The 144,179-nt window shown below is 43.7% G+C and overlaps 1 long non-coding RNA gene across 1 annotated transcript; it reads right to left on the bottom strand.

Moving 5' to 3' along the window:
• Window positions 1-44,944: 44,944 nt before the first annotated feature.
• Window positions 44,945-142,353, bottom strand: LOC141048203 (uncharacterized). Its single transcript, XR_012219980.1, has 3 exons — window positions 142,085-142,353; window positions 48,121-48,168; window positions 44,945-45,023 (listed from the first exon to the last, which is right to left on the bottom strand). It is a non-coding gene; the product is annotated as an uncharacterized lncRNA (long non-coding RNA).
• Window positions 142,354-144,179: the final 1,826 nt, after the last annotated feature.

Below are 144,179 nucleotides of genomic sequence, written 5' to 3'. Positions count from 1 at the left end.
TCTCTGAGGCCATAGGGGGATTTTTAGTTCTCTCAATGGAGATAAAGCAATTGTCTGATCGTGTGGAGCAGCTCGCTGCGGAAGTGCGGGGAATTTCCGCCTACCTTGCTCATTCACATGCTGCTGAACCAAAGATCCCTACTCCTGATGTGTTTTTTGGGGATCGGTCTAAATTTTTGAATTTCAAAAATAATTGTAAATTATTTTTTGCCTTGAAGCCTAACTCGTCAGGGAGCTCCGTGCAGCAGGTTAAAATTGTCATCTCTTTGCTGCGTGGCGATCCCCAGGATTGGGTGTTTTCTTTGAAACCAGATGATCCTATTCTGACTAATGTGAACGCATTTTTTCAAGCCTTGGGGTTGTTGTATGATGAGCCTAATGCTATTGATCAGGCTGAAAAGACCCTGTTGGCATTGAGCCAGGGTCGAGATTCTGCAGAATTGTACTGTCAAAAATTCCGAAAGTGGAAGCATCCTCGATTTTCTTCAGGGCAGGTGGAGCCTTCTGCCTGCCCAGGTGTTGACACTGTGGTGGAGAGAATGCACCAGATCTGGGACCAAGTGGTGGATAAGTTATCTCTCTCCCAGGAAAGGGCCCAGCGGTTTTCCAACCGACATAGGACCATTGGTCCCCAGTTTAAGGTTGGTGATATGGTTTGGTTATCATCAAAAAATATCGCTATGAAGGTGGCTTCTCCTAAGTTTAAGCCTAGATTTATTGGACCTTACAAGAGTTTGGAGATTATTAATCCGGTCTCTTTTCATTTGGCTCTTCCTGTCACATTTAAAATCCATAATGTGTTTCATAAGTCCTTGTTGAAGAGGTTTTTTGAACCAGTAGTTCCTGGGGTGGCACCTCCGGACCCTGTATTGGTTGAAGGTAACATGGAATATGAGGTAGAGAAGATACTGGATTCCCGTCTGGCTAGACGGAGACTCCAGTATTTGGTTAAGTGGAAGGGTTATGGTCAGGAGGATAATTCCTGGGTCTCTGCCTCTGATATTCATGCCAAAAGATTGGTGCATGCCTTTCATCGGGCTCACCCTGATCGCCCTGGTGGCGTGGATGAGGGTTCGGTGACCCCTCCTCAAGGGGGAGGTACTGTTGTGAGTTCATTTTCCCCTTCACCATTGAGGTCTGATAAGCTCCCTCTTCTGGTGAAGGAAGGTAGTGAGGCTGATTACCAAGCACCTGGGTATCATGATGATGACTGGGTGACAGGAATTGCTGACTGGATATAAGGCAGCCGACACCCTTCTGCCTTGCTGGTGATCTCTCTGAGGGATTCTAGGAGACCAGTCTGATTCCTGCTCCTCAAAAGCTAAGTTTTCTGCACTGCTTTTTGCATTTGTGTTTTGTTTTGTTTTGCCTTGTTTTTCTGAATTTCTGCCATTCCCTGCTGGGGTGAGTTGAATTCCTTTTTGATCTGTCTTCAGAAAATACCTGAGTGCTGATATAGTCTTTTTGAAGCCTAGCGTCTTCAGGGCCTTTTTCCCTATCAACCTGTTGGCCCTTGTTTTGATAGGGTTTTTGGCGGATTGCAGACAGCAGCTTTCCTATCCTGTCCTATTTAGTTAGCTTGGGCTCCATCATTTGCTCAGCCTATCTTTCTATCTGTGTGAGTGTTTTTTCATCTTGCTTCATCATCATTATATGTTGGGGGCTGCCTATTGCTTTGGGGTCTGCTCTGGGGCAGTTTAGATTTCCCTTTCTGTCTTTAGGCTATGTAGTTCTCCGGCTGTGATTGAGGGGTCTAGGGCACCGTAGGAACCCCCACGGCTACTGCTAGATGCTGTTGATAGGTTCAGGGGTCTGCAATCCGATAGCTGCTAACTTCTCTGGTTTTCTGGACTTAGCTAGTATTTCTGTTTTTGCCTCCTACGGTGACTCATTCATAACACATACTACATACTACATACATACTACATACAGTCATGGCCAAAAGTATTGACACCCCTGCAATTCTGTCAGATAATACTCAGTTTCTTCCTGAAAATGATTGCAAACACAAATTCTTTGGTATTATTATCTTCATTTAATTTGTCTTAAATGAAAAAACACAAAAAGAACTGTCCTAAAGCCAAATTGGATATAATTCCACACCAAACATAACAAAGAGGGTGGACAAAAGTATTGGCACTGTTCGAAAAATCATGTGATGCTTCTCTAATTTGTGTAATTAACAGCACCTATAACTTACCTGTGGCACCTAACAGGTGTTGGCAATAACTAAATCACACTTGCAGCCAGTTGACATGGATTAAAGTTGACTCAACCTCTGTCCTGTGTCCTTGTGTGTACCACATTGAGCATGGAGAAAAGAAAGAAGACCAAAGAACTGTCTGAGGACTTGAGAAACCAAATTGTGAGGAAGCATGAGCAATATCAAGGCTACAAGTCCATCTCCAAAGACCAGAATGTTCCTGTGTCTACCGTGCGCAGTGTCATCAAGACGTTTAAAGCCCATGGCACTGTGGCTAACCTCTCTAGATGTGGACGGAAAAGAAAAATTGACAAGAGATTTCAATGCAAGATTGTGCGGATGTTGGATAAAGAACCTCCACTAATATCCAAACAAGTTCAAGCTGCCCTGCAGTCCGAGGGTACAACGGTGTCAACCCGTACTATCCGTCGGCATCTGAATGAAAAGGGACTGTATGGTAGGAGACCCAGGAAGACTCCACTTCTTACCCCGAGACATAAAAAAGCCAAGCTGGAGTTTGCCAAAACTTACTTGAAAAAGCCTAAAACATTTTGGAAGAATGTTCTCTGGTCAGATGAGACAAAAGTAGAGCTTTTAGGGCAAAAGCATCAACATAGAGTTTACAGGAGAAAAAAGAGGCATTCAAAGAAAAGTACACGGTCCCTACAGTCAAACATGGCGGAGGTTCCCTGATGTTTTGGGGTTGCTTTGCTGCCTCTGGCACTGGACTGCTTGACCGTGTGCTTGGCATTATGAAGTCAGAAGACTACCAACAAATTTTGCAGCATAATATAGGGCCCAGTGTGAGAAAGCTGGGTCTACCTCAGAGGTCATGGGTCTTCCAGCAGGACAATAACCCAAAACACACTTCAAAAAGCACTAGAAAATGGTTTGAGAGAAAGCACTGGAGACTTCTAAGGTGGCCAGCAATGAGTCCAGACCTGAATCCCATAGAACACCTGTGGAGAGATCTAAAAATGGCAGTTTGGAGAAGGCACCCTTCAAATATCAGGGACCTGGAGTAGTTTGCCAAAGAAGAATGGTCTAAAATTCCAGCAGAGCATTGTAAGAAACTCATTGATGGTTACCGGAAGCAGTTGGTGGCAGTTATTTTGGCTAAAGGTTGTGCAACCAAGTATTAGGCTGAGGGTGCCAATACTTTTGTCCGGCCCATTTTTGGAGTTTTGTGTGAAATGATCAATGTTTTGCTTATTTGCTTCATTCTCTTTTGTGTTTTTTCATTTAAGACAAATTAAATGAAGACAATAATACCAAAGAATTTGTGTTTGCAATCATTTTCAGGAAGAAACTGAATATTATCTGACAGAATTGCAGGGGTGTCAATACTTTTGGCCATGACTGTATATACTACATTCATACAACATACATACTACATACAACATACATACATAGTACATACATACTACATACATGCTACATATATTACATTCATACAACATACATACTACATACAACATACATACATAGTACACACATACTACATACATGCTTCATATATACTACATTCACACAACATACATACTACATACAACATAAATACATAGTACATACATACTACATACATGCTACATATATACTACATTCATACAACATACATATATACTACATACTACATATATACTACATACAACATACATACATACTACATTCATACAACATACATACTACATACAACATACATACATAGTACATACATGCTACATACATACTACATATATACTACATTCATACAACATACATATTTACTACATACATGCTACATATATGCTACATTCATACAACATACATATATACTACATGCATGCTACAGACATACAACATACATATTGCATACAATACATTCATACAATACATACATAAACATACAGTACATATAACACAGAGTACATACTCACCAATACTTGTCACTTTGATCCCTGAAGCCAGTGTCATCTAAGGAAAAATATAAAAATAACAAACCACCAAATACTCCCTGATCTACAGAAATCCACGAGTGAGTGTCCCACGCCGATCTCCCGTGGAGAGCAGCAGCATCAGCTGATGCGACCGCTCTCTACGGGGCTCAGGAATCCAGTGTCGGGAGGTAGGTATCCTTCCGCACTGTATTCCTCCGCCACTGTAAAAAAATAGTCCCTGGTCTCACTTTATGGCAAATGCTGCGTGGGAACTTTTTCACACAGCATTGCCAAAAGTGAGACTAGGGACTATTTTATTACAGTGGCGGAGGAATACAGTGCGGAAGGATACCTACCTCCTGACACTGGATTCCTTGAGCCCCTAGAGAGCGGTCGCATCAGCTGATGCTGATGCTCTCCATGGGAGATCGGCGTGGGACACACGTGGATTTCTGCGGATCAGGGAGTATATAGCTTGTTTGTTATTTTCATATTTTTCCTTAGATGACACTGGCTTCGGGGAACAATGTGACAAGTATTGGTGAGTATGTACTCTATGTTATATGTACTGTATGTCTATGTATGTATTGTATGAAGGTATTGTATGTATGTATGTTGTATGTATGCAGTATGTAGTATGTATGTATGTTGTATGTCTGTAGCATGTTGTATGTATTCAGCATGCATGTAGCATGTATGTAGTATCTATGTATGTTGCATGAATGTAGTATATATGTAGCATGTATGTAGTATGTATGTATGAATGTAGCATGTATGTAGTATGTATGTATGTTGTATGAATGTAGTATATATGTAGCATGTATGTAGCATGTATGTATGTATGTTGTATGAATGTAGTATATATGTAGCATGTATGAAGTATGTATGTAATATATATGTAGCATGTATGTAGTATGTAGTATGTATGTATGTTGTATGAATGTAGTATATATGTAGCATGTATGTAGTATGTATGTAGTATATATGTAGCATGTATGTAGTATGTATGTACTATGTATGTATGTTGTATGTAGAATGTATGTTGTATGAATGTAGTATATATGAAGCATGTATGTGGTATGTATGTAGTATATATGTAGCATGTATGTAGTATGTATGTACTATGTATGTATGTTGTATGTAGTATGTATGTTGCATGAATGTAGTATATATGAAGCATGTATGTAGTATGTATGTACTATGTATGTATGTAGTATGTATGTTGTATGAATGTAGTATATATGAAGCATGTATGTAGCATGTAGTATGTATGTATGTTGTATGAATGTAGTATATATGTAGCATGTATGTAGTATTTAGTATATATGTATGTTGTATGAATGTAGTATATATGAAGCATGTATGTAGTATGTAGAAAGTATGTATGTTGTATGTAGTATATATGTAGTATGTAGTATATATGTATGTTGTATGAATGTATTATATATGTAGCATGTATGTAGTATGTTGTATATATGTATGTTGTTTATATGTAGCATGTATGTATGTTGTATGAATGTTGTATATATGTAGTATGTATGTAGCATGTATGTAGTATGTATATATGTAGTATGTATGTAGTATATATGTATGTTGTATGAATGTAGTATGTATGTAGTATGTATATATGTAGTATGTATGTAGTATGCATGTAGTATGTTTTTTTTGGGTTTTTTTTACATTCATCACATTAGCCGGATGATGGGACTACTACTGTCCCATCATTGGCTAATGTGTCAATCACTGTCAGTGTAGCAGGCATCGCCCGATGGGACTTGTAGTCCCATCGGACGATGCCTGCACACACACAAGACCCCCGGCAGGCCCACACAGACCACCGGCAGCCGGCACAGGCACCCGGCAGGCCCGTACAGACCACCGGCAGCCGACACAGGAACCCGAGAGGCCCGTACAGACCACCAGCAGTCGGCACAGACCCCCCGCAGTCGGCACAGACCGCGCATCATGATGCGCACAGACCGCGCATCATGATGACGTCATTTCAGCAGGCAATCACAGCCATGCCAATAGTTAACATGCCTAACAGGATGTGCCCACACTTCTGAGGATTCCCATTGGCTGAATCAAATCGAGCAGGTTGATAGCTTTATGGGAACTTCCGATTCCGGTATCCGATACGAAAAAAGTATCGGAAGTCAGTATCGGAATTCCGATACAGCTAATATCGGCCGATACCCGATACTTGCGGTATCGGAAAGCTCAACACTACTCCTAACTAAAAATTACTTCTTCATTGCGGCTATAACTTTTCAATTAATTAACTACTTTTCAGTAAAACTACATTATAAAGAAACAATTTGCCTAATTAGTATGAAGTTCATAGCATGTACCAAATAGAAATCTATATGTCTCAATTTGTTAAATATAGAAGTAAATTAAGTGCTAATCATTTTACTTTTTCATTAGAACATCTGGCAAAATGGTTTAGTTTATAAATTGGAAATTCTAAATATAATTTCAGAAATATTTTCTCTTGTATTGGACAGACACTGTTTTATAATTTTGTGACACAAAAAAAGTTATATAGTTATTGACTTACAGTGGGTACGGAAATATTCAGACCCCTTTAAGTTTTTCACTCTTTGTTTCATTGCAGCCATTTGGTAAATTCAAAAAAGTTCATTTTTTTTTTCATTAATGTACACTCTGGACCCCATCTTGACTGAAAAAAAAAGAAATGTAGAAATTTTTGCAAATTTATTCAAAAAGGAAAACTGAAATATCACATGGTCATAAGTATTCAGACCCTTTTCTCAGACACTCATATTTAAGTCACATGCTGTCCATTTCCTTGTGATCCTCCTTGAGATGGTTCTATTCCTTCATTGGAGTCCAGCTGTGTTTAATGAAACTGATAGGGCTTTGTAAAGGCACACACCTGTCTATATGAGACCTCACAGTGCACAGTGCATGTCTGACCAAATGAGAATCATGAGGTCAAAGGAACTGGCCAAGGAGCTGAGAGACAGAATTGTGGCAAGGCACAGATCTGGCCATGGTCAGAAAAGAATTTCTGCAGTAATCAAGGTTACTAAAAGCACATTGGCCTCCATAATCCTGAAATGGAAGAAGTTTGGCACCACAAGAAGTCTTCCTAGACCTGACCATCCAGCCAAACTAAGCAATAGTGGGAGAAGAGCCTTGGTGAGAGAGGTAAAGAAGAACCCCAAGATCACTGTGGCTGAGCTCCACAGATGCTGTAGGGAGATGGGAGAAAATTCCACAAAGTCAATTATCACTGCAGCCCTCCACCAGTCGGGACTTTATGGCAGAGTGGCCCAACAGAAGCCTCTCCTCAGTGCCAGACATATGAAAGTCCTACATGAAAACCTCAAAAAGAGGAAAAAATCCTCCAAAAAATTCAGATACAAACCAGACAGGCCTAAATGCATTTGCACTAATACAGGGTGCAGCGGACCCAAAAAAATGGCAGCTGCACAGGTGCATAAATACCAAATGAAACAGCCAGCCTACAATCAGGGATTGGCCGTGTGGTACACCAGTGCAGAAGAAAAAATCTGCATGTGGCAGTGTTCACACAGGGAATGCAGGGCTTCTGGTTCACAACCTCTTAGTAACACCATATAGGGGGGCTTCCCAGTGCCAACTAGAATGCATCCCGTGTGAACAGAGGCGACAAGTTTGCAGAACCAATTGGGCCCAACTGCGCCCTGAAAGAAATATAAAAAGTGCACAAAAAACATATCAATATATGTAAGGTATTGGTTGATATTAAGGCCTTAATACGGAAGTTGGCAAACTGTGTCAAAGTTCCTTACACTTGCCAGTCCTACTCTAACATGAAAACCTCAAAAAGAGGAAAAAATCCTCCAAAAAATTCAGATACAAACCAGACAGGCCTAATGCATCTGCACTAATCCAGGGTGCAGCGGACCCAAGTAAAATGACAGCTGCACTAATGCATAAATACCAAATGAAACAGCCAGCCTACAATCAGGGATTGGCCATGTGGTACACCAGTGCAGAAGAAAAAATCTGCATGTGGCAGTGTTCACACAGGGAATGCAGGGCTTCTGGTTCACAACCTCTTAGTAACACCATATAGGGGGGCTTCCCAGTGCCAACTAGAATGCATCCCGTGTGAACAGAGGCGACAAGTTTGCAGAACCAATTGGGCCCAACTGCGCCCTGAAAGAAATATAAAAAGTGCACAAAAAACATATCAATATATGTAAGGTATTGGTTGATATTAAGGCCTTAATACGGAAGTTGGCAAACTGTGTCAAAGTTCCTTACACTTGCCAGTCCTACTCTAACATGAAAACCTCAAAAAGAGGAAAAAATCCTCCAAAAAATTCAGATACAAACCAGACAGGCCTAATGCATCTGCACTAATCCAGGGTGCAGCGGACCCAAGTAAAATGACAGCTGCACTAATGCATAAATACCAAATGAAACAGCCAGCCTACAATCAGGGATTGGCCATGTGGTACACCAGTGCAGAAGAAATAATCCGCATGTGGCAGTGTTCACACAGGGAATGCAGGGCTGTATTAGTCCAGACATATGAAAGCCAGCATAGAGTTTGCTAAAAAACACATGAAAGACTCCCAGACTATGAGAAATAATATTCTCTGGTCTGATGAGATGAAGATAGAACTTTTTGGTGATAATTAGTGTTGAGCATTCCGATACCGCAAGTATCGGGTATCGGCCGATACTTGCTGTATCGGAATTCCGATACCGACTTCCGATATTTTTTCAATATCGGAAGTCGGCATCGGAATCGGAAGTTCAAAGTTGATTGACAGCCTGACATCATCATGATGCGCGGTGTGTGCGCATCATGAAGCACCGTCATTTCGGGCCTTCCGGGGGTCTCTGCCGGCCTGCCGGGGGGCTGTGCCGGCCTGCCGGGGGGCTGTGTGGACTGCCCGGGGTCTGTACCGGCCTGCCGGGGGGCTGTGCCGGCCTGCCGGTGGTCTGTGCACCCTGTGGGGGTCTGTACCGGCCTGCCGGGGGGCTGTGCCGGCCTGCCGGTGGTCTGTGCACCCTGTGGGGGTCTGTACCGGCCTGCCGGGGGGCTGTGCCGGCCTGCCGGGGGGCTGTGCTGATGTCCGGGGGTCTGTGCAAGCATCGTCCGATGGGACTACAAGTCCCATCTGGCGATCCCTGCTACCATGACAGTGATTGACACATTAGCCAATGATGGGACAGTAGTAGTCCCATCATCCGGCTAATGTGTTAAATGTTAAAAAAAAAAAAAAAAAATACTACATACATACTACATGCATGCTACATACATACTACATGCTACATACATACTACATACATACATACCACATATATACTACATACATACTACATACATAACACATATATACTACATACATACTACATACATACTACATATATACTACATGCATGCTACATACATACTACATGCTACATACATACTACATACATACTACATGCATGCTACATACATACTACATGCTACATACATACTACATATATACTACATGCATGCTACATACATACTACATGCTACATACATACTACATATATACTACATACATACTACATACATACTACATGCATGCTACATATATACTACATGCATGCTACATACATACTACATGCTACATACATACTACATATATACTACATACATACTACATACATACTACATGCATGCTACATACATACTACATGCTACATACACACTACATATATACTACATGCATGCTACATACATACTACATGCTACATACATACTACATATATACTACATACATACTACATACATACTACATGCATGCTACATACATACTACATGCTACATACATACTACATATATACTACATGCATGCTACATACATACTACATGCTACATGCATACTACATATATACTACATATATACTACATACATACTACATGCTACATACATACTACATATATACTACATGCATGCTACATACATACTACATGCTACATACATACTACATATATACTACATGCATGCTACATACATACTGCATGCTACATGCATGCTACATACATACTACATACATACTACATGCTACATACATACCACATATATACTACATACATACTACATACAATACATTCATACAATACATACATAGACATACATTACATATTACATAGAGTAACATACTTACCAATACTTGTCACATTGTTCCCCGAAGCCATTGTCTTTTACGGAATAAATATTAACATAACAAACCACAAAAATACTCACCCACGATCCGAAGCAGTCCACGAGTGTGTCCCACGACGATCTTGGGTAGAGAACTGCAGCATCAGCTGTTGCTGCCGTTCTCTACGGGCTGCAGGAATCCAATGACGGAAGGTAGGTATCCTTCCGCACTGTATTCCTCCGCCACTTAAAAAAAAAAAAAGTCCCTAGTCTCACTTTATGCCATTGCTGTGTGGGAAATTCCCACAGACCCCCGAAGCTTGCACAGCCCCCTGGCAGGCCGGCACAGCCCCCCGGAGCCTGCACAGCCCCCCGGCAGGCCGGCACAGCCCCTCGGCAGGCCGGCACAGCCCACCGGAGCCTGCACAGCCCCCCTGGCAGGCCGGCACAGCCCCCCGGCAGGCCGGCACAGACCACCGGAGCCTGCACAGACCCCCTGGCAGGCCGGCACAGCCCCCCGAAAGGCCCGTACAGACCCCAGAGAGGCTGTACAAGGGAAAAACAGGATTTTTCTTATTCCGATACCGGAAGTCCCATAGACCTGAATGGGACTTCCGGTATCGGAATCGGCGATACCGATACTTTTTTTTAAGATCGGCCGATCCATTTCGATCCGATACTTTGAAGTATCGGACGGTATCGCTCAACTCTAGTGATAATTCTAAGCGGTATGAGTGGAGAAAACCAGGCACTGCTCATCACCTGCCCAATACAATCCCAACAGTGAAATATGGTGCTGACAGCATCATGCTATAGGGGTGATTTTCAGCAGCAGGGACAGGTCGACTGGTTGCAATGGAAGGAAACATGAATAAGGCCAAGTACAGTGATATCCTGGATGAAAACCTCTTCCAGAGTGTTATTTACCTCATACTTGGCCGAAGGTTCACCTTTCAACAAGACAATGACCCTAAGCACGCAGCTAAAATAACAAAGGAGTGGCTTCAGCTTCAGAACAACTCTGTGACCATTATTGACTGGCTCAGCCAGAGCCCTGACCTAAACCCAATTGAGCATCTCTGGAGCAACAGTGAAAATTGCTGTCCACCAACGTGGCTGCAATGAAACAAAGAGTGAAAAATTTAAAGGGGTCTGAATACTTTCCGTACGCACTGTATATCTATGTCAATGTATCTGATAATATGGCTGTACAGTGCAATTTTTCCAAACCAGAATAAATGTGTGAATATTATATATATATATATATATATATATATATATATATATATATATATATATATACAGTTGTGTTCAAAAGTTTACATAAACCGGAAAACTTTTTCTCTATTTATTGCCAAACTACTATGTTTTCTCTTTTTAAATTGTAGTGCCATCAATAACAGCTTGAAGTATTTTGTGGTAGTTGTGGATGATGTTCTTTATTTTCTCAGATTGTAAGGCTGCCCACTCTTCTTGACAAAAGCCTTCAGTTCCTATAAACTCCTGGACTGTCTAGCATGAAATGCGTGCTTGAGATCTCCCCAGATTGGGTCAATGATATTGAGGTCTAGAGACCTTCACTTTGTTCTGCCTAGCCAATGACAGGTAAACTTGGCTTTGTGTTTTGGATCGTTGTCATGTTGGAACATCCAAGTACATCCCATGTGCAGCTTCCAGGCTGATGAGTGCAAATTTGCCTCCAGTATTTGCTGATAACATGCTGCATTCATCTTTTCTTCAACTTTAACCAAGTTTTCTATGCCTTTGTATCTCACACATTCCTAAAACATAAGCGATCCACCTCCGTACTTTACAGTAGGAATGGTGTTCGTTTCATCATGGGCCTTGTTGACCTCTCTCCAAATGTAACGTTTATGGTTGTGGCCAAAATTGTTAATTTTGGCCTCATCAATCCAAATTTTTTTTGGAGGCTTGTTTCTCTGTTGCATTTGTGCAGTAATAGCTTTCTTCTGGCAACTCAACCATGCAGCCCATTTTTCTTCAAGTGCCTCTTTATTGTGCATCTTGAAACAGCCACATCGCTAATTTTCAAAAAATCCTATATTTCAGCTGATTTTATTTGTGGGTTTTTCTTGCATCCCAAACAATTTTCCTGGCAGTTGTGGATGACATTCTTGTTGGTCTACCTGACTGTGGTTTTGCTTTTACAGAGCCCCTGATTTTCCATTTGGTAATCAGAATTTGAACGCTACTGACAGGCATTATCCATTCTTTGCATATCTTTCTGTATTCCTTTCCTGTTTTTTTACAGTTCAGCTACATTTTCACGTAGATCCATTGACAATTCTTTTGCTTTCCCCATGACTCACAATCTAGAAATGTCAGTGGCTGGATGAGAGATGCAAGAGTCTGTCTGGATCCCTGAAACTCACTCAGCTTTTATGCACACACACTGATTACAAGCAAACAGGTCACAGGTGAGGATGTTACCTTTAGTAGCCATTCAAACCCATTTTTGACAACTTTTGTGTATGCTTTCAGGCCAAAATCACCAGGGTATGTGAACTTTTCATCAGGGTCATTTGGATGTTTTGGGTAGTTTGACAACAAATGACTTCACCCAACCACTAACAATGAATGAAGAAAAGGTTTTGGTGTTATCATTCATATTCTCTGAAAAAAAGGCCAACAAACAAATATTCTGCCGGAGTATATAAACTATATATAAACTGTATATACAGTATATATATATATATATATATATATATATAGCTCTGACAAAAATTACCACTGCACAGTTCTATAAAAATCAGCTTCTCTACATGTCTGACAGCCATTCCATTGCAGTGTCAATTGAATTCCAACCAAAGTACACCTCATTCTACTTAATGTGCTTCTGATTAGGTGATCACCTGAACCAAATCTTTTTTAATGAAGGAAAGTATAAAAAAAACCCTGCTGTGGTGTTCACAATCCTCTTTTAATAGGACAAGCTGGATACCAAAACAAGTGCTAGTAATAACCCAAAAGTAATAGGAATGAAAAAATAACTTTTAAGCATGCCAAAGGAGTTGAAAAGAAAAGTCTTGAGTGAGGGAAAGAAGGGCTCAATTCTGGCTTTACTAGCAGAGGGATACAGTGAGCGTCATGTTGCCTAAATCCTTAAAATTTCTAAGAGCAGTCTATTACAACAAGGTCAAGCAGCAGACATTGCTACAGACCAGCAGAGGGCGAAAACAACTCTCCACTGACTGGGATGACCCTCATCTTATTTGAATGTCACTCAGCAACCGCAAGATGACATCAAGTGACCTACAAAAGGAATGGCAAATGGCAGCTGGGGTGAAGTGCATGGCAAGAACAGTTTGTAACAGGCTCCTAGAGGCAGGGCTCAAGTCATGTAAAGGTAGTAAAAAGCTTTTCATCAATGAGAAGCAAAGGATAAGGATTGGTCCATAGAGGACTGAATTAAGGTAATTTTCTGTGATGAGTCTAACATTCAGCGTTGCCCAACACCTTATCATCTAATGGTTAGACGGACACCTGGAGAGGCATACAAGCCACAGTGTCATACACCCACTGTGAAATTTGGTGGAGGATCGGTGATGATCTGGGTATTCTTCAGCAAGGCTGGAATTAGGCAGGTTAATCTTTGTGAAGGATGCATGAATCAAGCCGCTTACAATTTTATCTTAGAAAAACAGTTGATTCCTTCTGCTCAGGCAATGCTCCCCAACTCTGAGGACTGTTTTTTCCAGCAGGACAATGCACCATGCCACACAGCTACTGTAGGTCAATCATTGTGTGGATGAAGGATCACCACATCAAATCCCTGTCATGGCCAGCCCAATCTCCAGACCTGAACCCCTTTGAAAACCTCTGGAATATAATCAAGAGGAAGATGGATAGTCACAAGCCATCAAACAAAGAACTACTTACATTTTTGTACCAGGAGTGGCATAAGGTCACCCAAAAACAGTGTGAAAGACTGGTGGAAAGCCTGCCAAGACGCATGAAAGCTGTGCTTAAAAATCATGTTTATTCCACAAAATATTGATTTATGTAACCACAAGTATGCCATTTGCATACATGGGGTCACGTGCCAACCAGACTTGAACATACTCAACCTATTCACTTGAATTTAGCAAGAATGTGTCCAGAAATATGTAAATTGTGAGCATTCACTCTCACTGTTGGCATCGCAGAATCCTGACAGCGTGCGATATCGCTGTTGCGTCACAAAATCGGTGACGCTTTAGTGATATCGCTAGCGATATCGCTATGTGTAAAAGGCCCTTTAGACCCTAGACCACAAAGCATAATAAACAGGGAAGAGGAAAAAGGGTAAAAAATATAAATCATTACCTTTTCACTTGTCCTAGGCCTGCATTTCGCCTGTTTTTACCCCATCATAGTTCCCCAGTAAAGATGAGCAAATTTGTTCGGTTTTTGCCCCCAAATCTTATTTTGACATATTCGTGCCATATCTGAACACTATCCATGCCGAATGTATGTTTAATGATCAGTTCCGAACATATTCAGTAATTTCTACTCCCATTGACTCTAATGATGTTCGGCTGTGTTCGACGAATATTGCAAAAACAATACCGATCGTATAGGCAACTGAATCTGAACAAATTTGCTCATCTCTACTCCCTAGTCCTCCACATTAGTTCTTACATACCTATAAGACTTGCCTTTTTCCTTGACAGCGCTCTTTCTCTAGCACCAGTGGTCCACTTTTCCTAACTTACTGGACCAGAACCATTCTGATAATATAAGAAACATCTGCGAAGATATGTCTGTAAAAGTTTGAAAGAGTTAAGGGACCTAGATAACACAATCTTGCCCTAAAACTGAACGCGATAAGCTGTTTGAAATAGACAATGCCATTAAAGCAAATTTGTCACCAAATCTTTTTTTACCTCATCTGAAAGCAGCACAATGTATAAAACAAAGACCCAGATTACAGCGATCACATAGGGGGATGCTGCAGTTTTGCGAAAATCCCTGTCTTCTCTCCTGCAGATCTACCAGTTCTCTCATTGGTGAGCTCTGTAAAACCCCGCACATACCACTGATTGGCCGCTTTCTGACTGAACTGTGCATAGGCAGAAAGATGCCAGCCAGTTGTGAGGGTGGGATTATACAGAGCTAATGAATATGGTGGACTACATGGCAGCAGGTTTACTCATCCTCTAGTGATAATCTACAGGTTACAATGACTTTATCAAAAATACAGGAAGCAGCCCAGTAAATGAGACATTGCTGAAATCATGGTTTCTGTCACTATATTATACTGCTCACAGAGTACGAGGCAAAGACTTGGTGTCAGATTCCTTTTAATCATGTTATTTAGTAACCTTTATAATTGTGAAATGAGTTTAATGCATTGTCAAACATAGCATGAAAATAAGAAGTATTTTTTCATTTTAATTTTACAGTTTCAGCCACAAAATCAACCTTCTTTTTTGTCTTCATTGACAATGTTGCATCTTATAACAAGTATAAAATCTTTTATTTTGCACCTCTCATAAAAATAAAATGATAGTCTCAAAAAATAAAGTACACTACCGCTAAGTATTTTTTGTCACATAGCAGATTTAGTTTGAGAACTTACTTTCCATGTTTCCAATGACATTGAACTTCCATACTATATTATATTATTATAATAGACTTTTGCCACCTTTTCACTTCTTTGTGCTTTTATCTCTCTCTGTTTTGAGTAAGAAGACAATGCCTCGTGATTGCAATTCTTTGCTTTTATCTCATTTGGCTATTCGGAAGCAATGATCAATCAGCCTAAGACACAAGTTTTTTTCAATTGTTTAATCATAGGATTAATAGAAGTGTATGAGAGCATGAAAATCCATAGAGCTCAATCTAATTTTCTTTTATCATTGCTGAGAATATATTTGAAAGAAGTTATAGACTTGCAGTCAGGTCATTACATTTATCACAAGGCTGCATTCACAGATCAGCTGCACACGTCTGGACTCAAAGGGCAATATTCATAAAGGAGCTTTTGCCAATTTCCTTGCTTAAAATACCACCTTCAAATATTAGAAAAATTTTCAAGTGAACCCGGAACACGGATTTTTACTGTACGTCCTGTTTCTTGTTCGGGTTCGCCAGTCTAATAATGCTTGTTGAAAGGCTGCAGTGCAGCCAATAAACAGGCTTTTAGACTTTGGGCACTTCCGGAGCCATCACATCCATGTGAAATATTGACATGACTGCGATTGGTGAGCACATAACCTTTTTGCAGGCTGGGTCACGAGTACCTCCACCATTCTGCTCTTGTTACTGTAGGGACAGGATACAGCTGGAGTGAGAGACAGATTTTGACAAAACACAGAAAAGCCACTGTGTGTACTCTGCAACCTATCTCTGTTGGAGTACTGTGCTAAAAGCTGCTGTGTGTACTCTGCAACCCATATCTGTAGGAGTAATGTGCCAAAAAACCACAGTGTGTACTCTGCATGCTTCACCTGTGGGAGTACTGTGCATTTAAGCAGCTGTCTGTATTCTGCACCCTCCACCTGTGTGAGTATTGTGCCTTTAAGTCATTTTGTGTACTATGACCACCCACATGTGTGAATATTTTGCCTTTAAGAGGCTATGTGTGCTCTGCACCCTCCGCCTGTGGGAGTATTGTGTCAAAAAGCTGTTCTGTGTACTCTGCCCCCCATCTGTGGGAGTACTGTTCCAAAAAGCTGCTGTGTGTCATGTGTGCCTTGCACCCTCCACCTGTGGAAGTACTGTGCCTTTTAAGCTGTTGTGGGTACTCTGCCCCATGTCTCTGACAGTAATGTGCCATTAAGCTTCTGTGTGTATTCTGTGCCCCCACCTGTTGGAGCACTCTGCCTTTAATCCGCTGTATGTGCTCTGCACCATCTGCCAGTGGGAGTACTGTGCATTTAAGCTTCTGTGTGTACTCTGCCCCGCACCTGTAGCAGTACTGTGCCTTTAAGCCACTGTGTGTACTCTGCACCCTCCACCTGTGGGAGTATTGTGCCTTTAAAATGCTATGTTTACTCTGCAACCCATATATGTGGGAGCACTGTGCCAATAAGCCAAGTGTGTACTCTGCACTCTCTGCCTGTGGGAGTACTCTGCTTTTAAGCAGCTGTGTGTACTCTCCTCCCTCTGCCTGTGGTAGTACTATGCCTTTAAGCCACTGTGTGCACTCTTCCCCCACTTGTGAGAGTACTGTGCCTTTAAGCCACTGTGTGTACTTTGCACCCTCTGCCTGTAGTAATACTGTGCCTTTAAGACTCTGTATGTACTCTGCATCCTCCGCCTGTGGGAGTACTGTGCCTTTAAGATGCTGTGTATACTCTGCAACCCATATATATGGGAGTACTGTGCCAAATTAGTTAAGGGTGTACTCTGCACCCTCTGCCTGTGGAAGTATTGTGCCTTTAAGCAGCTGTGTGTACTCTCCTACCTCTGCCTGTGAGAGTACTGTGCCTTTAAGATGATGTGTGTACTCTGCAACACATATATGTGGGAGTACTGTGCCAAATTAGCCAATTGTGTACTCTGCACCCTCTGCCTGTGGGAGTACTGTGCCTTTAAGATGATCTGTGTACTCTGCAACACATATATGTGGGAGTACTGTGCCAAATTAGCCAAGTGTGTACTCTGCACCCTCTGCCTGTGGGAGTACTGTGCCTTTAAGCAGCTGTGTGTATTCTCCTCCCTCTGCCTGTGGTATTACTGTGCCTTTAAGCCGCTGTGTGTACTCTTCTCCCCACATGTGTGAGTGCAGTGCCTTTAAGATGCTGCGTGTATTCTGCACCCTCCATCTGTGGGAGTACTGTGACTTTAAGCCATTGCATGTTCTCTTCAACCCATATAAATGGGAGTACTGTGCCAAATAGCCACGGTATATACTCTGCACCCTTCATCTGTGGGAGTACTGTGCCTTTAAGCAGCTGTGTGTACTCTCCACCCTCCGCTTGTGGTATTACTGTGCCTTTAAGCAGCTGTGTGTACTCTTCTCCCCACATGTGTGAGTGCAGTGCCTTTAAGATGCTGTGTGTATTCTGCACCCTCCATCTGTGGGAGTACTGTGCCTTTAAGCCATTGCATGTTCTCTTCAACCCATATACATGGGAGTACTGTGCCAAATAGCCACGGTATATACTCTGCACCCTTCACCTGTGGGAGTACTGTGCCTTTAAGCTGCTGTGTGAACTGTCCCTCCGCATGTGTGAACATTGTGCGTTTAATCCACAGTGTGTACTCTGAACACTCCACCTGTGGGAATACTGTTCATTTAAGCTGCTGTGTGTATTTTGTCACCTATCTGTTAGAGTACTGTGCAATTAAGAAATTGTGCACTGTACACCATCTGCCTGTGGGATTATTGTGCCTTTAAGTTCCTGTGTTTACCCTGCACCCTCCACCTGTGGCAGTACTGTGCCTTTTAAGTTGCTGTGTGAACTGTGCCCCCTGTCCATGAAAGTACTATTCCTTTCAGCTTCTGTGTATACTCTGCCCCCTACCTGTTGGAGTACTGTGCCTTTAAGCAACTGTGTGTACTCTGCACCCTCCACCTGTGGGAGTACTGTGCCTTTAAGATGCTATGTGTACTTTTAGAACCCATATATGTGGGAGTACTGTGCCAAATAACCAATGTGTGTACTCTGCACCCTCTGCGCGTGTAGGAGTACTGTGCCTTTAAGCAGCTTTTTGTACTCTCCACCCTCTCGCATGTGAGAGTACTGTGCCTTTAAGCAGCTGTGTATACTCTCCTCCCTCCACCTGTGGTAGTACTGTGCTCTTCCCCCGCATGTGTGAGTGCTGTGCCTTTAAGCCACTGTGTGTACTCTGCATCCTCTGCCAGTGGGAGTACTGGGCCTTTAAGCCACTGTGTGCACTTCCCCCCCCCGCTTGTTTGAGTACTGTGCCTTTAAGCTGCTGTGTGTATTATGCACTTTCCACCAGTGGGAGTACTGTGCCAAAAAGCCAGTGTGTGTACTCTGCAACCCCCACCTGTGAGAGTACTTTGCCTTTAAGTTGCTCTGTGTACTCTGCCACCTCTGTCTGTGGGTGTACTGTGCCTTTAAGTTACTGTGTGTATTCTGCCCCTTGCCGGTGGGAGTACTATATCTTTATGCTCCTTTGAGTTTTCCAGTAGTCTGAGAAAAAAATAATTGGTAACAGCCATCTCGTTGCCATTTCTAAGCCAATGACATAATTTTTTTAAGCTGGTGTGTATGTTCTAATAGTCTGCAACATAAATAATTGGTATCAGCCATCTTGTTGCCATTTCTAGGGTAAAGAAATAATTTTTCTGGACTGGTATGCTGTTTTTAGCAGTCTGAGAAATAAATAATTGGCATCAGCCATCTCATTGCCCTTTCTAGGGCAAATAAATAATTTTTTATGGACCTGTGTGTATTTTTTAGTAGTGTTGCAAATAAACAATTGACATCCACTGTCTAGTTGTCATTCGTAGGCCAAACAAATAATTCTTCTATATCACTGTCTTTTCTTATACTGTGGCAAATAAATAAATCTCTGTAGCTATCTCTTTGCAATTTGTAGGCCAAACAAATCATTTTACTATACTGTGCTGTCTATATGAGCAGTTTTTCTACTCTACAGCTATATTTTTAGGAGTAGTGTTTCTTGTAAAAATTCAACTTTGCAGGCATCTCATTCCCATTTGGGGGTCAAAAAAATTGTGTTATTTTACTGCTGTGTGTATACGAGCAGTGTTTTTAAATATGTTTTATACTCTGCATCTGTCATATTGTGAGTAGTGTATTTAATTTTTTTTTCTACTATGCAGCCATCTCTTTCCTATTTGTGGCCTACAAAATCCTTTTATTGTACCGCTGTGTCTATACGAGCAGTGATTCTAAAAAGAAATGTTCTACTCTGCAGCCGACTTTTTGTGAGTGTCTAAAAAAAAATCTAGTAGAGAAGCCATGTTTTTCCAATTTTTGAGCCAAAAACCTTATGTTTATACTTTATCAAAAAGCCTCTGTGTGTAACTGTGCCAAAAAGCCTATATTTCTACTTTACTAAAATGCATCTGGTAGTATTGGGCCACAAAACTTCTGTTTGTACTGTAACAAAAAGCATATTTTGTACTATACCAAAATAGGTACCACATCAGATGGTCATGCTAGATTTTGTGATGTGCTGAGTTAGGTTTTCCACATTTCTGACATGCAAACCATCACTTCTGAGGTGCTGCCAGTGCCCCAGGTACATTGGCAACTTCATGTTTCTCTGCCTTGCACTTCCACTGAGCCCTCACTGTCTTTTAACGAAGCCGTCAGTAGTACATCTACCACCGTGCGCTTGTATTCCCACATTTTCCAATCTCACTCCAGTGCGAAAGTAAGGATGGCATGTTGTACTTGCAGCGGGGATCCAGCAGGGTGCCACCCAGGAATCGGGAAAATTGGTGGGTGGATGTGCAGGCACAGCACCATGTATGGTGTGCCAGGCTACCCAGAGGCAATGACAAGCTTTCCTCGGTGTAAGGTGTATTTTCTGGGTCTTCTGTATCGTTTGTATCCCCTGTATCCCCCCAGCCATGCCTCAGTGATGCCTGTGAGTTGGTTTGAGTAACCCTCTACTGTGAACATGGTTGTTCCTTATCCTCCTCATACTGCTACTCATCCTTCAAAACTTTCCCCTGGCTGGACATTTGTGTACCTAGCCGCCATTGGTACAGGAACCCATCCTCCAAGATTTAGCTGTCAAAAAAGAAGGCTAAGGCTGGTTTCACATTTGCGTTTTTTAGCGCTGGAAAAAAACGCTAACCTGCGCATGCGTTTTTTCCCCTATCTTTAACATGGGTGCGCATACTTGCGCGCTTGTAAGCGCATGTATGCGATTTTCATGCGCTGCGTTTTTTTGGGGTGTGCGATTGGATTTTCCAGACGCATCATGTTGCATTTTTTGGCCCTGCAAAAAAGCGCATGCGCACATATGCGCACGTTTTGCGCTAAAAAGGGCCATTATAGCCTATGGATGCGCATATGTGCGCACTGGCATGCTCATGTAAGCGTTTTTTTGCATATGCGTTTTTTTTTTTAACCATGGAATTTAGGGGTTTGAGTTAGAGTTAGGGTTAGTTAAGGGGGTTTAGGGTTAGGGTTAGGGTCAGGGTCAGGGTTAGGGTTGGGTTTTGGGTCAGGGTTAGGGTTTAGTATGGTTTGGTTAAGGGTTAGGGTCAGGGTTAGGGTCAGGATTAGGGTTAAGTATGGTTTTGTTAAGGGTTAGGGTCAGGGTTAGGGTTAGGGTTAGGGTTAGGGTCAGGGTTAGGGTTAGGGTTAGGGTCAGGGTTAGGGTTAGGGTCAGGGTTAGGGTTAAGTATGGTTTTGTTAAGGATTAGGGTCAGGGTTAGGGTCAGGATTAGGGTTAAGTATGGTTTTGTTAAGGGTTAGGGTCAGGGTTAGGGTTAGGGTTAGGGTTAGGGTCAGGGTTAGGGTTAGGGTTAGGGTCAGGGTTAGGGTTAGGGTCAGGGTTAGGGTTAAGTATGGTTTTGTTAAGGATTAGGGTCAGGGTTAGGGTCAGGATTAGGGTTAAGTATGGTTTTGTTAAGGGTTAGGGTCAGGGTTAGGGTTAGGGTTAGGGTTAGGGTTAGGGTTAGGGTCAGGGTTAGGGTTAGGGTTAGGGTTAGGGTCAGGGTCAGGGTTAGGGTTAAGTATGGTTTTGTTAAGGGTTAGGGTCAGGGTTAGGGTTAGGGTTAGGGTCAGGGTTAGGGTTAGGGTTAGGGTTAGGGTCAGGGTTAGGGTCAGGGTTAGGGTTAGGGTCAGGGTTAGGGTTAGGGTTAGGGTTAGTTAGGGTTTAGGGTTTGGGTTAGGGTTAAGTATGATTTGGTTAAGGGTTAGGGTCAGGGTTAGGGTTAGGGTTAGGGTCAGGGTTAGGGTTAGTAAAGTCATGGTTTGGGTAGTGTGAGGGGCCACCTAAAAATGTTGGAAAAAAACGCAAACGCGGTAAAAACGCGCTAAAAACGCATACAAACGCATAAAAACGCTGCGTTTTTTTCATGGATGCTCATAAAAATGCTTGAAAAAAACGCAGCAGTTGTATGCTTATGTATGCGTTTTTTCAATGCGTTTTTTTGCGGGAAAAACGCGCTGCAAAAAAAAGCAAGTGTGAAACTAGCCTTAGAGGAGACATAATAGCTGTCTGCAAGTATCTGAACGGTTATCACAGTGTAGAGGGATCATTCTTATTCTTATTCTTATTTGCACATGGAAACATGAGAAGCAATGGAGTGAAACTGAAAGAAAGATAGAAGATACAGATTAGATATTGGAAAAAAAACTTTTTGACAGTGAGGGTTATCAATAAGTGGAAGAGACTGCCACAAGAGGTGGAGAGTTCTCCTGCAATGGAAGTCTTCAAACAGAGGCTGGACAGACATCTGTCTGAGAAGGCTTAGTGAATCCTGTGCTACATTGAGCAGGGGGTTGGACAAATAAAAAGACCCTTGAGGTTCTTTCCAACTATAACATACTATGAATCTATGTGTGGCCTGATAATGGTGTGAATAATCGCTGTTCCTCCTCCTCCTTTTCCTCCTTAGCCACAAAATCATCTATCATCGCCTGAAGCTTTGTTTTTCTAGTAGGCATAGAAATGGAATAATAACTCTGATGATAATGTAAGGTCAGGACGGTAGTCATAGCCGAGGACACTGGGGCTTTGGTGTCCTGACCTCCTTCCACAGAAAAACCATCAGCTTCTACCGGCATACCTGTTCAAGGTGCTGGTCCACCATCAGGGATTCCACTGCAGTGCAACCTGTTATGATTGAGTCACCGAGGAGGAAAAAAACAAAACACAAGCTCAGCCCAGAAAATCAGAGAGGTTGGAAACTAGCGGATTGCAGACCCCTGATCCTATCACACAACTAGCAGTAGCCGTGGAGTGTTCCTACGGTGATCCTAGACACCTCGTCACAGCCGGAGATCTACACAAGCCTAAAGAGAGAAAAGAGAAAAACTGACTGCCCCAGAGCAGACCCCAAGGCAATAGGCAGCCCCCAACATATAATGACGGTGAAGCAAGATGAAAACACTAACACAGATAGAAAGATAGGTTGAGCAAACGATGGGGCCCAAGCTAACTAAAAAGGACAGGACAGAAAAGCTGCTGTCTGCAATCCGAGAAAACCCTGCCAAAAATACTACCAACACAACTGATAAGCAAAAAGGACCCTGAAGTCACTAGACTTCAAACCCTATATCAGCACTCAGAATATTCTGGAAGCAGAGCAAAAGAGAACACTGATCAAGGAAAAAGAATCCAGCACACCCCCGGCCGGGGATGGCTGAACTCAAAAAACAAGGTAAACAAAACCAAAACTAATAAGTTCAATAGCAGAGCAAAAACTTATCTTTGGGAAGCAGGCATCAGACTGGTCTCCAAGAATCCAACAGAGAAATCACCAGCAACTCAGAAGGGCGTCGGCTGCCTTATATCCTGTCTGTAGTTCCCGTTACCCAGTCACGATCCACCTGATCAGGTGTTTGGTTTCTTTCATCCAAATCATCCTCACTACCTTCCTTCACCAGAAGAGGGAGATCCTTGGACACAAAAGATGAATGAACAGATGAGCTCACAACAGCAACCCAGCTCCTGCACCCTCTGTTCCAGTGCTCTGGGTTGAAATAACCGACACAGATACCGGTTTTAATGCCAAATCAATGATTTTACATTCTTCTTCAATGGTCCTGGACGCATCAGTTACGTTACAGTTCACACATCATTCCTCCTGCACTTTCCCTTGCTTACTTTCTGTGTCCTCACGCACATTCCCGGGTAGTAGCACCCTTGGCGGTACCGCAGCATCACTCCTGTGGGACCTCAAGACATAGGGGATCCTGTTTATCCGCTTCACCTCAGACTTGCAGGCTTCAGCCCTATTTAAGATCTGTCACATGGTGAATACTCTGCGCCCTGCTTGACTCTTGGACCACTTTTTCCTTTCTATTCCTGCTACTGCCATAAACTTTAATTTCAATGGGTGCTCCGATCTTATCCAGCACCTGCCTGACTATGACCATGCTTTTCTGCTTTTCCACAATGTTGCACAGCTGCTATGGTGTCCTGGGCTTAGGGCCCTTGTGGACACTTCTGGCGTGCTCGCCCTTCTGCCTTATTCCTATACCCCACACTTACCTCATAGCATCTCCTCCTCCAGTTATCCCCTAGGTAAACTACCTATCAACTATACCTAACAAGGCCCACTAGTATACCCCATCTAGTGACCCACAACAGAACTACGCTTACCTAGTCTATGGAACTATATACTAAGAGTGCCCTCCACTTTTGAACCCAAAGGATGCACTGGCTTACCCTAATCTAAGCATCAATATACGGCATACAATACAATATAATATATTACATCATGGTAACACACAATGTGGCAGTACCAATGAACAGAAAGTAATACACCATAGTGTAGCAGTACCGAAACAACATAAGGTCTGTACATTATTTACAATATATATATTACTATTAGTACTCCTTAAAGGGGAGGTGGCATTAAAGAGATATTCTGCTCAATCCCTTACATTGGTGTCATCAGTGCTGGGCATATTCATGGAGTACTCAAAGCTGCACAACTTAGCACATACATCCCGCATGGAAGCCCACTCATTGGTCTTGCAGTGGTGTCGTTCGGCAGAGCGTCTCACTCGTGTGTGCTGCAGCTCAAACTCCACTACTGTGTGTTGCTGCTCACATTCTTTCGAACAAAGGGAATATGGAGTTTCCCCTTGAGGATATATCGCAAATAAGGTCGTGAGCGGAAAGCAGAAGTAAAGCTGCTACGCAGACAGGCGAGCAACATGAGGGTGAGAATGCCAAAAGCGCACATAGACTGCCTGCACTTTTACCAGCAGCTCTGACATATCTGTGTAATTTTTAAGCAAGTTCTTCATGATCAAATTCAGCACATGTGCCAGGCAAGAGATGTGCATCAAACCAGCTAGACCCAGAGCTGCTTAGTGATTTCTCCCATAATTACACCCCACAGGCCCGGCTTGAGGTTTATCGGCACCAACCACACATCTGTCTGTTTTTTGATTCCCATTCACAGCTCCTGCGTGATGTGGGATTTTTCACACAAACCTACTGTATGATTTTCAAAAGAGCCTCCTCTTTCCCCCTGGGTGTGCTGAAGTTGGTTGTGCAGGTGTTATGTTGATTGGATGAGAAGTAAGAGTAGGCAACATGGACAGAGAAACATCCTGGAATCCTCGGTGGTGGGTAGGACATAGGCCAAAATGCTTTCCGTCTCAGATTCAGCCATGACTACATTTACCCAGTGGGCAGTCAGGGAGATATTACCTCTGTTATCAGAGAGTGTAATGACTTATCTGATTTATCCTCTGCAAGACTAAGCTAGGCTAGTTTCACACTAGCGTTCTCGGGTGCAGCGCAGAGCCGCCGCTTAGCTCCGCCCCTGGCCACACCCCCTCCGGTCAGCTCCTCCTAGGATTGCATGATGCTGCATGCGATCAGCGTACCGTATATTTAGCATTGGGTACGCTGGTCGTGCGCTGGTCTGATTTTGCTGGCGCTGCGCCCTTTTGGTGCTGCGCCCAGTACACAAAAATGCGCTGTGTTGCACTTTTGTGCGCTGGGTGCAGCGCCAAAAGGGTGCAGCACCAGCAAAATTAGACCAGCGCACGACCAGTGCACGGTCAGCGTACCCAACGCTAAATATATGGTACGCTGATCGCATGCAGCGTCATGCGATCCTAGGAGGAGCTGACCGGAGGGTGTGTGGCCTGGGGCGGAGCTAAGCGGCGGCCCTGCGCTGCGCCTGAGAACACTAGTGTGAAACTAGCCTTACTGCACAAGTCTTGCAGGGATTGGACAGTAGCCATTTCAATTCCTTCAGTTTATTTGTATTAGAAATAGCAATCACCCAATGGCACTCATGAAACATGTGAATAATTTCTACTTGTTTTAACTGCAATGTATTGATATGTACAAATCTTTCTCTGAATCACGTGATAATGTGCAGGTGCAATATTTCTACCCATAGCAATACCAGATAACTGTTTATAAAAAGCTCTGTGATCACCTGCTGAATCTTGAATAGTCTCTCCAGCATATTCAAGGCGGAATTCCACATTGTGGGTATGTCGGATATGAGGCTGAAAGCAAGAAGGCAGAAATGAGGCTGCACAACAGATAGGCAAACTGCAACAGTGAGAACGCAAAAAGTGCGCACATACTGCCCGCACTTTTTGATTAGTTGAGGACACAGTGGAGGAAGTGGAGTAGGAGGAGGAGGCAACATGGAGAGAGAAAAGGCTAGGGGTCGGACACAGTGTGCAGTAGCAGCCAACTTAATGGCTAGGGGCCGGCCTCGGCGCTTTTGCACTCTTCTCCTTTGTCTACTGTGCAGCTGGGGCAGTGTGCCCACCACCTCTAACTAAAAATTGAAAACCAAAAGCGGGGGCACCACGGTTAAATACAAAAAGCAGGATCCAACCCAGGCCTATATATGAAGACTATAACAAAAACAAAGAAAAAGATAGGCCATAAAAGGGGGATCACCACAAACCAGGAGATAGCGTTTAGAAGCAAATTTTATTGGACATGAATGCACCAACACACACATTTAAAAACATTTAAAAGTCATCCATGTGACAGCTATAACAACCCTAGGCTCATAATACAGCCTGCAACCTATAGCAATACTCCAAAAAAGATTGTGCAAGTGTCAGCCAAATGATCATAAAAACAGCATACCAAATAGTGGTTAACAGTATAAAATGCCCTACCAAGGATACAAAAAACCATATATTATATCTGATCTGAACCTCTGAACCCTGCAAGGCGAAAGTCAGCAAGATGACAAATAATCACAAGAGCCATACACACTAGAAATATATATGAACAGTGACAAAATGGAACAATGAGTCACTGAGATCACAAAAATACATGCAGATGGAGTGCATATGGGTTCAGGAATTAGGTCATGATAGTTAGTTACCACTAGGATAGCTGTTCAGATATACAGGTGTTAGAACCACAGGCTAGAAAAAACACTCATGTTAGATTCCATGAGGGAAATAGTACTACATATAAAGACCCATATGGAGTAGAGCCAAGTGCAATGTATGCCCGACGCGTGTCGCCACCCACAGTGGCATCGTCATGCAAAACAGAAGCCGCGGAGACACCATCACATGTTTCTCAACGCAAGCAACGACCAGCCAGGTCTTTCCCCGGGAAGGAACAACCACGGGAAGGGCATATTTCCCATAAGGGATGGGGTCAGTGCTCTAGAATCACTGCGTTGAGAAACACGTGATGGTGTCTCCGCAGTGTTGGATGTTGATCTCCATGAGTTCATTCATCCTCATTTTCACAGTCTTTTACTAGGCATTGCTCCTACCAGCCAGTTTCCTACTCCACACTGATGAGGGGCAATACCCCGAAACAGCTGTCTGTGGATGGATACCATGTTTTGGCATAGGTGGTTTCCTTCATTGGAGACTGCCCTTCCCGTGGTTGTTCCTTCCGGGGAAAGACCTGGCTGGTCATTGCTTGCGTTGAGAAACATGTGATGGTGTCTCCACGGCTTCTGTTTTGCATATTTCCCATAAGGGATGGGGGCAGTGCTCTAGAATCACTGCGTTGAGAAACACGTGATGGTGTCTCCGCAGTGTTGGATGTTGATCTCCATGAGTTCATTCATCCTCATTTTCACAGTCTTTTACTAGGCATTGCTCCTACCAGCCAGTTTCCTACTCCACACTGATGAGGGGCAATACCCCGAAACAGCTGTCTGTGGATGGATACCATGTTTTGGCATAGGTGGTTTCCTTCATTGGATACTGCCCTTCCCGTGGTTGTTCCTTCCCGGGGAAAGACCTGGCTGGTCATTGCTTGCGTTGAGAAACATGTGATGGTGTCTCCACGGCTTCTGTTTTGCATATTTCCCATAAGGGATGGGGGCAGTGCTCTAGAATCACTGCGTTGAGAAACACGTGATGGTGTCTCCGCAGTGTTGGATGTTGATCTCCATGAGTTCATTCATCCTCATTATCACAGTCTTTTACTAGGCATTGCTCCTACCAGCCAGTTTCCTACTCCACACTGATGAGGGGCAATACCCCGAAACAGCTGTCTGTGGATGGATACCATGTTTTGGCATAGGTGGTTTCCTTCATTGGAGACTGCCCTTCCCGTGGTTGTTCCTTCCCGGGGAAAGACCTGGCTGGTCATTGCTTGCGTTGAGAAACATGTGATGATGTCTCCGCGGCTTCTGTTTTGCATATTTCCCATAAGGGATGGGGGCAGTGCTCTAGAATCACTGCGTTGAGAAACACGTGATGGTGTCTCCGCAGTGTTGGATGTTGATCTCCATGAGTTCATTCATCCTCATTTTCACAGTTTTTTTACTAGGCATTGCTCCTACCAGCCAGTTTCCTACTCCACACTGATGAGGGGCAATACCCTGAAACAGCTGTCTGTGGATGGATACCATGTTTTGGCATAGGTGGTTTCCTTCATTGGAGACTGCCCTTCCCGTGGTTGTTCCTTCCCGGGGAAAGACCTGGCTGGTCATTGCTTGCGTTGAGAAACATGTGATGGTGTCTCCGCGGCTTCTGTTTCACTTCAATCTAGTAACACTGACCTACACAGCCATCCATAATCTGGCTCCCCCACATCTATGAACTTATCTCCTGATATCTTCTGCATGTAATCTCTGGATCTCCCAAGAACTTCTTCTCTCCTTCACAATCATACATTCTCCATACAACCGCCTGCAAGACTTCTCCAGAGTTTTCCCCATCCTGTAGAATTCTGTGGCCCAACACATCCAATTATTCCATATATTCAGAACTTTCAAGCGGAACTTGAAAACCCATGTCTTCAAAACAGCTTACAGCCTGCAATGACACAGCTGCCACCTCATCAACACAATAGCTGCTGAAATCTCTGAATCTACTGTCTGCTTTCCCATTATCCTGTAAAATGTAAGGCCACATGGGTAGGGTCCTCTCTCCAGTGTACCTGTCTATCATTAGTTTGTTCATTGTAATTTCTATTTGTGTTTTATGTTTCACCGCACTCCCGATGCGATAGCATCGGGCCTATTTCTAGTAAATAATAATCCCCAACATGATGTTCCACCCAGTCATCACCCCTGCCATCCTTTCCTGTATACACTCAGCATCTGCAGCAGTTGGCACCTGTGTTTTTTTCATCAGCATCATGCAGTGGCTCGCTTACTGCACTACCCCTCCCACGTACTCATCCTCCAACAGAACAAGAGGTTGGACATCTGTGTACCCAATGTTTTTGAATTGTGGGGCAGGACCAGGTGGATGGGTCATTGAACCACAGCCAGCAGAGTCATCAAAAAGCAGAAGCAACTGCAGCATGACTTGGGGCTCAGACTGCTCCCTAATTTGCAAGGGGGCGACATGGAAGACACATGCCCAGCAAGGCAATTGTACTGCTCTTACACCCAATTGGCTTAATTGTGCAGACCCCTAGCCTTTACTATGACCATTTTACAGCCATTTTAAAGCACTGAAATTTGGGTTCCTGATTTTTATTCAGTTTGCGGTCAAGTTCATTTCCAAACTGAACTTTTCACTGTAGCTTTGTCGAACTCGGCAAACCTGAATATCCACAATTTCGCTCATCACTCCTCTTAATGGAGCATGAGCATCAGTTCTAAAATGCTGCTTCATTATGCATGGAGAGAGAATCACCAGTCATGATAAATCGCTCCCTAAAAATCTCATGTTCATCCTTACCTCTAATATGTCACAGTAAAATAAACAGATTTATCAACTTTGACTTTTTTTCTCATAAAAATTAAAATTTTGTCTTAATGAATATTTTTATAAATTAATATCAGCCTTTTTACTCCGTAAACCTCAAGCTTAACTAAAAGTTCTTGCTATAAGTGTGTGAAGTTGATCAGCTCAGTTTTGGTCCCGGGTTAATATTATGATATATGCTCTCATCCCAGGAGATTTATGTAGATTCCTGAGATTTAATTAGTTTAGTTTGTGGCGTATCACTGCCGCCTCCTGTGGATGTTCTTTACTGTCTGCTCCCTTTCAGTTTTTGAAGTTTTACATGAGCGACAATTAGATCACTCACTTAAAACATCAGAGGCTGAGTTCTGAAATGTAATTTTTAAATTGCTTCCAGTGTAAGTGCCATGGGTCGATAGTAAACAGGTTAAGAATTTCCCTAATTCACTTGCTCGAGAAGGCTTGTATAGTTTACCGTGCATTTGTGCCTGCACAAATCACATTTTGATCTGCTTGAATTGTGTGATGTGACATAGCCTATCCCATCTTTTACAGTCAGTATTACTGTTTATACATTTGCAGTAAGGCATCCTGCACTTATATTATTTTACCAAAGCCATGTCTGGGAAAATATATTAGATGCGACAAGTCACAGAGCATAAAAGTTTCAGGTTCATGCACTGTAGGTTTTCTCAGTTCTTTCTCATAATGAAATGCAGACACTTGGACTGAAGCATCCTCGAAGACTCAGCAACTTAAATCTGAAGCACAGGCCTTAATAAAGGCAGCAGTGAAAATGAAAGAAATGTCAGCAGATGAGTATCCCGATTCTGTTATATTAACAGTAGTGTTGAGTGATACCATCCGATATCGTGAAATATCGGATCGGATTGGATCGGACCGATACCCAAAAAGTATCGGATATCGCCGATTCCGATACCGGAAACCAATGCAAGTCAATGGGACAGAAATATCGGAATTAAAATAAACCCTTTCTTTCCTTGTAGGTTAATTCTACATGAAGAAAAACAACTAATAATAATGTAGAATGTATTGGGGGAGGTGTAGGAGACATTAAAGCCATAGAGGTTTAGCTCAATCAAATGGAATAGCAGGAAGTCATTTTTTTTTTAAAGACGTTCGGAGTTACAAAGATATTGACTATGTTAACCTTTTTTATATTTTGTCAGATATGTATGTTTCACTACTTCCATGCTCTTCACTTTCTTTTTTACTTCTCCCACACTTTCTCCTTCATGATCCTCAGCAGCAGCAGCAGCATCTTTTTCATCAACTTCTTCTTCACCTTATTCATCTTCTTCTTCTTTCCCTGCGCGTGGTAGCTCCACTTCCAGGGTATGGACAATGACAATGCTTTATGACCAAAGTAGCATAGCAACGGACTAAATCCATTCCCAGGTGGGAGCACAAAACCACAATTCCTAATGTTAAGGTTCATTCATACTTAAAGGGGTGGTCCGAATACAAACAAATTTTTGATCTCAATCCATATCTATTTATTGTCATGATCTAAGCTGTTTTATATACTTACATTAAAAATTACCTATCCTTCCCTAAATACTTTTCTATTTTTCCTACATCCTTTCTGATGGCACTTTGCTTGAGAATCCCAGTGCATGTTGGGATACTCAAGCAAAGCGTCATCTGGGGGCTAATACTGAAGTCACAGAAACAAAGATTTTTCAGTAGAGATGAGTGAGCACTAAAATGCTTGGATGTTTGTTACTTGAACCGAGTAATTCCTAATGCATGGATACTCAATTCGAGTAATGCGTGTGATGGGAGTCAATGGGAAATCCAAGATTTTTCCCTTAACCTCTGACAGCACACTTGAAAGAGGGATGCACCTAGCAAGGACAGGAAACCTACTGAACTAAAAGGGAGGTAGCTCTCCTGCTTATCAGTTAATTTCCTGTCCTTGATGGGAACCTCGTACTGAAATACTTATTAGATTCAACAAGAAGATTCCTTCCCCAGGCTTGTCCCAGTGTCTAAAGAGCAGGTTGCATGCCTGTGGCGCTGGCCTTCAGGTACCTGGAGGTGCCGTTCATGGGTCCAATGTTGTCTCTGTGCATGTGTGGGCATGGCCAGCAGAGACAGATGTGAGGTTTCTCTCGGACTGCCGTGCCGCACTCCCCGTGACTGCTCTCCGCTGGTCTTAGCTGGTCTTAGCATGATTGCTCGAGTGACATCAGAGGACACACAAGACAAAAATGGCATTGCCTTACACATCGGGTCAGTTAGGAATGGAATGCTTGGTTGGCTTTCACTGAAGGGGGGCAATCATCAGAGGACCTGAGGAGTTGAATCAGGATGATGGTGCTGACCCCTTCTTTTTAAAGGGAAGGCAGTGGAGCAGAATGCTGCTTATGCTCCAGCTGACCTTGCCTGGTCATCATGGAGGACCAATGCAGCAAAAACCCACCAGCTGTGGAATGGTACAAAGATCTCTAGTACAAGATCTTTGCACAGACTACATCCACAATACTATTAGTGATGAGACTTTTCATCAAGCCTTAGAGGTGTCTTTAGAAGTGGAGGGCTCCCTAAAAACCTCATTAAAAAAGAGAACAAAAAATATAGTGAAGTTTCTTCTGACTCTTGCTCCTCCCCAATATCAGAAGGACAATACCATGGTGCATCCTCATCCTCCTCAGACAGTGACAACGGGGGCAGACCGTGCTTTTTGGAGGAGATACAGATAAGCTTCTTAAAGCTATTAGATCAACAATGGGCTTGAAGAAAAAGAAGAAGACAGCTAAATCCCTAGAGGACTTGATATTTGGTGGATTAGAGGAGAATAAGAAATGCACCTTTCTGAGCAATAGTAACATCCAGGCACTCGTTTTTAGAGTAGAGAAAACTGGAGAAAACTGGTGCTTTGCCCTCATCATTGAAAAGGAGAAATTCTTTTGAGTAAAAAGATTTGGAGTTATGGGACAAGGTCCCCAGGATCTATGGTTCTGTATCAAGATCATCAAAGAGGTCAGTGCTACCCTTTGAGGATTCAGGGGTGTTTAGCGATCTATTAGACAAAAAGGTAGATGCATATCTTATGCACACAAGGGAGGCAGCAGCAGGAGTTCTCAAGACTGTGGTTGCCAGAACCTGTACTGCCCGTTCCCTTATGATATGGCTGCAACAGCTGGAGGAACAGCTCAAAAGTAAAACCTCAAGGGATAAGATTTTGTCTAACTTGCCCTTGCACAGAGCCACAGCATTACCAGCAGACACATCCACAGACATTGTGAGGTTAGCGGCTGTCTAGGAGACTGACAATCAAAAAATAAAATTGTGGCAGTGTGATGGCCAATTTTTATTTGGGAAAAAGTTGAATGATATCCTGGAAAAGGCCAGTGACAAGAAAATTAGCATTCCTGGATTTTCAAGTGATTCGAGGAAGACCTCTTTTTGGAGGAAAAAATTTAGTAGGGGGCGTCCTCCAGGGGAGAGAAGCAAGTAGGAAGTTAAGAATGAAAGAGACACACTGATTTCATGTTCGGCAGTCCTTCCTCTTTTTCCAAAAGATCATCACAATGATGCCATGCTAGCAGTAGGGGGAAGGCTTTCCCTTTTCATTCAGGCCTGGGAGAACATCTCCTCCAGCACATGGTTACTAGATATAGTAAGGTAAGGCCTGAAAATAGAATTCTACCATCTGTGGCGTCAATCTTTTGTAATGACCCCCATCAGAAGGTCAGCGGAAGAACAGCTTGACCTTGAGACAGGATCTTGGGCTTAGTAAAGAAGAAGGTTCTGTGTGAGATCCCGGACAAACAAAAAGGAAGAGAATCTTATTCCCCCCTCTTTCTGATAAAAAAACACAGATGGTTCAATCAGGACCATCATTAATCTGAAGAGTCCCCATCACTGGATAAAAAAAATCACATTTTTAAGATGGAGTCAGTGAATATGGCCATAAAACTACTTCATCATAATTGTTTTATGGTGGTCATCGATTTAAAGGATGCTTGCTATTACATACCGATCCATCCAGACCATCATAAATACCTAAGAGTTGACCTATACATACAAGGAGAGATCAGACAGTATCAATTAAGAGCTCTTCCGTTAGGGTTGTCAGTAGCTCCGAGGGTCTTCACCAAGTTAATTGCAAATTTGATAACCTTCCTATACATCTGGAACACAGTCATAATTCCTTACCTAGACTACTTTCTCATAGTTTAAAAATTGGAGGACCACTGTGCAACATAGTTGAAGGAGGTGATAGTTGTCTTACAAAATCTAGGTTGGATGGTGAACATTCACAAATCAAGGCTAAAATCTGTACAGACCTTCCTGGGCCTTGTTCTGAATTCTGAGCTTCAGATTTGTCTCTTACCCGATGACAAGGTGGACAAGGTGGTAAACCTAGCCTCGGCAGCCATAGAGCTTCTAAAGATGACCTTAAAAAAAGCTATGTTCCTTTTGGGAACCCTAACATCCTGCATAACAGCAGTCATATGGGCCCATTTCCACACAAGGCATCTTCAGTGGTAGATCATGTCTGCGCAAAGATTGCTAAAAAGGCATTTATAAGTGAAGGTGGAACTTTCTTTAGAAATTAGAAACTCTCTCTCGTGGTGGACAGACAGGGCAAATTTAACATCAGTGGTCCAATGGGTGAGGCCAGTAAACAAGATAATAACAACCGATGCAAGCAACTCGGGTTGGGGTGCACACAATTCAGGGGTCTTGGACACTCCCCGAGAAAGGAAGGTCATCAAACCTAAAAGAATTGTGGGTGATAGGAAGGGCTGTAGAGTAGAGATGAGTCAATCTTTCAAGGATTGGTCCTAATGTTAGCCAAATATGTTCATCGAATGGTTCTACAAATATACCTGAACCCCATTGACTTCAATAGGAGGCAAAACCAAACGCATAGACAACACGTTCAGGTGGGTCAGAAAGTTGCAAAAACAGCTAAAATTAGGGACAGACACCAGGAAAAGTGGCATCAATTGCACTATAAATAAATTTTTTTTTTTAAATTTGACGTGGGTTCCCCTGTATATTTGACAACAAGCCAGTCAAAACTGACAGCTGCGGGATGCAACTCTCCCCTGTCAGCATTAGCAAGGCTGGTTATCAAGAATAATGGAACCCCTCCAATCTGCTTTTTTAATTATTTTAAAAAATGATTGAAAAAAACGGCATGTCCCCCCATTTTTGACAACCAGCCAAGCTAAAACTCCCAGCTGGGGTATACTCAGAGTGGTAAGGGGCCATAGATATTGGCCCCCAAACTAAAAATAGCAGTCTGGAGCCACCCCAGCAAAGCCACATCTAATAGATGTGCCAATTCTGGTGATTTGACTCGCTCTTCCCACTGGCCCTTTCGTGGTGGCAAGTGTGGTTCTTATTTGTGGGGTTGATGTCACCTTTGTATTGTCTGATGACATCAAGCCCATGACTTAGTAATGGAAAGGCATAAACAGCTGGCAGTTCTCCTTAACCCCCTGGACCGGTGACAAGCACATCCCTGGTGGAACTCTATTGCTAGATTCACTGGCGCTGAATCAAAAGCTGATCCTCAGGTTAGATTGAGGCACTGTCCACAATTTAAACTCTCTCCAGCCCTATTCTCATGCAACACGGTTACCATCAATATAAACGCAGGATTTCTATTCACTACTTCATATCACCCAGGGAAGGTGTATCCAGCATGTATTATTAACTGTCAGAAGCCCAATTACTCAGTTTGATGATTCTAACACATTCAGTTTTGTAAGATATCCATCTAGTACCACTGACCCATCAGTGCATGGGCTCCCTCTTACAGCTCTTTATATAGAAATCATCTATGAGAACTTTATTCTGATGAAGGTCCATTGTGGGACCGAAAATGTTCAAGTTTTTATTTTGGATGCACATAAAATAAAGGATCTGTTAAAATCTCTTTATGATTTGAGTGCCAAGTTGTTGCAAATTCTATATGATTGATTGGATACCAGACTTGGGCACCTTCCTCTCGCACCCTGAGTGCCGTGTTCCGCTAATACTAGTACTGTTTCTCTTATTCATTCTAGTCTCGACTATTGTAACTCTCTTCTAATCGGTCTCCCTCTTACCAAACTCTCCCCTATCCAATCTCTCTTGAATGCTGCAGCCAGGATCATATTCCTCACCAATCGTTACACTGATGCCTCTACCTTTTGCCAGTCATTACACTGGCTACCCGTCCACTCCAGAATTCAGGATAAACTTATTACCCTCACCCACAAAGCCCTCCATGGCTCAGCACCACCCTACATCTCCTCCCTTGTTTCAGTATACCACCCTACCCGCGCCCTCCGTTCTGCTAATGACCTGAGGTTAGCATCCTCAATAATCAGAACCTCCCACTCCCGTCTCCAAGACTATACACGTGCTGTGCCAATTCTTTGGAATGCACTTCCCAGGTCAATACGATTAGTCCCCAATCACCACAATTTTAAGCGTGCCCTGAAAACACATTTATTCAGACTGGCCTATCACCTCAACACATTAACCTAATCTATCCCTGTGTGGCACAGTCAAAAGTTTTACCATAACCAGGCTCTCTGCATCATGTTCCCACATGCTTTATGCATCCATTAGCCCTCTGTGTCTGTACTGTTACACACTTAACATTATGGCTGGTCCATTCAATCAGGGCAACTGTTACCACCCACCTTTTGTGTCTACCTCCTTCCTCATAGACTGTAAGCTTGCGAGCAGGGCCCTCATTCCTCTTGGTATCTGTTATAATCTATGTGATTATTGCTATGCTGTAATGTCTATTGTCTGTACAAATCTGATCTGAAATGTAAAGTGCTGCGGAATATGTCGGCGCTATAGAAATAAAATGTATTATTATTATTATAAGGATGCAGCCCGCAGATGTGGCTGGTTATCAAAAATACAGGGTAACCCCACATCAATTTTTTTAAATTATTTATTTATAGCGCAATTAATGGGTCAATTTATGCCACATTTCCTGCTGTCTACCCCTAAATTTAACTGTTTTGGCAGGTGGCAGGTGTTGTCTATGAGTTTGTTTTTGCCTCCCATTGACGTTAATGGGGTTCGGGTTTGTTCGTCAAACCACTCAGTGAACATGTTCAGCAAACATGAGGCTGTTCACCGATCCGAACCGAACTTTGAAAGGTTTTCTCATTTCTGTTGTTAACTAGAGTCTGACAAATCTGATTCAAAGTAGATAAAACGTGAAAGCGGCATTTAACTCTCGCAAACCGGATGTGTGTCATTAACTCTGCCCTATCACAGGGGCGCCGATGGATTGCCATGACAATCCAGGATCTGCAGCAAACCTCTGTGGTTGTCATTGCCGAACTGCTATGACAGCTGCCCCATGGCCTGTGTTCATAGAAGATGAGCATTTTTGCTAAATATAGCAGTGCTGCAGCCTTGCTATTTGTAGCACAAGTGATTAGAAGACTGCAGCTTCAAGTCTCCTAAGGAGACTATTAAAGCATGTAAATAGTTACTAAAAAGGTTTTAAAAAATTTTAAAAATTTAAAAAAAAGTTAAAGTTAAAATCATCCACCTTTTTCTCCATTCAAAATAAAACAATAAAAAATACACATATTTGGTATCGCCACAGGTCAGTTTTAGCATTTAGTGAACATGGTAAAGAAATTTAAAAAAATGTGGAATTGCACTTTTTTTGCAATTTCACCGCACTTGGAATTTTTTTCCAGTTTTCCAGCAAACTATATAGCAAAATCAATGGTGTTGTTCAAAAGTACAACTTGTTCTACAAAAACAAGCCCTCACATGGCCTTATTGAAGGAAAAATAAAAAGTTATGACTCTGGGAAGAAGGGGAGCAAAAAATGAAAATGCAAAAATGGAGAACCCAAGGTGGTAAAGGGGTTAAACTATATGTTGCAGCTTATCTGTGCATCAGATCTGGGTTGATACATAATTGCCTTTCCTCCATCATATATTCCTTCAGATTGGCTTCAACCACTGAAGTTTGAACTTGATTGCAAGCTACAATGAGGGAGCATTGTTTTTACCAGGTTTTATTCGCTGCCGACATGATTTAACACTGTGCCCTTGGGTTGCCTTGTCTATTTCTTTGTTTTATTATTGCTGACATTTGTTTTTGCCTGTTTTTACTGTAAATATAATTAAAATCTAGATGTATAATTTTCTTCTCTAAAATATAAAGTACATTTTATGCAAATTTTTACAGATTATCTGAGCTGTTGTGCTCTGAACACCATGGAGGAGTCATGATATTGTGACCCCTGGCTTCAACAAGAGACATAATTCTGCAAACACTAATTTTATTGTTCTCTGCTATGAGGAGGATTGTACCTCTCTAGGCATATTGCAGATTTTTTAAGACAGCTGATGATACCAGCACAAGATTTATAGCTAGGAGATATATCACTGATAATGGTCCTTGGAAGAAGAAACTATTTTAGGAATTCAGTAAAACCAGAAAAACATACAATTGACCCTGAGTAGTGCAGCTACATGAATTCAACATAAAACAAAAAATATATTTAATTTTTTTACTTTGGTTTCAATGTTTTTCACATTTGTTTTTTTATTTTTCTGTATACTGTTCAATACAAAGTGGGCTTTCTCTTTTTTTTACAAATAAAAAAATAAAACATTCCAAAACCTATACGTAGTGGGCAATGTTGCATAATTACCCAAATATCACAATATTTAACTACATGGTGAACAAAGTAAAAAAATAATACTGTTTTGCCTTTTTGTTCATTCCAGTTCCTAAAAACAACAAAAAAATGTCAACTCATTGGGCAGAAGAAAGTTACTTTAGTTTAAAAAAGTAAAATAGATTCATGCTTTAAGAATATCGTGATAAAAAAAGTTTGCCCAAAAGTACGAAAACGAACACTATATCAATTTCACCTGTATAAATCATATGAGTTTTATCCATAGTTTTGATGGTTAGCACTCGTCACCATGTTATTTCATGGGGATGGGCACAAGTCTGATTTTTGGTCTGAGGACAAAAATCTCACCATGCATGATTTGCCTTGGAGGATTGGATGGCACTTGACAATTCAAGTCTATGGGTCCATGAAAAAAATTCATATCCCATATCTAACTTCAGTGGAAATGCCTCAAGACAAAGAAATGGTGCTCAGTAGTGTGTGTGGCCTCCATGTACCTGTTTGACCTACCTGCGACACCTGGGCATGCTCCTGATGAGTTGGCTGATGTTGTCATGAGGGATCTCCTCCCAAACCTGTACTAAAGCATCTGCCAACTCCTGGACAGTCTGTGGTGCAATGTGATGTTGGTGAATGGAGCGAGACATTATGTCCTAGATGTGTTCAATCGGATTCAGGTCTGGGGAACAGGCAGGCCAGTCCATAGCGTCAATGCCTTCATCTTGCAGGAACTGCTGACACACCCCAGCCACATGAGGTCTGGCATTGCCCTGCATTAGGAGGAACTCATGGCCAACCGCACCAGCATATGGTCTCACAAGGAGTCTGAGGATCTCATCTTGGTACCTAATGGCAGTCAGGCTACCTCTGGCGAGCACATGGAGGGCTGTGCGGCCCTCCAAAGAAATGCCACCCCACACCATTACTGACCCACTGCCAAACTGGTCATGCTGAAGGATGTTGCAGGCAGCAGATCGCTTTCCAATCGTCTCCAGACTGTCACATCTGTCGCATGTGCTCAGTCTGAACCTATTTTCATCTGTGAAGAGCACATGGCACCAGTGGTGAATTTGCCAATCCTGGTGTTCTGTGGCAAATGCCAAGCATCCTGCACGGTGTTGGGCTGTGAACACAACCCCCATCTGTGGACATCGGGCACTCAGACCATCCTCATGGAGTCGGTTTCTAACCGTTTGTGCAGACACATGCACATTTGTGGCCTGCTGGAGGTCATTTTGCAGGGCTCTAGCAGTGCTCCTCCTGTTCCTCCTTGCACAAAGGCTGAGGTAGCAGTCCTGCTGCTGGGTTGTTGCCCTCCTACGGCCCCCTCCACATCTTCTGGTGTACTGGCCTGTCTCCTGGTAGCGTCTCCAGCCTCTGGACACTACGCTGACAGACACAGCAAACCTTCTTGCCACAGCTCGCATTGATGTGCCATCCTGGATGAGCTGCACTGCCTGAGCAACTTGTGTGGGTTGTAGAGTCCGTATTATGCTACCACTAGTGTGAAAGCACAATCAACATTCAAAAGTGACCAGAAAACATCAGCCAGAAAGCATTGGTACTGAGATGTGGTCTGTGGTCCCCACCTGCAGAACCACTCCTTTATTGAGGGTGTCTTGACAATTGCCAATAATTTCCATCTGTTGTCTATTCCATTTGCACAACAACACGTGAAATTGATTGTCAATAAGTGTTGCTTCCTAAGTGGACAGTTTGATTTCACAGAAGTTTGATTTACTTGGAGTTATATTCTGTTGTTTAAGTGTTCCCTTTATTTTTTTGAGCAGTGTATATACTGTATGTCAGTGAGACATACATATATATCTGTCTTTATATTTTATACAGAGCTAGATAGCAGAATAGCCGTTAATTCAATTGTCAGCTTCTGTAAAATCATTGCAGAACCCGACAGGATAGGAGACATAGTTTTCATACAGTAAATCATTGCATATCAGTTATATTTATATACTGTATGTTAGTCACTAATAATGTTAGTAGTGTCTATGTGTAAAATTTTGTAGCTGTAGGTATTTAATAAAAGAATGCATTCACGGGGCAAACTGGCGTGGGCTCCAGCGCATTTTTCTGCACCAGAGAGGGAAAACCAGTGACTGAGGGCAGATATTAATAGCCTAGAGAGGGACCATGGATATTGGTTACCCCCCAGCTAAAGACATCTGCCTCTAGCCACCCCAGAAAAGGCACATCTGTAAGATTGCCCTAATTGCAGCACTTCTCTTCCCACTGCCTTGCAGTGGTGGCATATGGGGGTAATAAGGGGTTAATGTCACCTTGCTATTGTTTAATGAAATAATTAAACACACAGGTTTTCCATCTTTATTACACTCCCAATGCAAGCGAAGCCCTCATTCTCCTGTAAAAATTAAAACATTAAAAGCAACAATATACCATAACTGTTTGCTGTACAGTCAAGTCCCATGCTGCAATTCATCTCAAGGGGTTAAATAGTTTACAACCAGGAGCGGTGCTAATGTGACCGGCCCAGCTGTCACACCACTGTGTAATGAATCAAAAGCTGTCTGTGCAGCCTCCCCGCCTGACCGGAGATGAACTCTGTAGCGTGGGAAAGTTTCTGAACTTTTTCCCACGCTGCCGAGTTCACCTCAGGTTAGGAGGGCTGCTGTGCAGCCTCAGTGACGTCAGCGGTAGTCAGTGAGCCTGCACAGAGGCCTTGTCTGACCTGAGGTGAGCACGGCAAAATGGGAAAAACTGAGAAACTTTCAAACGCTACAGAGTTCATATCCGGTCAGGCAGGGAGGCTGCACAGACAGCTTTTCATTCATTACACAGTGGTTTCCTGCCGGGGCGGTAGCATTAATGTGATTCTACATTACAGCGCCCTGAAGTGCCGGTTTTTCTAAAGGACACTGGTGCATATTTCTCGCAAGTCACACACATGGTCTGTGTGTAATCTGTTTTTTCTCGCACCCATACACTTCCATTGGTGAGTCTGCGATTTCTCTTGCACGTATAAAAAAACGGATGATGGGAGCAGCCCCATAGATTAACATTGGTCCGAGTGCTATGCGATTTTTTATCTTATAGCACTCGTCCGTATTTCTCTCTAGTGTGACACCGGCCTTGCTTTGATCAAACTCTGAACAAAATGTGATTAGCCTAATCAGATTAATTTTCTCAGATGAAGAAGAAATGGTTGTGTGACCCTAGCCTTAAAATGAAAAAAAAACATGTCATTTACACCATGTGCGCGTGTTCACTAGATGTCTTTACGATGCTAGTGCACCCACCAAGGTTTTCCTAGATGAAGCCACTTCAGGAAAAAGGTTACAGTATTTTTCCTGACACAGCCTTGTTGGTGATTTTGCTGGGGTTTTTTTCAGAGGCTCCACCTTTTCATATTTCTTTTCTGTTATTTGAACTATAGCTAGCAAGAAGCTTCATTGCAGAAGATACGGTACCAGAAGAATGAATATGCCACCTTTTTTTAACCATTTCATAATTTCTGAACCCTGACGTAGTTAAAAGAAGTAACAAAATACTGAAAATTTGCATAGTACTGTCATTTTTACATTGCTGTTTATTATTTTCATTTTTTAGTGGCAATTTTGCAGCGCTTTTTCAAGACCGAGTCCAGATGGAATCTGCCTGAATAAAACATCTTGTGCAATTATACCCTCAAAAGTCGTGGAACAAAAATAAAAAAATCAAGCATAAAATTTGAATTCCTCCAGAAAAAAAATGCATATAAGTTTTCAGGGCCTTACACATTCTCCTAAACGGAGTGATTTAAAAAATACAACTCGGCCCAAATAAAAGAACATCATGAGGCAACATGAACAGAAAATTTTAAATGCTCCCAGAATGACTCTCACAAGACAGTGATGAAAGCAAAAAATATTCTGCATCCTTATATCGCAGAATAGCTGCATACTGAAAGGTTAAAGAGAGTATGTAACCTTATTCATGATGCCCAATACGATAGCATATTTTTAGAAAGGATCTGCTCAAGTTGATAACTACCGATATAGGGCTAATCTAGAGGTTTAATAGCATTAAAAAGGTTCCTGGCCACCATACTGCAAGTGAGGCATCCAGTAGAAAGTGATTCTTCTCGTGAAACACCACTCATCAGTCTCCACTTTCCCCAACCTGACTGATAGATGCAGCTTGTTCTGAGTAGTGTTAGATCTCAGCAGCATGAGCTCATGAGACACCACTCATCAGTCTCCACTTTCCCCAACCTGACTGATAGATGCAGCTTGTTCTGAGTAGTGTTAGATCTCAGCAGCATGAGCTCATGAGACACCACTCATCAGTCTCCACTTTCCCCAACCTGACTGATAAATGCAGCTTGTAATGAGTAGTGTTAGATCTCAGCAGCATGAGGGATGCTGAGGGGCTATCAATCAAGCTAGGTAGGGAGGATTTCAAAAAGTACTTTGTGGTCATTCTGACATGGATTTTCAAAGAATACATCAGACTCTGCAGGTGTAAGTGTTCTATTTAGTAATATATGCTTTTTGTATTATGAAATCTGGGGACGTGTATTTTGAGCATTCAATAGAGAAAATACAGCATATTTAACAGTGCTACCCATACTCTGCTCCTAACAAAAACCTTATATTTTTCAAGGGCCAATTATAGGCACAGACCTCTCGTGTCTGCTTAAAAATCTGGCCTGGATAATGAGATATCCACAGTCGCAAAACTTTTCCATATCTTGAATTGCAATAATTATCCCAATATAATGTATATCCATAGCTACTAGACATGGGAGAATATATTCAAGTGGTATTGACTTTTACCTGAATGTTACAAAAAACCACATTCGCTAAAATGCTGATTTTTTTGTAATTCGCATCTGCACAGATTCAGCAAACTTGAAAAATGGAATTTTTTTTTAAAAAAAAAAACCTTATACATGTAAGGGGGTGAAGGAATGTGCTTACCTTTGTTCCTCCCTCTTAACAGGTTCTCATATAGTTTTCTGTAATGTAATGTATAGTTAATATTATTGTTATGGTACTCCTGCACTTAAATAGTCTATTACCACTCATATGGAAGGGTATTGCTACACCTAAAGGTGTATTACCTTTGAAGTTAAATCTATAATGTGTATATAAGTTCTGCTATGTCTTTATGTATACTGTCTTATATCTTATTGCTGCTCAATACATAGGTTGTGCACTGTGGTTTATGGGGAGAGCGTAGTACCTTCATTTGGCCACAAGGTGGGGGACATTTCAGTACACACAGTTCTTAGATTAATAGACAAGTCAGGACATGTTTAGCTTAGGAGGGGCTTGCTGTAAATTAAGCTGCAGGATTTCCTGTAGTGAGTCAGTCAGGCTAGGGAGATATAGGAGCTCAGTTGGGGCCAGAGAGCCCCTCATCGTACAGGGGGCTAGTGCCCTGGGGACAATGCAGTGGCCCCGTAATGTTTGAAGCTTAAGCCCAGCCATCCAGGGCCAGTGGTAAGAAAACTGCAGCAGTGACAGCAGTGAGAGCAGTGTCAGTGTAAGGAGAGCCAGTGCTGTAAATGTGGACACAGCAGAAAGGACGGGCAGGTCACTCACCATGTGGCAGATCACAGCCTGGGCACATTCTCTCACAGCCGGGGTGAGACAGCTAAGGGAACCACCAGTGAAAGTGAGTCTGGACAGGGAGGATGCTGAGGGGCCATGTGTCAAGGTCCGACCCGGGTATGTGCTGTGCGATAGTGAGTAAAGTACAGGGAAAGTGGAAGATATGTACTGCTTGAAACGTGATGTTAATGCTGTAACAGAACTGGATGTGCTGCGTCCTGAAGTTAGTAAAGTTGTTCAGTTGAAAATTGATGTGGACTGTGTCTCAATTCTTGCAAATCTGCCTGGAGAGGGTCTCCTGCAGCAGAGGGAAGATCCAGAAGGCACTGGACCTGGATACACCTGTATGCTGATTAATGGACATTATTTTCATGTAAGAGGAGGTCAGGGCACAGAGATGAATAAGTGTGCAGCCATGACTACAGCCCTGGCCCTCCCTTACTCTCACACCTTACCGCTCGCCTCTCAAACCACTTCGCTCCTTGACATCAACCATCTGGTCTTTATCACATCTTCTTATCACTGCTGCTGTCACTGAATCCCTGAGCATCTTCACACTGGACCAAAACCTCTGACTCTGATATGGCCTGGGAAATTTCCGTGCATGCGCACACAAGTAGTGTATATAATCACCGCACACTCTTGATGAATTTATAGCATTAAATTTATTTCACATTCAGTGAACGAGAAAGTAGCAATATATGGTGAAGAGACAGGAAGTATTTCCAGGTGGCAAGCAACACGATAACGTTTCGACCCTGCCAGAGTCTTATTCATATAGTTGCTGCAAAAAGAGAAACAAAACATGAGATACAAATAGCATATAAAAACAGTACAAATGTAATGTCAGTGATGCACTACTCTGCCATAGGCCCCGCACCATGTGGTGTGCGGATGTTACCACCTTGCTACAGCAAGAACAAAAGTAAAAGAAAATGTATCTCATGACACCAGGGTGCACTACTGTTCCCTGGTAGTGTGATGATATGTAAAGCACCCGATTGCCCAGAAACACAGAGAGGACATTAGGCTATTGATCAGCTTTACTTGTTACATGTAAACACAGGTAAGACAAATGATGATTCAGCAGAGATTCAATTCCAATGCAGCAAGCACAGTTATTTTCCAGTATAGTAATGCAAATACATGAATGGTGCAGTGAGTCCTGAGTACTATCTTCCGCTTATATGCACAATCTCTAACATAACTGCCTGCAGCTCAGCCTGTGGCCTCTCATATACAGGAGCTCTGAGTTTCCCTACCCGCTCCTCCAGCTTTTCAGAAAAAAACACCATATGTAGCCACACAAGATGGCTTCTCTTCAGTTGCTAAGCTCAGAACCTGGTCACGTGGTCTAACCATCTGATTTTATTGCCATATAGGGAAACTAGGGTTGAATCGCTAACTCTTTAGTAATCTACTGGCAGCAGAACATAGTAAGTCCATCACTTTATGCATAGTTAAACCACTTCTATGTACTGGATTCTAAGGAACATTATCTGCAAAGGAAATGTGAACATTGTGCATACATAATGAAGTAGCTGCTAGCCCTGCTACATCTTAAAGGTACGTACACAACAACTTTGAGGCATTACACAAAAACCATAGAAGTGCAGAGAATATGGAAATAACATCTAGGGTAAATATAAAAAAAATTAAAACAATGGGTTATCAAGCACAAGATGAACAATGAAACGACACTAAAGATCAAGGGCATAATACATTTGATGAGAAGATCAATATAGGGATATAGGTAGTTGCATGTTAGCTCGGTAACACCATCGCAGTAAGCGGCCAAGGTTATGGAGAATGTGACATATTGGGGAATGGCATCTCAATATGGAGTATAACTGACTGTGGATTTATTAAGAATAGAGACCACATCATCTCTTGAGGGAAATATTGTTACCTGTAGAGGGCTGATTAGGAGTTTGAATGGTGGCTTGAGACGATATTTTTTGTGGGGGCAAGGGATCTGGTTATGCCATAGATATGCAGATAGCTCTGTCATGAGGGGCATTGTATGGTGGGTGTGAGTGGGGAAAGGACAACATGGGGGGAGGGGAAGGGGAAGAATGACAGGGGAGGAAAGGAAGAGGAGGAGGGAAGAAAGGAGTGGGAAAGGAAGGTAAAAGGAGAAGGCAGGATGTTGAGAAGGCTGAACTTTTAAATTCCTATTTTGCATCTGTTTTCTCTCAGAAAGGAAATGTAACATCAACTGTTATTCACTGTCCTATTAAGGGAATAGAAGAATCCAGGATATCTATAAACAGAAAGATAGTGAGGAAACACTTAGCTAACCTAAATGAATTCAAGTCTCCAGGTCCAGATGAATTACACCCCAGAGTACTGAAGGAGATAGCAGAAGAAATTTTTGAACCCCTCTCCATAATCTTTGAAAATTCTTGGAGAACAGGAGAAGTGCCAGAAGACTGGAGAAGAGCAAATGTTGTTCCTATCTTAAAAAGGGGAAGAAGGTGGACCCAGGGAACTATAGGCCGGTGAGTCTGACTTCTATACCAGGAAAGATCTTTGAACAAATTATTAAACAACATGTATGTCAATACCTGGATAAGAATGAAGTGATTAAACAGAGTCAGCATGGGTTTGTAACTAATAAGTCATGTCAGACTAACTTAATTTCCTTCTATGACGGTATCACTGATTGGGTGGATCAAGGAAATGCTGTAGATATAGTATATCTTGACTTCAGCAAAGCATTTGACAAAGTCTCTCATACAATCCTTATTGAAAAAATGACTAAGTATGGAATGGACAAGGCAACTGTTAGGTGGATTCATAACTGGCTTAGTGATCGGACCCAAAGAGTGGTCGTAAATGGCTGCACATCCAGTTGGAAGAATGTCTCAAGTGGGGTACCACAGGGCTCTGTCCTGGGCCCTGTATTGTTCAACATCTTTATCAACGATTTAGATGAAGGAATTGAGGGTAAACTGATTAAATTTGCTGATGACACAAAGCTAGGAGGGATAGCTAATACTAGAGAAGAGAGAGAGAGGATTCAAAAAGATTTAAATAAACTGGAGAACTGGGCAGCAACTAACAGAATGGTTTTTAACAGGGAGAAATGCAAAGTACTACATCTGGGCAATAAAAATGAAAAAAGCATATACAGAATGGGAGGAATAGGGCTAAGTGACAGCACATGTGAAAAAGACTTGGGTATACTAATAGATCACAGACTGAATATGAGTCAACAGTGTGATGCAGCAGCAAAAAAGGCAAATGCAATTCTAGGATGTATTAACAGAAGCATACAGTCTAGATCACGTGAAGTCATTATTTCCCTCTACTCCTCTTTGGTCAGACCTCATCTGGAATATTGTGTCCAGTTTTGGGCACCACATTTTAAAAAAGACATCAACAAACTGGAGCAAGTTCAGAAAAGAGCGACCAGAATGGTGACCGGTCTGCAAACCCTGTCTTATGAGGAAAGGTTGCAGGATTTGGGAATGTTTAGTTTGCAAAAGAGAAGACTGAGAGGAGACTTAATAGCTGTCTACAAATATCTAAAGGGCTGTCACATTGTAGAAGGATCAACTTTATTCTCATTTGCACAAGGAAAGACTAGAAGCAATGGGATGAAACTGAATGGGAGGAGACACAGATTAGATATTAGAAAAAACTTTTTGACAGTTAGAGTGATCAATGAGTGGAACAGGCTGCCACGAGAAGTGGTGAGTTCTCCTTCAATGGAAGTCTTCAAACAGAGGCTGGACAGACATCTGACTGGGATGATTTAGCGAATCCTGCTTTGAGCAGGGGGTTGGACCAGATGGCCCAGGAGGTCCCTTCCAACTCTACGATTCTATGATTCTATGATTCTATGATTCTATGAGAAGGGAAAGGGAAGGACTCACCTGGGTGGAGAGATACAATGGGATGAATAAGGAGGCACATTATTTCATCTGAAAAAAGAACAAAAGTTAGGTTAATAAATTGAGTTCATGGTTTGGGCCCTTAGAAGAGAAAGTCTGGAGGGTGTGGATTTGAAACGATTCCCGTTGTTGTAGAAGTTTAATGTGGTTACTTCCACGGCGAGACACACGGTCGCAATATTAAGACATTAAGTACAGTTGCTTAGAACCATCCCAGGTCTGAAAAAAGCTGGAAGTCCTCGCCTAGCGTGAAGAGACAAGGGGATTCAATATACGACGAGGACAAGGAGGGTGCCAGTGAGGAGTGGAGAAGACCAAGATGTGAACGTTGAAGTGAATACAAATATTTCTTGTGTTTCCTATGTTTTCTTATGTTTCTTATCTTTAATATGCTCTGGGGTCTAGAAATACACCAGAACATAATAAGGGACATTTAATTTGTGGAGGAAAACTTCAGTGCAAATCATATTTCCCCTAGAAAATCCATGCAAATGGGTGAATATTAAGATTGCCTAATCTGGTTGTCTCTAATGCCTACAACATGTTGGCCACCCAAGGACAGAGAAGTTGACCACACATCACAGCAATAATAGTAAACATCACAACATTGTGATGGCTCTTCTTTCTGAACGAATGTGAAATTTGACTTCTATTCTTGAAATATAATAGCAAATTCTTTAAAAAACTTTTGAAATGATGAAATGAAAGCAAAGCAAAATGAGTGGTTTATTCAAGTCTTTTGTGTGCTACATTTTTGTTCAGAGCTTGTATCTCTTCCACAATAATCGTTACTAGAAAACATAAAACGGTTTAGAATGTAATAGCATTTTCATGAATTATTTATTTATTGAGAAGGAAATACAATGCCATCCCCTGAGATCGCCATTTCAGTTACTTGTGTCAGGCAAGTAAAAAAAACCATAGTATTTCAAACTCAATTCACAGGGATAATAACTATCTTTATTCATAAGAAAAACATTAGATTGCTAAATGTAGTGAACCTTATAGACACATAGTATAGCAAAGCTATTGTAATCATAGTAGCAAAATGAAGGACGCTCATTGGAAAGATGATTATTGACCTTTATGGTCCATTTACATGGAAAACAATTTAATCTTGTGCAATAATGCACATTTCTCAATAAATTAAGTGATCTGTAAAGTCATTTTCTTGCAGCTTTTATGCCTATGCATTTCATTTGCATACTTACAAATATATATACAACTTTTACTCCTCTGTTGATGGATGTAATTGCTTTGTCTGAGTAACATTATTATGATAAATGATAGATATGATTATAATTGTAGTTGCAGAACACTATTTGACATACATTATGATGATAGATAATAGTTTACTGCGTTTACCCATTTAAATTTAACCTATTAAGGACAGAACCAATTTTTCTTTTTGAGCTTTCATTCTTCTAAAAGCTACAGTTTTTTATAACTTTCTGTTGACCCATGGCATGCTTTTGCTTTCTGAGTTTTAGTTTTTAATGACACCCTGTATTTTACCATAAAATGTACTGAAAAATTGGAAAATTTACAAAGGAGTTGAAAGAAGAAAAATAATACAATTTATGACATTCATTGTGTTTTTAAAAATGATCTTGCAACATGATTCTTCAGGACACAACAATAATGGTGATACAAACCTATGTTTTTTTTCTTATTTTAAGTGGCTTACAAAAAAAATCTGAACTTTTTTGTGAAAAAACAAAGAAATGTCTTTTTTTGCTGCCATTTCCCGTGACCCATGTATATTTTTTTTTATTTTGACATCAATGGAGATTGTTTTTTGCATGCCAAGTTGTAGTTTCATAGGTAGAATTTTTGGCTACTTATAGCATTTTCATCACTTTCTATCCCATTTTTGAGGAGAGGTTTGGCAACGGAAAGCAACAATTCCGCATTACAATTTATAATGTTTTACGTATGGGTTAATTAATTTGACATTTTTATAGATTATACCTTTATAGACTCAAATGATACCCAGCAGAGATAATTGTATCATTTGAAATTCAGAGTCTCTAGCTTCACCAAATTTTAACACAAAAAAATCTCCCAAAAAATTTGATTTGGGGCAAATAAATTTGTGTTGATCAAAACAATGAAAAGGAGAGAAAGAGACATAATAATAAGATGTATTGACCCAGAATGCACTTGCCTCTTAATGAATCAGGAGTATCTAACATGTGGTGTTAACTTCTGTGTCTGCTGTGCCACAAATCTTGCTTAAGAATTTAGACAAGCGGGTTTGCCATAACCTTGTCTGATCCCAGCTTCACTCACTTTTACAGAGTTGGGCGTGATAATGCCAAAAGTGACAGTCTTAGTGCAGCCAGTACAGACAGTATTAGTGCAGCCTCACATTGTGCAAACATTTTTGTGACTTTTGAATGATTTCTACTCCAGAATGGTGGCGTAAAAGCTTGGATGAAACAGGCCCATAGTTTCAATATGAAGAGTCTTACCTATAGAATCTGGAGATGGAATCCATCTCTGTCGTACATATCAACAGTCGTACGCCTAATTGTACTCCCCTGACATCGATGACCCAGTGTTATATTAACCACTAGTGATGGGTGAGCGCTAAAATGCTTGGGTAATATAGCAATAACTCACAAATTGCTAAAGGTAACTAAATCCTTAACTAAGGACTCTAAAAATTAACTTTTATTCATGCTATTAAAATGTAAATAATAGACTAAAAATTGCACTTGTCAGCGTGTACAGGTGGGTACAGGCTTACTATTACCAAGACAATTGTCTAATGAAATTGCTCATAACCCTATCCACATCCATTGACAGTATCCAGGGGTATGAGGTAAGGTGCGGCCGCTACCTACAGTGGGGAAAAAAAGTATTTAGTCAGTCAGCAATAGTGCAAGTTCCACCACTTAAAAAGATGAGAGGCGTCTGTAATTTACATCATAGGTAGACCTCAACTATGGGAGACAAACTGAGAAAAAAAAATCCAGAAAATCACATTGTCTGTTTTTTTTTTTCATTTTATTTGCATATTATGGTGGAAAATAAGTATTTGGTCAGAAACAAAATTTCATCTCAATACTTTGTGATATATCCTTTGTTGGCAATGACAGAGGTCAAACCTTTTCTGTAAGTCTTCACAAGGTTGCCACACACTGTTGTTGGTATGTTGGCCCATTCCTCCATGCAGATCTCCTCTAGAGCAGTGATGTTTTTGGCTTTTCGCTTGGCAACACGGACTTTCAACTCCCTCCTAAGGTTTTCTATAGGGTTGAGATCTGGAGACTGGCTAGGCCACTCCAGGACCTTGAAATTCTTCTTACGAAGCCACTCCTTCGTTGCCCTGGCGGTGTGCTTTGGATCATTGTCATGTTGAAAGACCCAGCCACGTTTCATCTTCAATGCCCTTGCTGATTGAAGGAGGTTTGCACTCAAAATCTCACGATACATGGCCCCATTCATTCTTTCATGTACCCGGATCAGTCGTCCTGGCCCCTTTGCAGAGAAACAGCCCCAAAGCATGATGTTTCCACCACCATGCTTTACAGTAGGTATGGTGTTTGATGGATGCAACTCAGTATTCTTTTTCCTCCAAACACGACAAGTTGTGTTTCTACCAAACAGTTCCAGTTTGGTTTCATCAGACCATAGGACATTCTCCCAAAACTCCTCTGGATCATCCAAATGCTCTCTAGCAAACTTCAGACAGGCCCGGACATGTACAGGCTTAAGCAGTGGGACACGTCTGGCACTGCAGGATCTGAGTCCATGGTGGCGTAGTGTGTTACTTATGGTAGGCCTTGTTACATTGGTCCCAGCTCTCTGCAGTTCATTCACTAGGTCCCCCCGCGTGGTTCTGGGATTTTTGCTCACCGTTCTTGTGATCATTCTGACCCCACGGGGTGGGATTTTGCGTGGAGCACCAGATCGAGGGAGATTATCAGTGGTCTTGTATGTCTTCCTTTTTCTAATTATTGCTCCCACAGTTGATTTCTTCACTCCAAGCTGGTTGGCTATTGCAGATTCAGTCTTCCCAGCCTGGTGCAGGGCTACAATTTTGTTTCTGGTGTCCTTTGACAGCTCTTTGGTCTTCACCATAGTGGAGTTTGGAGTCAGACTGTTTGAGGGTGTGCACAGGTGTCTTTTTATACTGATAACAAGTTTAAACAGGTGCCATTACTACAGGTAATGAGTGGAGGAAAGAGGAGACTCTTAAAGAAGAAGTTACAGGTCTGTGAGAGCCAGAAATCTTGATTGCTTGTTTCTGACCAAATACTTATTTTCCACCATAATATGCAAATAAAATGAAAAAAAAACAGACAATGTGATTTTCTGGATTTTTTTTCTCAGTTTGTCTCCCATAGTTGAGGTCTACCTATGATGTAAATTACAGACGCCTCTCATCTTTTTAAGTGGTGGAACTTGCACTATTGCTGACTGACTAAATACTTTTTTTCCCCACTGTATATCTAGTTTTTAGAGTCCTTAGTTAGGGATTTAGTTGTCTTTGGCAATTTGTGAGTTATTGTTATATTACCCTATGCTGACTTGTTTGGACAGCAATTGTTTGTTGGTACTAAAATGCTCGGGTGTTCGTTGCTTGGGTTGAGCAAACTGGAATGCTCGGGTGCTTGACCTGAGCAACGAGCCCAATGTAAGTTTATGGGAAACTCGAGCATTTTTCCGGCGGCCCCTCAGCGGTCTGCAGAAGGACTAGAAATTGCAGAAATCGAAGGGAACAGTGCTTAAATGACATGGGAACAGCATGGGGAAGACCCCTGGAAGCATTTTTGACACCCAGGTCACTGCTGTGAACAATGCTGTCAGGGTCTTATGCAACTTTTACAGACACATTAAAACATACAAAAACTAAACCAAAATTGATTTTACTGGGAAATATGTTAAGGAACATCCTTTCCAGGGAAATTACATTTATATAAGACAAAATAAATAACCAAAAATAAATATGCTCCTCCATACCTTGGGCTATGTTCACACATAGCGTTTTTGAACTTTAGCATTGCTTTCAACCAAGACAAATGCATTCACAGGGAAATGTCATTTTAACATTTTACAACCTTATCTGGCCATTTTGTGTGTGACACATCATCAGACACATCCTGTTTCATTTATGAAGGAGGGACTCTGAAAGTCACAAAGCCTATTTTTATAGGGCCATCAGGCAGCCTTTATTATTCTTAAAGGGCCAGCAGTCGGTCCTCACCATTCTTAGAGAGCCATCAGCTGGCCATGCTTTGTTTTTCCCATAATTAAACAGTGGGTCTCCTGTACTGTTATTGTGTATGCAGTGATTGCAAGGGCTGCCAAAAATTTGGAGGCACTTTAATGCCCCTTTGAAGACACCTACAGGAGGGCCTCCTGAAAACAATGTTCCCATTATTAGGAAGTGGGTCTCCCTTACTGTTTGCCTATGCAGTGAATGCAAGGGCTGCCAAAAATTTGGAGGTACTCCAATGCCCCTTGGAAGAGATGTGGAGGAGGGCATCATAAAAAAATACTTCTCCTATACTTGTAATACCCATGCACTAAGTGTATGGGCAGTTGCCTGGTATGTTAATGCACAATAAAAAACTTGTATGCCCCCTCCATGTATTGGTAGGCTGTGAGCGGTTGTTTCATCGGTATTCTTGCACCTGTGTTGCCATCTTAATTATATGGGTCCGCTGCATCCTGATAGTGCATTTGTCTGGAGGCCTGGACAGGTAAACCTTTCTGCTTTCTTGCTGTTTTCTTCTATTATTGGAGGATTTTTAAGTCCTCTTTTTATGCTATTTCACTGTGTGTAATCACCCTGTATGGCTCCTTACTCTTGCTCATCATGCTCCACCTGCAAAGCATCCTCTTTGATTGTGAGCAGAGAGCGTTTCAGAAAACAGAGAAGCAGGATGGTGATGCTAATTATGGCATCCTCGCTGCTTACCATCTTGGTGGAGTCCTCAAAGTTTTGGAGGATGGTACATATGTCTGACATCCATGTTCACTCGTGAGGTCTTATTTGTGGAGTCTGAACTGAATACCGACGGCCTTGTTGATGCTAGTAGTCAACAACTGCCCTCTTCTGCTCTCAAATACTTCCCAACATCTGCAGTGTAGAGTTCCAATGTGTGGGGACATCACTCACCAGTCAGTGAGCCAGAAGCTTCAAACGATGCTGAAGTACGGCAAGGGCGGCAGAAGCTGTAGCTGACTTTCTAAAATGGGCATACAGGCAGCATACTTTGACAAGCAGATCCGGCAGCTCCGGGTAGATTTTGAGAAAACACTGGACCACGAGGTTAAGCACATGGGCAAGGCATAGTACTGTGTGAGCTCGCCTCAGAATTGCCACCAGGTTCTGGCCATTGTCAAACACGACCATGCCTGGCTGTAGGTTCAGTGGTGTCAGTCACAGATCTGCCTGCTCTTTCAGAGCTGTCCATAACTCTTCAGCATTGTGCGGTTTGTCACCTAAGCATATTAGCTTCAGCACAGCCTGTTGCTCCTTGGCTGAGGCTGAAGAGGAGGATGAGGTGCAGGAGCTGTAGACTGTGGGGGCAACCGTGATTAACTCAGGGCCCGTAAACCTCGGTGTCAAGAGGACTTGTTCCATCCCAAGGTCCGACTGGGTCCCAGCTTCCACTATGTTAACCCAGTGTGTAACATCCCTGCCCACAAGCAGTTGTCCTTGTGTCCGTGGTTAGGTGAACTTTCCCAGTAACTACATTATTGAGGGCACGGCTAATGTGGGACACGTGCTTGTGTAATGCGGTGACATCACATGGGGAGAAAAAGTGGCGGCTGGGGACCGAGCACTGAGGGACGGCAGCCACCATCAGGTTGTAGAAAGCTTCCTTCTCCACGAGCGCAAGCAGTCACAAAATGTGGTTATTTAGTACTGTGGCCTATGGGGCATTGGTTGTGCATTTGCGCTTGTGTTCTAAGGACTGGGATATGAACAACTGAACGCTTCGCTGGGACAAGGACGTGAATGTGCTTGCTGATGGTGCTAGTTGAGTGGGTGCAATTACAGGTGCAGGGCAGGAGGCATATTTTTACATGCACCATGGACAGGAGATTGGCTTGTATGCACAACAGCGGAAGAAGCAGTGGTGTCATCCACAGACACTGTTCCTGGACCCTGGGGTTCGGCCCACAAAATCGGGTGCTTTGCTGCCATATGCCTGATCATGCTGGTGGTAATCAGGCTGGTAGTTTTTCTATCCTGCTGATGCTGGCCTGGCAGTTGCAAATGGCCTTTTTGGGGTAATTGGCAGAGTCTTTAAAAAACAACCAGACTCAGGACGACCAAACAGTTGCGCTGGCAACTTCCGTCGTGTTTGTGTTAAGGCGAATGGTTGCCTGCCTTCTGTCTGTGGTGAACACATTTCTTCCTGTGTGTTGGGGTGCTATGCCTCCTGTTGTGAGTTCATTTTCCCCTTCGTCACTGAGGTCTGGTGAACTCCCTATTCTGGTAAAGGAAGGTAATGAGCCTGATTATCAGGCACCTGAGCCTAATGAGGATGACTGGCTGAGTGGAGTCACTGACTTGATATAAGGCTGCCGACACCCTTCTGCCCTGCGGGTGATTTCTCTGTGGACTTCTAGGACTCCAGTCTGATTCCTGCTCCTCTAAAGCTAAGTTTTCTGCTTTGCCTGTTAGCATTTGTGTTTTGTTTTTGTTTTCCTTGCTTTTCTGGATTCTGCCATTCCCTTCCGGGGTGAGCTGAATCTCCTTTTGCCGGTTGCTCTGTCTTCAGAATATTCCTGAGTACTGACATAGCTTTTTTGAAGCCTAGCGTCTTCAGGGCCTTTTTCACTGTCAGTCTGTTGGCTCTTATTTTCATAGGGTTTTTCACGGATTGCAGACAGCAGCCTTCCTGTCCTTTCCTATCTAGTTAGCTTGGGCCCCGTCTTTGCTCAGTCTATCTTTCTGTCTGTGTTAGTGTTTTCATCTTGCTTCATGGTCATTATATGTTGGGGGCTGCCTATTGCTTTGGGGTCTGCTCTGGGGCAGTTTGGATTTCCCCTTTCTTTCTTTAGGCCTATTTAATTCTCCGGCTGTGATCGAGGGGTCTAGGGCATCGTAGGAACCCCCCACGGCTACTGTTAGTTGTTGTGATAGGATCAGGGGTCTGCAATCCGATAGCTGCCAACCTCTCTGGTTTTCTGGACTTAGCTAGCATTTCTGTTTTTGCCTCCTATGGTGACTCAATCATAACAGCCTCCCTCCCCTTGTGTGCTGCTGTCTTCGCTCTGCATGTCCTCCTGCCAGGTTAGGTCAGTTACTATATCATTCACCACCTCGTCTTCCACTTCCGCACCCTGGTCCTCCTCCTGACTTTCTGGTAATTGTATCTCATGATCGTCCACCTCTTGTGTCACTTTCCCACCGTCGCCTTCGTGTGACCGGGGCTGCTCAAATATTTGGGCATGGGTACATGCAATCTCCTCTTGTCCCACTTCAAGTGGACTGGGCAAGAGGCCCAAATCTAAAAATGGAAAAATGAACAGCTCTTCCGAGTGTAGAAGTGTGGGATCACTTGTCTCTGGGGCCTCGGCATGGTGGGAGGAAGGAGGATCAGGATGAGGAATATGTGGTCCAGTCTCACGGCTACGGAGACTTGACTGTGTGGAAGACAGGGTTGTGGTGGTGGTGTCAAAGTTACTGGAAGCATTATCTGCTATTCAACTAACAACCTTTTGACACTTCTCTGTGCTCAATAGTGGTGTGCTGCGGTCCCCTAGCAATTGAGACAGGAAGGACGGGCGAGAAGATGTGGGTGTTTGTTGTGGCCCAATTTCAGCTTGCCCACGGCCTCGACCTCTGCATTCACCATCATGTCCAGTTCCCAGTCTTTTGCCATGCTGGCCTGTACGTAACTATTTTTTACAGCCAACTATTGTCAATAACTTCAATAACACACTGCAACAAAATTTAAATGGAGGCCAAAAATGGCAGAATTTTGAGCACCCTTATATGTGATCCATGTGATGGACAAATCACAGTTTTAAACAGGTGGCCTGTAGGTAACTATTTTTTACAGCCAACTATTGTCAATAACTTCAATAACACACTGCAACAAAATGTAATGGATGCCGAAAATGGCAGAATTTTGAGCGCCCTTATATGTGATCCATGTGATAGATAAACCACGGTTTTAAATAGCTGGCCTGTAGGTAACTATTTTTAACAGCAAACTGGTGTCAATAACTTCGCTAACATACTGCAACCAAATTTTAAATGGTTGGCCAGAAATGGCAGAATTTTGAGTGCCCTTATATGTGATCTGTGTGACCTACAAACCACAGTTTTAAATAGATGGATTTTTAGCGCTGTAATAAGGAAAGGATCTGGCTGTATTCTGAAGTGCCGACAAGTAAATGGAGCAGAAAAGCGGTGTTCTCTGGATTGCTTTTTAAGCAAATAATGAGGATTAAGATCCCAAAAAAATTATTCCTGGCCCCTGAATCCTTGGGCTATGTCTAGAAATATTGGTAAAAGCAACAGAAGCAGACAGGACTGGAATCGACCCTCTTGCTATATGCACTGCAGTCTGCCACATACACTGCCTGCCTGCCTAGCACTGATATCTATGCAGCTGGCTTAGTCCTCAGAAGGACTGTTAGTTGAGATGGATGTGTGTAGAATATATTGTGGTATACCTACAGTAACTAAGAAACAAGCAAATCTCTCCCTAGCTCAGCAGCAACTCTCTTTAAACTGCCTGATTCCACAATAGACTGTGACGAGCATGGCGGTGCCAGGTCTGATATAGACCTGATGATGTTGTGCAGCCAGCCAATCACTGTAATGCCACAACTAACATGGCTGCGACATTATAGTGTGTGGCAGACAATCCCTGCATGTTCACTGGCTGTCTAAAGAGCACCAAACATGCAGGGAGGGGACCCAAGCTCCCGCCGAGCAATCCCAGAAATAGACAGCGAGCTCCGAGCATCTTGAGCAGTGAGATGCTCGGGTGAGTACTGAGTAGTGACGAGCATGCTTGCTCATCACTATTAACCAGTAATGTAGCTACTGTGGGGGGCCGATGGGGCCCATTGCCGCGGGTCCCGTCATGAAGGGGACCATCGACCATGCAGAACATCGCACAGGAGGCGAGCAGGAAAATGCCTGCTCCCCTGCCTGATTGAGATTCTGCACGCTGGCTAGCACAGTGCCCAGTTGCAGAGTTTCCCTCCTGATTACTGCAGTGTAAAGTGCCGGCTTTACTGACCCGAGGAGCTTCTTCCGGGTTGCAGCTTGGTGCACAGCTCGGATTTGCACAGGCACACTGGGTCCTAGTGCTCACCCTGCATTTCTCACAGACACTTCATGGTCCTGCCTCACTGCCTGCAAAGTAACCTGGTAAGTGGGGATGGAATGTAAATGTAGATTGATTAAATGTAAGTATGTTATGGTCACTGGGGTTTAATGTGAGAGGATGAGGGTATTGTGGGGGCTTAAGTGGGGATGGGGGACAGGATACGAGGGGCTGAATGTGAGAAGATGGGGGTATTGTGGGGGAGGGGGACAAGGCACTGAGGAGTGAATGTGAGAGGATGGGGGTATTGTCTTGTAGGAGAGACAAGGCACTTAGGGGGTGAATGTGAGAGGATGGGGGTATTATGGGGGCTGAAGTAGAGGAGGGGACAGGGCACTGGGGGGCTGAATGTGAAAGGATTGGGGGTATTGTGGGGGCTGAAGTGGAGGAGGGGATAGGGCACTGGAGGCTAAATATCAAAAGATGGGAGTATTGTGGGGGCTGAGTGGAGGAGGGGTACAGGGCATGGTGGGCTGAACGTGAGAGGATGGGGATATTGTGGAGGAGGGAGGACAGGGCACTGGGGGGTGAATGTGAGAGGATGGGGGTACTGTGGGGGCAGAAGTAGAGGAGGGAGACAGGGCACAGGGGGGGTGAAATGTGAGAGGATGGGGGTATTGTGGGGACAGAAGTAGAGGAGGGGAACAGGGCACAGGGGGCTGAATGTGAGAAGATGGGGATATTGTGTGGGCTGAAGTGGGGGGGATGGCACGAGGGGTAAATGTTAGAGGATGGGGGTATTGTGAGGGCTGAGGTGGTTGAGGGGCAACAGAGCCCTGAGGGGCTGATTATTATGCTGCTTTGTTAGTAGATTATATGCACTCTATTTCATGCAATGATTGCTTTCATGGGGGCTGAAGATGGGGAGGTAGGGGGTTTTTGATACTTACCAGTTGGGTCTTATACAAGTATTAGTATAACAACTGCATCACATTTAAAGGGGATCTGTTGTGGAGAAATGTTATATTCTTTTGTTATGGTAATGATTTCTTCTAGGCTCTGGGGCGTGCGGTTCTGTAAGAAATCCCTGCCTCCTGTATACATTGTGATACCCCTCCCATCAGCGTCAGTTATTACGATGTAAGGGGCACAGTAGTGACAGTATTATGTGGGTTGTTAAGAAGTGCCGTTATTGTACCATACAGCAGGTGCTGTAGGACACATGGCAGCAGCGGCTCAGTATTGGGGTATTAGCAGAATGAGTAGTTTGCTTAGGTAGGGCATAGATATGGACGGTGCAGGAAATGTGAGAAGTCAGATGCGTCTTTGCTGTAATCTCTACAGATGAGTCCTGGCTGGAGAAGTTGTCATGTCGAAAACCATAAAGAGAAAAAGGTCCTCCAAAGACACTTGATAAAAAGGTATATATTTTAGTCAAAAAATAAAAAGAGACAGTTAACCATACAGAAACTGGACAGTAGCTTGACACTGGATGAACATGGGATATAAGTGGCTGCTGCATGAATCAAAATAAGTACAACACATGACAAAGCATATGTGGCGCCCCTGAGGGTTCAGTCGCCACAGAGGTACTGCACCTCCTCCTGAGGTGTGGTACCCCACCATCCAGGTAAGTTGGAGACACCTGACCACGCTCCAACACCTGCACCCCACACCACAAAGTAGTGTAGCAAAGCACCTTCTGCGGCTCCCTGCTTGGAGTATAGCATAGCACCCCTTGGTGGCTCCCTGCTTGGAACACAAAACGTGCTGGGAGGTGGGTGGAGTTTAGTTCACCTAAAAGAGCGGGAAGAGCTGAGTTCAGTGAGTCAGTCCTTGCACTCAGTCAGACGGAGTGTGAGACAGAGAAGATCCCCGGGAGAGGGATGGAAGGAGGAAGTGCTGCAGCAGGCCACAATGATCTGGGTCTGCTGGCACAGGAAAGAGAGAGAGAAAGGAAGCTTGATTCTCCATTGGAAGGAAAGATTAGCACGGAACATGAGGAGAATAAGAGAACAAGGACCAGGGTTAGAGGAGAACCCTTTTCAAGTTCTAAGCGCAAGACCGGGGTCCGGTCCCCGAGGTTGTACGGATACTAATGGTCCTGCAGCAGACACCGGAGGAATAAAAGTAGTGACCACTTTATTCCCACACAAGACTTGGGGGTACAACAGCAATATATTAGTGAGCCGGGACTTAGTAGCAAGGAGTCCCCGAAGCAGGCTACAACTGTCTGCCGTACAAGTAGAGTTCATAGGAACATCTGACAGGAGGCACTCCAGTATAACTCAGTACTGAGAGTACTTCATTCTTAGGAGCTATAAGAGGAGACGTTCAGAAAAGGCACATATGTTGGCAGAGTGTTGGAAAGGAGTACTTCATCTTGCCTGGAAGTTGGCTGAGCTCCTGACCCGGAGGACATGGCACGGATGTGGGCACCTGTACCTGCAACAGACTGTGAGTAAAGCTTTGGAACTACATGCCCTGGTGTCCTCCATTTATTCCGGCGCCAACCAGCAGAGCACTGCTACATCCCTTGCGCCTGACACTACACCATCTAAGTGTCACTTCACCTACACTGCTCTGGGACTACAGCCCTGCCTGTGGAGGGCTATAACATCACTGCTGCACCACCCCATCTGTCCCAGAGGATCTGTCTGCAGCGTCGGCTTACATCTCTTGCCGAACACCACAGGTGGCGTCACGAATCACTTATAAATTTTCACCACCATCAGCACACTGAAGCAACCCCCTTTGCAATGGAGCCCCAGGGCCACGGACCGGGTCACTGCTGCCGTGAAAACCCCCCGTTGAGAAGATCAACCCGCCCGGTACCGAGTACCCCACGGCCCTGGAGAGTGAGGGCACTCCACATGCAAATTTGCACATGATAGTTACAAAACATTATATTAAGTGCGAGTGCAACAAAGGAGTAGAAAAAAATGGTCACATATTCCGCATAGCTAAAGGTATATGATACGTGCAAAAAATTACTAAATATGCTGGTAGAATAATAGAATATTACATATTTATAACTAAAATAGTTAATTATTAATACCCATATACTCTGATTTAGTCATGTGTTTCATACAGCTTGTGGTATGCAAATGCACAAGGAAGGATTAATGCATAATGTAGTTTCAATAAACACAATTAACATGCAAACATTGCTGGTCTTTCCATAATTGATCCTCTCACAGGGAACCAAGGCCCTTGATAAAAATGAATCAAATGCTGATATAAAGAGAGAGTCAAGTGTGGAGAGTGCACCTCATGACAAAATAAATAAGCAGCTCATTAGCCACATAGATTATATATACCCAGGTTTGGAGACCACCCATCTCCCAAGATTTCAGTGCCGAGATCTCCATCTGTGCATGCGCAGCAGCCATTTTCCCAGAAGGAAACCACAGGAAAGCATGCATGGAATGGCAGAGCCCCCCCACGCAGCAAGGGACAGAGCGCGGCAATGGCGGCAGAACCAGGTGACAGAACGCAGCGTTGGCCGTAAGCACCGGGGGACAGAGCGCGGCGGTGGCGGTAAACACCGGGGGACAGCGCGGTGGCAGAACCAGGGACAGAGCACCATGGTGGTAAGCACCGGGGGACAGAGCGCGGCAGTGGTAGCAAGCTCCGGGAGACAGCGTGGCGGCAGCACAAGGAACAGAGCATCACGGCAGTAAGCACCGGGGAACAGAGTGCAGTGGTGGTGGCAAGCACTGGGGGACAGCGCTGCGGCAGCACCAGGAACAGAGCGCGGCGGCAGTATCAGACACCCACAGCGGCGCGTTGCACATCAAAACATCCCCTCATCCAAGTAGCAATGTTCCACTCCTGCCTCTTCCATCAGCAACCCTGGGACCCCGCTTCACCACAGCCACCACCCCCAGTAAGAAATAAGACACATGGATTATAAGATGCACCACCATTTTATTAAAAAAAAGTTTTTTTTCCTATTTTTCTCAAAATTTGAGGTGCGTCTTATAATCCGAAAAATTAATATATGTATGTATGTATACCCACCATTAAATCAAATTCACTGCTTGAGAAAGGCTCAGTGCGAGCTGAAACGTCGCCTGCCATGTGGGTCTGAATTAAACCACATTTTTTCACTTTATATATGGATTGCTACCTTCTTTTTTCATACATCTGGATTTTGGCAAACTGGATTGATTGCTGTGGAGGCCTGGGCTCCCGTGATTTGATGTTGTGCTGTTCCATTTTTTTGATACTTACATACAGTATGTATATATATATATATATATATATATATACACTAGATAGAGGTGTAGGATCGTGGGCCGGGCTGGGGGGTGGTCCCTCTATATATCGCGCAGAGACGTCACAGACAAAGATGGAGGCAGGTTTCGGGTACAACAGGTCCAAGTTTATTTCTTACCGTCCGACAGACGGCCTCAGCAGTACACGTAATACCTTCTCAGGCCTCCGTTTCCAGGCCTCGCTACACACACCGTACTTTTCCACCAGGGACATAAACACACCCTTTTTCACTGAGCGACGATCCTGTCAGCACAGTCACTGTGGCCGCCTTAGGCCCGTACACCATCAGCACTTTTACTGGTCAGTTTTCGTCTTCAATACGGTATGCTTTTCCCCGGGGCCTCGTCTATACTGCGGTACTTCATGTCAGGACCACCCCCCTGACTTCCTCTCTCCTCAGTCCCCTGGTTTGGCTCTCCTCACAGCATACACACTGTCACAGACTCCTTGTCTCTTGAGCACCTCCCAGGGACTGGAACTTTCTGGAACCCTCCTGTCAAATTTATAACTTTCCCGGTTCCCCATAACTCCGCCCCCATGACCAACAGTTTCTAAAGCCCTAAGCTGTTGTTAAGTCCTGAACCTACACTCCTCCCTGCCATCTAGTGGTCAACCCAAGGTACTGCACGTCACCTACACTTTCCTAGCTGTTTCCCCACTGTCATAGCTACTATCTGTCTAAAATGTGCAAACCCTCCTTTCTACTTGTTGACAAGTTGTCCGTCAGGTCACCTTCCCTACAGAGGCCCGATGCTTTATTATTTATATATCTTTTATAATTATTAGTTTAGATTTCATATATTGCTGTATATTGAGGTGTCGTCTAATTTGTATTATTTCTTAAGTAGTGTTATTTGTCCAGGTATTATAATATAGCAGCTTTTTTGCGTTCTCATTGTACTAAGATATCTCCACTCCAGGGAGAATGCTGTACGCGCATGCGTGCCAGGGTGGCCGTGTTTCCTTGCTGACCGCATCTCTATGTGTCTGGTGCCTTCCGGTCACGTGACTGCAGCATCACCGATCACATGATGTGGTTGCCGGGGCTGCACGTCCATGTCTGTGTGTGTAGTGTGTCATCACCATGCCTCCTCCCTGCAATTGGTTTGTCCCTCACAAACCCCCCAGTGATGATTGGCTTGGGGCACTATATAGCTTTACTCCTGTCCTTGCTGACTACACCCTCTGACAAAGGCGCTAGCAAAAACACGCGTCGGGGTGGACGCTACTTGGACTCGGGAGCCAGCTAATGCCATGTAAGTCTACTGCTTCTAATATGATTGCACTTATTGTATTAATTACACTTTTGGCATGAACACTATTGTTCTCACTATGTGAATTTTGCTCCTTTTTATTTATCTTGATATTGGCCTACATACACACTATGTGGACTTCCTGTTTCTAGTTGCTGCATTGCATTTTACCTATGTTCTATGTTACTTTTATGTAACAAATATTATAATCATGTATAATAATTGGGCACTGCACTTTATATAATTATTTAAATTAGAGGCTAAGCAAAACTATATCTTGGCAATATCTGACAGAAAAATATATATATATATAATTGTTTTCGGCCTGTCTGTTTCAATTTTTTATTTGATATCCAAGAATGCGTCCTTTTTTGTGGTTTTATATTTTTAATTCTACCCAGCTGTCATCATTTCGCACAAATTGTGCATAATAAAGATTTTTTTGACATATTTTTGGAACTTTATTGGTCGGTTTTTCTTCCCCCCCCCCTTTTTTCTATTCCGCCGTTGGGCAAAGCATACTGCACATGTGTGGGAGGAAATTTAAATGCGCATACATGGGACCTGTACGCGAACAATAACAATCTATTAGATGATATTTTTAGCTGATAGGCGAAAAAACTGGTGACAGATTCCCTTTAACGATTGTGTTTTGAGAATCTCATTTTTCAAAATTTCCCATCCTTCCTGGACATTTTTGTCCTTAAGGATATTGCATCAATTGAACATGATCAACCTTCTGAAATTCAAATTTTCTAGTTTTGACAAATTTTTACCAAAATTTTGATTTGCGGCGAATTGCAGATAATCCAAATTTCCTGAAATGATGTTGCTACTTAATTTCATGTGTTTTAACAGGCCACAGTAATGAGAGAGAAACCCCAAATACATGTAAAGCCAGTCAGAAAACTACATACATGTTGAGAGGATACATTGGAGAAATGGGGACTAAATGTGATTAAAATTAGAAAGATGTGGACATCAAGGGAGAGGGTGGTAAATTATAAACATACCAAAGTTACATATTTTCAATGAATTCATGACTTTGTTTGCCAACTTAGAACGACTACTTTGTTTTGACAGCAGATGATGCAAAATCTGAGAAAGGTTGAGATAGATATTGCTAGCACAAGAAGTGATGCATTCAATTTTCAGGTAATTTTCAGCAGCAGCGCTAACTGATGGATTACCACAATCAGAGACAGAAGTTGCCATAGTCTCTCTTGGTTGGTGGCTCTCCAACATGTTATATGAGAGCTGAAAGGTATTTTAGGGAAGCCCACCAAGAGTGTGACTCATGTAATCTACTGCAATATCTAAAATGGGGACAGAAAGTCTTTTATTCGGCAATTCCTGCAAATTGAATTGCTTATAGCTCAAATTCACAAGGACCTGCAGATTTTAGGAATTTCGACTCAGATACAATTCATGTGGAATGGATTTGATCATCTCTCGCATCAATGCATTGGTCACTCAGGAACTACCTGCACACTCTGGCCACATGAGACTAGGCATTGACCTGCACCCAAAGTAACCCAGGACCCACTGCACCAAGGTAAGCTCTGACAATGCCCCCTGTGGATTTCAGTTCAGTAATTAAGAGCAGTTAGGGTATATGCAACTGTCCAAGGATATGGCTCCCCATGCCATCACTGATGTACCGCTATACCAATTATGATTGAGGATGTTGCAGAACATATAACATTTAACCCGGCATTTCCACATGCTTATTTTCTTTCACTTGTGTTCAGTGTGAACTTGCTCTCATCTGTGAAGAGAACGGGGCACCATTGTTGGACCTGTAATTCTGATATTTTCTGGCAAATGCCAATCGAGCTACATGTTGATGCACTGTGAGCATAGGCATCACTTCAGGACACTTGATGCTCATATCACCTTTATGGAGTCTATTTATGACAATTTGGGCAGAAATATCCACATCAGCAGTTTGCTGGAGGTCATTTTTTAATGCTCTGGCAGTGTTCCTCACAAAAGAAAAACACTGTCATATCCACTAGAGGCCACAGGTTCTGAAAGGTTACCTTAGATACACTAGGCACAAGCCACTCTGTCTGACAGATTCCAGAAAAGCTTGGACCTTCTCCCTTTAATTCCTGTACAAGAATCTGGTCTTATAACAGTCCAATAGATTGCTTCCATAGAAGGATTGCTCTCCGAAGGAACGAATCAGAGTCAGGAAGGGTAGTCAAGCACGGTTAAAGCCAAAATGTCATGTCAGGAACAGAATCATAAAAAAGAGGATGGCAAAAATACACACCAAGGTCGGAAAAAAGGAGGTATCAGGAAGACAACACAAGCAAGAACTTGAGCACAAGCCAGGTAGCAGAACTAAATTCACTGGCAGTGGAAGAGACTCAGGGGTTTAAATAGCAAGCAGCACCACCCAGGGCTCCCGGAAAGGAGTAATCAAAACCAGGCAATTAATCCAATAGTTTCCTGATCTAGTGAGACAAAAGTCCCCAGAATAAAGCAGGACTGATGCTGTCATACATCATCCACAATAAAGGCGTGATGTTGCCTTTACCGGTCCAGTCTGGCTCTCTGTGCATAAATAGCATGTTCCTGGTGCAATCTGAAAGGGTTTCAGAACCCCCTCATGCTACAAGTAGTGACAAAGTGAATCAGTCAGAAAGGAAAAGTAGAGAGTAATTGCCTGAGGACAGCATTTGTAAATCGATTATATTTTGGTGGTTGTCCTGCTGACCCATCTCCAGTGCACCTCTTGTCTATTTCATTTGCACCAATGCAGGTGAAAATGAATCTCAATCGTTATGCTTCTTATCCGGGTAGATTGATGTACCTGAAGCTTAATTGACTTTAGTGTACTGTGAAGTGAAAATGTTTCTTCATTTTCTTCAGCAGTCTACATGCATATAAGATGGTATAATATTCACTGCCCAATTGATATTCTGCCATTGTGGCTTTTAAATGATGTTTTATTTCAACAAATATGAAATTAGGACAATTAGCTCGGCTCCATTCTGGTTGATACAAAATTTGTTAAATGGTTAATTTTACCCTTTCCTATTTAATACCGCATGAATGCAACCTCAGCACATCCTAATATGATTTTTTTAAAATATATAGTGAAATTTGGGGCTGTAAAGCAGGAATATTAATATGACAAACATCAAGTGGTACGTTAAGATGCTCTATAGAAATAATAATCGAACTACAGCATTCACTCGGAGGTAAAGATAACTTATCTTGCAAATGTAATAAACAGCTGTCATAGGAAATAGATTTGATACATTATTATTCAGTTGCTTTATTAACACCTTCAATCTCACCAGCCTCTTTTCATCTTCCTGACAAAGACATTTTTTTCAAATCTGACCAGTGTCACTTTATGAGATAATAACTCTGGTACACTTCAACATATCCCAGTGATTTTGAGACTGTTTTTTTATCATGATATGTTATATTTCATATTAGTAGTAAATTTAGGTTGATATGATTGGCGTTTATTAAAAAATTGAAAATTTGCCCAAAAATTTGAAAATGTGTCAATTTTCAAACTTTTAATTTTTATGCACTTAAACCCAACAGTTATGCCACACAAAATAGATAATAAATAACATTAAACACATGTCTAGTTGACATCAGAATCATATTTGAAACATTTTTTTAGAAAGTTAGAAGGCTTAAAAGCTTATCAGCAATTTCTCATTTTTCTAACAAAATTTACAAAACCATTTTTTTAGGGATCACATCCCATTTGAAGTGACTTTGAGGGCCCTATGTGATAAGAAAATACCCCAAAGTTACACCATGTTAGGGTGGCGGATCGCACTAAATATAAAATATGAGAAAGTGCGATCGCAACCTGGGGTCCACCGTGCAGAGCTGGTATACTGCTGCTAGGTAATGGCGGAGTACTAATCAAACACCGGCGGGTAACCGCTGACCCGGTGTGTAGGGGAGCAAACTCTGTTACTTCACAGAGCCGCAGTAACAAATGCCAGAGCCTGTTAACTCCACAGGACTTGGCAGAGTGAGCGCTAGTGTACAGTCTCAGGACTCAGCCCCAAAGACGCTGGGTTAGAGTCCTTCTAGACCACTAGCACTCGGCGCCACAACTGTGGTGCCAGGGAGAAACTGAAAGGAAGATATAGCGCACCTAGTGCACACAGCAGAATGAAAGCAATGTGGAAGGAAAACATTAAAATTTAAATTTTTCCCACCAAAATATTGATATAGCCCCAAATTTAGCATTTTCAAAAGGGTAGCAGAAGAAAATAGACCATTCAATTTGTTGAGCGATTTCTCCTGAATACACTGATATCCCATATATAGTAGAAAACTACTTTTTCGGTACATGGCAGGGCTTGCAAGGGAAGAAGCTGCATTTGACTTTTGGAGCACAAAATTGGCTGGAATAGATAGCACATACCATGTCATGTTTGCAGAGTCCCTGATGTGCCTAATTAGTGGAAACCCTCAAAAGTGACCCCATTTTGGAAACTACACCCCACAAGGAACTTGTCTAGAGGTGTGATGAGCACCTTGAACCTGCAGATGCTTCACAAAATTTGATAACGCTGGGACATGAAAATAAAAAAAAAATTCCCACAAAGATGTTGCTTTAGCCACAAGATTTTCATTTTCACAAGGACAACAGGAGAAAATGGATCATACAATTTGTTATGCAATTATTCCTGAGTGCATCGATACTCCATATGTGGTGGAAGACTACTGTTTGTGTGCACGGCAGGGCTTGGAAAGGAAGGAGCCACATTTGACTTTTGGAGCGCAAGATTGTGTGGAACAAATAGCAGATGCCATGACACGTTTGGAGAGCCCCTGATGTGCTTAAGCAGTGGAAACCACCACAAGTAGCACTATTTTAGAAACTAGACCCCCCAAGGAACTTATCTAGAGGTGTGGTGAGCACCTTGAACCCCCAGCTGCTTCATAGAATTTTATAATGTTAAAAAGTGAAAATGAAAAGAGAAAATTTTCCTGCAAAAATGTTGCTTAGTGCCAGATTTTTCCTTTTCACAAGGGTAACAGGAGAAAATGAGCTCCAAAATATGTTATGCGTTTTTTCCTGATTACATCCATATATGGGTGTTACTGAACTGACACTATTGTAGTGGTCAAAAATGTTACAGCAAAAGTATGCAAACTGTAGTACCATTCAGAGCCAAAGAAAAATGTATAGCACTATAAAAGCTCTGGTACACCATAGCTAGAGATGAGAGAATTCATTTGAAGCAAATCGAATTTGTGCCAAATTTTTGGAAATTTGCTTGACCTGGGGAACTCGAACAAGTGGCAGTTCAATGTACGTGACCTTGGGCATGAAAAGGCAGGTTTTAATTCCTATGGACATTGAAGCCCTATTCCCCACAGCGCTGTTATATACAGGGTTTCATATGTAATCTGTCTGAAGAAGGTCCTTTCGACCGAAATGAAGCTGTTTTTTGATTTCTTTGCTAATTAATCTGATATTTTTCTGCAATTGAGCTTAGCGACAGAAATAGGGATACAAGGCCAAAAAGACTCTGAATATACTAAACAGCGTGTGACAGTACAGCAGTTAAGAATGGTTACCATCAGTCTACCAGAGGCATACCTCCCAACTTTTGAAGAACGGAAAGGGACAAATTATGCTGCAAATTTTGTGCCCCTTTCCACAACCCATTCCATGCCTATTTACCATTTCTTACTTCCCTGGCAAGATGAGATGTCAGAGGGGCGACTGTCCGCTGTATCCAGAACAGTGGGGACTAGAGAAGAGTGGATCCAGTGGCCAGATCAACGCTACCTGGTGGCTGGATGGGAGGCAGCAAATCTCTTACTTTTTGGCATCCCCAACATAGCTTTTGATCACCCAAGGCTGTGCGCTCATCTCTAGTGAGGATCTATGGATTTATTTTTTGTTCGTTCATTCATTCATTCATATTTGGAGCAGCCAGAGATTTCTCAGTCTTATGTAGCTTCAGTATTCGGCATCTGGGTTTTTTGTGTCTGTAAAGCCATGTTCACAACTAACTTAAATACTGTGCTTTTTGTTTTCTACAGATGTCCGCACCAAACACAATATTAATCTTCTCTGATTATTGTTGCAGTTTTAGGCCTTTCCTCCTTATTTGATGTATTTTTAGTGTAGATGTGAAGCCACATTTTTAATGTTTTTTTTTATAGAGCAGAAAAGCTTTGATTCTGTACTTAGAAAGTAACTGCATTATTATTGACATGAATTTTTTTAAGCTCCACAGCTCAGAAGGGTCTTTAGACGCACAGCGGGCATAGTTTTCAAGAAATCACATCCATTTTGCTTGGACAGTTAAGCACAGCAGAATTTCTATGCAAAAAAAGCAGCAGAAAATATGCCGCATTTACGCTACATATGAACACAGTCTAAATTTCCAAGCAAAGTGGATGTGATTCCATGAATACCTAGCCCTATGTACTCCGTATTCCTGTGCTTTACTCTGAGGTTTTGGTGCATTTTTTCTCTATAGGTGAGTTCTGAAAACAACACATGAAAAAAAAACCATGATTCTGCATTTTTAAGCATTGAATCAAAGCTTTTTTGTACTATTAAAAAAATCTGTTTCTTATCTGCACCAAAATCATATAAAATAAGAGGCAAAACTCATGAAAGAAATGCAGTAAATATGCAATAATAAGAGAAAATTATTATTGTGTTGTATGATGCGGACATCTGCAGAAAAAAAGCTGTAGAAAGAAAGTGGCCCCAGAGTTACATTTTTATTGTTTTTTCATTGGTTTAATAGAGAAAAAACATTAATCATGCCTTTTTTACACCATTTACTGATCCCCGTAAATAATCTGATCGCTGTGTTGTGCTGGTCGTTACAATTACAGGGACACCTAAAATGTCTGTTATTTTCTAATTTGTGATGCTTATTTATTTTTTAAATGCATTAAAATGGCAATTTTTAAAATTATCTAGTGTTTTTTATTATTTTTTGTAGTTTTATAGGATTAAAAAATCTTTCATTCTCCCTCTAGAATACAAATACATAAATTGTACACAGCAGTGTATTTCTGTCAGTACAATCTGCATATGGAGTCAGACTCTGCAATACAGATCAAGTATACTAAATTCTACATGTTACATCCAGAGAGCCTATGGATCAATAGCTTTAGCTCCTGCCTCGTGGCTGAGGGATGCTCTCCTCCAGGATAGTTGACCAGATTTGGATGATAACACAATATCAGGCTGCACTGCTGTAATAAAGAATCCTTGAGACCAAGATGAGTTAAAAGGTTTTTATTTCCACAACGCGTTTCAACGTTGGACTAGCATCTTTTTCAAGTGAAAAAAACAATTGCAATTGGTTAAAAAAGAAAAAATGATGTTTTTTTTTTAATTGCTTGTTATTTTTAGTAGTTTTATAACAACAAAAAAATATGACTTTTTTCTTCACCTCTAAAACAGGGAACATACAATTACATTGGTTTATACCAGGGCCGTATTTAGAGTTTATGCTGCCCTAGGCACTTTTAGTGCTGCCTCCCCCATTGGTGAGGATGACTAATGCAGGAAAGATATATATCTTTGTACCGTGTTAGCCAGTAGATAGAAGAATATTTAGAATTGAGAGTCTTCAGTGGTTGATACTAGAGTTGAGCGACTTTGGTCGGATCGGGTTTCGTGAAACCCGAATAAAACAAAATTTGAGTCGGAAGAAACTGGTCCGACTAGAGCAAAAAAAAGTCGGAGCTTCGTCCGAAACCCGACCCCAGTGCAAGTCAATGGGAAATATAAGTCGGCATTGAGCAGATGACATTCATCCACTCAATGCCGACTTTTATTCCCCATTGACTTGCTTTGGGGTCAGGATTCGGACGAAACTCCAACTTTTTTTGTCCTAGTCGGCCCAGTTTCTTCCGACTCAAATTTTGTTTCAGTCGGGTTTCACGAAACCCAATCCGACCAAAGTTGCTCAACTCTAGTTGATACCTTTTAATGGCTAACTGAAAAGATGGTAACAAATTGCAAGCTTTTGAGACTACACAGGTCTCTTCTTCAGGCTAGACTAATACAAAGTCTGAAGAATCACATATTTAGACACAAGACAGCACAGAAAAAATACAATAGATAAGACAAGTAATGTGAAGCGGAATAGTCATTATGGGAGAGGGATAAGCATAAATATTGGAGCAGTTCAAAGATAAGCAGTGTGAAGGTTTTATTGCCCTCTGATTGCGGTCTGGTTCTGTGTTGTGATGACCCCAGAAGGTCTGAGGAGCAAATTCCTTAATTGATGTAATAAGACATAAATCCATGTGACACATTAATACCTGCACTGAATGTGTCGAAAGTTTTCATAAATTTGTACTCAAAGATTCTTCTCAATTGAAAACCAAATTACAAGGGCCACCAGAATATCAAGGAATCACCTGCTACATTAAAAAGCTAAAGAAGAAAATAACCGGGTGCCTCTAGTGGTCACCTACAATCCAAATCTGGAGGTGCTAAGGGGAGCTGCATGGAAATTACAACCTTTACTGCAAAAAGATGCCCGATTACAATCCATATGTCCAGACCCCCTGTCATGATCCAGTGTTGGATCTGGCGGTATTAAAAGCACAAAGTGAACTTTTTTTTACTTTGGTTGAGTTCAAAGGTGTTTTGACTGTCCCCGGTGGTGGTTAGCGGTATCGCACCATAGGTTTAGGTTAATGTTCACTTAATTAGGGATCAGGTGTGACTCCCTATAAAGGTGTGCTTAGGGGGTTCACTCACCGCTGGTGATATTTCTTTCTGAGTTGTTGGAGAGCCTGGTGGAAGGATGGAGCGGGATAGGAGTCCTGCGCAGTCAGCCAGAGAGGATGAGTGCCAGCTAATGGTGTCTGCAGGAAGGACTGGCATGGCTTGGTGGAGTCGCAGTTTGTGGTGTCGGCGGGAAGTGCGGGCATGGCTTAGAGGAGTGGCGACTAGGAAGAGAGTTGCACTCAGCATGTTCGACTTGGTTGCTGAGAACTGGACTCGAGCATGCTTGGATTCTTGGCAGAGGCTGGACTCATCTTGGGACTCTGTGTACTGGACTGCTGCAAGTGGTGATGGACTCTGCTCCCAGGCTGCACGATGGTGACGGATCCAGTTATGTGATGGATCAGGGTGGAGGAGAAGATGCACACAGGTGGTGGGCTCTGTTGCTAGGAGCGCACGCAACAGAGCAAAGATAAGTGGTGTTTCCCCTGTATTGTCTCTTTCCTCATGTGTGTTATTAGTGCAGTGGTGGGATTAGTCTCCGCACCGACCCATTCCCTAGTGAGGGTTTAGGCTCAGGGCGAGCAAGGGCGTTAAGGTACGTGTGCGGCGACAGGTGCGGAGCCTGTTTACGGAATGTGAGGAGTGTAGGGACACTGGCTCAGGGGAGTGCAGGAGGTCTCCTTTTCCCCATTCCCTATCGCAGGGCCCACCATTGTTAAAGTTTCCCAGGTTCCCCCTTTATTATTTAAATTCGCCTTTCTGGAGGCGGGGTTTCCAGATTGTATGTATAACGTGTAATTCCCAAATTCGCCAGGTGGAGGCGGCGTATCCACCTGCACGTTTTATTATTTAAATGCGCCCCACTGGAGGCGGTGTATCCAGGGTCACGTGTGTCACATGGGTTCGCCTTGCGGTATCATCTGCGTCCCGACACACGTGACCATGACATTATCACCAGCCTTTACTTTTTTTTCTGGTGAGCTTCGGCCATGTGGAGACCTGTGGTAATTGCTGCCGGGCCTCACTGATGTGAGTGGGGAGCGGCAAGGTGTTTAGAGCCGCTGCAGCAGCAGTTATCACGGTCTGGGGCCTCTGCTCAGGTAACCAGGAAACAAAAATGGCAGCTGCGGTCTGGCAAAAGCCCCTAGAGTCGCTGCTGGGGAGCGGGACTTGCTCTTGCATGGGGAGGTACCCAGGCAGGTGGGAGGAATGGTGCCCCACGGAGCTGCCTGGTATTCCCCGAGGTGAAGGGGTACATCCCTGTGGTGAGCAGACTAGGTGTGTAGTCGCTGCTGGGGAGCGGGACTTGCTCTTACAGGGGACGCACCCAGGCAGGTGGGAGGAATGGTGCCCCACGGAGCTGCCTGGCATTCCCCGAGGTGAAGGGGTACGTCCCTGTAGGGAGCAGATTGGTGTATAGTCTGCGGGGCTCATGCCAAATCTTCGATGCCGCCCCTCCTGGTCGTGTGGAGGCGACCAGCGAGTATATATATTTTCCTCCATATTCCTGCGGCTATGGTACTAAAACCCCCTAGAGTCGCTGCTGGGAGCAGGACTGGTTCATGCAGGCGGGCGCACCCAGGCAGGTGGGAGGAATGGTGCCCCACGGAGCTGCCTGGTATTCCCCGAGGTGAAGGGGTACGCCCCTGTGGTGAGCTGACTGGTGTGATAGTCCGCAGGATTTTACGCCAAATCTTCATACCATCGAAGAAGCCGCCCTCCTGGTCGTGTGGAGTCGACCAGCGAGTGTATTTTTCCTCCATTTCCCGGTCCCCTTCTCCTCCTAGTGTGTGCAGCAGGTGTGCTGCGGGGGAGTAGGGACAAATCTCTACCCTCGCCATTAACCAACCCTAAGAGGCGCAGTCCTCATGGTGAAAGGGTTGGAGGGTGGTGTCCCTTGGTGAATAGTGGGGGTGTGAGTGTGGTGACACAGGGGGACGCCTCGGTCAAGTCCAGAGTGAGTTCACCAAAAAATGACAAATGTATGTGTGCAATAAATGTTCAGGTCCGGACCTGTGTGTGAACGAGCATGTATGGGTCCCACCAAAAAACATCTTGTGGAAATGTGTTGGAGTCTGATCAGCTCTGAGCAAACATACACATACATTAACTCGTTCCCCAGGTCGGCGCTCTGGAGATGAGTGGTGCCTCCAAAAGGAACTTTATTGCCAATATCAGCGGTGTTTGTCATAAACCTGAAGTGTCAGGGAATGGTGGGGTGAACTCAGGGTCTGGGCGTCCCCGCTGTAGGTGTTTCCCTAATGAGGGGTGGTCTTGAGGGTCCAGAGGCCCCTCATTAAGGAGGGGGTACTGTCATGATAAAGTGTTGGATCTGGCGGTATTAAAAGCACAAAGTGAACTTTTTTTTACTTTGGTTGAGTTCAAAGGTGTTTTGACTGTCCCCGGTGGTGGTTAGCGGTATCGCACCATAGGTTTAGGTTAATGTTCACTTAATTAGGGATCAGGTGTGACTCCCTATAAAGGTGTGCTTAGGGGGTTCACTCACCGCTGGTGATATTTCTTTCTGAGTTGTTGGAGAGCCTGGTGGAAGGATGGAGCGGGATAGGAGTCCTGCGCAGTCAGCCAGAGAGTGCCAGCTAATGGTGTCTGCAGGAAGGACTGGCATGGCTTGGTGGAGTCGCAGTTTGTGGTGTCGGCGGGAAGTGCGGGCATGGCTTAGAGGAGTGGCGACTAGGAAGAGAGTTGCACTCAGCATGTTCGATTTGGTTGCTGAGAACTGGACTCGAGCATGCTTGGATTCTTGGCAGAGGCTGGACTCATCTTGGGACTCTGTGTACTGGACTGCTGCAAGTGGTGATGGACTCTGCTCCCAGGCTGCACGATGGTGACGGATCCAGTTATGTGATGGATCAGGGTGGAGGAGAAGATGCACACAGGTGGTGGGCTCTGTTGCTAGGAGCGCACGCAACAGAGCAAAGATAAGTGGTGTTTCCCCTGTATTGTCTCTTTCCTCATGTGTGTTATTAGTGCAGTGGTGGGATTAGTCTCCGCACCGACCCATTCCCTAGTGAGGGTTTAGGCTCAGGGCGAGCAAGGGCGTTAAGGTACGCGTGCGGCGACAGGTGCGGAGCCTGTTTAGGGAATGTGAGGAGTGTAGGGACACTGGCTCAGGGGAGTGCAGGAGGTCTCCTTTTCCCCATTCCCTATCGCAGGGCCCACCATTGTTAAAGTTTCCCAGGTTCCCCCTTTATTATTTAAATTCGCCTTTCTGGAGGCGGGGTTTCCAGATTGTATGTATAACGTGTAATTCCCAAATTCGCCAGGTGGAGGCGGCGTATCCACCTGCACGTTTTATTATTTAAATGCGCCCCACTGGAGGCGGTGTATCCAGGGTCACGTGTGTCACATGGGTTCGCCTTGCGGTATCATCTGCGTCCCGACACACGTGACCATGACACCCCCCACTGCTGTGTTTTAGGCAGCCCCCAAATTTAAGAAGCATAATTGTCAGAAGCTCCCTGTCCTCTCCAACAGCTGCAGGAACCTTTCCTTTCAACCAGAAAAAATGTAAAACCTGTCCATTTATAATGACCACGGACAAGATAAAGATCCCCAACTCACATCAGGACTACAAGATCCCAGGTACGTTCAGCTGCATCACATCTAATGTGGTGTACTTAATTATTTGTACTAAATGTCCAACTGGGGGGTAACTTCAAGTCTCAGAGAGAGAGAAGAATCTCTCAGTACACATTTATGAAAACTTTCGACACATTCAGTGCAGGTATTAATGTATCTCATGGATTTATGTCTTTTTACATCAATTAAGGAATTTGCTCCTCATACCTTCTGGGATCATCACAACACAGAACCAGACTGCAATCAGAGGGCAATAAAACCTTCACACTGCTTATCTATGAACTGCTCCAATATTTATGCTTATGCCTCTCCCATAATGACTATTCCGCTTCACATCACTTGTGTTATCTACTGCGTTATTTCTGTGCTTTCTTGTGTATAAATATGTGATTCTTCAGATTTTGTATTAGTCTAGCCTGATGAAGAGACCTGCGTAGTCTCGAAAGCCTGCTTATGACTATTGCAGACACTTAGGCTACTTTCACATCAACGATTTTTGCCTTTCTCCCCAGCGCAGCCATCTCCCCAGTGCAGCCATCTCCCCAGCGCAGCCATCTCCCCAGCGCAGCCATCTCCCCAGTGTAGCCATCTACCCAGTGCAGCCATCTACCCAGTGCAGCCATCTACCCAGTGCAGCCATCTCCCTAGTGCAGCCATCTCCTCGTTGCACCCATTTCCCCAGTGGAGCCATCTTCTCAGTGCACCCATTTCCCCAGTCCAGCCATCTCCTCAGTGCAGCCATCTCCTCAGTGCAGCCATCTCCCTAGTGCAGCCATCTCCCTAGTGTAGCCATCTCCCTAGTGCAGCCATCTCCTCAGTGAACCCATCTCCCTAGTGAAGTCATCTCCTCAGTGCACCCATCTCCCTAGTGCAGCCATCTCCTCAGTGCACTCATCTCCCTAGTACAGCCATCTCCTCAGTGCACCCATCTCCCTAGTGCAGCCATCTCCTCAGCGCAGCCATCTCCCTAGAGCAGCCATCTCCCCAGTGCAGCCATCTCCCCAGTGCACCCATCTCCCTAGTGCAGCCATCTCCCTAGTGCAGTCATCTCCTCAGTGCACCCATCTCCCTAGTGCAGCCATCTCCTCAGTGCACCCATCTCCTCAGTGCACCCATCTCCTCAGTGCACCCATCTCCCAAGTGCTGCCATCTCCCCAGTGCAGCCATCTCCTCAGTGCAGCCATCTCCCTAGGGCAGCCATCTCCCTAGTGCAGCCATCTCCCCCCCGTGCAGCCATCTCCCCCCCATGCAGCCATCTCCCCAGTGCAGCCATATCCCCAGTGCAGCCATCTCCCCAGTGCACCCGTTTCCCCAGTGCACCCATCTCCCCAGTGCAGCCATCTCCACAGTGCAGCCATCTCCTCAGTGCACCCATCTCCCTAGTGCAGCCATCTCCTCAGTGCACCCATCTCCCTAGTGCAGCCATCTCCTCATTGCACAGCCATCTCCCCAGTGCAGCCATCTCCCCAGTGCAGCCATCTCCCCAGTGCAGCCATCTCCCCAGTGCAGCCATCTCCCCAGTGCAGCCATCTCCCCAGTGCAGCCATCTCCCCAGTGCAGCCATCTCCTCAGTGCAGCCATCTCCTCAGTGCAGCCATCTCCCTAGTGCAGCCATCTCCTCAGTGCAGCCATCTCCCTAGTGCAGCCATCTCCCTAGTGCAGCCATCTCCCTAGTGCAGCCATCTCCCTAGTGCAGCCATCTCCCTAGTGCAGCCATCTCCTCAGTGCACCCATCTCCTCAGTGCAGCCATCTCCTCAGTGCACCCATCTCCCTAGTGCAGCCATCTCCTCAGTGCACCCATCTCCCTAGTGCAGCCATCTCCTCAGTGCATCCATCTCCCTAGTGCAGCCATCTCCTCAGTGCACCCATCTCCCAAGTGCACCCATCTCCCAAGTGCAGCCATCTCCCCAGTGCAGCCATCTCCTCAGTGCAGCCATCTCCTCAGTGCAGCCATCTCCCTAGGGCAGCCATCTCCCTAGGGCAGCCATCTCCCTAGGGCAGCCATCTCCCCAGTGCAGCCATCTCCTCAGTGCAGCCATCTCCTCAGTGCACCCATCTCCCTAGTGCAGCCATCTCCTCAGTGCAGCCATCTCCCTAGTGCAGCCATCTCCTCAGTGCACCCATCTCCCTAGTGCAGCCATCTCCTCAGTGCACCCATCTCCCAAGTGCAGTCATCTCCCCAGTGCAGCCATCTCCCCAGTGCAGCCATCTCCTCAGTGCAGCCATCTCCTCAGTGCAGCCATCTCCTCAGTGCAGTCATCTCCTCAGTGCAGTCATCTCCTCAGTGCAGCCATCTCCCTAGGGCAGCCATCTCCCTAGGGCAGCCATCTTCCCAGTGCACCCATCTCCCTAGTGCAGCCATCTCCTCAGTGCAGCCATCTCCCTAGTGCACCCATCTCCCTAGTGCACCCATCTCCCTAGTGCAGCCATCTCCTCAGTGCAGCCATCTCCCTAGTGCAGCCATCTCCCCAGTGCAGCCATCTCCCCAGTGCAGCCATCTCCCCAGTGCAGCCATCTCCCCAGTGCAGCCATCTCCCCAGTGCAGCCATCTCCTCAGTGCAGCCATCTCCTCAGTGCAGCCATCTCCTCAGTGCAGCCATCTCCCTAGGGCAGCCATCTCCCTAGGGCAGCCATCGCCCCAGTACACCCATCTCCCTAGTGCAGCCATCTCCTCAGTGCAGCCATCTCCTCAGTGCACCCATCTCCCTAGTGCAGCCATCTCCTCAGTGCACCCATCTCCCTAGTGCAGCCATCACTTCAGTGCACCCATCTCCCTACTGCAGCAATCTTCTCAGTGCACCCATCTCCCCAGTGCAGCCATCTCCCCAGTGCAGTCTCCGCTCATCCACCCCAGCGCTCATTCCCGCAGCGCTCATTCTCCATCCCGGCGCTCATTCCTCCCCCGGTGCTAATTCCTCCCCCCGGTGCTAATTCCTCCCCCCGGTGCTCATTCTCCACCCCCTGGTGCTCATTGCCCCCCAGGCACTCATTCTCCAACCCCCTAGCATTCATTGCCCCCCCAGCGCTCATTCTCCACCCCCCTGCATTCATTCCCCACCGGCACCCATTCCCCCGGCACTCATCCCCCACCCGGCTCATTTCCCCCGGCCCCCATTCTTTACCCAGCTCATTCTCCCCCAGCCCCTATTCTCCACCTGGCTCATTCTCCCTCCCCAGCACTCATTCCCCCCTGCTCTCATTCTCCACCCCCCCTAGCACTCATTTCCCCCTCGGCTCTCATTCTCCACCCCCCACACTCATTCCCCCCAGGCGCTCATCCCCTCCAGCCCCCATTCTCCACCCGGTTCATTCTCCCTCCCGCTGCTCATTCTCCACCCTGCTGCTCATCCTCCCCCGGCCCCCATTCTCCACCCAGCTCATTCTCTCCCCCGCCACTCATTCACCATTTGGCTTACCTGTGTCGTGGCTTGGTCTGTTACCTGCTGCTGCTGCATGTCTCTCGTCCAGCCTAGTTCTTCCTGTTTGTGAGCACGCGATCACATGGTACTGCTCATTAAGGTCATGAATATGGGCGCTGCGCCTATGAGAATGGAGTAGCGTCCATGTTCATGATCTTAATGAGTGGTACCACGTGTGACTGCGCACTCACATAGGAAGAACAGATATCTGTTCAGGACCATCGGAGCTGCAGCAGGCATCGCTGGAGGAGGTGAGTATGATGGGGGGCTTGGGAGGGAATGAGGGGGAGGGCCGACCCCGGACTTAAAAAAAAAAATGTTGCTCAGGAGGTGCCGCCCCCCGCAGAGTCCCGCCCTAAACACGTGCCCACGAGTTCCTAATGGCAAATACGGCCCTGGTTTATACAAGGTACCTCTATGGACATGTATAATCTCATCAGTTCACAGCCTGCAATACAGGTCAAGATTACCACATTCTCCTATGTTTCTCATTGTGGACTGTGGCTCATAGAACATGGAGACCCAAGTTTGAGCCCATGGAGATACGTGATTATTTTAATTTAATTTATGCAATAAGCAGAAAGATGCGGCCCTGCCTCTTGAAGAGGAGCAATGGAATAATGAAGATGTCGGAGTAAGGTGAGTAATAGAAGCTTGAACTGAGCCCTCAAATTGAGATAGTCCCACTGAATCCCGGATGTTTGGGAGACATGGCTGAGGTCACAGGGCTGAGTCAATGTTGTTTCGAGGAAGTGGACTTTCGTAAGAGGGGAAAGCGTCATGTCATCTATAGTCCCATCGGGCTATGCCTGCTACAATGACAGTGATTGACACATTAGCCAATGATGGGACAGTAGTAGTCCCATCATCCAGCTAATGTGTTGAATGTAAAAAAAATATATATATATACATACTACATACATACTACATATATGCAACATTCATACAGCATACATACATGCTACATACTGTACATACTTCATATATACTACATTCATACAACATACATACATACATACTACATTCATACAGCATACATACTACATTCATACAGCATACATACATACTACATACATACTACATATAGACTACATTCACACAACATACATACATACTACATACATACTACATATATACAACATTCATACAACATACATACATACTACACATATACTACATTCATACAACATACATACATACATACATAGTACATACTACATATATACTACATACATACTTCATATATACTACATTCATACAACATACATGCTACATACATACTACATATATACTACATTCATACAACATACATGCATACATACTACATATTACATACATACTTCATACAGTATATACTACATTCATACAACATACATACATGCCTACTACATACATACTACATATATACTACATACATACAACATACATACAACATGCTACAGACATACAAAATACATACTACATACTTACTACATACATACAACATACATACATACATACATGCATACTACATACTACATACTGTATATACTACAATCATACAACATATATAAATACTACATACATACTTCATATATACTGACACAGCCTCTCCTGCTGCGCTTTCCTATGGCGGATTCCATCTCTCTCACACCCCTCGCCCCAGCAACAAACGTGGTGAAGGAGTTGGCTTGCTCCTGTCTGATACCTGCTCCTTTACCCCAATTCCTTTGCCACCCTCCGCTACTCTTCCCTCATTCGAGGTGCACTCCGTCCGCATCTATTCCCCCTCCAACCTCCAACTGGCTGTCATCTATCGCCCCCAGAACTAGCCATCTCCACCTTTCTTGACCACTTCACCACCTGGCTACTCCATTTCCTTTCTGCTGACATCCCCACCATCATCATGGGCGACTTCAACATCCCCATTGACACTTCCACCCCGGCTGCCTCTAAACTTCTATCACTCACGGCTTCCCTCGGCCTCACTCAATGGTCCTCTGCAGCCACTCACAAAGATGGTCACACGCTGGACCTTATCTTCACCCGACTCTGCTCCCTCACTAATCTCAATAACTCACCCCTCCCCCTGTCTGACCACAACCTACTGATATTCTCCTCCCTCTCCTCTCCTACTGCGCAACCCCCGCTCCATAAACTCGCTCACCCTCGCAGGAATCTCAAACACCTCAATTTACAATCACTCTCTGAATCCCTTCTCCCTCTTACAGACATAGCTTCCCTTCATGACACAGATGCTGCTGCCACCTTTTATAACACCACAATAACAGCAACGCTTGATTCGGCTGCCCCCCTCACGCAGAGCAAAACTCGAACAATTAACAGGCAGCCCTGGCTCACCAGCCTGACCAAAGAACTGAGATGGGTTTCCAGGGCCGCTGAGCGGAGATGGAAGAGAACCCATTCTACTGAGCACTTCAATGCATACAAGCAGTCCCTTGCCAGCTTTAAGTCCACGCTCTCTGCCGCAAAACAAACTTACTTCACATCTCTCATATTCTCCCTGTCTCACAACCCTAAACAGCTCTTCAACACGTTCAATTCTCTACTCCGTCCCACAGCACCTCCTCCCCCTCCTCTCGTCGTGGGACACTCGTGGATTTCTGCGGATCAGGGAGTATATGGCTTGTTTGTTATTTTAATATTTTTTACAGTGAGATGACACTGGCTTCGGGGAACAAAGTGACAAGTGATGGTGAGTATGTACTCTATGTTATATGTACTGTATGTCTATATGTATGTATTGTATGAATGAATGAATGTATTGTATGTAGTATGTATGTTACATGTCTGTAGTATGTATGTAGTATGTATTTTGTATGTCTGTAGCATGTTGTATGTATGTTGTATGTATGTAGTATGTACCATGTATGTATGTATGTTGTATGAATGTAGTATATATGTAGTATGTATGTAGTATGTAGTTTGCATGTATGTATGTTGTATGAATGTAGTATATATGTAGTATGTATGTATGTTGTATGAATGTAGTTTATATGAAGTATGTATGTAGTATGTATATATGCTGTATGAATGTAGTATATATGTAGTATGTATGTAGTATGTATGTTGTATGAATGTAGTATATATGAAGTATGTATGTAGTATGTATGTATGCTGTATGAATGTTGTATATATGTAGTATGTATGTAGTATCTAGTATGTATGTATGTTGTATGAATGTAGTATATATGTAGTATGTATGTTGTATGAATGTTGTATATATGTAGTATGTATGTATGCTGTATGAATGTAGTATATATGTAGTATGGATGTAGTATGTATGTATGTTGTATGAATGTAGTATATATGAAGTATGTATGTAGTATGTATGTAGTATTTTTTTTTTTACGTTCAACACATTAGCCGGATGATGGGACTACTGCTGTCCCATCATTGGCTAATGTGTCAATCACTGTCATTGTAGCAGGCACAGCCCGATGGGACTTGTAGTCCCATCGGACGATGCCTGCACACACACAACCCCTGGCAGGCCCGCACAGACCCCCGGCAGCCTGCACAGACCCCCTGCAGGCCCGCACAGACCCCCGGCAGTCCGCACAGACCCCCGGTAGCTGGCACAGACCCCCGGCAGGCCCGCCCAGACCCCTGGCAGTCCACACAGATCCCCGGCAGCCGGCACAGTCCCCCGGCAGGCCCGCACAGACCCCCGGCAGGCCCGCACAGACCCCCGGCAGTCCGCACAGACCCCCGGCAGTCCGTACAGACCCCCGGCAGGCCAATACAGACCCCCGGCAGTCCGCACAGACCCCCGACAGCCGGCATAGACCCCCGGCAGTCCGCACAGACCCCCGGCAGGCCCGTACAGTCCCCAGGCAGGCCCGCACAGACCCCCGGCAGGCCCGCACAGACCCCGCCCGCACACACAGACACGCACAGTGTCTGCCCACGCACCGCCCACACTCTTCCCCCCTCCCGAACAGGATGTGCAAGTACAGAAAGGGGTTTTTTTCATTCCGATATTTCTGTCCCATTTACTTGAATGGGACTTCCGGTATCGGAATCGGCGATACCCGATACTTTTTGGGTATTGGCCTATCCAATCCGATCCGATATATCTCAATATCGGATGGTATCGCTCAACACTGCTCCTAAATAAATTAAAAGCAAGACTGCATAAAATGCAAGATGTTCCTGAAGCGTACTGGATGTCCACATGAAACCAAAGTTCCCATTATTCATTTGCTAAGCCCATAATGTTTGCCCATATACATATTCCCCATTTTATGGCACAGCCAGGGCCATGGCGTAGGGTCACGGCCCGATGACTTCCTCAAAGAACTCTCCATCCCGGTTCCGAGTACCCCACGGCCCTGATGGGCATGTCATATACTTCTATTAAGTTGGTAATAAGTATAATGTCCCTAACCATTGGGACATAATGAGATTAAACTCCTTCATAATGGGTTATAAGTATAACAAGTCCCCGACGGCGAGTGGGCCCTCCTCCTATTTGTCCAGGACCCCTCCCTGGCATGGGTCCTCAGGAGGTGATGCAGGCTTTGGGTCGCAGGATGGCTTCTTCAGGAAAGGTGTGATTGTTCCATATCTGAAAGCAGATTGGAAGGTACCACAAGTTAATGATCGTTGGAAGAGATTGGTTATAGGATTTTTGCAGGATGAAAAAGGTGAAGTGGTCAAAAATGTGTTGAGAAGGCTGAAATTTTAAATGTCTATTTTTCATCTGTGTTCTATAAGAAAGCAAATGTTACATCAACTGATCTTCACTGTGCTAAAATAATCCACACTATGTATAAACAGAGAGATGGTGAGGGAACACTTAGTTAATTTAAATTAATTTAAATATCCCGGTCCTGATGAATTACATCCTAGGATACTGAAGAGAAATAGTAGAGGAAATGGCAGACCATTAGCCAGAATCATTGAAAATTCCTGGCGAACAGAAGTCCCAGAAGATTGGAGAAGGGCAAATGTTGTGACTATCTTTAAAAATGGAAAGACAATGGAGCCAGAAAATTAAAGGCCAGTGAACCTTGCCTCTACACCAGAAAAGATCTTTGAACAAATTATAAAGCATCATGTATGTAAGTACTTGGATAAGAATACAGTGATTAACCAGAGCCAGCATGGGTTTGTAGCAAACAAGTCATGAAAGACTAATCTAATTCTAGTCTAATTTCCTTCTATGATGGAATCACTGACTGAGTTGATCAAGGAATTTGGGTAGATATAGTATATCTTGACTTCAGCAAAGCATTTGCTAAAGTATCTCATACTGTCCTTATTTAAAAATTCTATGGGATTGACAAGGACACAGTTAGGTGGATACATAACTGGTTCGGTCATCGTTTTCAAAGAGTGGTAATAAATGGTTGCACATCCAATTAGACATCCAAGTGCACAAGATCAGAATGATCAGTAAGTTAATGGGCAGAGTTGCCTTTGTAATACAACACTGGATAGGGTGGGAACACTTCTCTCTAGGAATCAATAGGGATCCCAAGATTTGGACCCTATATGAGTCATTGATGGCATAATTAATCAATATACCATCGATATACAGTATATAGTAAGAATGATATTACCTTTTACCTACAACTGATGCATGGCCCTAAAATTTCTCTAGGTCTAAAGAAGCTGCCAATAACTTGCGATAAGCTCAAGAATTCTAAGCATTTTGGAATACTTTCAATATTCATACTACCTTTTTACATTGATTATGATTATCCTTAATTTTAACTAAATTACCACACAACCAAAAGTCACCATGGAAATCAAGGTTAGAAGACCATTTGATTTCAACACAAGGCTACCATATAAATGTTGATTCTGCATATAGCATGGATGTTGGTTATTTCAATTTGTAGAACAACTTCTAAATCCATGTACAGACTACCAGTATTTTTGATTAGCAACTTTGGATATGGATCAGTGTTAAAACCTCACTACCAGATTTCTAGTAATGCTTGTTCTCCAGCAGCTTCTTGATTTCTAAGCTCTCTTTTCTTGCCTTTCTCTAGGCACTTGTTTTTTTATGAGTCATCAAGTTTTTGTTATGTGCCATTCATAAAACAATAATAACCCATTAAAGCCACCAAATGCAATGACTTCCTAAGGGTGTCTTCAAAGTAAATGACAACAGCCAATAAGACAGCTCAGAATTCATTATAAAGTGGCTTTGAATTTTACACTCTTACAATGTTAAATACAAAAGCCGGTAATTGATTAATTGTTTACTTCCATGATTTTTCATCCCACACAGGCTAAACATACAGGATCAAACTTTATGCTTTTAATCCCATGTTTTTAAGTAAAATCAATGAAGAAAAAGCAACCTAAGGATTAGGAGATTTTCTTATGCATCTTTTATTTGTTTTTAAACATTACACAATTAGATAATTCCCATCCTCATACATTTTCAGCTCATCCCACCACCACCCCCACCATCACACGTCTCTATAATATGCCAATGAATTAAAACTAAATGTAAAACTAAATTTATAAAATTAAAATGGAACAAATACATTGTGGCTTGGTTACCAGAACTTCGACCTCTTGTTACAGCATTTGAAAAAGTTTTTGGATTGTAATTGCTATTTACCATATGTTTTTGGCCAAAAACAGAAAAAGGATCATTGGCTTTTCAAATTCATCTATTAAACTTTCATTTAATTGTTTCTTTACCAAGGTAGAAACTTGGCCATAACTATAAGCGCTGCACAGGTAACCTTACTATCTGAGCCCAAATCTCCTTACCTCTCTGCAATTCTGGCTCTTTTTGATTAGCCTTCATGGCATGGTCTTTTGTGTGTGCTATACCATAATAAAGACATTGTGCCTGGCTAATCAAAAGAAGAACCAGAAATACCGAGAGGTAAAGTGATTGGCAGACCTACTATCCACTGGTCACAGATTTATGACCTGGTTGATAGACAAGTTCTGCGAATCAATTCTCCCACCTCTACTAACTATGGATGTGTGCGTCCTAACCTTTGCTCTTAGCTCTTCATATTCTGAAATGTGAGAGCATATAGCAAGTGAACACAATAGGTCTATAGATGGGTCTATGTATATATAATGGGTATAACCAATGTTGTATGTAATGTGACCTAACAGACCGGACTATGTAAAGTAGAGGGAACAGTTGGTAAAATTAACATGAAGAAAAGGAAGGGGAGAAACCACCCAAAAAAGTCCCAATATAAGAAGTAGTGATAGCAAAATTACCTTTATTGAGAACAAGCAATAACAGGGATGACGCAATAACAGGGATGACAACACAAAGATAAAAACTATTTGTAAAATCACATAGAAAAAAAGGGTGGGCGCCACTTGTCCATATTAATTACTATGTTATGACTTACACTATTAGATGATTTATCACACACTGGTCCACTATGATATGAGCACTGTTTTACGTGTACCTTTGTTATTACTGTTGTGCATATTACACATGGACCTTTCTTATATTGTCTCAACACATTGACTTATTATTGTTTCAATAATTTTATATCATTGTGTTTTCTTGGCTAAGTTATTTTTCAATTTGCATGATTATAATTACATTATGCACGCCTTTTTGGCCCTCCTTCTAATATTACTTTAGCTCCTGGGTGTGTGTCCTTGTTTTTATATGTGATTTTACAAATAGTTTTTATCATTGTGTTGTCACCCCTGCTATTGCTTGTTCTCAATAAAGGTAATTTTGCTATCACTATTTCTTATATTTGGACTTTTTTGGTTGGTTTCTCCCCCCCCCACCCCTTTTCTTCATATTCTGAAAAGTGCAGCATGAGATCACCAACTTTAACAAAAAATGTGGTTTACAGATACATTGTCACAATATGAGTATGCTATAAGTGTGGCCACCCAGTAATTGTGATGTGACTTGCAGTTTGTTTTTGTTAACATGTCATAATATTATATTGAATTTGTTTTGTGAATTTTTCTCGATCTTGACGAAATTCCTGAAAAAGCAGTGATTGACAAATTTGTATGCTAATGTAATACTCATCCACATATATAACTTTATATTCTCAACCCCGATAGTGTTCAGAGTGTTTGCACCATCTTCGTACTTCGTGCTGGTAAGTTGTTGACCAGCGCTATCGCAGGTCCTAAAGATTAAATTAAGAGGTTAGAAGCACAACTCAAAGCTAATATATATAATACCAGCTGAAGAGCCCGGCGTTGCCCGGGCATAGTAACTTACTGTGGTTACGTATAACAAATTATAATGATTATATATATAGTAACAAAATAACATAGTAATTAAGGTTGAAGGAAGACTTTGCAGCCTCAACAGTAAAAAGATATAATGTTAAAAATAATAAAAAAATTTAAAAATTCTGTTATTGTCACCTTCCGGCGTCCCACGCAGCGTCCCCAGGCCTCAGCGATGCTCCTAGCGAATCCCCTTCCCAGTGATGGCTTGCGACAAAGACCCCAGATGATGTAGCATCTCACGAGACCACTACGTCATCACAGGTCATTGTCGCAAGGCATCACTGGGAACGAGAGTTGGCGGGAGCATCGCTGAGGCCTGGGAAAGCTGGGGGGGATGCCGGAAGGTGAGTATATCACTATTTTTTATTTTAATTCTATTTTTTACAGGGATATGGAACCTAGGGCCTGGAGGTCTCCTCTCCTCCAGACCCTGGGTACCATCCGCACATTTTCTGCTTACTTTGCGTATGGTGGGCATAACCACATGCGGAAAGTAAGCGGAACAATGTATTCCTACGTGTGCGGAATTCCCACGATTCCGCAAAAAGAATGAGCATGCTGCGTATTTTTCCGCGGTGCGATTCCGCCGCGGAAAAATACTCAACATTAGCATAGCATGTGCGGAATGCCATTGAACTCAATGGGATGCTTATTTTATGCGTTTTCACAGCGAAAAAATGCTGCAAAAACGCATACAATCCGCGGGAATTCCGGACGTGTGCACATAGTCTTAGAGTTGACCTAGTGCAAAACTGCAAAAATGAAGAAGATCTGTAGTTTGTAGCAGTCTGCATTATCAGCAGTAGATAGATATAGTCTGCTCTCATCTCTCACTGATTCTGCCTTACTCCTCCCACCAGCCCAAAACTGAGGCACATGCAGAACCAGAAGCAGTGTGATCCATAGGAGCCATCACTGCTATGAGTACTCACAAAAATATCACTGTATTATCTGTGGAGTTACATGGGACTGCAGGTCACATCTAATACATTATCATCTCAGTGGGAGCCCACCAAAAAAAGAGTGCTGCTGGCAGAGATAGTTATTCCTGGAAGCCCACAAGGCACAGCAGAAAGGTGAGATTCTGTCACTTTTACCACCTTGTGTTCTTGCTGAGAATGTATATGTTTTTGCAGTGGTGTAACTGGAGTCCGATGGGCCCAAGTGCAAAATTTGGACCTGCCCCCCCACACACACACATTGCTCAGATGTATGGACCCCTGTTGCGTTCTAAATTCTATAAAGACTTATGAATTGCTCCTTTCCCCCTTCACTATGTAGTAATGTCTCCCATCCTGGTATATATGCCCATCATCCTGGTGAATATGTCCGCATCCTGGTATATATGTCCCAGTGCTGGTATATATGGCCCCCATCCTGGTATGTTTGGTCCACATGGTCTCCATCCTGGTATATAAGCCCCCTTCCTGGTATGTATGTCCCCATCCTGGTTTACATGGTCCCCAATCCTTGTGTATGTGTCCCCATTCTGCCCCTAATTAAAAACAAAAACATTCTATTCACCTTTCCAATGCTTCTACTTCGCCCTGTGTCTTTTGTAGCCACCGCACAGCCCAGCAGCTGACATTGGAGTATGCGCCATTGTCATGCACAGCTCCCTGTGCCTGCACCTCCAACATCAGCTCACAACCACTGCGATGGCAGCATATATTGCAGTGCAGGGACTCGACGGGTCTCTGCAACACGATGCATGTCATCTGGATCTGCGTCTTCAGTGAGGACGCTGATCCAGCAGAAGCAGGCATCTGTACCCCCTGTGCCTTGTCGTGACCTTGATCCCTACGGCCACAGTCGTTACACCTCTGTGTTTTTTTTCCTGTTAGCTAACCAATAGTCTTACCAATGTGTGTTCCCCTCACCCTGTGTAGTCTGAGTGGTGTTCTACCCATGGGTATCAAGTGCGGGCATTCAGTGGGATGAGCCCTGGTTCTTGCAGGCTTTCAAAAGACAGCCAGGCCAGCAGACAAGAGCACCCACTGACCGGTGTGTCTCCATAGTGATGTCACTAACCAACAGAGGAGGTGGAAGTGCCAGAGCAGCGCCGATCTCCCATTGATTTCAGTGGCAGTGAACCTCTTGCCTGCACTTCCTTCCCTATGCACTTATGACTACCAAGAGAAAGAGTGAACAGATCCTACATAGTTATGTATCATACACATATACTGCAGGTGTAGGCAGGCATAGGATGAAAGAAAATGCAGAATGGATTTGAACAAGGGTCTCTAGGCCCATACACACCACACTGAGAGTGGAATTATTTTTAGAACTGAAGTAATCGCAGGAACGCAGGATGTCGTCACAGTAGGAGACAGATCAAGAGTTAAGGCTGGTTTCACACTTGCGTTTTTTTGCGCTGCGTTTTTACGCATAAATGCGCATGCGTTTTTTTCCTATACTTAACATGGTGCGCATTGTCGTGCGTTTGTACGCGTTTGTATGCGCATGCGTTTTTTTGTAATGTGCACCCGGGTGCACAAAATGCATCCTGTTGCATTTTTTGTGCATCCGACCTGTCTCAAAAAAATGCATGTGCACGCAATGCATACGAAATTCACCTCTGTGGGCATTTTTCACATATCATATGAACATCCTCACCTTGCATCTCAAATATCATAGATCTGAAACTTTGATGCTGCAAATGGCAATTTTCTGTGTGGGCAACTTTCCGTGTGGGCAATTTTCCGTTGGGGAATTTTCCTGTGGGCATTTTACCTGTGGGGAACTTTCCTGTGGGCATTTTTCTGGTCACCTGATTTTACATATAAACACACGCCTCCCCTCGTTTATTTGTAAGGTCATTTCTGAACAGACTATAGCCCTGTAAATTAACAGCCCTGTCATGGCTCTCGTCCAGCCATGTCTCAGATATCCCCACCATGTCATAATTATGTTCCAACAACATTAATTCTAATTCCTCCATTTTGTTGGCGAGGCTTCTGGCATTTGTATACATGCACTTTATGTACCTCTCTGTACCTTTATTCTTTCTGAAATTATTGACTGTTCTAACCTCACCCCCACCCCAATTTCATTATTTGTGCCCAGGTCTCTCTGCACGGAGTACTACCCCTAATATCCCACATCGTCCCGTCAGCCAGAGCCACCAGACTACTAATATCCCACATCATCCCATCAGCCAGAGCCACTGCACTACTACCCCTAATATCCCACATCATCCCATCAGCCAGAGCCACTGGACTACTACCCCTAATATCCCACATCATCCCGTCAGAGCCACCGGACTACTACCCCTAATATCCCACATCATCCTGTCAGCCAGAGCCACTGAACTACTACCCCTAATATCCCACATCATCCCGTCAGCCAAAGCCACCGAACTACTACCCCTATTATCCCACATGATTCCGTCAGACAGAGCCACTGGACTGCTACCCCTAATTTCCAACAACATCCCATCAGCAAGAGCCACCGGACTACTACACTAATATCCCACATCTTTCCATCAAAGCCACCGAACTGCTACCCCTAATATCCCACATCATCCCATCAGAGCCAACATTGTCAGGTTGGTGCTGTTACAATGATTAAAATGATACCTGGGTTGGAGAAATCCATCTTGTGTTTCTTTTTTTTAATCTGTGTTTGAATTTTTAAGTTAATGAGGATGCTTCATGCCAGACAAAGAGAAGTTCCTGATTCTGGACTCCCCCTGCAGTCTGTGACAGAGGGTGGTCTTTGTCGGCACGGTAATAAATTGTGTTATTTCCAGCTTTACAGAAGGATGATAACACCATAGAAATGATAAGAATAATAGGCCTCAGTTACCACAACTGTCTACAAGGAAAACTGTTGCTCAAAGCAACCAATCACAGATCAGCTTTTATCTTTTAAACAGCTCTGGTGAAATGAAAGATCATAGAATCATAGAATAGAATCATAGAATTGTAGATTTGGAAGGGACCTGCTGGGCCATCTGGTCCAACCCCCTGCTCAAAGCAGGATTCGCTAAATCATCCCAGACAGATGTCTGTCCAGCCTCTGTTTGAAGACTTCCATTGAAGGAGAACTCACCACTTCTCGTGGCAGCCTGTTCCACTCATTGATCACTCTAACTGTCAAAAAGTTTTTTCTAATATCTAATCTGTGTCTCCTCCCATTCAGTTTCATCCCATTGCTTCTAGTCTTTCCTTGTGCAAATGAGAATAAAGATGATCCTTCTACAATGTGACAGCCCTTTAGATATTTGTAGACAGCTATTAAGTCTCCTCTCAGTCCTCTCTTTTGCAAGCTATACATTCCCAAATCCTGCAACCTTTCCTCATAAGACAGGGTTTGCAGACCGGTCACCACTCTGGTCGCTCTTTTCTGAACTTGCTCCAGTTTGTTGATGTCTTTTTTAAAATGTGGCGCCCAAAACTGGACACAGTATTCCTGATGAGGTCTGACCAAAGAGGAGTAGAGGGCAATAATGAGTTCACCTGATCTAGACTGTATGCTTCTGTTAATACATCCTAGAATTGCATTTGCCTTTTTTGCTGCTGCATCACACTGTTGACTCGAATTCAGTCTGTGATCTATTAGTATACCCAAGTGGTTTTCACATGTGCTTTTGCTTCGCCCTATTCCTCCCATTCTGTATATGCTTTTTTTCATTTGTATTGCCCAGATGTAGTACTTTGCATTTTTTCCTGTTAAAAACCATTCTGTTAGTTGCTGCCCACTGCTCCAGTTTATTTATGTCTTCTCGAATCCTCTCTCTCTCTTCTCTAGTATTAGCTATCCCTTCTAGCTTTGTGTCATCAACAAATTTAATCAATTTATCCTCAATTCCTTCATCTAAATCGTTGATAAAGATGTTGAACAATACAGGGCCCAGAACAGAGACCTGTGGTACCCCACATGAGACATTCTTCCAACTGGATGTGCAGTCATTTACGACCACTCTTTTGGTCTGATCACTAAGCCAGTTCTGAATCCACCTAACAGTTGCCTTGTCCATTCCATACCTAGTCATTTTTTCAATAAGGATTGTGTGAGATATTTTGTCAAATGCTTTGCTGAAATTAAGATATACTATATCTACAGCATTTCCCTGATCCACCCAATCCATGATTCCATCATAGAAGGAAATTAAGTTAGTCTGACATGACTTATTAGTTACAAACCCATGCTGACTCTGTTTAATCACTTCATTCTTATCTAGGTACTGACATACATGTTGTTTAATAATTTGTTCAAAGATCTTTCCTGGTATAGAAGTCAGACTCACCGGTCTATAGTTGCCTGGGTCCGCCGTCTTCTCCTTTTTGAAGATAGGAACAACATTTGCTCTTCTCCTGTCTTCTGGGACTTCTCCTGTTCTCCAAGAATTTTCAAAGATTATGGAGAGGGGTTCAAAAATTTCTTATGCTATTTCCTTCAGTACTCTGGGGTGTAATTCATCTGGACCTGGAGACCTGAATTCATTTAGGTTAGCTAAGTGTTTCCTCACTATCTTTCTGTTTATAGATATCCTGGATTATTCTATTCCCTTAATAGCACAGTGAAGAACAGTTGATGTTAGATTTCCTTTCTGAGAGAAAAGAGATGCAAAATAGGAATTTAAAAGTTTGGCCTTCTCAACATCCTGTCTTACCTTTTCATCATTTTCATCCTGTAAAAATCCTTTAGCATCTCTGACTTTTCTTTTACTTTTGACATTTCCCCAAAATCCTTTATTATTGCTTTTGATGTCTCTTGCACGCCTCAATTCATTATCAGCTTTAGATAATCTGATTTGTGCCCTGCAGGTTGCTATGGGCAACACAGGCAGTGTAACTTGTTGTGGTTAAGATGTGCCTATGAAATATGTATATTAGATATTTATTTTATACTAGATGTTTGCCCGATGCTATTGCATCGGGAGGGCAGTAAAATCACGATGGGGCAGCTTTGTGGCGCTGGGGTGGCGGCCCACCCACTTCCGTGCAGTCACAACCGGCAGGAAAGACGGTGTTTTGCGGCCTGTGCTGGAGACGGTGTGCTGCGCCCAATCTCCAGCACAGGCCTCAAGCCGTGGTCTTTCCTGCCGGCTGTGACTGCACAGATGTGGGTGGGCAGGCAGCGGCGAGATCTGATGCATGTAGTCAGGCGGTGGGTCCTGGCGGGGGTCCGGCAGTGGCATCCCTCTCATTACTCACCCCTCATTACTCCCTCTCATTACACCCCCTCATTACACCCTCTCATTATACCTCCTTCATTACTCCATTACTCCCCTCTCGTCATATCCCCTCGCTACACCCCTTTCACAGCCTCGTGTTCTCAGCGGTGGCCTGAATCCGAGCAGCAGCTGGGATCTGAGCGGCAGCTGGGATCCAAGCAGTGGCCAGGATCCCAGCAGTGGTCAGGATCGCAGCGGCATTCAGGATTGCAGAGGCAGCCTGGCTCCGAGCGGCCGCTGGAATCCCAGCGGCGGTTGGGATTGCAGCGGTGGCCTGGATCGCAGCTGCGTTCTGGATCCGAGCGGCATCACTTGGGTGTTCCAAAATGGCGGTCGGCGTACTTCTGGTGCGGCGCAGTGGATTGTGGGATTCGGGGACATCCAGACGGAAGTGGATGACAGAAAATTTAAGGCAATTATATATATATATATATATATATATATATATACAGTACAGACCAAAAGTTTGGACACACCTTTTCATTGAAAGAGTTTTCTTTTTCATAACTATGAAAATTGTAGATTCACTCTGAAGGCATCAAAACTATGAATGAACACATGTGGAATTATATAATTAACAAAAAAGTGGGAAACAACTGAAAATATGTCTTATATTCTAGGCTCTTCTAAGTAGCCACCTTTTGCTTTGATTACTGCTTGGCACACTCTTGGCATTCTCTTGATGAGCTTCATGAGGTAGTCACTGGAAATGGGTTTCACTTCACAGGTGAGCCCTGTCAGGTTGAATAAGTGGGATTTCTTGCCTTATATATGGGTTTGGGACCATCAGTTGTGTTGTGCAGAAGTCTGGTGGATACCCAGCTGATAGTCCTACTGAATAGACTGTTAGCTGCTTTTTTCTTGCCATAATACAAATTCTAAGTAAAGAAATACAAGTGGCCATCATTACTGAAGGTCAGTCAGTCCGAAAAATTGGGAAAACTTTGAAAGTGTCCCCAAGTGCAGTGGCAAAAACCATCAAGCGCTAAACAGAAACTGTCTCAAATGAGGACCGCCCCAGGAAAGGAAGACCAAGAGTCACCTCTGCTGCGGAGGATAAGTTCATCCAAGTAACCAGCCACAGAAATCGCAGGTTAACAGCAGCTCAGATTAGAGACCAGGTTTTGCCACACAGAGTTCTAGCAGCAGACACATCTCTACAACAACTGTTAAGAGGAGACTTTGTGCAGCAGGCCTTCATGGTAAAATAGCTGCTAGGAAACCACTGCTAAGGACAGGCAACAAGCAGAAGAGACTTGTTTGGGCTAGAGAACACAAGGAATGGACATTAGACCAGTGGAAATCTGTGCTTTGGTCTGATGAGTCCAAATTTGAGATCTTTGGTTCCAACCACCGTGTCTTTGTGCGATGCAGAAAAGGTGAACGGATGGACTCTACATGCCTGGTTCCCACCGTGAAGCATGGAGGAGGAGGTGTGATGGTGTGGGGGTGCTTTGCTGGTGACACTGTTGGGGATTTATTTAAAATTGAAGGCATACTGAACAAACATGGCTACCACAGCATCTTGCAGCGGCATGCTATTCCATCCGGTTTGCGTTTAGTTGGACCATCATTTATTTTTCAACGGGACAATGACCCCAAACACACCTCCAGGCTGTGTAAGGGCTATTTGAACAAGAAGGAGAGTGATGGGGTGCTACGCCAGATGACCTGGCCTCCACAGTCACCAGACCTGAACCCAATCAAGATGGTTTGCAGTGAGCTGGCACGCAGAGTGAAGGCAAAAGGGCCAACAAGTGCTAAGGATCTCTGGGAACTGCTTCAAGACTGTTGGAAGACTATTTTTGGTGTCTACCTCTTGAAGCTCATCAAGAGAATGCCAAGAGTGTGCAAAGCAGTAATCAAAGCAAAAGGTGGCTACTTTGAAGAAACTAGAATATAAGACATATTTTCAGTTGTTTCACACTTTTTTTGTTAATTATATAACTCCACATGCATTAATTCATAGTTTTGATGCCTTCAGAGTGAATCTACAATTTTTATAGTCATGAAAATAAAGAAAACTCTTTGAATGAGAAGGTGTGTCCAAACTTTTGGTCTGTTGTGTGTATACTGTGCATACTTCATATATACTACATTCATACAACATACATACATACATACTACATTCATACAGCATACATACTACATTTATACAGCATACATACATACTACATACATACTACATGTATACTACATTCATTCATACAGCATACATACATACTACATACATACTACATATATACAACATTCATACAACATACATACTGTACATACTACATACATACTACATATATATATATATATATATATATATCAGTTATTAGATATATGAAACTGAAATAGCTGTTGCAAAAACCAAAATTGTTATAAAGAAAAAAGGTTAACATTAATAGGGGTGCCCAAACTTTAACATATGACTGTATATATATATAAATATACACACATATACTGTATATACTGTATATATTAGATATTTATTATACGGGGCTTTACGTGTGAGTGTGGATACGCAGAGTGGGCATGGCATACACTCAATTTTATATATATATATAAATATGTAATATGTATACAGTGGGGGAAATAAGGTCTAAGGAAATAAGGCCACTCCATGACCTTAATGTGCTTTTTCAGCCACTCCTTGGCTGTATGTTTTGGGTCAGCCTTAGAAAGCTCTTTGGTCTTTCCAATGTTGTAGAGGTTTATAAAGGTGATTATGTAAGACAGCTGTCTTTAATGCAGGTAGCGAATTGATTAGGAATGTCTAACTGGTCATGTTTGGTAGGGGATCACATACTTATTTCTCACTACAAAATGCAAATACATTTAAATAATGTATTCAACGTGATTTTCTGGATTTATTTTTGATATTCTATCTCTCAATGTTAAAATTAACCTACCCTTAACCCCTTAACCCCCAAGGGTGGTTTGCACGTTCATGACCAGGCCAATTTTTACAATTCTGACCACTGTCCCTTTATGAGGTAATAACTTTGTAACGCTTCCATGGATCCTGGTGATTCTGACAATGTTTTCTCGAGACATATTGTACTTCATGCTAGTGGTAAAATTTCCTTCATATAACTTGCGTTTATTTGTGAAAAAAACAGAAATTTGGCGAAAATTTAGAAAATTTCGCAATTTTCCAACTTTGAATTTTTATGCCCTTAAATCACAGAGATACGGCACACAAAAAATTTAATAAGTAACATTTCCCACATGTTTACTTTATATCAGCACAATTTTGGAACCCACATTTTTTTTTACTTGAAGTTGTAAGGGTTAAAATTTGACCAGCGATTTCTCCTTTTGCAACACCATTTTATTTTTACGGACCACATCACATTTGAAGCCACTATGAGGGGTCTATATGATAGAAAATACCCAAAAGTGACACCATTCTAAAAACTGCACCCCTTAAGGTGCTCAAAAGCACATTCAAGAAGTTTATTAACCCTTCAGGTGCTTCACAGGAATTTTTTGAATATTTAAAAAAAAATGAACATTTAACTTTTTTTCACAAAAAAAATACTTCAGGTTCAATTTTTTTTATTTTACCAAGGGTAACAGGAGAAATTGGACTGCAAATGTTATTGTGCAGTTTGTCCTGAGTACGCTGATACCTGATATGTAGGGGGGGAACACTGTTTCGGCGCATGGAAGAGCTCAGAAGGGAAGGAGCGCCGTTTGACTTTTTCAATGCAAAATTGGCTAGAATTCAGATCGGACGCCATGTCACGTTTGGAGAGCCCCTGATGTACCTAAACAGTGGAAACCCCCCACAAGTGACCCCAGTTCGGAAACTAGACCCCCCAAGGAACTTATCTAGATATGTGGTGAGAACTTTGAACTAACAAGGGCTTCACAGAAGTTTATAACGTACAGTGGTACAAATAAAAAATCATATTTTTCCACAAAAATGATCTTTTCACCCCCAATTTTTATTTTCCCAAGGGTAACAGGACCCTAAAAAATTTTGTGCAATTTGTCCTGAGAACGCTGGTAAACCACTATTTGGGCACATGGCAGAGATCAGAAGGGAAGCAGCGCCATTTGACTTTTTGGCTGGAATTGAGATCGGACACCATGTCGCGTTTGGAAAGCCCCTGATGTACCAAAACAGTGACAACCCCCCACAAATTACACCATTTTGGAAACTAGACCCCCCAAGGAACTTATCTAGATGTGTGGTGAGCACTTTGAACCCCCCAGTGCTTCACAGAAGTTTATAACGCCCGGGCGTGAAAATATAAAAATCTTATTTTTTCCACAAACATGATCTTTTAGTCACCAATTTTTTTATTTTTTAAAAGGGCACCAGGAGAAATTGGACCCCAAAAGTTGTTGTCCAATTTGTGCTGCTGAGTACGCTGATACCCCATATGTGGGAGAAAACTACTGTATGGGCACACATCAGGGATCAGAAGGGAAGTAGTGACGTTTTGGAATGCAGACTTTGATGGAATGCTCTGCGGGTGTCATGTTGCCTTTGGAGAGCCCCGAATGTACCTAATCAGTGGAAACCCCCTATAAGTGACACCATTTTGGAAACTAGACCCCCTAAGGAACTTATCTAGATGTGTGGTGAGCACTTTGAACCCCCAAGGGCTTCACAGAAGTTTATAACGCCCGGGCATGAAAACAAAAAAATTGTATTTTTTCCACAAACATGATGATTTAGTCCACAATTTTTTTTATTTTCCCAAGAGTAACAGGAAAAATTGGACCCCAAAAGTTGTTGTCCAATTTGTCCTGAGTACGCTGATACCTCATATGTGGGAGAAAACTACTGTATGGACACACGTCGGGGCTCAGAAGGGAAGTAGTGACGTTTTGGAATGCAGACTTTGATGGAATGTTCTGCGGGTGTCATGTGCGTTTGGAGAACCTCTGATGAACCTAAACTATTGAAACTCCCCTCAAGTGACCCCATTTTGGAAACTAGACCCCCCACGGAACTTATCTAGATGTGTGGTGAGCACTTTGAACCCCCAAGTGCTTCACAGAAGTTTATAACGCCCGGGCGTGAAAATAAAAAAATCATTTTTTCCACAAATTATATTTTTGCCCCCAATTTTTTATTTTCCTAAGGGTAACAGGAGAAATTGGACCCCAAATGTTGTTTTGCAATTTGTCCTGAGTATGCTGATACCCTATATGTGGGGGTAAAACACTGTTTGGGCGCATGGCAGAGCTTGGAAGGGAAGGAGCACCATTTGACTTTTTCAACGCAGAATTGGCTGGAATTGAGATCAGACGCCGTGTTGCATTTGGAGAGCATCTGATGTGCCCAAACAGTGGAAACCACCCAATTCTAACTCCAACCCTAACCCCAACACACCCCTAACCCTAATCTCAGCCCTAACCCTAGCCCTAGCCCTAACCCTAGCCCTAACCCTAGCCCTAGCCCTAACCCTAGCCCTGACCCTATTGGGAAAATGGAAATAAATACATTTTTTTTAGTTTTATTATTTTTCCCTAACTAAGGGGGTGATAACGGGGGTTTGATTTTCTATTTATGGCAGGTTTTTAGGTTTGGCAGCTGTCGCATGCTAAAAGACGCTTTTTATTGTAAAAATAGTTTTTGCATCACCACATATTGAGAGCTATAATTTTTCCATATTTTGACCCACCGAGTCATGTGAGGTCTTATTTTTTGCGGGACGAGTTGACGCTTTTATTGGTATCATGTTCGGGCACGTGACATATTTTGATCGCTTTTTATTCCGATTTTTGGGACGCAGAATGAACAAAAACCAGCGTTTCATGAATTTCTATGGGGGAGGTGCGTTTACACCGTGCCGCGTGCTGTAAAATTGATAAAGCGGTTTTATTCTTTGGGTCAGTACGGTTACAGCGATACCTCATTTAGGTCTTTTTTTATGTTTTGCAGCTTTTATGCAATGAAAACAATTTTATATAAAAAATAATTATTTTTGCATCGCTTTATTCTGCGAGCTATAACTTTTTTATTTTTTCACTAATGATGTTGTGTGGCAGCTCGTTTTTTGCGGGACAAGATGACGTTTTCAGCGGTACCATGGATATTTATATGCGTATTTTTGATCGCGCGTTATTACACTTTTTGCTCGGCGGTATGATAAAAAAATCATTATTTTTTGATTCGTTTTTTATTTATATTTTTTAAGGGGTTCGCTAAAGGGGTTAACTAATGGGACAGTTGTATAGGGCGGGTCGCTATGGACACGGCGATACCAAATATGTGTACTTTTATTGTTTTTTTATTTCCAAAAAGTGAATTCATTAGGGAATTTTTTTTTTTTTAATTTATTTAGCGATTTTTTTAAAATTATTTTTACACTTTTTTTTTTTTTTTAAACTTTATTACATTGTCCCAGGTGGGACATCACTATCCTGTGACAGATCAGCGATCTGTCACAGGCACTGCACAAGGCTTCCTCCTTGCCTGCACTTTGCAGGCATGAGGAAGCCAGCTCCCTGCAGGCCCTCGAAGGTCCCCGTCGCCATCTTGGATTCGGGGACCTGCAGGGATGGAGCCCCCCGCAGCAGCACTGCACATTGCGCTGCTGTGGGGGCTAAGGGAAGCACGGAGGGAGCCCCCTCCCTGCCGATGCTTCCCTTTAACCCCCGGTACACCGCGATCGTGTTTGATCGCGGTGTGCAAGGGGTTAACATGTCGGGGGCGGTCCGTGACTGCCCCTGACATATTGTGCCGGGTGTCAGCTGTGATAATCAGCTGGCACCCGGCCGCGATCAGCGGCGCTCACCACGTGGGCGCTGCTGATCACTGTGACGTACTATCCCGTCCCTGGGAATTAAGTCCCAGGGCACATGAACGGGATAGTACGTCACATGACAGAAAGGGGTTCAAATTATAGACTGTTCATGTCTTTGTCAGTGGGCAAACTTACAAAATCTGCAAGGGATCAAATACTTATTTCCCCCCCTGTATAAACCGTTAGACAGGTTCCTATTTAGGATCTGTTGGGCACTGTTTTGTTAGCAATTGTAAGACTGTATATTTTTTGCAAATTCTCTGGATATGTACGATAATAATAATAACCCTGGGAAGAAAATGAAATTCTTAACATTGCCACCTCCAGAATTGCTTTCTAGTGATTAAGTTTCCAAGAGAAATCTTGGTAGAAGTGCGGGGAGGAAATCATCAATAAATGCTCGGAGCACTTGTGCAGGAGCTTCAGCCTAGCTCTAGCTGATTGCAGGACCTGGTAGGTAAGCAGTAGCCTAGATTTAGGTAAGTAATGCCTTGCATACATTGCACATGATCATTAACCCTAAAGGAGACACTAATTATGAAAGACAACAGGAAAATCTGTTTTTACAATTACAGAAGTTGTGTTTTTTTGCACCTGATCTACACATAGTTAAATCTTGTGAGACATGATGAGCCCTTCCACCTGCTCATTAGCATTCACAAGGTCTGTATCTGTCAGGGCTGGCGTTGATACAGAAACAATCTTCTTCCTAATTTTTTTCCTGCAGCTGCTACAGAAAACTAGCTTCAAGCTAAAGAAATCATGATAGAGGTGTTACGTCCTCCAGCATGACCCCTCCAGCTGGTAAGAAAAATCTGCTCCTGGACTCCTCATTTCATCTTCTACTGATGACCTCATGATGTAGGATATTTTTCTTTTTTTTCAAATATTCTTCACTTACCACTTCACTTTTACTTATGAATTATTAAAATAAATGCTGTAATACATTAGATGTCAAGGCAGAGAAAAGGTTCTCAATATGCAAGGAGGGCATTCTGATGATCCTTTTGCCTTAACCCCTTAACGACCAGGGGTATTTTTGGTTTTACATTTTCATTTTTCCCTCCCCTTCTTTCCAGAGCCATAACTTTTTTACTTTTCTTTTTATATGGCCATGTGAGGGCTTATTTTTTGCGGGACGAGTTGTACTTTTAAATGACACCATTGGTTTTACCATGTCATGTACTCGAAAACGGGAAAAAAATTCCAAGTGCGGTGAAATTGCAAAAAAAGTGCAATCCCACACTTGTTTTTTGCTTGGCTTTTTTGTTAGGTTCACTAGATGCTAAATCTGACCTGCCATTATGATTCTCCAGGTCATTATGAGTTCATAGATACCAAGCATGTCTATGTCCTCTTTTATCTAAGTGGTGAAAAAAAATTACAAAGTTTGCTAAAAAAAAAAAAAAAAATTTGCGCAATTTTCTGAGACCCGTAGCGTCTCCATTTCTCATGATCTGGGGTCGGGTGAGGGCTTTTTTTTTCCATGCCGGACTGACGTTTTTAATGATACCATGTTTGTGCAGATACGTTCTTTTGATCGCCCGTTATTGCATTTTAACGCAATGTCTTGGTGACCAAAAAAACGTAATTCTGGCGTTTTGAATTTTTTTCTCGCTACGCCGTTTAGCGATCGGGTTAATGCTTTTTTTTTATTGATCGGGCAATTCTGAACGCGGCGATACCTAATATGTGTATGTGGGATTTTTTTTTTACTGTTTTATTTTGATTGGGGCGAAAGGGGGGTGATTAGAACTTTTAGGTTTTTTTAATTTTATTTTTAAACATTTTTTTTTTTTACTTTTGGCCTCCATAGGAGGCTAGAAGCTTGCGCAACCCAATCGGCTCTGCTACATATGGGCGATGAGCAGATCGCCCATATGTAGCAGATTTACTGCTGTGCTTTCAGCGCCAACCACCGGCTGGCGCTGAAAGCCATATGCCTGGAACAACCATAGAGGTCTCATAGAGACGTCTGGTTGTCCAGGCAACATGACGCCGACCCCCGATCACGTGACGGGGTCGGCGATGACGTCATTTCCGGCCCGGCGGCCGGAAATGCTATTTAAATGCCCGCTGTCAGCTTTGACAGCGGCATTTAACTAGTTAATAGGTGCGGGCGGATGGCGATTCCGCTCGCGCCTATTGCGGGCACATGTCAGCTGTTCATAACAGCTGACATGTCCCGGCTTTGATGCGGGCTCAGCGCCGGAGCCCTCATCAAAGCAGTGGAAATGTCTGATGACGGACTGTGTCCGTCATTGGACATTAAGGGGTTAATACAGTGACTAAAAAACAAAAATGCTACGATGTAAAGAAAAACACAATTAGAGAGGTCTTGACAGTGGTAAAAGTTAATTAAAAGGATGCCGCCGTAATGGTACACATCAAAAAGTAAAAATCACATAAACCAGGTAATACTGACAATGGTTATTTAATCACCAATTGCAGTATAACCAAGCAGTATATGTTGATAAGAAACATTCTCACCCACTTACTGTGTCAGGGTAATGGGTTATCGGGTTCCTCAATCGATAGCACTCCAGCCTTCAGCCCTCCAGAGAACAGCTTGAGAGCCACGTGAAACAAAACCTGTGTGTCCCTATAGAGGCCATTTGCCCCTAGGGATCCCATTAACTCCCTTTGTGGCAAAGGCAGTCCACAGCTGACCCTATAAGTAGACGACTCTATACTCTCCTTATGTGCTTCCAAAAGAGTTTCCTACACTAGGATTCATCAGGGAATTTGTAGTACAACTTTCATATGGTACGGTATGCTCTTATGCCATGACTTAGGCTGTCTCCTAGATCCCAAATGGCTGGGGTTGCTATTTTAATGTGATTAATAAAAATAATAAAACAGATTTTCAATCCCTAAAACTTTGGAGGAACTTGTCTCCTACTGTGGATGTTAGTGGTGCTGGACAACCCATTTAACTAGTAAGTAGAATGTACCTTTAAAGGAAATCTGTCAGGGCATGCAGATCATAGGAAGTTGAATAAAATGATACTTGATATCAGAGATGTAAACGACCTGTTAAGATCTGTGGACCGGACATACAACTGCCCCAGAATCTGCCTCCAGAGCTTATTTTAAATGAAACGGGGTGTTACCAGTGTGAGACATGTAGATCAGGAGAGCAGACTGTCAGTCATTACATGACTCAAACTTTCATGTAAAATAAGCTCTGGTGGCAGATATTCTGGGAGATCTATGGCCGTAGATCTTAGCAGCTCATTTACATACTAAGAAAAATGTGTATTTTTCTGGACTAAGATATCTGATCGCAGATATCAAGGTAACATTTTAACCAACTTTCTATGACCTACATGCTCATATAGACAGCTCAGGATGGCTTATCCTACTGACTGATTCCCTATAGTAGCTGCTCTTTCACAAGAAATTTCTACATGAATGTTGAGGCTTTAAAAATAATCAATCCCAATTAAATACTCGTACTTTTTGATACCTAAAACTTTTATGTGTTTTGTTTGATGATTTGATATTCAATTTAAGCTCATTTTATCAAGCTTTTTTCTGTAATAAGTGGCATATCTTTTTCATAGATCCGGATCATAGCAGCCTTATGTAAATAATCATGAAGGAATAGAAAGTTCACGCAGAGTATGTTTACAGTCAGATCATTAGAGTGGATTTTAGCAACCTGTTGCTTTCTGTATAGCTGGTTGGCAAGGCACACTGGGACTTATAGTTTGAACATCTGACAAGTCACAGAATGCCATCTTCTGCATTACAGAAGATGAAATCACAGACCAAGTAATTAAGGTTACAAAAAAAGCATAATAAATTCAAAATAGCAAATAAATCATCTACCCTGCAATCATAAGGGGAGCACATATATTTTGGTTTACTTTACAGGAAAATGTTCTATAAAGTCAGTTTAGTCTATTAAAGATAAACCAATCAATTCAAAGCCAGTTAAATTCATATTGAATTTTTAGGATTTGTCTTAACCTAAAGCACCTAAACAATTTGTGATTCTTCAAAATTATAGCTATTGCAGAAGATTGCATCAGCCAGAGAAGAATGGCTTCTCATAATGTCTTGCAGCTATAACATCACATAATGTAGCAAAGTCAGTCATCTTGGCCTGTATAAAAGCAGAAGCAGGGAATGAAGCAGCCATTTTATGGTAAAACTGGATAGTGAGCTGATGTTACGGCTCATAGCTTAACAATAGAGATAGAAGGAGAAAGTCATAAAAAATTGAAATCTCCACCTGTACTATTGTAGGGAAGGTGACCTGACGGACGGACGGACTAGTCAGAGTGAAGAAAGAAAGGTTTGCACAGTGTAGGTAGGAGACAGTGATTACAGTGGGGAAACAACTAGAAAAGTGTAGTGGACGTGCAGTACCTTGGGATGACCATTAGATGGCAGGGTGGAGTGTGACCAAAGGACTTTACAGCAGCTTAGGGCTTTAGAAACCGTTGGTCATGGGGGGCGTGGTGACAGTTAGTGACAGTTTCAAGGAACCGGGGAAGTTATAAATACTGAGGGAGGGTTCCAGAAGGTTCCAGTCCCCAGGGGGAGCCCAGGTGACAGGAGGACTTCGCCAGTCTGTGTGCCCTGAGGAGAATCCGACCAAGGGGACTGAGGAGAGGAAACGTCAGGGGGGTGGTCCTGACAGGAAAGGACCGCAGCAGAGACAAGGCTCTGGGTGGAAGACACCGTATGTGTTACGACGAAACTGACCAGTAAAGTGCTGTTGGTGTACGGGCCTAAGGCGGCCACAGTAACCGAGCTGTCAGGATTGTCACAGTGTGAGACGGGACGTGACGTATAAATACGTCCCTAGTGTAACATACGGTGTTGGAGCGGCCCTGAACACGGAGGGCAGAGAGAGATATCGCGGTGTACCGCGAGGACCGTCAGTCGGACAGTGAGCAATAAACTTGGACCTGTTGCACCCAGAATCTGCCTCATCGTGTCTCTGTATCATCTCTGCGCGGTAAGAAGTGGGACCACCCCCTATTACCCCCCAGCTCGGCACCCCACTACCGACCCTACACTATCATGTATTTTTTTCCTCACTACTTATGCAACACACATTGTACTATGCTCTATCAGTACTACATGTGCTGTGCTGATATCTACCTCTATCATACATACTTTACTACTCTCTGCCTGCCCTACACAGACTCTTTACTATGCTCAATTTTCACTACATGTACTGTACCACTCTCTACCTGTGAGCCAGGATGAGACATTATGTTTGTCATCATGTGAGGAGGTTCCATTTTATTACCACTATGCAATGTGTGTACTGCAGAGATTTTGAAGTAACTAATTCAGCTACATAGAAAATAATTCTAGCAAACCTTTCTGTTGAAAAAATATACATACTTGTTTTATCCATAATAGTTATTTACATTTTTGGCCTTTCAGAACCACTTGCTAGTCCAGGTTACTAACAAAACATGGTCTTCTATAACAATAATTGAGTTTCTAATTGGGTTCACCTTTCAGAAAAATAGATAAAGAACCATATATACTTATATACAGTCATATGTTAAAGTTTGGGCACCCCTATTAATGTTAACCTTTTTTCTTTATAAGAATTTTGGTTTTTGCAACAGCTATTTCAGTTTCATATATCTAATAACTGATGGACTCAGTTATATTTCTGGATTCAAATGAGGTTTATTGTACTAACAGAAAATGTGCAATCTGCATTTAAACAAAATTTGACCGGTGCAAAAGTAGGGGCACCCTTATCATTTTCTCGATTTGAACACTCCTAACTACTTTTTACTGACTTCCTGAAGCACTAAATTGGTTTTGTAACCTCATTGAGCTTTGAACTTCATAGCCAGGTGTATCAAATCATGAGAAAAAGTATTTAAGGTGGCCACTTGCAAGTAGTTCTCCTATGTGATTCTCCTATGAAGAGTGGCATCATGGGCTCCTCAAAACAACTCTCAAATGATCTGAAAACAAAGATTATTCAACATAGCTTTTCAGGGGAAGGATACAAAAAGTTGTCTCAGAGATTTAACCTGTCAGTTTCCACTGTGAGGAACATAGTAAGGAAATGGAAGAACACAGGTACAGTTCTTGTTAAGCCCAGAAGTGGCAGGCCAAGAAAAATATCAGAAAGGCAGAGAAGAAGAATGGTGAGAACAGTCAAGGACAATCCACAGACCACCTCCAAAGGCCTGCAGCATCATCTTGCTGCAGATGGTGTCACTGTGCATCGGTCAATAATACAGCGCACTTTGCACAAGGAGAAGCTGTATGGGAGAGTGATGCGAAAGAAGCCGTTTCTGCAAGCACGCCACAAACAGAGTCGCCTGAGGTATGCAAAAGCACATTTGGACAAGCCAGTTACATTTTGGAAGAAGGTCCTGTGGACTGATGAAACAAAGATTGAGCTGTTTAGTCATACAAAAAGGCGTTATGCATGGTGGCTAAAAAACACAGCATTCCAAGAAAAACACTTGCTACCCACAGTAAAATTTGGTGGAGGTTCCATCATGCTTTGGGGCTGGGTGGCCAATGCCGGCACCGGGAATCTTGTTACAGTTGAGGGTCGCATGGATTCGACTCAGTATCAGCAGATTCTTGACAATAATTTGCAAGAATCAGTGACGAAGTTGAAGTTACGCAGGGGATGGATATTTCAGCAAGACAATGATCCAAAACACCGCTCCAAATCTACTCAGGCATTCATGCAGAGGAACAATTACAATGTTCTGGAATGGCCATCCCAGTCCCCAGACCTGAATATCATTGAACATCTGTGGGATGATTTGAAGCGGGCTGTCCATGCTTGGCGACCATCAAGCTTAACTGAACTGGAATTGTTTTGTAAACAGGAATGGTCACAAATACCTTCATCCAGGATCCAGGAACTCATTAATAGCTACAGGAAGCGACTAGAGGCTGTTATTTTTGCAAAAGGAGGATCCATGAAATATTAATGTCACTTTTATGTTGAGGTGCCCATACTTTTGCACCGGTCAAATTTTGTTAAAATGCAGATTGCACATTTTCTGTTAGTACAATAAACCTCATTTGAATCCAGAAATATAACTGAGTCCATCAGTTATTAGATATATGAAACTGAAATAGCTGTTGCAAGAACCAAAATTGTTATAAAGAAAAAAGGTTAACATTAATAGGGGTGCCCAAACTTAACATATGACTGTATGTATTGTATATATTTTATAAATTCTTGAATAGTGTAAGAGAGGTGACTACTATATGTACATTATATATCATTTTTTGTATTCAAAATGAATCATGATTTTTTAATTTTTTCAGGTATACTTGTTATGGATTTTGTAGTATTATAGTGAAGTGTATAAAAAAATTAAACAGGTGATAGTGATCATCATTTTCTTATGTAGGTTGAAACACAATCATTAACTGAAACATAAACATTTATTTGGGAGGCTTAACTCAGATTGAGGCAAACTGCTACAAAGGTGAAGTTGTGGAAGGCAGTTTTATATCAGGCAAGACTGAGCACAGTAAAAAAAGACACAAAGTAGTTATACAGCATCAGCAAGGCCTATCCCAGGAAAATATTTCAAAGAAAACTTGGCTGTCAAGATGTGCTTCTCAAGCTCTGTTGGAAAAACAAAAAAAAATTTGCAACATTGAGGATCATAGACATAGTGATCAGCCAAGGAAGTTTAGTTCAGCAGATGGGAAGCACACCATGCTTTCTTCCCTTCGAAGAAGAAAGATCTCTATCAGTGCCATCAGGATTCATTACTCCTATCTACTGTTCAGAGAAGTCTAGCTATAAGTCTGGCCAGAAGGAAGAATTTGTCCACAAAGAATTACCTTCAATATGGAAACAAAGTAAAATGACTAAACTATGCACAAAAATGTAACTGGGGTGCAGAAAAATGGTTGCTGTTGCTCTGGACAGATGAGTCCAAATTTGGAAATTTTGTCTGTAGGAAAAGGCAATTCCTTTGCTGAAGGGCTGAAGAGCAGTACAATAATGATTGTCTGCAGGCAGCAGTGAGGCATGATGGACAGGAGCTGACACAAACAGAAGAGGACCCTTGTGGATGAAGAATATATGGCACATTTGTGTAAAATCATTCATCATGATTCACAAAGAGGTAGTAATTGGCCTCCTTACATCTGGGGCTCCTGATGGGGAGGTTTATAGCTGAAAATGACGTGCCTAGAGAAATTGATGCTGATTTTAATGCAAAGGACGATCCCACCAAATATTGATTTGATTCCTGGAAAAAGTTATATATATAGTAAGACAGCGCTTACTGCATGTGTTGGGGGACACTCGCTTGGCAATGGGATTAAAGCACACAGGACCGGTTTTCTCACACAGTCTATCCATTTTATTCAGACTTCATAAACCGCACCGTAGGCCATGTTACACTTCATAGACCTCACATAGTCCATAGCACTTCATAATGTACAGCATTACCTTGCAGTCACTAAACACGCCGGATTTCTCACTTCGTCCCGTTACCGTGGGTGACCGCACGCCAAACAGTTCATTACATATCAACGAAACATAATAACACCAACAGTCTGTTCCAATGGCAGATTCTTCTCTGCTGTTATTATAACCGCCTTTCCTGGAATTACTTTCCTGGAGCTACTGCTCCACATGCTGACTCCTGTCAGTCCTCTCTCCTGGGGAAGCTGCCTTACTGGGATCACCATCCTTGTGACCAGGGCACTCCAGACCCTCAAAAGAACGGTAGCTTCCTGATGCAGTGCCGTCACAGACTCTTCACATACGGCCTCTCCATGTGCTCTTCAGAAAGTCCACTACTTGGACCTTCCAACACACAGGCCTCCAGGTCATGGCCTCACCATTTGCTTTTCAGGAATCTGATCCTACTCCCAGGATCTTCCAACACAGGCCATCCAAGACCTTGCACTCTGACCGTTCAGGTCCATACACTCTGACCATGTGATCCAAACCATGGTCACATTATGTAGCTGTAACCACCCCCACAAGTGGGCGGTATCTGTGTGGTTAGTCAGTCCCGCCTAGCTCACTGACTAACCATGTAAGCCCCCCTTATAAACTACACAAACACTTGTTGAGCTACAAGTCCAAGAGCAACAACATTTTGGGCTTACAGCGCAGACTTCCTCTGCGTCACAAACTGGCCATTTACAATAATGCCAGTGACTGTTTCACCATCATAGTTATGCCTCCGTGCGTATCCTGAGGAGCACATACAGTGCAGGGGTCACTACCTCACAATATATACTGTATATTACATATATATGTATTGTATATATATTATTGTGGTAGTTTGGCTCACTAGGCTGTACATGGAGATAGACATGTGAATAATGTCTCTTGAAGAACTACCTTTGGTTTATTATAGGTGGCATAAACCAAGGTGAAGTAAAAACAAACACTTCGGGCAAGACCAGAAAACAAAACAAAATGGTAGCACAATGAACAGTCCTTGTGGTAGCGAGGATCCTCCTGCTCACAGCAAAGCACACATGGTTCATGTTAACCCCAGTTCAAACACTTCTCTAACAAGGTCAGGAGGCCGACTATTTAAGCTCCAGACCACACCCTGGGGTGGAGATAAAGTGGACAACCTCCAACTTGCTCTATGGTTGTCCACAAAACTCAACCCTTCAACAAAATGACTACGTAACCCCTCACAACATTTAACGTGCTGGAGGAAAAACTTCTTGGTTTTACATCAATGAAGCCATTAGCCTCAGCAAACAGCGAAACATACCTCCCCACCAGCATCTTGACAGTAATTTTGTCACTATATATATAAATACAGCTCTGGCAAAAATTAAGAGACCACTGCACAGTTTTATAAAAATCAACTTCTCTACATGTCTGACAGCCATTCCATTCTAGTGTCAGTTGAATTCCAACCAGAGTACACCTCATTCTACTTAATGTACTTCTGATTAGGTGATCACCTGAACCAAATCTTATTTAACCAAGGAAAGTATACAAAAAACCCTGCTGTGGTGTTCACAACCCTCTTGCAATAGGACAAGCTGGATGGCAAAACAAGTGATAGTAATTTTCCAAAAGTAATAGGAATAAAAAAATTACTTTTAACCATGCCAAAGGAGTTGAAAAGAAAAGTCTTGAGTGAGGAAAAGAAGGTCTCAATTATGGCTTTACTAGCAGAGGGATAAGGTGAGAATCATGTTGCCTCCATCCTTAAAATTTCTAAGACGGCAGTCTATTACAACAAGGTCAAGCAGCAGACATTGGGAACAACAAAGCTAGAGACTGGCTGAGGGCGAAAACGATGCTCCACTAACCGGGATGACCATCATCTTATTGGAGTGTCACTAAGCAACCGCAGGATAACATCAAGTGACCTACAAAAGGAATCTCAAATGGCAGCTGGGGTGAAGTGCATGGCAAGAACAGTTCAGGAACAGGGCTCAAGTCATGTAAAGCTAGAAAAAAAGCCTTTCTTCAATGAGAAGCAAAGGAGAGCCAGGCTGAAGTTTGCCAAAGACCATCAGGATTGGACCATAGAGGACTGGAGTAAGGAAATCTTCTCTGATGAGTCTAATTTTCAGCTTTGCCCAACACCTGGTCATCTAATGGTTAGACAGAGACCTGGAGAGGCATACAAGCCACAGTGTCTTGCACCCACTGTGAAATTTGGTGGAGGATTGGTGATGATCTGGGGATGCTTCAGCAAGGCTGGAATTGGGCAGGCTATTCTTTGTAAAGGACGTATGAATCAAGCCGCATAGAAGATAATCCTGGAAAAACAGTTGATTCCTTCTGCTCAGGCAATGTTCCCCAACTCTGTGGACAGGTTTTTCCAGCAGGACAATGCGCCTGTCATGACTCTGGACGGGATGGTTCTGCATTCATCCTGGTCAGGTCAGGGTTAATTCTAGTTTGCCTCTCTTTGGTTCTGGGGCGGCTATTTAATGCTAGTTGTTCCTGGGTCTGGTGTCGGTGATACTTCCGTGTACTCGGTTAGAGGTAGCTGACCCAGGTTACTCATCTTTATTCATTGTGCCTCTGTGTGTGCGAGCTTTGCTGTGTATGACCCGGTTTGTCCCCTGACGTCTGCCTCTGTTTTCTGCTCGTTACTGCCCTACCCTGTCCTTCTTGGTTCTCTGACCCCTTGGCTCTTCTCGGTTTACTCTTCTGTCTTACCACTGGGTACCTCGCTCTTGTCTGGCTTTTGACCCTCAGCCCCCCACTGACTACATTATCATTCTGTGCTCTGAACTCCGCACTCTTGTCTGCTTTCCCATCCTCACGCATGGTAGCTCCACCCCCCACTGTCTCTCCTGCAATCACGTGACTGCTTAGTCTCAGGTCCTGTGCGCACTGTGTACATTTGTTCTTACACTCCCTGCACTCGGTCCCAGGACCCCTGCTAGCACCTATAGGCTTCCTCAGTGACACTAGCATTATCACCGACCTTTACATTTTTACCAAGGGTTTTGTGTTTCACTGTGTGTTATGGACCCGCTGCATTTTCTGTTGGATCAGGTGACTAACCGGACCAAAATGATGCAAAACCTGTCTGTTGAGCAAAGGATGTTGGCAGATATAATTAACACTGTTGGGGTGCTTCCTCTCCATCTGACCATGTGGAGGGTACTGTGTCTAATGTTTCTCTGTCCTCTCCTGAACTCTCTGTCAAACTTTTCGATACCTTTTCTGGGGATAAGAGAAAGTACTGGGTGTTTATAGAGAGCTGCAAATTACCTTTTTCCCTGCGTCCTCAGTCCCCGGGTGATGAGAGTCAAAGGGTGAGGATAGTTATTTCCTTGTTACGGGAGGGGCCGCAGTCCTGGGCTTTCTCCCTACCCCCTACCTCCCCTGAGAGATTGTCTGTTGGTTGGTTCTTCGATGCCTTGGGTCTGATTTACGATGAACCTCATCAAGTGAGAATGACGGATGACACGATTATGGGTCTCATCTAAGAAAAGCTCTCTGCCGAGTGGTACTGTTCCGAGTATAGGTGATGGGCACCGGAAGTATCCGGGAAAGATTCGGCCCTCAGAGGGCTATTCCGAAGAGGTCTCTGAGCATTTAAAGGATGCCGTGGCCCTGCATCCACCGCCCGATTCTCTGGAGGAGGCCATGACCCAGGCAGTCCATATCCTCTGTTGCCAATTAAACTGGAGCCTTCATTATTGGTTGAGCCCATGGAGGTGGGACTGTCTCCATGAAGGAAAAGGAGAGGAGATGTCGAAGGGAAAATAAACTCTGCTTCTATTGTGGAGCTCTAGGCCATTGGAGAATGGACTGTCCCTCCTGTCCCCCGGGTTCCAAGGTCTTGGGAAACGACTAGGTCCTGGTAACTGCCGAGGAGGTTACCCAGACCCACAGGTACTTTTTTCCTCAGTCTTCAAACTGTTGTTAAAAGTGGAAGTTGGTGTGAACAATTGTTTATTCCCTCTTCTGCTTTTGTGGATTGCGGGTCTTCAGTAAATTTGATTGACTCGAGATTAGTGGCCCATTGTGAGATAGGGACAGTTAGTTTGGAGAAACCCATGAGAGTGGTGGCTATTGACTCAACCCCTTTCACCAAGGACGGGATCCATTCCATTACTAAGGAATTCATCCTTCAGGTGAGGCCTGTTCATCTGGAGCATATAGCCTGTTTTGGTCTTTACAACCTCTCTGCCAGGTTGGTTTTGGGGTTTCCTTGGCTACAATGTCATAATCCAGTCATTGACTGGGAGACCCGGGAGATTGTTAAATGGGGACCCAATTGTGAAAACAAATCTCTGAATTCTGTGTCTGTGTCATCTGTCGGTCTGGAGGGTATTCCGAAGTACCTGAAGGACTTTGAGGACGTGTTCTCCGAAAGTCAGGCTGAGGGGTTACCACCGCACCATCCTTTTGATTTTGCCATTGACCTGATCCCTGGGCTAAATTGCCTAAGGCCCAATTGTTTAATCTTTATGGTCCCGAGCAGGCCGCCATGAAGCAGTACATATCTGAGAGTCTCTGCAAGAGACATATCCGCCCTTCAGTGTCTCCAGTTGCTGCAGGATTCTTGCCTTGAGTTTTGGGAACGTAACAAGATTACGGTACGAAACACATATCCCCTTCCACTCATTCCCGATTTGTGCAATTGTCCGGGGCCAAATGGTTTTCAAAACTAGACTTGCGGGGGGCATATAACCTGATCCGGGTATGGGAGGGGGATGAGTGGAAGTCTGCATTTCTCACCTCTGAAGGGTTGTTCGAAAGCTTAGTTATGCCGTTTGGTTTGACCAATGCTCCTGCGGTATTTCAAAGCTTCATCAATCATGTGTTCTCTGATTTCATTGGGCGGTTTGTGGTTATATACTTAGATGACATTCTGGTTTATTCAGTTGATAATATATTGGTCATCTTTGGGCAGTTCTACAAGGACTCAGGGAGAACCATCTTTTCGCTAAGTTAGAGAAATGCTTGTTTTTTGTCCAGAAACTACCTTTCTTGGGGTTTATCATCTCTTGTGAGGGGTTTCATATGGATCCCAAGAAGGTTCAGGCCATTGTGGATTGAGTTGAGCCCCGGGATCTGAAAGGTCTTCAGCGTTTCTTAAGATTCGCCAATTATTACCGGAGGTTTATTAAAGGGTTCTTCCTGGTTCTCTGACCCCTTGGCTCTTCTCAGTTTACTCTTCTGTGTTACCTCAGGGTACCTTGCTCTCATCTGGCTTTTGACCCTCGGCTCACCACTAACTACGTTATCGTTCTGTGCCCTGAACTCAGTGCTCTCGACTACTTCCCCGTCCTCACGCGTGGTAGCTCCGCCCCCCACATCTCTCCTGCGTTCACGTAACTGATAGTCACAAGCCATCAAACAAAGAAGAACTGATTACATTTTTGTACAAGGAGTGGCATAAGGTCACCCAAAAGCAGAGTGAAAGACCGGGGGAAAGCATGTCAAGACGCATGAAAGCTGTGATTAAAAATCATGGTTATTCCACATAATATTGATTTCTGAACTCTTCCTGAGTTAAAACATTAGTATTGTTGTTGATTATGAACTTATTTTCTTAGCATTATTTGAGGTCTGCAAGCCTGCATTTTTTGTTATTTTGATCATTTCCCATTTTCTGAAAATAAATGCAATACTTGGTGCTTGGAAATTCGAAGACATGTTGTCAGTAGTTTATAGAATAAAAGATCAATTTACAATTTACTCAAAAATATACCTATAAAGAGAAAAATCAGACAAACTGAAAATTTTGCAGTGTTCTATTAATTATTGCCAGAGCTGTATATGCAGTATATATGCATATATAAAAATGTATGTATGTATGTGTATAGAATTATATATACGTTATATATAAATATATATATGGTATATATACAGTGTGTATGTATATTATATATATATATATATATATATACACACACACACATTAATTACAGCATTGAGGTTTCAGTGGTTTTTCCCCTCAAATAAAAATGAAATGCCAGCCATAGTAGTGTGATATAGTACAGCTATAAATTTATGGCTGGCATCTCAGAACCAAGTTAGTCATCCATTTTATATCTAAGCATTTTTCAATATCTCGACATATACTGGTATGTTAGCCACCGGCATGTTAAGCACTGCAATTCACAGAAAAAACAATCAACATTGGTGCTGAGAAAATAATGATCTGAAATTTTTGCCTTAAGTGGTTAAAATACACTGGAAGTTGACTAAACAACAGAATTCTTCAGTCTCCCCCAAAACTAGACACAAGCAATTTACATTGGGTCTGCAGGCTGAATTTCCTCCTTTCCATTATTATAACCTTTAAGTGAATTGATTTTTATGAGATGTTCATAAATACTTCAGAGAAGCCTTTGTTGTTAGCTGTGATATGATGGCTAAAAAGAAGATGAAATCGACTATCTTTAAATTTGCAGCTCTGCAACTATAGTCACTGTCAGTTTGGAAGTCAGTTCTATAAATTCATTCTAGCAGTTTCTTGCTGCAAGGCCAAGTCTAGTCACACCAATCATCAACTTCAATTTTCTCAACACTTCCTTTATATTAAATTGAACTTATCCGTGTCATATAAGCAACTTTTCTCTTGGAATTGGCTTTGTTTTATTGTTAACAACTCAAAACTCGCTCACTTACAAAATGGTATGGTGCTTATTATATAAAAAATTCTCCAAAACAAGTAATTCAAAACATCTTTATTTTTCCAAGAAGCCTTGATTTATGCCAGTCCTCAACTAAATAATAAAACCTAACTTCCTTCAGGAATTTTAACATACCAATCTCATCACCAAAAGATAAGTCAAAAGATAAGTTGAGACTGAAGTTGGCCCAGTGCGTATATATCTCGTGATACTTTATCAAGGTATAGGAGGCATCAATACTGTACTAGACATTGGCAAAACTTCTCAATGGTACAGGACCTTAAGTCAACGAGATTTGGGGTCCGATATACCAGATGACTGGCTAACCACATAATACGTCCTAACCATGTCTGCCGAAGCAAGAGACACTGTCAGAGTTTGTAAATTTTGTCTAATAGTAGAAAAAAATTAATAAAAATTTAATAGGGGCAGCACGGTGGCTCAGTGGTTAGCGGCAGCGCTGGAGTCCTATGTTCGAATCCCACCAAGGACAACATCTGCAAGGAGTTTGTATGTTCTCCCCGTGTTTGCGTGGGTTTCTTCCGGGCACTCCGGTTTCCTCCCACATTCTAAAGACATACTGATAAGGAATTTAGATTGTGAGCCCCATCGGGGTCAGTGATGAAAATGTGTGCAAACTGTAATGCGCTGCGGAATATGTTAGCGCTATATAAAAATAAAGATTATTAGATTATTATTAAATAATAGGCTATCAAAACATTGTATCTACCCCAAAGTGATATCAATAAAAGCATCAACTCGGGGCGCAAAAAACAAACCCTTACAACCCCATCCATGTACCAATAGTTGAAATATGTCTCTCGAAAAATTGGGACACAAGCAAAAAAATATTTTAATTACAAGTTTCTGAATTTTTTTCACCGCTTAAATAAAAACTATGCATATTTGGACTCTGTAAACTCTTACTGACCTGGAGTATCATATTGTCAGATGTTTTTTACTATACATTGAATGCTGTAAATAAAAAAAAATAGTAGTTGCGCTTTTTTCACTATTTTGTCGCAATTGGATTTTTTCCTGTTTTTCGGTGCTTCACATGATAAAATGCATGGTGTAATTCAAAAGTTCAAATTGTCCACAAAAAAAACAAGCCTTAACACTGATATGTCAAAAAGTAAAAACGTTATTGCTCTTGGAATAGGGGGAGGAAAAAATGAAAGCTCAAAAACAGAAAAACGCTATGTCAGGATGGGTTTAAGGTGAGTGGAAAAAAGATGAGTTGATGAGACAATTAAGTTAGCTTCTACTCAACTTCTGAGACTTTTGCCTCAACACAGTTTTATGGCATAATCAAAGGCATTAGCGTAGTGTGAGTTGCCAGGGCCCAGTCCTGCACTCCTAACTAGAGATGGGCAAACCCGAACAGTAAAGTTCGGTGTCCGTACTGAACACTTACTGTTCAGACACAGACACCGAACACGGACTTCACAGGAAGTCATTGCTAGTGTTCTTGTTCGGCTGCCTGAACACCTGGTGTTTGTCGCCATATCATAAGCACGGCAAACACCGCTTTTGATCAGAGGTAAAATCATTACTGCCGGTCAGACAGCCACAGTTCACATGCTGTCAAAAGTCAGCGTGAGTGCTCAACTGTGATCGTAGATATAAAGTTTACCTCTGGTCACTGGTGTCAGCTGATGGGACTACCACTCCCATCATCTGACACCAACAGCCGCTAATAACAGTGAGGGCAGGAGCGGCGGATGGAAGTATCTATCAGCCGCTCCTGCACTGTAAATAAATAATTTAAAAAAATGGCATGGGTTTCTCTGTATTTTTGATAATCTGCAAGGCAAAACTCACAGCTGGAGGCTGCAACCCTCAGCTTCAACAAGGCTGGTTATCAAGAATAGAGGGGTCCCCACGCTGTTTTTTTATTTTTTTTGTAAATAATTTAAAAATCAGCATGGGATTCCCCCCATTTTTGACAACCAACCTAGCTAAAGCAGACAGCTAGGGACTGGTATTCTCAGACTGGTGGGGGGCCATGGATATTGATCCTCTCCAGTCTAAAAATATCAGCCCTCAGCTGCCCAGAAAAGGTACATCTATTAGATGTGCCAATTCTGGCGCTTTGCATGGCTCTTCCCACTTGCCCTGTACTGGTGGCAGGTGGGGTTAATATTTGTGTGGTTGATGTCACCTTTGTATTGTTAGGTAACATCAAGCCCACGGATTAGTATTGGAGAGGTGTCTATAAGACACCTCTCCATTACTAATCCTATAGATATATGGTAAATAAACACAGCCAGAATAAAGTCCTTTATTAGAAATAAAACAAAACACAGTTTTCCATTTTTATTTAAAAATAACAAACACAGTTATACTCACCTAATGCCTAATTTCAGTGAAGCCCTCAATCTCCTGTAATAAGACAAAAATAAAAAAATACACCATACCTGTCTGTCGTTCTGTCCCATGCCGTAATCCATGCCTAGGGGATAAACCGTTTTCAACCTGGACGGTGACAAGATGTGACTGTCCAGACTGAGAACCACTGGTGACTGAACTGCTGCGAGCGCAGCCTCAGTAACCGGTGGTGACGTCATCTAGGTTATCTCCGGTCACTGAGGCTCTGTTCCCCGCCGGTCTGAACTGCCGCGACCTCAGTGAGATCTCCGCTAGCACCATGAGTGTTTTTCTCATGGTGCTAGCAAGGATCTCACTGAGGTCATGGCAGTTCAACATGCCTGGGAATGGAGCCTCTGTGACTGGAGGTAACCTTGATGACATCACCACTGGTCACTGAGGCTGCACTCGCAGCCTGAAAGGTCGCATCTAGGCACCGTCCAGATTGAAAACTGTTTATCCCTCAGACATGGATTATGGCGTGGGACAGAACAACAGACAGGTATGGTATATTGTTGTTTTTTTATTTTTGGTTTATTACAGGAGAAGGAGGTCTTCGGTGAAATTAGGCGTTAGGTGAGTATAACTGTGTTTCTTATTTTTAAATGAAAAGTGGAAAACTGTTTTGTTTTATTTCTAATAAAGGACATTATTCTGGCTGTGTGCTTATTTACAATACCTAACAAGAATGCTGGATGCACTACAATAAAACCATGGCAATCACTGAAAGTAGCAAGGTGCCACTGGATGCATGGCAAAAAACCTGGAAAGTATGTGCAAGGGGAAAGACCATGACATATAACCAGTGCACACTTGTATATTTAACAACATATCATTTTATTAGCATCACAAAAAAAGCACTCAAGGGTTAAAAACAATTAAAACCAACAATCCGTGCCCATGCCCAATAGGGGACAGCTGTCAGTGTCACTCAAAGTGCAAAGAACTGCATGAATATAAAATGCAAAAACACCTTTTTATATAAATATATATATATATATATATATATATATATATATATATATCTAGCTGTCAATGGCGTTCCCAAGTACATCAACACACCAATTTGAGAGGAATATATATATATATATATATATATATATATATATTTATATATATATATACATAAGAGAGCACTAGACAGTCTGCTAATCTAGTTCTCCCTGACAACCAAAAAGTGGCTGAAATAGCCAGTAATGTGCCAAAGGTATACAATACAACCGTATACAGAAGAATCCCCCAAGAGCAAAGTGTCCCAAATAGGACAAGTATGGCTGCACAAAAACAATCACTGAGCATAACCCAGGACTACAGATGGTGGAAGCAAGCCTTCCAGGTAAGCAATAGGTCCTGAATAGGATTACCAAAATGAAGTGTCACTGGAGAATACTGCCCAGGGGGAGAATGGGAGATGGAGGAACAGAGCACGGGAGAGCCCCACGCGTATCGCTGCCGCACTGCAGCTTCGTCAGGGGAAGTGGGGATATGTGCACATTGTGACCTATAAATAGCAGTCCTGTCTGACCAGGAATGACTCACCGGCATGTGACCCAGCTGTGAAGGCCAACACCATCCCTGAGAAAATCACACTGCTCAGGCACACCCACTGATGCAATCAGTCCTGCACCTGCTCAATGACAGATCACAGAGCGTGGTCCAGACTGCACATGTGCAGGCTAAGCTAATTGAGAACCGAGGTCAGCGATAATATGCTGGTCTTGGCTATCTGCTTCCTCATCATCCATGTACATAGCAGCCATAAAGGAGCCTAGTAAAAGGCGCCTGCTCAGTGCAGGCAATCCGTAGGGCCCAGACCGCACAAACGCCTGGCATACTGGATAAGAGCTTGAATACAGCCCCTTTTGTATAGCCAAATGATGTGAGCATAAAACAAAGAGCCTGTTAGTCAGTGATGCGGATAATTGGGCATATGTCCATTTTTGCTAATATGCATCACCCCTGCTCAAAATATCAGATTAAATGCAGGGCGGAATCAGACACATATATAAAAAAGTACAAAGCAGGTCTCATTTTTTTACTTATGGAATAAAAAATCAGAATGTGTCCAAATGAACGTATAATAACAGCGCATGCGCAATGTGCGGCCGCACAGGGATGGAAAGGGATAGGGTGGTCTATGAAAATTTACGTAGATATTGGAGGCACAGGAGCACTGGCAAACCAGCTGATGTTACCCAGGACACATTCTAGTAGGGGACATATATTTCTCAAATCGAGAGAGCACAAGAAGAGAAGGGGAAACATGGCAGTTGCTAATCTACAGACATATATGATGGTATAGATGAAACCAATAGGACCAGTAAGAAGGGAAATAATTGGATGTGAAAAATAGATGAAAAATATATATAAAAAATAAATATATATATATATATATATATATATATATAATAAAAACTATTAATAAACAATAAATTGTAAATAAATAATAAAAAATGATAAATGATGAATAATAAATGAATGAATGATGAATAATAAAGAAAAGATGGAAGTACAGAAATAGTAATAAATAAGTAAGTGGAAATGAATAAAGATTATAAATATAAAGAGGGGAATGAAAAACCATATCGCCTGCTACTTCAAAAGTTTATTTCATAACATGAAGTAAGTATACACAATCTTATCAAGAGATGTCTCCCAATATAAAGTACTCATATATCCTATTATTGATCAGCCCTCCATGACACTGGTCCTAATCGGATCACTTGTTGGACCCCTCCGTCATACAACAAACAGTGCTGGTATTCCCTGTCAAAGCCTAAGGATCTCAATTTTCAATGCTCAAATCTCCCATGGCATGGATTTGACAGTTTAGAGGGACGGCCGGGTCTTGGTAGATTTGCAGTGGTATGATACTCCTTCCATTTCATTATGATTGCTTGCACAGTACTCCTTGGGATGTTTAAAGTTTTGGAAATCTTTTTGTATCCAAATCCGGCTTTAAACTTCACAACTGTATCACGGACCTGCCTGTTGTGTTCCTTGGTCTTCATGATACTCTCTGTGCTTCAAACAGAACCCTGAGACTATCACAGAGCAGGTGCATTTATATGGAGACTTGATTACACACAGGTGGATTATATTTATCATCATTAGTCATTTAGGACAACATTGGATCATTCAGAGATCCACAGTGAACTTCTGGAGTGAATTTGCTGCACTGAAAGTAAAGAGGCCGAATAATATTGCATGCCCCACTTTTCAGTTTTTGACTTTCCACAAAAATTTAAAATAACCAATAAATTTTGTTCAACTTCACAATTGATTCTTCACCAAAAATGTACATTTGGTATGTTTATGTTTGAAGCATGATATGTGGGAAAAGGTTGAAAAGTTCCAGGGGCCTAAATACTTTCGCAAGGCACTGTAGATATCAGTGACACACACAAATATGGCATGCGCTCCCATGTAATTTTCTTAACTAGCAGAGGGAAAGCTGACAGCTGGGGACAGATGTTTATAGCTTTTGAAAGGGGTAATACCCATGAAGCTTCCCAAGCTATTAATATCAGCTCACAGCTGTATACTACTTAGCTTTTACTGGCTATTAAAATGGGGGACCACCCAAAAAATTATGTAGGGTCCCCCTATAATTAATAACTAGCAATGGCTATGCAAACAGCTGTGATATTAAGAGCCTAGGAAGGGGCCATTGAGGCTAAAAATATCAGCTCTCAGACACCTCAGTGGTGGCAAGTGGGGTGATAGTTGGAGTCTTTCATGTCACCTTTGTATTGTCAGGTGACCTCAAGCCCCGATTTCAGTAAAGGAGTGGCGTCAATAGGACGCCACCATTACTAACACCATAGTCATATTGTTTAAAAACACACGCAAAAAAGTCCTTTAATTGAAAGAATGACACAGACTCCTTTAATAAATTTTTATTAAACCATACTTATGACATTGCCCATTCAACTGAAGCCATTGTCTTCTGCAAAAGAGTTAAAAAAAACAAACGACAATATTCCTAACCTTTCTGCCGAGAAGATGATAATCCATTTGTCCCATGACAGGTCTAGCTCTGCTACTTCTAAATGGCAGGCTGCATGGTTGTATGATACAACCATACAGCCTGCCATCCAGCAGAGACACTGACCAGTATCTGCTACAGTTGCCCAGTGTCTCACGGTGAACTAGTAGTTTCTTATGCTCCCGTTGCCTTCAGAAAGGTCCTGGGAGTTCACAGCCAATGAACTCACTTCACCTTTCTGACGTTAGCGCATGCGTCATTAGAAAGTTTCCCATGGTGCTAGCGCTAATGTTAAATCAATACCAGAGATGTCAGTGTCCATGTGGCAACTGTGTGCCACCCATGTGCAGCATCAGTACCACACATCGTGCGCCAGGGAATCAGCAGAACAGTAAGCTCTGTTCCCCAGCTCCTGGTGCTGAAGATAACTTTCTTCATTCTCCCCTGCTCTGCTGGCGATCAGGACGAGCAAGTGAGAATAATGACAGTTGTATTCAAATTAGAGCAATGACAGCAGGTGGCAGCTTTTGGGACTATTACTCTCATCAGCCTACACCTGCTAACGCTAATAACAGTGACATTAGGAGCGGCTGATGGGAAAATTCATCGCCTGCGCTATAAATAAATAAATTAAAAAATTAGCATAGGTTCTCCTGTATTTTCTATGACCAGCCAGGCGAAGCTGGGAGCTGCAACCCTCAGTTGCCTTTGTTAGCAAGGCTGGTTATCAACAATAAAGGGGTTCCCATGCCATATTATTTAATTATTTAAATAAATAATTTTAAAAATGGTGTGGGATCCTCTCCGTTTTTGACAACCAGCCTTGCTAAAGCTGACAGCTGAGGGTTGGTATTCTCAGGCTGGTAAGGGGCTATGGATTTTTTTCCCCTGTCCTAAAAATAGCAGTCTGCAGCCGCCCTGTAGCGGTGGCAAGTGGGTTTCATGTTTGTGAGGTTGATGTCAGGCCAACGAATTACTAATGGAGAGGCATCTATAAGACACCTCTCCATTACTAATTCAATAGTTGTATGGTAAATAAAGACACAGCCAGAATCAAGTCCTTTATTAGAAATAAAACAAAACACAGTTTTCAATTCTTGTTTAAAAATAACAAGCAAAGTTATACTCATCTAACACCTAATTGCACTGAATCCCTTGTCTCCTGTAATAAAACAAAAAACAACAATTTCCCTCACCTATCCATCGCTCTGTCCCACACTGTAAGCCATGTCTGGGAGATAAATAGTTTTCAACCTGGAAGGTGCCTAGATGCCATCATCCAGGCTGTGGACTACTGGCACCGTGAGCTAAAGGGAATCTCATCGAGGTCACCGCAGTTTAGCCCAGCTGGGAACTCAGCCTCAGTGACAGGAGGTAAATTCAATGATGTCACTGCCTGTCACTGAGGCTCACAGCAGTTCAGTCACCAGTGGTTCTTAGCCTGGTAGCCTGGACAGTCACATCTTGGCACTGTCCAGATTGAAAAGTGTCTATCCCTCAGACATGGATAATGGCATAGTACAGAATGACAGAGAGGTGAGGGATATTGTTATTTTTTATTTTTGTTTTACTACAGGAGATGAGGGATTCAGTGGAATTAAGCGTTAGGTGATTATAACTGTGTTTGTTATTTTTTAATAAAAATGCAAAACTATGTTTAGTCTTATATCTAATAAAGGACTTTATTCTGGCTGTCTCTTTATTTACCATATAACTATAGGATTAATAATGGACAGGTGTAATTTGTGTGATTTGTGGGCTTGATGTCACCTGACAAAGCAAAGGTACATCAACCCCACAAATATGAACCCCACTTGCCACCATTACAGGGCAAATGGGAAGACCCGGGCAAAGTCCCAGAATTGGAGCATCTAATAGATGCACCTTTTCTGGGTGGCTGCGGGTTGTTATTTTTAGGCTAGGGGGACCAATATCCATTGCCCCTTACCAGCCTGAGAATACCATCCCCAGCTGTCTGCTTTAGCAAGGCTGGTTGTCAAAAATGGGGTGGACCCAATGCCATTTTTTAAAATTATTTATTTAAATAATCAAAAAATACGGTGTGGGGACTCCTCTTTTCCTCATAACCAGACTTGCTAAAGCTGACAGCTGAGGGTTGCAGCCCCCAGCTGTGAGTTTTGCCTAGCTAGTTATCAAAAATATGGGGGAACCACGCCATTTTTTTACATTATATACCGTATATACTTGAGTATAAGCCGACCTGAGTATAAGCCGAGGTACCTAATTTTGCTGTGGAAAACTGGGTAAGCTTATTGACTCAAGTATAAGCCAGGTATGCATTGTTCCCTCATCCCTGTCCTGCTATGCGTGGCTCCCCCATCCCTGTCCTGCTTTGTGTGGCTCCCCTGTCCTGTCCTATGTGTGGCTCCCCCATACCTTCATTGTAATGCTGGGGCCCTGCATAGTTCCGGTCCCCTTCCCCTGCAGGGACACCGCGGTACTTCACGTGCCCGGTCCGCTTCCTGTTACTTGTCGGGGCCCTCTTTCAATGCCTCCATCCTGGGTCCCATGTGTTCTGCCTCTGCTACCGCTTCCTGATCTCAGCGTGCGGTCTGCAGGTGTCCGGGCATGTCTCTAGGGGCAAGCGCAGGCTCCCGGTCTCTTAAAGAGACAGCACACCATTTTCTAGAGAGGGTCTTATCAATGGATGAGTGTCTTGCACTATTTCAGGTACCCCTGACATAAGGGAGGTGCCTGAGCAATAAGTGTTTTCTGTTGCTAGTTCTCTGGTTCCTTGCATCTGCGTGTTCCTGCTCTGCTTGCCCCTCGCTAATACCGGCTTGTCTCTTCAGTGTGCCCTACGTGCCTGTCCACGCTTACCGGGACCACACCTGCACCACCTTCTTCTTTCCGTGCCAGCTGTTGCCCTCTACCCACTCCAGTCACTCATCTCCTGCCTAGTTCTCCGCTACTTGCAGTACCTGCTTCCCCGCCAGTCCAGTGAGTCAGCTTCCAGCCCTGGAGTCTAACTGGAGGTAGCACCTTGCGTCTCTCGCCCTTTCCATTCTGACCCTATTTGAGGGGTCTTACTATGGGAGTCTGGGGCTCACTTAGTTACGCCCCCTTTAGAGCCCCCCCTGGGGGTGGTCCCGTGGTTCTATGAAAATTTCAATAAACTAATATGCACTTCACCATCTGTGCCTCTATTTCCATTCGTTACAACAGACTTGTTTAGATGTTATTTTGCATATTTCTGCAGCTGAATATTATGATGAGGGAGCAGGAGAGGTTTTCATCTAGTTACTATTCCATAAAGGCCATATTTGTGCAGGTGTTTCTGAACAGTAGAACAATATACCACAACTGCAGAATTTGCAAAATCTTTCTTAAGGTCATTTTCAGTCAAGTGGGGGTTCTGATTTGCCTCTCTAGCAATCCTACGAGCAACGCTCGCTGAAATGTAGCTTGGTCTTCCAGACCTGATTTTGACCTCCACTATTTATGTTAACTGTCAATTCTTAATTACATTTCGAACTGAGGAAAGCGCAACTTGAAAACGCTTTGCTATCTTCCTATAAACTTCACGCTCCTGGGTGTGCTCTGGCTACCCAGCTGCTTAGAAGAACCCATGGCACAAGGTTAGAGAAGGCTGAGTTTTATAAAGCTGGGAAATTCACATCACCTGGCCTCTCCTAACAATGATAGTGAACAAGCCATAACCTTAACAGGCTAATTAAGGTCTGAAACCTTGGTCAAAGTTATCTGAGCACACAAATCTCCAAGGGTGTCCAAGCTTTAGCATTGGCCCATTTTCCTTCTTATAATTTTTAAAATGTAAAAGACGAAAATATGTACCTGTAATTTTCGGACAATAAGGCGTACCGGACCATAAGAAGCAACCCAAATTTTGGGGTGGAAAAGAGCTGAAAAAAGATTTTTGCAAAATGGGGTCTGCCTTATTGGCCGAATTTAAGGTATCTTACCTGAGGGCTGGTGGTGGTACAGTGGGGTCACAGGAGGGATGATCCCTTCCTCAGGAAGCCATCGGGGAAGAAGTGGGCCAATGCTGCATTCCCGGGGTATGATGCTGTGGGTCCGGTGTCAGCAGTGAGGCAGAGCATCGGAGCAGGGTTCCTTCCTCAGGATGCCGGTGGCAGGAATGTGTCCACGCTGCGGTCCATTGTCCATGGTGAGCGCATCACCGGTTTCCCTGCGGCCATCTTCCTGAAGCTGTGGGCCACCAGAGGCTTCAGGAAAATAGCTGCCAGAGGCTGCACGTGCACAGATTGAGATCTCGGCAGCCATTTTCCTGAAGCCAATTGCTGCCGAGATTTCAATCTGCACACGCGCAGCCTTCGGCGGCCATTTTCCTGAATCCTCCGGTGGCCCACAGCTTCAGGAAATGGCCGCAGGGAAACCGGTGATGTGCTCGCCGTGGACACCGAACAGCAGGGTGGACAACGGACAGCAGCATCCTGAGGAAGGGACCCTGTTCTGGTGCACTCCACACCACCCACTGCCGCAGCATCGCCACATCTCTACCACCACCGCCGGTTTTGCTACCTTAACCCCCCCCCGGTAAACCTGTGTTCGCACCATAAGATGCACCCTCCATTTTCCTCACAAATTTTTGAGGAAAAAAGTGCGTCTTATGGTGCGAAAAAGACAGCAGATTTTTTAAATATAGAGGAAATGTGTCATCTTTAACTTTAGGCCTTTTAGAAAATTATTTCATCTTCAACTTTCTTAACTGTTCACATTAACAAGAATTTTGAGAAGGTGTGCCCAAAAAGGACAAACGTCCTGTTTTCCAAAAAAGAAAAAGTGTCGCAGAAAAGGAAGAAATCATCACATTTAAGTGTTTAAATCCCCCACCAATGAGACCTATAGTCTCAGGTATTGGTTTTCTGGGTGAGAGGCTGGGAGAGTGGCAGGATCTGCTCCTCCAGCCTCTCGTCCAGAGGACACCTGGGTACATTAGAGACAGCACGGATGTGTTGAGTGACATGGAAAATTTTGTTTGGCAATCCAACTTCTCGTGGATTACATTGGATGTAATCTCTTTGTATACTTCTATCCCACACAGAGTAGCCCTTCATGCATTGAAATTTCATCTAGAAAAATATGGGAATTTTTCAATTGATCAAATTAATTTTGTTTTGGAAGTTGTACAGTTCCTCATAACCAATAATTACTTCAGCTTCAATCAGAATTTTTACAGGCAAATAAGTGGAGTCTCAATGGAGGCAAAATACTCACCCTCTCTCGCAAATCTGGTTATGAGTTGGTGGGAGGAACTGTATGTGTACACCGTGGACAATCATTGCATGTTACGATATGGGAGATATATTGATGACGTGATCATTGTGTGGGACTCTGATTTTTCTATTGTGCAGGATTTAGTATTTTACTTTAATTGTAACCCTTTCAATCTTAAATTTACTGCTCACCATGATCCCTCTTGCATAGACTTCCTAGATCTTAAATTGAGGGGTATACCAAATGAGACAGTCATCACTTCCATTTTTAGAAAGAAAACGGCAATACTATTTTGCACGCTAATAGTCATCACCCCAAACACACAATAAGAAGCATTCTGGTGGGAGAAATGACTAGAGCCAAACGTAACTGTAGCATTCAAAGCGACTACAAAAGGGAAGGTGATGAAATTAAAAAGCGGTTGGGTGATAGAGGGGACAAAAAGTGGAGTCTTAATAGAGCTGAAAAAATAGTGGATAAAAGAACACGGTTTAAAACGGAATTTGAAACTGGGAATAATAACACAAATCCCACAACTTAGTTTTACAATACAGCAACCAGTTTTCCATTATTAGAAATATGATTCATCATAATTTGTCGATTTTAAAAGAAGATCCTGAAATAGCAGCAATTATACAAAATTGGTGTAGGGTAGTATCTAGAAGAGCGCCATCCTTGAAACAGACTCTCTCTCCAAGCTGCTTTAGATCTGGAAATACCCAGACAACTAATTGGTTAAATATCAAAGGGTATCATAAATGTGGGGCCACAGTTTGTAAAATCTGCAAATTCTCCAGAAAATGTGTTGAGTTTTTTGATTCTAGTGGGTATAACAAGTTCCCCATAAAAACTTTTTTTGAATTGTAACACAAGTAATGTAATCTACGTTATGGAGTGTACTTCATGTTGCTTGAAATTTGTTGGGAGCACAAAGCGTCAGTTAAAGACAAGAATCAGAGAACACATCTATGATGTTGTAAATGTAAATAGGAATACGTCCCGAGATTCAAAACATTTTATAGATCGCCACCAGAGTAATTTGGAGTCGCTTAAAATTTACGCTATAGAAAAAATTCATAAACCCATGAGAGGAGGTGACACTGAAGCGACCCTAATAAACAGGGAAGCCTGGTGGATACTTAAACACAAGATTACTACTGGGTCTTAATAAAAGAAAGGATACCATGCTGTTTTATTAATTCAGATTCAGGAATTAGTTCAAAAACCCTTTTTTTTTTTTTTTTTTGCATGTTAGGATCGCTACATTTTGTGTTACAGAAAAAGTAAAAATGGGATATTATTTATTTTCCTCTGCTTCAGATGGGCAGAATTATTTTTCATTATATACACATATGTATATTATTGTCCACTAATTCTGGGGAGCTTTTAACTAACCCCCGCTTAATACTGCTATAATATGCATGCTCATTCAACATTGCTAAAATACGTATGTTTTTTCATAGCATTCTTTCATGCGAACTTGCTGCTATAATCGTGTCAATATTTTATCATTTTATCGTGTGTCTCAATGTCCTATGTTGTATGTATCCATACAGGCACACTACACTCATTTGCTGTGCTGTCACTCCTGTCTGTTATGTCTTAATTATTTCACTGGTGTGCAGTCCGGATCTTGGTATAAATGTGCTGTGTTTTTCAATGTCAGTCATCGTGATTAAGGGAGCATGGTCTCCAGAAATGCGTTGATCTGACTACTTGTAACCTGTCATGCTGATGTTTTATCCTCTCTTTGGAATGTGTCCGTAGTGAATAAAACTTTGCTTTTCACTACGCTGTTGAGCTGGACATTCTACTTCATTTGGGTTCCCAAACTTTTACATGTCACTGTATTTTATTATTATTATTTATTTATATAGCGCCATTAATTCCACGTGCTGTACATGAGAAGGGGGGTTACATACAAAGTCATAGATATCGTTAACAGTAAACAAGTTTCCACAACAAATTTACAATGACAGACTGGTACAGAGGGGAGAGGACCCTGTTCTTGCGGACTTACATTCTACGGGATAGCGGGGAAAAGACAGAAGGTCGGGGGTGCAGCAGCTGTGGTGGTGATGAGGCGGCAGCTCAGGCGGTGGTGAGGAGGCAGAATGGTTATTGCAGTCTGTAAGCTTTCCGGAAAAGATGCGTTTTCAGGTTCCGTTTGAAGTATCCGAGGGTGGTGGATAATCGGACGTGTTGAGGCATGGCATTTCAGAGGATAGGGGATATTCGGGAGAAATCTTGGAGATGGTTGTGTGAGGAGTGAATAAGTGTGGAGGAGAGAAGGAGGTCTTGGGAGGATTGAAGACTACGTGAGGGAAGATATTGGGACATTAGTTCAGAGATATAGGGAGGAGAATGGTTGTGGATGGCTTTGTATGTCAGTGTTATTAGTTTGAACTGGATTCGTTGGGGAATTGGGAGCCAATGGAGGGATTTGCAGAGGGGAGAGACAGGGGAGTAGTGAGGAGAGAGGTGGATTAGTCGGGCAGCAGAATTGAGGACAGACTGGAGTGGTGCAGGAGAGTTAGCAGGGAGGCCACAGAGGATGGTGTTGCAGTAGTCAAGGCGGAAGATGATGAGGGCATGTACAAGAGTTTTAGTAGATTGAGGACTGAGGAAGGGACGGATTCTGGAAATATTTTTGAGTTGGAGGCGACAGGAGGTGGCAAGAGATTTGTCGTGCGGTTTGAAGGACAGGGCAGAGTCAAGAGTTACTCCAAGGCAGCGGATTTCAGGTGCGGGAGAGAGCATGATGCCATTTACCATAATATATAGATCGGGTAGGGAAGATACGTGAGATGGAGGAAAGATAATGAGTTCAGTTTTGTCTACGTTGAGTCTTAGGAAGCGAGAGGTGAAATAGGAGGATATGGCTGATAGGCACTCCGGGATTCTGGACAGCAGAGAGGTGACATCTGGGCCAGAGAGGTAGATCTGAGTGTCATCTGCATACAGGTGGTACTGGAAGCCATGAGACTTTATGAGTTGTGCTAGGCCAAGAGTATAGATGGAAAAAAGTAGGGGCCCCAAGACAGAGCCTTGGGGGACTCCAACAGAGAGGGGGTGGAATGAGGAGGTAGTGTGGGAGTGGGAGACGCTGAATGTGCGGTCAGAAAGGTATGAGGAAATCCAGGACAGGGCGATATCTTTTATGCCAAGGGAAGAAAGAATCTGTAGCAGTAGTCAGTGGTCAACTGTGTCAAAGGCAGAGGACAGGTCAAGAAGGAGGAGGATGGAGAACTGTCTGTTAGCTTTGGCTGCGAGTAAGTCATTAGTACTTTTGGTCAGGGCAGTTTCAGTGGAGTGGTGGGGGCGGAAGCCAGATTGCAGGATCTCAAAGAGGGAGTTAGATGAGAGGTGGGAGGAAAGTTGAGCATGGACATGCTGTTCAAGGAGTTTGGAAGCAAACGGGAGCAGTGATATGGGGCGATAGCTGGGCAGAGCAGTTGGGTCAAGGTCTGATTTTTTGAGGATGGGTGTTATGGTGGCATGTTTGAAGGCAGAGGGGAAGGTACCAGAAGTTAGGGATAGGTTGAAGAGATGGGTTAGGGCTGGAATAATCATGTTAGTGAGGTTGGGGAGCAGGTGGAAAGGGATGGGGTCAAGTGCACAGGTGGTGAGGCGTGATTTGGAAAGGAGATGAGTAAGCTCTCCTTCAGTGATGTTGGAGAGGGAGGTTATTAGGGAAGGGCAGAGGTCTGGTATGTGGAGCGGTTGGGGTGGTGGAACTGTAAAGGTTTGCCTTGTTTGGTCACTCTTGGAGGACAGAGGTAGAAGAGAGTCTGAGAGTCTGTGAATGTCTAGGTGTGCGAGGTTTCTGCGAGGATGTGCTAGTGGCTGGACATGGGGACAGGTGAGAAGGACAAGGATGAGAAGGTGAGTAGATGGTGGTCAGATGGGGGAAGGGAGAGGTTGTGAGATTAGATAGGGAACAGAGGCGGGTGAAGATGAGGTCTAATGTATGTCCATCTGTGTGGGTGGCTGTGGAGGACCACTGAGTAAGTCCAAAGGATGAGGTAAGTGACAGGAGTTTGGAGGCTGCTGGCTGGTGGGTGTCAATGGGGATGTTGAAGTCCCCCATGATGATGGTGGGGATGTCAGCAGAGAGAAAGTGGAGGAGCCAGGTGGAACATTGGTCAATGAAGGTAGTGGCTGAGCCCGGTGGTCGGTATATGACAGCCATTTGGAGATTAGAGGGAGAGTAGATATGGACAGAGTAAACCTCGAAAGAAGGGAGGATAAGGGAAGGTGGGGGTTGGATAGGTTGAAGGAGCAGTTTTTAGAAAGGAGGAAACCCACTCCTCCACCATGTCAGTTGCCAGGGCGAGGAGTGTGGGTAAAGTGGAGGCCGCCATAACTCAGTGCGGCCGGGGAGGCCGTGTCAGGGGGTGTCAGCCAGGTCTCAGTGAGGGCCAGGAAGGACAGGTTGCGGGAGGTAAAGAGGTTGTGGATCGCATGGAGCTTGTTGCAGATGGAGCGAGCGTTCCAAAGTGCTCCAGAAAGAGGGTACGGGAGGGAGGGGGTCAGTGGCACGGGTTTTAAGTGTGAGGGATTGTGGTAGTTTCTCTTAGTGTGAGAAAGATAGGGGTGAGGATTAGTGGGATGTATGAGGAAGAGGGGGCCAGGATTGGGGGATATGTCACCAGTAGTGAGAAGAAGCAGAGAAAGGGAAATCAGGTGGGTGAAAGAGAGTGATCATCTTGTATTGTATGTTAGTAGGAGAGGTCTGAGGTTAAGGAGTATGTCTGCAGATAAAGCGAGGTGGGGGGTAAGAGAGAGGGGGAGATAGTTCCTTAGTTTGAGGGTGCAGGGGTGTGGGGATAGCGAAGAAGAGTGAAGATTAGTGGAGCAAAAACGGTGATGGCAAATGTGAGCACGGTTAAAGAGGAGGGTAAAAAAAAATGTAAAACTGTATCTGTAGAAGTTATATTGATCTATAGAACATTATGCAGTATGACTCAATAGTCCACGACAGAGCGTCATATATTATGTAGTATGAGTGATTCAAAACCTTTGATGTTATCAGAAAAAGTGTCACTGAAATAAATGTATCAAGCTATCTGTCATAGAATTGATAAATATCTCTATGACTGAATATAGATGTTATAGATATTCTTTGAATTTTGTTTTCAATACAATACACCTTTTCTCATATGATTTAATTGTTGAATTCCTTAATTTTATCATCAGCTTACTGTGACCCTTAGCCCGGGGTCACACTTGCGAATGTGATCCGAGAAATTCGCACAAGTCTCTTGCCTCAATTCCTGGTACTGCCTCTGGCACTCGGGACTGGAGTGTGTGGCTGCATGTATTTCTAAGCAGCCACACACTCCGGTCCGAATGCCGGCGGCAATGCTGGGTATTGATGCGAGAGACTCAGGGGAGTTTCTCGCATCACACTCGCAAGTGTGACCCCGGCATTATAGACTCTCTCAACATAGTTGTGACCACCTTAATACGTACCAACCATATGATATACCATCTGGTGAGTAAGAAGATATATCCCTCTATACAGATTCCCTTTCTTCAAGCCATCGCTATACATGAATACATTATGTAGATAAAGTATTCCTATTTCTTCATTGCTATTCACAATGCAGTCTAGACCTGTGCTGGTATTTCTCTTATTATTCTAAACATTTCCCAAGGAAGTTGTCATTTAACCTTAGATTTCTCCTATTCCTCATCAGTGTTAATAGAGGTGAGAGAATAGCCCGCATGGATTGATATGAAATATTACACCAATATTTTTCCAAATGGATTTATACATGCCTTTTACAAAGTACAGGAAGAACAATTTACATAGAAAGGGAATTTATAACAAATGCTTAAATAATGTACTACTAAGTTATAAAAATATATTTTCAGAACCAAAGTACTTTTTTGAGTGGATTGAAATCTCCCTCATTGTATTATTGTCTACAACTTTTCCAATATTAGGCCATGTTCGCACGTTCAGTATTTGGGGTTGGAAAAGAAGAGGTCCCGCCACTAACAAAATGCATTATTGCTATGTGGGGAGGAGGACCCCCATACAGTGATTGGGCTGGAACCAGGGGGACCGCCATCAGGGTTGTTGAAGAAACCACATCAGGGGGATTACAAAGGGAGACATGCGACTGAAGTTGTCAGGGCAACAGGGGGCGGGGCGAGGGTAAAAGGAGCAGGGGACGCGCTGAGGTGGCAGTTGGCAGAGAGCCTGACAGGAGAGAGGAAGCCGTGCGGCAGAGAGAGGACTGTGGCAACTGACGGTGTGGAAAAGAGAGACAGGCAGGAGACTGAAAAAGGGAAATTTGAGACTGACCGAAGGTTGACGCGTAAGAGACTCTCCCCGGGAGTTTCCCCCCGCAAAGATTCAGATAAAGTGACGGCCGCTGATTCCCTCCGTGGTGTGACAGGACCGGGATCTCAGGCGACCGCTGCGACGACACAGCAATCCGGTACAGTGGCCAGGACACTGCCCCCCTGTCTTCTCCCACAGCTGCGGCCCCGTCATCACCGACCTCAGGGGATGTCACCTCGCTATAAGCGGCCGCAGAGCCTGTCCCAGTTACTGAGGGGACACTGAGCAGAATTTGTTAACGTTTATGTCTTTTTTTTTTTGAAACTGCGTCATGACCTGGCTGGGGAACGAGCGCCTCTAAACGGACGCCTGGGAGATTGACCCCCTGAACAGTTTCTTCAGGGCCTGTTGTGCCCCCACCGTGCCAGCCTCTTCAGGGCCCGTTGTGCCCCACCGACCCCATTTCTTCAGGGCCTGTTGTGCCCCACTGTGCCAGCTTCTTCAGGGCCCGTTGTGCCCCACCGACCCCATTTCTTCAGGGCCCGTTGCGCCCCACCGCCCAGTTTCTTCAGGGCCTGTTGTGCCCCATCGTTCCGGTTTCTTCAGGGCCTGTTGTGCCCCATCGTTCCGGTTACTACAGGGCCCGTTGCGCCCCACCGTCCAGTTTCTTAAGGGCCTGCTGCGCCCCATCGTTCTGGTCTCTTCGGGGCTGGACAAGCACAAGTCCTTCCGGGAAGTCGTGGATTACAAGGCAGCCACATCTGCAACCCCTGAGTGGTCGTGAACTCGAGCGACGCCCGGAAGGCTAAGTGTATTATAGAGAAAATAAGGACCCTTTTTGTTTTTTTAATGTTGTTTTACGAGTCCCTGCGAGGACAAATAAGTGTTTCCCGTTTTGTCTGATTTAATCAGTTTTAGCCCTTGCGGCTTTAAAACTTATAAAAGTTTATTTCACCCCACATTCAGTCTCGTGTCTCGTCACTGCATCCTGTGAGCCTGCTCGAACCCTACACTTGGCGTAGTCGGCAGGATGCAGTCTCCGAGCGCGGACAGTGGTAGCCCCGAACATGGGGGAGCTGTAAGCTCTGTAAATAATGAGGGTCCCCGTACCAGCATCTCATTGGGGGCCATGTTGAACAACCTGCCTAGATTCTCTGGCTCAAATACTATGCTATGGAGCTGGACAGAGCGGATGAGAGGGCTTTTTCGGATGCACCCAATGACCCCTGACCTGGAAGCTGAAGTGGCACTCATGGCCCTAGACGGGGAGGTGCGGAGGTCAGTGATGTTGAAACCCCCGGGGCACCGCAACACTTTTGAAAAGGTGTTGCAGATAGTGGAACAGACCCACGGGGATCCCACTAATGTGGGAGAGTTAAGGACCCGACTGTTTAGCCGGATGCAGGCAGAGGGGGAGACGATTACTCAGTATATGAATGTACTCCAAGAGTTGCATACGGCTATTGAAAGAAAAGATGGGGTAGGGGTAGGACCTGTTGACATAACCCTACGTGACCTACTGGTGACTGGACTGCGAGATCCACTGATAAAGCAGGCTTTAAGGGAACGGATCAGAATGAATCCCCAAATCGACTTTTCAGAAGTGGGAAGTCAGGCACGGGTTCAGGAGCAAGAGCAGGGGATGGCGGTCCCCGTGGGGAAGGTCCGAGGTGTGGAGGCCTCCTCGAACACAGTTGAGGAACCTCAATGGGTGGAGGAGATGAAGCGTGAATTGAAAAATATAAAGAGCGAGTTGGCTGAAGTAAAGAGAAGAACCGAACCGGAGACTGGACGACCCAGTGCTGATCCCGGTCCCTGGGGGTCACGCTCTCCGCGAGGTGGTCAATCTCTACCGGCCCGGTGTTATGAGTGTGGAGAACCAGGCCACTACGCCCGAGAGTGTCCGCGGCGTGGGAGATACCCACCCCGGCGGCCATTAAACTAAAGGACTCCGGGCTGGGGGGACGCCGCTCGGAGCCGAAAACCACAACTAGGGGTGGTGGAAGTCCCGAAGATTTGGTAGCAAAGTGTCCTGAAGTTTGGGCAGAAGTAGAGGGCCGGGCCGTCCGGTGTCTGGTGGACACTGGGTCACAAGTAACCACTATGCCCGCAGCGTACTTTCAACAAAACTTTCCGGAGGCAGCAAGGCCTCAGTGGGGGCCCATGATTAGACTAGTAGCCGCCAACCAACTGCCGGTTCCGGTTGCCGGGGTAGTGTGGGTGCAGGTGACGTTGTGCGGTAAACCCCTCGGCCGCAGAGGGGTGGTGCTGACTCAAGGAGAAGCTGATCAACGACACCCCGTCACCCTAGGCATGAATATTTTAAAAGAGTTTGGTAACCTGTTGCTTAATGATCCCACACAAAGGACACTGAAGCAGTGGAGTTCTCGCACAGCTCAGGGACAGGTATTCCAGCAGCTGGTGCGAGGTGCGCGGGTGCATCGGGACTGCCAGGAGGGTGAGGCTCTGGGCAAGGTCATCGCGACAGCGGCACCCCTGCTTGTGCTGCCTCCTGGACAGACAGTGGTGGCCCTGCCAATTCGGGCCCCGATACCTTTGGAAGGCGTAGAGGTGCAGGTGGAGCCGTGTCACTCAGAGCACTTACCTCCTGGCATACTGGTGGCCCGTTCCCTCGCTACGGTGCGAAAAGGAACCGCCCTGGTCCGCTGCGTTAACCTTGAAGACCGAGATATCATTCTGAAAGCACGGACTGTACTGGCCAAACTAGTAAAGCCTCTAGAAGAAGTGCTGCCCGCTGCTGCGGTTCAATTACGAGTACACCCCGAGGATCCTGGGGAGGTAACAATACGAACCCTACAGGCCCACGAAGTCTCGACACAAGAGAAGGGCCGAAATATTTTGGAGCAGATGCGGGCCGAGCTTTCTGGACTAACTGCGGCCCAACTTTCACAAGTAAAAGCATTGCTGGGACAGTACCATGAAGTATTTGCTAGTCATGAGGACGACTTTGGGTGTACCACCGCCATCACTCATGAGATCCCCACAGCAGGAGCGGCCCCTATCCGAGAACGATATCGACAGATCCCGCCACAACTCTATCAGGAGGTGAAAACTTTGCTGGCTCAGATGCTACAAAAAGGGGTGATACGGGAAAGTCAAAGCCCTTGGGCGGCCCCCATCGTGTTGGTCCGGAAGAAAGATGGTACACTACGATTCTGTGTTGATTATCGTAAATTGAATGCTTGCACTATTAAAGACTCATACCCACTGCCCCGCATAGAAGAATCTCTGTCTGCATTGGGTAAAGCAACATATTTTTCGACCCTGGACTTGGCCAGTGGGTACTGGCAGGTGCCTATGTCAGAAGAGGACAGAGCTAAGACGGCGTTCATAGTGCCCATGGGACTGTTTGAGTTTAATCGAATGCCATTCGGGCTGGCCAACGCCCCCGGGACATTTCAGCGATTGATGGAGCGATGTCTAGGGGATCTCAATTTTGAGGCCACGTTGATCTACCTGGACGACATCATCGTCTATGCCGCCTCCTTCGAGGACCACCTGAAGCGGTTGGGACAGGTACTCAGCCGGCTGCAAAAGTACGGGTTGAAGGTGAAGCCTCAGAAATGTCACCTATTTCGCTCTCAGATTGAGTATCTGGGTCATGTCGTTTCGGCAGAAGGTGTGAGGCCATCCCGGGAGAAGATTGCTGCTATCCAGGAATGGCCTACCCCCGAGACGGTGAAAGACGTGCGGGCTTTTCTGGGGTTAGCTGGATATCACCGTCGTTTCGTAAAGAATTTTGCATGTCGAGCTCGAGCCCTACATGACCTGCTGAAGGGGGCTCCCGCTGGGGCCAATGGGCGAAAAATCCAGTGGCAACACCCTCAGGAAGAGGCCTTCCGAGATCTCAAGGCTGCACTCTCGGATGCCCCAGTGTTGGCTTATGCGGATTTTTCTCAGCCGTTCATCCTGCACACTGACGGGAGTCTTCACGGGCTAGGAGCTGTGTTGTCACAAGTTCAGGATGGCCGGGAAAGGGTGATCGCATATGGAAGCCGTTCACTCCATGACTCCGAGCGTAACCCTGACAATTACAGCTCTTTTAAGCTCGAGCTCCTCGCAGTGGTGTGGGCTATGACGGAGAGATTCGCAGAGTACCTAGCGGGCTCCGAGGTGGTAGTGCGAACTGACAATAACCCACTGGCTCATTTGGAAAACGCCAAGTTGGGGGCTTTGGAGCAGCGATGGGTGGCCCGAATGGCGAAGTACAATTACAAGATTATTTACAAAAGAGGGGCCGAGAATGTTCATGCAGATGCTCTCTCTAGGATTCGACATACAACTCCTGGACAGAATCGAGACGAAGAATTAGAAGGAGAGGAAATACCGTTCGCTCTTACCGCTGCCGTGCTCACCAATGTTGATGCAAAAGTATCTTCCCCAGAGGCCCACAGGGGCATCCTGGAACAATCTCGTAATAAGTGGATACAACAGCAACAAGAAGATGAAGAAGTTGGACTTCTCCGGACATGGGTCGCCGCTGGTCAATTACCCACTGATACTCAACGACAAGCTTTGACCCAAGACCTGTCGCTGATGCTGCGACAATGGGAGAGACTGATTATCCGAAGGGGATTACTGTACCGTAAGATCACTTCGCAAACAACCTCAACGACTGTTTGGCAGGTGGTTACGCCCGGAGCTAAACTACACGAACTGGCTCGAGAGGCTCACGAAAAAGGGGCCCACTTTGGAGTCAAAAAGACTTTGCAATGGTTACAACAGAAAGTTTATCACCCACGCTTGTCGGCTGTTGTGGATGAAGTTTGTCGTACTTGCCGCTTATGTGAATTGGCCAAACCGCCTGCTCAGAGGGCCGCAACACAGACGATTGTGACTTCAGAACCCTTGGAGCTCTTGACGGTGGATTATCTGCACATTGGTCCCGCATTCCAGGGATACGAACACTGCCTCGTCATGGTGGATCATTTCACTAAATTCGCTGTGGTCACCCCTACTCGAGACCAGACCGCGGAGTCAGCCGCCTCCGCAATTTGCAGAAATTTTATACAAGTGTACGGCTGTCCTCAGCGCATACATTCCGACCAGGGAGCATGTTTTTTGGGGAAAGTTATGGAGGAACTACATCATCTTTATGGGATTGATAAATCCCGGACCACACCATATCACCCGCAAGGGAATGGGGCTTGTGAGCGATTTAATCGGACATTGATTCAAATGCTACGCACTCTGGAGAGTGACAAGAAAGCTCGTTGGCCTGAATATGTTTTTGAATTAGTGTGGGTTTATAATAATCGGGTACATCGAGTAACGGGCTATACTCCTTATTTCCTGCTGTTCGGACGAGAGGGTAAAGGGATCACGGAGGTAGAGTTGGACCCCGAAGAGCCTCGGCCCTGGACCGGAGTGTCGTCTTGGGTCCAAAATCATCGCCACAGGTTGCAAACTCTTCACCGAATTGTACATACCAAACTTCAAGACTGGGAACACCCCGGGAAGAATACAACCTCCCCTCCCCATCTCCAAAGCGGGGACCGTGTGCTTGTACTAGATCAACGCCCCCAGAATAAACTGGAGTCACGTTGGGAAGAGAGTCCTTATCGGGTACTACGCCGTATCCATTCAGAAGGACCTGTGTACGAAATACAGCCCGAGCAGGATGAAACACTGCCTACTCGCATTGTGCATCGTAATATGTTACGCCTGTGTATTTCTTCCGACCCGAAGCAACTGGAACCCGTCCCGAGGACATCCGAACCGGAGTCCATATGCTGGGACTCAGACGACGAGGATTTCCCTCCAGTTCCCAAGGGCCCTCCACCCAATAATGAGCCAGTTGACACAATTAACCCACCGGCATCTTGCAGCTCACCGACGTCCACCACCCCAGAAGATTCCACCCCAGTCGAACTTAGACGCTCCGAGCGGTCAACAGCCAGCAAACCCCCCGAACGGTATGAACAAGACCAGTTCGTATGGCAACAAATATTGACACCTTTACAGACCAATCTCAATAGACTAACACCCTCGCCCGAGGACTGGCGAGCTTACAGGGTGGGGGAATGTGGGGAGGAGGACCCCCATACAGTGATTGGGCTGGAACCAGGGGGACCGCCATCAGGGTTGTTGAAGAAACCACATCAGGGGGATTACAAAGGGAGACATGCGACTGAAGTTGTCAGGGCAACAGGGGGCGGGGCGAGGGTAAAAGGAGCAGGGGACGCGCTGAGGTGGCAGTTGGCAGAGAGCCTGACAGGAGAGAGGAAGCCGTGCGGCAGAGAGAGGACTGTGGCAACTGACGGTGTGGAAAAGAGAGACAGGCAGGAGACTGAAAAAGGGAAATTTGAGACTGACCGAAGGTTGACGCGTAAGAGACTCTCCCCGGGAGTTTCCCCCCGCAAAGATTCAGATAAAGTGACGGCCGCTGATTCCCTCCGTGGTGTGACAGGACCGGGATCTCAGGCGACCGCTGCGACGACACAGCAATCCGGTACAGTGGCCAGGACACTGCCCCCCTGTCTTCTCCCACAGCTGCGGCCCCGTCATCACCGACCTCAGGGGACGTCACCTCGCTATAAGCGGCCGCAGAGCCCGTCCCAGTTACTGAGGGGACACTGAGCAGAATTTGTTAACGTTTATGTCTTTTTTTTTTTGAAACTGCGTCATGACCTGGCTGGGGAACGAGCGCCTCTAAACGGACGCCTGGGAGATTGACCCCCTGAACAGTTTCTTCAGGGCCTGTTGTGCCCCCACCATGCCAGCCTCTTCAGGGCCCGTTGTGCCCCACCGACCCCATTTCTTCAGGGCCTGTTGTGCCCCACCGTGCCAGCTTCTTCAGGGCCCGTTGTGCCCCACCGACCCCATTTCTTCAGGGCCCGTTGCGCCCCACCGCCCAGTTTCTTCAGGGCCTGTTGTGCCCCATCGTTCCGGTTTCTTCAGGGCCTGTTGTGCCCCATCGTTCCGGTTACTACAGGGCCCGTTGCGCCCCACCGTCCAGTTTCTTAAGGGCCTGCTGCGCCCCATCGTTCTGGTCTCTTCGGGGCTGGACAAGCACAAGTCCTTCCGGGAAGTCGTGGATTACAAGGCAGCCACATCTGCAACCCCTGAGTGGTCATGAACTCGAGCGACGCCCGGAAGGCTAAGTGTATTATAGAGAAAATAAGGACCCTTTTTGTTTTTTTAATGTTGTTTTACGAGTCCCTGCGAGGACAAATAAGTGTTTCCCGTTTTGTCTGATTTAATCAGTTTTAGCCCTTGCGGCTTTAAAACTTATAAAAGTTTATTTCACCCCACATTCAGTCTCGTGTCTCGTCACTGCATCCTGTGAGCCTGCTCGAACCCTACAGCTATATAGAATATAGCAATAAAAATGAAGGTACTTAACGCTTAAATTAGCCAATTCTTTGGAGCTTTCTTTGATTTGACCCTAAACCTCACATTTATTAAACATGAGGCAACATAATTTACAAACAGCCTCAGGCTGATGAGAGGACGAGTGCTCAGTCACAAAAGGAGGCAGTCACAAACTCCACTTGCAGACATCTTAGCGCTTACAAAATGACAACCCAAAACATCTAAATGACCCTGATCAAAAGTTTCCACACCCCATTTCTGGAGGCAAATTTGCAATCATCAGCCAGGAAGCTGCGCATGGGACTTACTTGGACGCTCCAAGATGACAACAATCAAAACCTCAAGGCCAAGTCAACCTGTCATTGGCTACAACAGAACAAAGTGAAGGTTCTAGAGTGGCCATCTAAGTCTGCTGACCTCAATATCATTGAGCCACTCTGGGAAGATCTCAAACGTGCAGTTCATGCTAGACAGCCCAGGAATTTCCAGGTAATGGAGACTTTTTGCCAAGAAGAGTGGGTAGCTTTACCATCTGAGAAAATAAAGAACCTCATTGACAACTATCACAAAAAACTTCAATCTGTCATTGATGTTAGAGGTGGCAATACACGGCATAGAAATGGGGTATGGAAACTTTTGATCAGGGTCATTTAGATGTTTTGGGATGTCATTCTGTAAGCGCTAAGATGCCTGCAAGTGGAGTTTGTGACTGCCTCCTTTTCTGACTGAGCACTCATCCTCACATCAGCATGAGGCTATTTTTAAGTTGTGTTGCCCATGTTTATTAAAAGCTGGTTTAGGGTCCCATCAAAGAAAGCTCCAAAGAATTGGCCAATTTACGCGCTAAGTACCTTCATTTTTATAAATATATTCTATATAGCAATAATGCATTTTCTTTGCTTTCTCTGAAAAAAGCAAAAATTCTGCCAGGGTATGTAAACTTTTGAGCACAACTGTATATTATGTGGTGTAGGGATTTGTACTCACTCAGGTGCGTAGGAGGAAGTAGGAGGAACGTTCTCTTAAAAGTCCATGTGGGTTTATTTGCTACATAAACCACCAAAACACCAACAAAAGGTCTTTACATCAGCAGACAAAACCTCAATGTCCATAGCGAAGCTCTGCTCTCTCAGGCCTGTGGGCACACAGGCTGTGCAATGTCCAGCATGAAGGCTTAGTCTGGAGCCACATACACAGGAAGGCTTCTCTCTCTCTGCGCACAGACCACTCTGTAGTGTCCAGCTTGGACACATGGAAATCTGTCCAGACTGACAGACTACCAAACACTAACTGCCATGTGTCAAAACTTTTCCATTATGTAGGCTGTAACCACACCCACAGGTGAGGTACATATCACATGGGCTAGTCACATGACTGTGACATCACTGCAGGTCCTCAAACAACTGCAGGTCCTGCAGGGAAAAGGGGTACAGTGAGTACCCTCACCCAGAGGGGAGGTAGGTGGGTAGCCAGACCCACCTATCTCTCAGAGCAACCCGCAACCTGGACCCAGATGTACTAAATGAAATCTTAGTGCTCACATGCACTAAAGCCAAAATACTCCGGGTTGCATGGCAGGGAGCAGCCATCTCTGCGACGCATACCTCCCATTGATTATACAGCCATTAGCCTCCTTACAGTGGTCAAGGCAGCACATGACTTCACTTGAATTGGATAACGTATCCGCTAAGTATCTTCACTTTTATAAATTTATTCTATATAGCAATAATGTAGTCGAAATTTCATATGCTCAAGGCTTGAACATCTTAGCGCTCAGAGAGATTTCCTATATTCTCTTGCTTGTATATTATGCAATCACGACTTCTCACACCTGTTCACATTTGTTTTAATCTGTTCGTAGATGCTGGCTATATATATAGTCACAGTCACATCACCAGTCAGCTGCTGGGTTCGTGGGTGTGACTATACCCTTTTAAGTAGGCTGCTCCTGAAACACAGTGTTGTATGTGGGGAGGGGAAGTTTCCCCGTGTGCGGTCTGGCTTCAGGACTGAGCCTAAAGGACTGGACATTTGCTATGCATTTTGCCTGAGCTAAAGGCTATTTCTTTTGTGCTCTTTTGTTTTATGGGCTTATGATGCAATAAACCCCATGAACTTTAAAGGAACCTGCCTCCTGATTGTCTCCTGCTGCACCTGAGCGAGTAGAATCCCTACAATATATATATACTGTATATAATATATATACACTCACTGGCCACTTTATTAGGTACACCATGCTAGTAAGGGGTTGGACCCCCTTTTGCCTTCAGAGCTGCCTCAATTCTTCGTGGCAGAGATTCAACAAGGTGCTGGAAGCATTCCTCAGAGATTTTGGACCATATTGACATGATGGCATCACACAGTTGGCGCAGATTTGTCGGCTGCACATCCCTGATGCGAATCTCCCGTTCCACCACATCCCAAAGATGCTCTATTGGATTGAGATCTGGTGACTGAGGAGGCCATTTGAGTACAGTAAACTCATTGTCATGTTCAAGAAACCAATCTGAGATGATTCGAGCTTTATGACATGGCGCATTATCCTGCTGAAAGTAGCCATCAGATGTTGGGTACATTGTGGTCATAAAGGGATGGACATGGTCAGCAACAATACTCAGGTAGGCTGTGGCGTTGCAACAATGCTCAATTGGTACCAAGGGGCCCAAAGAGTGCCCAGAAAAAATTCCCCACACCATGACACCACCACCACCAGCCTGAACCGTTGATACAAGGCAGGATGGATCCATGCTTTCATGTTGTTTACGCCAAATTCTGACCCTACCATCCGAATGTCGCAGCAGAAATCGAGACTCATCAGACCAGGCAACGTTTTTCCAATCTTCTACTGTCCAATTTCGATGAGCTTGTGCAAATTGTAGCCTCAGTTTCCTGTTCTTAGCTGAGAGGAGTGGTACCCAGTGTGGTCTTCTGCTGCTGTAGCCCATCTGCCTCAAAGTTCGACGCACTGTGCGTTCAGAGATGCTCTTCTGCCTACCTTGGTTGTAACGGGTGTCAATTTGAGTCACTGTTGCCTTTCTATCAGCTCGAACCAGTCTGCCCATTCTCCTCTGACCTCTGGCAT

The sequence above is a fragment of the Dendrobates tinctorius genome, unplaced genomic scaffold (genome assembly GCF_039654945.1).
Source record: "Dendrobates tinctorius isolate UK_male_01 unplaced genomic scaffold, ASM3965494v1 ptg000133l, whole genome shotgun sequence".
Lineage (NCBI taxonomy): Eukaryota > Metazoa > Chordata > Amphibia > Anura > Dendrobatidae > Dendrobates > Dendrobates tinctorius.
The sequence above is the reverse complement of the archived record's forward strand: the minus strand, read 5'-3'. Positions and strand labels throughout refer to the sequence as shown.